Source organism: Ovis aries, chromosome 5 (assembly GCF_016772045.2).
Source record: "Ovis aries strain OAR_USU_Benz2616 breed Rambouillet chromosome 5, ARS-UI_Ramb_v3.0, whole genome shotgun sequence".
Taxonomy (NCBI): domain Eukaryota; kingdom Metazoa; phylum Chordata; class Mammalia; order Artiodactyla; family Bovidae; genus Ovis; species Ovis aries.
In genome coordinates this window covers 43,750,116-43,884,463 of record NC_056058.1, presented here as the reverse complement: position 1 = coordinate 43,884,463, position 134,348 = coordinate 43,750,116, and the positions used below count along the sequence as shown (strand labels likewise).

Here is a 134,348-nt window from a genome sequence, read left to right as displayed (position 1 = left end):
AAGGTGGAGTTGCATCCTGATAAACCCATAGTTAAGTTTAAAATACTGTAAGTGTTAAATACATTTAATATAGCTAATCTACCCATCATCTTAGCCTAACTAGCCAACCTTAAATGTGCTCAGAACTCACACATTAGCCTACAGTTGGGCAAACTCACCTAACATAAACCCTATTTTATAATAAAGTGTTGACTATCATGTAACTTATTGAGCACTGTACTGAAAGTTCTAGAAGGTATTGTAGGTCATCATAGAACCGTTCAACTTCAGCTTCTTTGCATTAGAGGTTGGGGCATAGACTAGGATTACTGTGATATTGAATGATTTGCCTTGAAAAAAAAGAGATCATTCTGTCATTTTTGAGATTGCACCCACGTACTGCATTTCGGACTCTTGTTGACTAGGAGGGCTACTCCACTTATTCTAAGGGATTCTTGCTCACAGTAGTAGATATAATGGTCATCTGAATTAAATTCACATTCCAGTCCATTTTAGTTCATTGATCCCTAAAATGTCCATGTTCACTCTTGCTATCTCCTGTTTGACCACTTCCAATTTACCTTAATTCATGGAACTAACATTCCAGGTTCCTATGCAATATTGTATTTTACAGCATCAGACTTTACTTCCATCACCAATCACAACTGGGCGCTGTTTTCACTTTGGTTGTGTCTCTTCATTCTTTCTGAAGTTATTTCTCTACTCTTCTCCCATAGCATATTGGGCACATACTGATCTGGGGAGTTCATCTTTCAGTGTCCTATCTTCTTGCCTTTTCATATTGTTCATGGGGGTATCGAGGCAAGAATACTGAAGTGGTTTGCCATTCCCTTCTTCAGAGGACAACATTTTGTCAGAACCTACCATGACCTGTCCATCTTGGGTGGCCCTACACAGCATGACTCATAGTTTCATTGAGTTAGATAAGGCTGTGGTCCATGTGATCAACCTGGTTAGTTTTCTGTGATAGTGGTTTTCATTCTGTCTGCCCTCTGATGAATAAGGGTAAGTGACTTATGGAAGCTTCCTGATGGGACAGACTGACTGTGGGGAAAACTGGGTCTTGTTCTGATGGGCAGGGCCATGCTCAGTAAACCTTTAATCCAATCTCACCCTACTTATTTAACCTATATGCAGAGTACATCATGCAAAGTGCCGGGCTGGATGAAGCACAAGCTGGAATCAAAATTGCCATGAGAAATATCAATAACCCCAGACATGCAGATGACACCACCCTTAAGGCAGAAAGCGAAGAGGAACTGAAGAGCCTCTTGATGAAAAAGGAGTGAAAAAGTTGGCTTAAAACTCAACATTCAAAAAACTGTAAGATAATAGCATCTGGTCCCATCACTTCATGGCAAATAGATGGGGAAACAATGGAAACAGTGTCAGACTTTATTTTCTTGGGCTCCAAAATCACTGCACGTGGTGACTGTAGCCATGAAATTAAGACACTTGCTCCTTGGAAGAAAAGCTATGACCAACATAGTCAGCATATTAAAAAGCAGAGACATTACTTTGCCAACAAAAGTCCATCTAGTCGAAGCTATGGTTTTTCCAGTAGTCATGTATGGATGTGAGAGCTAGACCATAAAGAAAGCTGAGTACTGAAGAATTGATGCTTTTGAACTGTGGTGTTGGAGAACTCTTGAGAGTCCCTTGGACTGCAAGATCAAACCAGTCAGTCCTAAAGGAAATCATTCCTGAATATTCATTGGAAAGACTGATGCTGAAGCTAAAGCTCCAATATTCTGGCCACCTGGTGCGAAGAACTGACTCATTTGAAAATACCCTGATGCTGGGGAAGATTGAAGGCGGGAGAAGGGGATGACAGAGGATGAGATCATTGAATGGCATTACCGACTCAAATGGACATGAGTTTGAGCAAACTCTGGGAGCTGGTAATGGACAGGGAAGCCTAGCGTGCTGCAGACCATGGGGTTGCAAAGAGTCAGACACGACTAAGTGACTGAACTGCACTGCACTGCACTGAAAGTTAAAAGCAGAATGGCTTATGGAATAAAACTTTTAAGTGGATCATCACGGAGTGGCAGACTGGGAGCTGCAGCTCTCTGCCACTGCCCAGCATCACCAGAGAGTAGCGATGCTGCAGATGGCTAGCCCAGGAAGAGATCAAGATGCAAAATCTGAACTACGGTTTCTAACAAATGTGTCACTTTCACACCATCATAAAGTCAAAAAATTCTAAGTCAAACCACCCGAATTCAAGATCCTTCTGTACCTGGCATCTGGAGCCAGGGAACTGGATGAGGCCATGAAGAACTTAATGATAAAGTTGGAAGAGATTCTTTAAGTCACTTTCTCAAATTTCTCAAGTGAGGCCACTGAGACGTGGGAAACAAGTTCAATCCCAGATCACTAATTTTTTTGGAATCTAAACTGGAACCAGAACTCAGGTATCTAATACCCAGGCCAGAGCCCTTTCCCAGATAGTTCATTTCTAACTCCCTTTTAAGAGATTAGGACAATTCTAACTGGTTTTTTATGCATGCATGGCAAGTTTACAGAATCTCTATGTCCTTGAAGAAGTTACCTTTACCTATTAGCAGAGATGAAAGAAATAATTATAGTCCACTGTGTCTCCAATACATCACTTATTTAACAAACTGACCTGGCTTCCAAAGCAGATTTTGATTCTAATTACCCTAGGCCTGAAGCTCATAACTCTCATTTTTAGTACCAACTTTGTGTCTACATGTCCATTTATACAAGTAATAAGATTAAAAAGCTACCGGTCACAGATGTCACCTCTCAACAACCATTCTTGTCAATCTAGTTTTAACTTATAAACATTTCAGATCCCTGAAATTTCTAAGTAAAAAGATTCTTAATTATCCCAAGTAGTAATAAACTTCCAACTCCATTTGACACAATTCAACACACTTAAGCAAACGCATGTCTTCTCTTTGAAATACATTTGATAATGATCTACCAATACAAAAACTGTGCATATGTCAAGTGACAAAATGGAAGAAATACAACATGTAATCAAAAACCCCAATATCTTCCCAGGGACTGGGGAGAGAGTGACAAATTCAAGACTGCTATCTAATCCTCTAGATATTAGATTTCTATGGACTTAGGGGAAAATGTGTGCTTGTAATCTCACTCTGAGTGAGAGGAATAGACTTAAAGTGCTATACTTATTGTCCATGATTGTGATTCAAAATAAAAAGGCTTTGAGTAATAAAAAAAAAGGCATGTGTGTTTTTAATATCACAAGAATTAAAGACTATACAAAAAACTAGAGAAATGTAACACCAAATGACATTACAGTTGTGCTTTATACTCTTAAGACAAACCTTCCAAATATGACAGTGTTGCTGTTGCTGCTGCTAAGTCGCTTCAGTTGTGTCTGACTCTGTGCAACCCCATAGAGGGCAGCCTACCAGGCTCCCCCGTCCCTGGGATTCTCCAGGCAAGAACACAGGAGTGGGTTGCCATTTCCTTCTCCAATGCATGAAAGTGAAAAGTGAAAGTGAAGTTGCTCAGTCGTGTCCGACTCATAGTGACCCCATGGACTGCAGCCTACCAGGCTCCTTTGTCCATATGATTTCCAGGCAAGAGTACTGGAGTGGGGTGCCATTGCCTTCTCCAACGACAGTGTTAAGTTAGTTAAAAAAGGATATATTCCTATTGGGTTGCATTCCTAAGTCAATTTTTCAAAGCCCATTTTTATATCTAATCATTCTATTTTACTGGTTAAAAAAAAAAAAAACTTCTGAAAATCGAAAACTCAATTTTGAAGTTTGCTAATAAAAATTTTCAGAAAGATTTCATAAATACCTATTAATTTCACATGTATGACTCTTAATCATTTCCTCCATTAAATATTTGTGCTGGAATAAAAATGAAAATGCTGACTCAACATGGTTACCTTATGCAGCCCTTATAAGTTAAAATGTGCAAACTTAACAGACACTTTGAGTTCTTCCATTTTATTTTTAAGATGGCTCCATTTCTTAGGACAAAACAATACAAATACAAGAAGCAGTTCTTGGGACCGGCTGAGACCACATTCATCTGCCCTCTTAAGCACAAGCTCAGCTCCCAAAAGATAAATCACAAATCCAAGAAGTTAGGAAAAAGTGTAGACTAGGAATTCTAATCAAACAAGAAAAATCAATTTCTGACACTGGTATTCTAATCATCGCATCAGTATTAATACAAACTCAATCCTTTCTAGTCAGGTAACCAGTCACTCCATTCCTAATCAAGTGGTCTTACAAATCCAGAAAGTAAAAGAATTACATGAAGGTGTAAACCAATATTCTTCCTTTAAAGACACTGCAATATAGAAATTATTTTTTGTAAGCTTTTCTTGCTGAGTTCTGCAGGCGTCATGGTACCTCAGAGCCCCAATAATCAAGCAGTTCATGACAAAAGATAAAAGTAAAAAAGTAGACACAGAGATCTGTGAAAACTTCGCCCATTTTGCTGTAAGTATCCATTGATCGATTTATCACTTCAGCAGGAATTCCAGATAATAGAAGTGCAGCTGTTAGCACTGTTGTCTTTATCTTCTTTTCACTCTGCATAGAGAAAGACTTGAATAAATATTACAGCTTTCAGAAGACCACTTAAACTCGATAAAAAACATCAGTGCTGTTATTTTTGCCTGATTTCAAAACTGTTAATGAAGTTTTAAGACATCAATCAATAATATATTAACAAACATTTACTAAGCATATAATATGTAAAGGAACAAACTGCTTGGCAATAAGGAAAAGACACTATTCTTGCTATCAAAAGTTTAAAAAAATGTCCTATCTTGGAGGTTAGGATATAAATTTAAGATATACACAAAAGTTTAAGACAAAAATAGGAAAGCATTCCCAGACAGGACATAAATACTTGCTAAATAAATGACATGGATAATGTGTGCTATAGTGGCTCAAAGGAAATAGACATTACTTCAGTATTTTATGTACAAATAAAGCATAGAGAAGGATTTCAGGAGGAAGCAGAATTAAAAAGCAGGCCTTCAAATTAAAGAAAAAAAAAAAACAGGCATTTGAGAATGAGCAAGATTTAGAGGAGCAGAAGTAAGTGGATAAATCTAATTGTAGAGTTAAGTCTCATGACAACAAGTCAGAAAAGTGATAGATGTTCTGCAGGACAGTCAATCATTTGTAACAGAATCAAAGGAACATTCTGTAGAGTCAAGCTTAACTGCCATGCAAAGAATTCACGTTTGATTTCATATGTAATAGGATGTGTGTGTGTGTGTGTGTGTGCGCACAAGCTCAGTCATATCCAACTCTGTGACCCTATGGACTGTAGCCCATCAGGGTCCTCTGTCTAGGGGACTTTCCAGGCAAGAATACTGGAGTGGGCTGCCATTTCCTTCTCCAAGGATCTTTCCAAACCAGGGATCGAACCCACATTTCCTGTGTCTCCTGCATTGCAGGCAGATTCCTTACCACTTGAGTCATCAGGAAAGTCCTATGCAATAAGATACAAACATTTATTCATTAAACATTTATTTCCTAGTATAATTTTCTAGTCTCATTCTTTAAGAGATTCAAGGCTGAATTTTCATTTAATTTAATGATTCGGTATCACCAAATCCAATCACATGGTGCAAAAAATTTTAAAATATAAAAAGCTGTAGTTATCCATGGGGGAAATCAAAACTTATGTCCACAAAAAACTCATTCAAGAAAGTTCTTAGTTGCTTTAGTCATGCCCATCAATGGAAAATTAGATAAATAAGTGGATATACTCAGTCAATGGAGTATTACTCAGAAAAAAAAAGACAATGATTCTACTGATGCACTCAACAATATGGATGAATCTCAAAAATACAATGTAGAATGAAAGAAGCCTTGCATGAAGTATGTATTGGAACAATCCCATTTATATTAAGTGCTAAAACAGCTAAAATTAATCTATGATAGGAAAAAGAAAATCAGAACTTCATGGTACGGGAGCTGGGACTGTCTAGAAAAGAGCATGGTGGAACTTCCTGACAGTAATGTTCTAAATCTTGAAAGGATTTGGGTTTCACAAGTTGTCAAAACTCATTAAAGGTATAATAATAAAGACGAGCATTTCAATGTCTGGAAAATTTACCTCAAAATAAAGAAAAAGAACCATAAAGAAACACTGAATTTTTGTTGATATGTAAGCTGAAATGTGTAGCAGAAAAATATGTTGATGTCTTCATCTACAACATACTTTACAATGCACCAAAAAAAGAAAGATGTATTTTTAAAGAGTGATGCATTGAAGAGGTATAGAAAACTGAGTAAATATATGATACATATAATGAAATTTTCATTACAGAATCTAGGTGCTAACTAAACGGGTGTTAACTGCATAATTCTTTCGATTTTTCTTTTGAGACCTATTATAGCAAAATGTTTTATTAAAAGAAAGTTGTACAGTAATTTCCCTTTTCACTCGCCCATTTCGCTAGTAACCAATACACACTCTATCATAAATAACCACTGTTAATAATTTCATGTAATATTCTTCCACAGTTTCTTTACACATACACAAGCAAAATAAAATACACATCATTTTCCTCCTTTTTACAAAAAAAGGAGTATACTACAGATGCTAGTCTATATTTTTATCTTAGTATTTCTTGACAAGCTACCATTATCAGCAGATGGAGACCTTTATCATTCTGAATGGATACATCATAATTTTTTTAAACTAGTCACTTATTAGTAGACGTTTAGGTTGCTTCCAAACTTGAGCTACTGGAAAACTAAAATCAATGTTTCAAGGGCAAATGTTTAAACAAATGTTTTAATTAAAATTACATTCTTGGAGAGGATCAATAAATATATATATATATTTATATCACAAAAACATTTCAATTAAAAAGTGAAATTACTTATCCTTCTTTACTCTTACTTTGAGTATTTGACAATACGACCCCTCAAAAATATGTTTCAGATCTATTAAACACACACACATGAGGTCTATCAGTGCATTGAGGCTCAGATGGTAAAGCATCTGCCTGCAACGCGGGAGACCCTGGTTTGATCCCTGGGTTGGGAAGATCTCCTGGAGAAGGAAACGGCAACCCACTTCAGTATTCTTGCCTGGAGAATCCCAGGGACAGAGGCATCTGGTAGGCTACAGTCCATGGGGTCACAAAGAGTCGGACACAACTGAGCGACTTCACTTTACTTCACTTCAAGCAAACAGTCAAGTAGCCATTTTTTAGCAAAAATCTCACACAAAACACAATTACTCAAATAAGCTTATCTTCTATACTGGCAAGCCAAGTCCCATAGTATAACTATAGTCAAGTGGACCAGGTCAACAATGATACTCCTCATAATTCTGCTAAGTATGGCCAACTGTGTTTTGCAAGTTATCAGACCCTTGGCATTAGAGATAAAGTGCCCTGTTATTAAGTGCTCAGGAAGGACCACACTAACGGAAGATAACTGAAGCCATTTTTAAATTAACTTTCGCTATTAGAAACCAAATGTATTACTAAATTTACTAAGTAATTAAACACTTTTTTAGACAAGTACTATTCAAACTCTGTAATGAGGCTTTCCCCCCAGTCCATCGTGGACTAACATTTTTTGTAAAATACAATAAAAACGTTACAGTAATGTCAAATTGCTATAAAAGTTACTAATTACTTTTCGAACTGAACTTAGTACAAATAGTTTGAAGATCCACAGCGGTGAGCCAAACAAATCTGAATAGCACTGATTTAAACCATAAGTATAAATACTTTTTTAAAAGTTCTTAAAATCAATCTAAATATATCATCCAATTTAGAAAAAAAATTAATTTACCTTGGGAAAATATTTGTATAGTCCCATGTATGCAAGTTGTAAAGTAAGAAATGGAGCAAATATGGACTGTGAAGATAGAAGATAAAGTTACATATTTCCAACATAATCATTCAAATGACAATAAATCAGACTAACAGCAGCGATAAAATTCCAAGCAAAAACACTGTAATAAAAATTTAATTTTAGTGGCTGAAAGCAGTCTTGTTTCTGCAAAAGGGTGACAAATACAGAGCTGTGATTTCCTTAACATAAAGCGTGTTTCTTGTGTTTTATGAGGGAGGATACTCCTTCAATATTCCCCAAAATGCCTCTCTCTCAAAAACTGACCTTTTAAGTAATTTAAAGTATTTGGTGGCCACTGATGTATACTACATTATGCAGAAACATCCCTCTCATCTAGAGGTATTTAACTGACAATTTGAAAGCACATCTATTGGGGGGAGGGGGGCTCAGCTCTGCTGTTCCCCACCCCAGCGCTAGCCCAGCTTCCCAGGTTGTTCTCAGGGGACAGCAGGCTTCCTGCATCCTTCCTCTAAGAAGGCAAGTCTGGGATAGCCTAGGGGGAGTGGGATCACTCCCACTTCCAGTCCCTGGCAGAGACTTGAGACGAAAGCATCACTTAATAAAGACCCCCTGAAGCCAAAAAAAAAAAAAAAAAGAAAGCACATCTAAAAGGCTCAGGACTCAAAACAGATGCCATATATTACCTCAGTCACACTTTGGGGCAAGAAATGAACTCCTCTGGCCCTCAAATAATGAGGTGTTTCTATTATAGATAAAATAGCTTGGTTATCTCGCTTCTCACACAATGAAACAGAAAATATCACAATAATACTTCAGTTACATTTATTTCTAAAACTAAAATATCATGAAGGGAGTAAAGGAGTAAGCATTACAAAATGGAAGAATAGTAGGAGCAATGATTAACAGCTGAAAATCCGACAGCAAGAAAAAAGTCCAGAAACCCAAAAAACCTCAAACGAAATGAGGCGCAAAAATAGGACATAATTTAAAAAACATGGAAGTGCAGAGGCCTTTCCATAAAAAAGATAAAAAGCTGCTATACATCTCACTAAATACTGAAAGCTACAATGAAAATTTGTCATCAGAAAAAAATAAAATCTGTTCAACAGAATTCTCTTTAAGAAAAAAATGGCATAAAGAGAGACTTTTAAAAACTTTTTTGCTTAATAACATTAACCTTAATTATCTGAAAATTTACTTATGTGCCTGGTACTTGGTAGGTATTCTTAAAATGTCTACTGAATGGAAACACCTCAAAGAGCAAGACACTGATCTACGAGTTGTGCTTTTCTTTTCTTCACATATTGTAAAACAGTAAAACACACCCTTCCCCTTCACTGAACAGCCACTGGCATCTAAGGGTACATGATGGACTGCTATTATGGTAACAGTACAACATTATAAAATGCTAAATGCCTCTGAACTCTAAAAACATTACATCACGTTCAGGACCAAAACTGCATTTTAGTATTTCAAGTTATCTGAAAAGCGGTAATTAATATATAGGATATGTAGGTAATTTACCCTTTGGTTTTGGAATGAAACTGCCTGGGTTTAATCCCAGTTGTCACTTAGTAATGTGACCCTGTACAAATGATTTCACCTGAGTCTTCATTCCCTTCAATCTACAAAACAGATTCAAATGCTACCTGGCTCATAAGGATGAGGTTAAATGAATTAATATATGTAAAGCACTTAAAATGGTACTTAGCATATAAAAAGATTTTAGCATTATCATCAGGCTCTGTATTTAACTGGAACACTTCACTCTGTACCTAAGGCAAACAGAAGTTTATAACACATCTCCAAACAGTCACATGGATCACAAATATTACATTAATATTAGAAATGAATCTTATGGATTAAAAGCACTCATTACTATAACCAATTTTCATTTCCCACTGTTTCTTACCAAATATTTGCAGACAAAAGCTCTAACTCCAAAGGCAAGAAGAGCACAGCCCACCAATCTAAATATTCGAAAAGAGTCAAATTCTTCTGTTGTATTTCCATCTTCTTGACTGGGCTTTTCACTAATCAGCTGTTTCCTTAGCTTCATTGCTTCTTCAAATCTGGAGAGGTACTGTTCCAGGCCGTGGTGAGAACCCCTCTGGACAGAGTCGGCTGTCAGGTCCCCTCTGTTCCGCTGCCGGAGCTCAAGGCTTATATCATTACTGCACTCAGAAGGGCTAATGAAAGAGTCCAGTTTGTCTCCCAGCTGAGTTCCCTTTACCTCGGCCACTCCACTGTGGTCAGCCGGTCCTGTACTGACTGAATCACCCAGCACTACTCGCTTTGAAACCGAAGGAATGGTGAGGGAGTTCAGTTTATCACTGTCCTGCTGTTTTGATTTTGTTTGACTTTCTTCTTCTGAGAAAAGAAATTTAGAAGCCTTAAGTATTACATACTGGCCAACATCTTTCTTATTAATATTTAAAAATATGCCACTAGAGCTAAAATTTGGCAGTCTCTGAATTAATACTGATCCTTCATAAAGAAACAAATTCCTTCCTCTACACACAAAAAATGTCAAAGACAGTATTCTTTCAGAGGATATAACCCAAATTTTGGGGACAGAAGACAAAGCTAATAGACAAGTTGGGAAAGAGGAACGGAGATATTCTAAAACAACTATTTTTAATATTACATTTCTGAATCCAGAGTCCGATCAGCATAGGGTGTGGCATATCCTCCTGCTACCGGTTTGCATAACCCTTCTACTGTAATCTAGGAGACATTAGAAGGTACTTCAGCACTTTTAGGATGCTGTTCTAGTTTAAAACAAAACAAAGGGCGGGGAACCTTTAATGACAGACAAAATAAAAATCTCAAAGTAAAAGAAAAAAGAAAATGCTTTAAGAAAGAATATTCTGCTATTAACCATTAAAGGAGAAAATGTGTCTCCTAACAATTGTTCTAGAATTTGAAATAGGGCTCTTACCTCTCTTGGCAGTTTTCAGTGGCAAATCTGTGAACTGTCTAAAAATTCTGAGTTATATATCTAAAGCCCCACAGAGCAAAAGTCACAAGGATCTAAGGAACTTGCAGCCAGTGACTGAAGGCCAAATATTAGAGGCAACACTAAATAGAAATGTAAGAGTGTACAGTAAATACAGGGGAAAAACCAATTTTTTTTAAGAAACCCATTGTACATGTCATTGGGGGAGAAATGAGGAACTCCTTTCAGTGCTGAAGGCAGTTCCTGACATCATTCATATCAATCTCTGCACATTACGAGATAAGGCCTCACATGGGCACGTTTCCCTTGTTGGGTCTCTAAAGAATGGTCGCTCCAATTTTTTTCGCCTGTTTAAGAAGGCCTGCAGATGAGTGTCGAGGGCACCGCACAGACACCTGGATATGGGGCCGTGGTTCACGTTGGACAGACTACAGGGGCAGTTCAGTAAAGACAAGCTCATGAGGGCCGACAGAGCAAAAAGAAGGCAGACGGTAAGGAAGGCACTGGAAGGGAAAGCATTGACAAGGGAAAGAAAGACAGGCAATCTTCCTGACGGGCACGGTAGGTAGAGCAGTCTGGGAATAAAATGTGCGGCCTTCAAGAGAGGCGAGGGGGTGACGAGGGCAGGGTTGGGGCCGCCTCAGGGTCAGTGCGCAGAGAGTATACCACGGCAGAGGGTCTCAGGATCGAGAGCATTGCAGTTTGCGGCGGAAAACTAAGGAGAGATACAAGAAACGTCCTGCGGTGAAGAAGTGAGAACCTGGGACCTCATCAAAGGGGCGGGGCCGGAGGAGAGGTCAGAGAGCAGGGCTTAGTCAGAAAAGTCAAGGGGTGGAGGAGGGCAAGGAAGAATGATCCCCGAGACTCAAAAGGGATGGGCAGGAAACTATGGGGAACGGAGGTTCTCACCCGCGCTGCTCCCAGGCCTGTGAAAGCCCATGATTCGGTTGATGCGCTGTTCCGAGTTCATGAGCAGCTTTCTCCGCCGCAGCTCCGCCCGACGCTGGGAAGCCGACAGGCCTGAACCAGCCGGGGCCCCCGGCCGGTCCCCGCTGTCGGTAGCGACGGCGGCCGGCTCCATCTTCCCCTCCACTGTCCAGGAGTGGTGGCGATGACGTGAGCGGCAGCCGCGGCGCCCCAGACTTCAGACTGGGCCGCAGGCCGCGCGTGCCCCTACCGCTGTGGACCCGCCCCCCAGAGCGCAGGGCCGCACATGCAGCGTAAACGGGCGCGCCGCCTGTCGGGACCAAGCGCGAGCTCTGCGCCGCCATCTTGAGTAAGGGCATCCTTGGCCGCTCTAATTCCTCCCACCTGGGCTGGTCCTTAATGCTCCTCCCCCGCCATCGGGCGCCGTTGCCGTTCACTCGGAGGTGAAGAAACCCGGCATCCGGTTTGACCCATTAGAAACATGTGAGCAAGGAATAGACTCCGCCTACCTGATGCCAGGAAGCAAAATGGAGCTTGGAGTGGCAGGCACTGGTTTCCAGTGACCTTCTTCGGGCTCGCTTAGAGGCGTCAGGAATACGTAACTTCGAGAGCGACGCTTTATGGAGCGTTGCGGCTGGGATTTGTTCTTGGTGCTGATTCCTCATCTTCAGCAGTGCTTCTACCAAATGCATGCCTGTTTTGATAAAGACTTTCCCAGTGAAGCCTTCCCTGTCCACTCTATATTGTCGCCCCGACTCAACACTCTCTGTTCTCCTTATCTGCCCTTTGTCCTTAACAGTTATAACTGACTCTCAAGCTGAATGTACTTTTATTATCTGCTTCCCACTTCGTAAGATATAAGCTCCATGAAGACAATCACTGTGTTCGTAAATCTAGGGCTGCAACTCTTAGAACAGTGTAGGCCCTCAACAAGGGTGCCTTATCCATTACACCATGTTGACAGCATACAATAGGGGCCCAAGAAAATGTTTTAATTTGAATTTTTTATTGAAGCAAAGTTGATTTATAAGATTGTGTTAGTTTCCAGTGTACAGCAAAGTAATTGGTGTATATATGTGAAGGTGTTAGTCCTTCAGTTCTTTCCAACTCTGTGTGGCCTGCCAGGCATCTCTGTCCATGCTATTCTCCCGGCAAGAATGCTAGAGTGGGTAGCCATGTCCTTCTCCAGGGGATCCTCCCTACCCAGGGACTGAACCTGGGTCTCCCGCGTTGCGGCAGATTCGTTACCATCTGAGCCACCATATGTATGATGGGCTTCCCAGGTGGTGCGGTGGAAAAGAATCTGCATTCCAGTACAGGAGACAAGTAGGTTTGCTCCCTGGGTGGGGAAGATCCTCTGGAGTAGGAAATGGCAACCCTCTCCAGTTGCCTGGAAAATTTTATGGACAGAGGAGCTTGGCAGGCTACAGTCCATGGGGTCACAAAGAGTCAGACACAACTGAAGCAACTGGGCATGGCAAGGCAAAAGGGCTCTGGGACATCTCAAGAAAAATTTCCCCTGGTATCAGAACTTTACAAGGGCAAGTCCATCTCCATTTAAAACAATTTTTGTGTGTTATTTTTTGCTTTTCCTTACCATTAAAAAAAAAACCACTCTACCCCATGCCTAGCATTGAGAGCACTAGATTAAGTTTACCTGAATAATTGCACAAATTTTTGTTTTAGAGGAAGTGTCAAAACTTGGCATTTTCAATGAGTTTTATAAAGATAAAAAACTATTTAGGCTTATTTGGTATGTACACACATATACATATATACTTCCCTATATTCTTTTTAAAATTATTCTTCCCATTATAGTTTGTTATAAGATACCAAATACAGTTCCCTGTGCTAGACAGTAAGTCTTGGCTGTTTATCAATTTTATATATGAAAGTGTGCATCTATTAACTCCATTACTTCCGATTTATCCCTCCCCTGCCTTTTCCTCTTTGGTAACCATAAGTTTGTTTTGTTTGTTTCTAAATGAGTTTGTTTAGTTTGAATTTAAATGAGAAGGAAAATGCAGTTATAATTTATATATAATGATGAATCCAGCCTGGATGGCAGGCATTATCATACTGACACAGTCATTATCATATTGACACAGTCATCAAGTATAATTTTAAGTGTGCTTTTATAGAGGAAGGACCCCACAAAAGCAAAGTACTGCTACAGCCCACAAAAGTTGTAATGCAGCCCTGGTGGGCAATAATGACTAAGTGAATGAGTAAATGAGTGAACTGATTCCTTGTCAGCTCTTGAGAGATGCCATGGTCAGATCATATCTGAGGCTGCAGAGGGTGAAGCAGCCCAGTGTGTCCCCTGCAATGAAGCCTGCTACATGAGCTTGCTTCAAGTCAGGAAGCCTGTGAAATCCTGACTAGATAGAAGGTAATAAAATACTCTTTTAAACTGTTTAGTCACTTGACCCTTTCCCAGTCAGAAAAGGATTTTGAAAAAAAGTGTAAAAACAAATGGCAATCTTTTTGGATTCAACAAAAAAGGAGCTCAAGTATAAACACTGAAATTGAACATTTCCTCTTTGTTTGGATGATAGCTGAATCTCCAGGGACATGCCCTAGTTAGTAATTTTAAAGCATTAGAAAAGGTTTCCTTGCATATCTGTACAGATATACATCTCTCAGGGCCAGACTGTGCCTTTAAAAATTCTACAATTGAAATAATTAATTCCTGGTAATAAATGTGCAGAACTTGATAAAGTCCTGATGAGTCATGGTCAATTACAATTTGGGGACTTCCCTGGCAGTCTAGTGGTTAACACTCCACTTCCACTTCAGGGGGTATGGGTTCAATTACTAGTTGGGGAACTAAGGTCTCATGGTAAAATAAACAAATACAATTACAGGGTAAACAGGTTTTTTTTCCACTTGTGATAGCATATAGAAACCAAGTTAATATTTTGATTTAGATAGATGTGTTGATGTATGATGATGAAGTCAGGTAAGAATTTAAAGGGTCAAGATTTCATATTACATGCTTGTTTCTGGGGAACTTTCTCTATGAGGTTTCTATAGTTATTAAATTTCCTAGTGCTTCTCAGTGGTATGATTCCTTGCTAAATGATGTGCATACTTAACAATTCATGTCTCCCTTACTACAGAACTTTACAAGGGCAAGTCCACCTCCTCTTTAATTTTTATGTGTTATATCTTGATTTCTTTTCCTTAAAAATATTTAAAATCTATGTTTTTTCCCCATTAAAAAAAAACTGACCAATTTTACCCCATGCCTAGCACTGACAGCACTAGATTAAATTTACCTGCATAGGTGCACAAATTTTTCTTTTAGAGAAAGTGTCAAAACTTGGCATTTCAATGAGTTTGTGATTTTTATTTGACCCCAGCATTGTTCTTGCCTGGAGAATCCCAGGGACGGGGGGAGCCTGGTGGGCTGCCATCTATGGGGTCGCACAGAGTCAGACACGACTGAAGCGACTTAGCAGCAGCAGCAGCAGTAGCAGCAGCAGCATTGTTAAGTTAGGCTAATATTAATACTTTATTGACTAACTGTAGCTACAAAGCTGAATATATTGAGTCATAAGTAATAAAATAATTCAGATTCTGGGGTTAAAAGTTGGCAGTAAGTTCATGCTTGGACACTTCTCTACTACACACAGCAGCCAGTAACATTTAAAAACATAAAGGGAAAAAAATAGGACCTCAAAAACAAGAGAAACATTTCAACAGATATGAGTATCTGAAACATAGCACAGGTAGCTAGACAGGTGCCTGTTGGGCTACAGATCCAGAAACAGGCAGTGATGGCACAATCTATGTGTAAGAGGAACTCAAAGTGTTCCACATGAGACAAAGGGATGGACAGGACAAACTCATGCTTGAGGTCTGTCTGTGCATGCTATGTCAGTCGTGTCTCACTCTTTGCAACCCCATGAACTGTACAGGCTATACCTGCAAGGCTCCTCTGTCCATGGGATTCTCCAGGCAAGGAATGAGGTCTGCCCTCTCTGGAAAATATTCAAAATATCATTTTCTATTGGATTTCAGCTTAATAAATAGAAAAGCAGAAGACAGGGCTGTTGACTTCCCACTGTTGGTGACGAGAATGGTGATATCCTCAAGCATAATAGGAGCCCTAAAACATCACCAATAGCCCTGGTTTTTTGAAAATGCAACTAGAAAACCCATAGACAGGGAGAGGGAAAGCTTGGACAGAGAGAGATGTGCTAAACTGAAAAGAATAACCCTCTCAATCAAATAAGCCGAGAAATCCAAATTCTAAGAAACATGAAAAGCAAACATTCTAACGAACATTTAAATTCTGCCACCCAAATTAAAAATCAGAATTGGAATTCACTCCAGAATTTTATGTGTGTTAGTTGCTCAGTCGTGTCCGACTCTTTGTGACCCCATGGACTGTAGCCTGCCAGGATCCTCTGACCATGGGTCCTCCAGGCAAGAATACTGGAGTGGGTTGCCATTTCCTTCTCCAATGCATGAAAGTGAAAAGTGAAAGTGAAGTCACTTAGTCGTGTCCGACTCTTCGTGACCCCATGGACTGCACCCTTCCAGGCTCCTCCGCCCATGGGATTTTCCAGGCAAGAGTACTGGAGTGGGGTGCCATGGCCTTCTCCAATTAGACTTACAGTAGGCATCATATCAGTAACAAAAGGGACACAGGACAATAGAGTAGTAACTTGAACATATTGAGAATTAAAAAATAAAAAATTTTAAACCCTTTCAATCTAGAATTTTAAACCTAGCTGTTCTTGAAGAGTGAGCATCTAGAATTAGGATTATGAAATCCCAGACTCTGACTTAGGTTTAAAGCATCTTCAATAGTATTTTTCCACTGACTTAATCTGGATGTACAACATAGAACTACTCAGTGACTGTCAAGTTATTCAATGTCAATTTAAATACATAACCACAGTATGAAGCTCTTTCAATTAACTTTATTGAATAGCCAAATCGATAAGTTAGCACAGTTCAAACGATTATTTGCATGGGTTACAAATGACTTTTTTTTTTACAGGAAAAAAACAGTGAGAATTACAAACTGTAAAAAGGAAGACATCTTGTCTCTAACATTGCAGAGAAGCAAGATTTAACACAGCACATTGAATATCAGTACATATTTGAATTTGAAAACAAGAATTTAATGTTACAATATTATACACTACTTTACAAAATTAAAATTTCTACATAAGGATTATACTTGTAATAGTTAACAAAATCCTGAAATCACATTTGGTGGTCCCCTAGATAACAGCTGTTATGCATCTTTGATTAGAAGAAAAATCTTTTATTCTAATTATTGTAAAAGTCTATCAGACTCAATACATTAAATTAAAACAATGAAATATAGGCTAACTAAATAAATGGTACAGCTTGAGTGAATTATTAATGTGCCAGACTTACAGAAATGTTATTTTAAAAATCCTAGAAATTAGAAAAATAGAGTACTTTTTATGGTAGAACTGCCACTCAGATTTAAACACCAAGATTGCCCTTGTCAATCACTTCAGTAGTTGTAGATCTGTAGAAAATTCAAGGATCTTTCATAATTTACAACTACAATAAAAAAAATACGGCAGAGTGTAGATATTAGTTGCTTTACATCAAAAAGTAATACAAGATGAGATAGCAGGTAGTGCCCTACTTAAAAAAAACTAAAGTAACACATTCAATATTGCAAAAAATAATTGCTTAATATCAATATCTCCAAAAGATTCATTCATTCCCTCATTACTGGGAGAACAAATATTGTGAATTCTTACTAAAGTTATGTTTTTTTATGACCTGGCTATTATAAAATTATTCTGGATTGCACATGTTATGCATATCTAAAATAATTTTTTAAAAGTAAATTTGTGAAATATACCAACAAAGCATGTGGTAATAACAAGAGTCATACCCACTTAGGGATGAAAGTGAGGCACAAGGAAGATTACTGTCCCTAGGAGCACAAACTTTCCCCTCTGGAAGATTTATTACTACTATTAAAAAAGGACCTACAATATCAACATTTAAAATTCACATTATGAACAGAATTTTAGTTATTTTAAGAAACATCAGTGCATAATAATGACTCTCAGTTTCTTTAGAAGAGGGGAAAATAGAAATGCATTCTAATTAGCTACAATTTGAAAATTGCCTCCTAATAAAGGAAGCAGCTTTCAAGAAAATTTCCAGTTCAATGTATCACTTGCATACTGAAAATAAACCTTAACACTGCTTAAGGGAGATAATATTTTTATAGAACACAATTATTCTGATCTGGCTGGCAAGCAGTAGTATATACTCTAGTGGGACCTATTTCTTCCCTAACCCAAAACAATTCAGTTAAAGTCAGCTCATATTGATGTAAACCTGAAAGTTACTATTTCATTGGTGATCATGTAAGATCAAGATTGTAAACACATTTTTCTAATCCATTAAAACAAAGAAACAAAAATCTTTTCATCAAGTACTACTCATGAACAACTTTTACTTCAAAAAGTTCATACAAGACAAGATGAATCATTGAAAACTGGACCAAACTCTTTTTAAAGATATTCTATCACACCACTTTAAATATACAGATGTATAATTTACCTATTTGTAAACAAAATTCGCTTAATAGTTTTTACTATAATATTTCTCTGGCCAAATCAAAAAGCAGTATCTTGAGCATGTTCAGAAATCAAGTGTCTTTTATAATCTCCATATATCGGATTTGTGTGATCTTAATATCCACTAAACCAAACAGCGGCATTCATGCTTTATTAAGTTTGAATGTTAAGAATAAATCTTATGAGCAACTTCCAATTTAATTATAAAACTCCTTAGAAAATGTTACTGATGAATTTGAGACAGCATTTAAGAAATCTTTAATTTCTTTCATTCATACTCATTTCACCAATATAATGCTTTTATTATACATCACAGAGCAGAAATGTACCAAATAAAACCCACTTAAAGGATCAAGATAACTAAGCTTCTCGTCTCCCGACTATTGCCAGTCCCAGCATATTTATGAAGACAGCTCCGATTTTTTTCACTGCAGAACAAGACAGTGTGTCCAACCAAGTCTTCTGCAGTCAAATCAGAAAACCACTTGAGAGTTTTCACTCCAGATCAGTGACTTTGTTCTTCAAGTATAGAGAATACTGACAAAGCTTGACTGTATCACTTCATATTCTTCTCAAGCTAGACTAGAGTTAATTTACTCTAGTTTTAGTTAACATGATGATCCTTTTTCTTCCTTAAAAAAAAAAAAAAAAAAGCAAAACTCTGGGGGATGGATACTAGTTTTCCAACATATGATTTACTTCAAAAATCTTTTTATTTTAAAAAGATCATTTAATCCTGTGAGGTTTTAATTGTAGCAGCCAAAAATTCAGAAAAAAATGAGAAATATACATTTGGAACACAGAAGTCTTTATTTTATAAAATGTACTTTGCCTCTGTGATACTGTCTTACTTCAATCCATAATAACTCAAACATAATTGGCAGCAAAGAACAAAGGTCATTTGTGTGATCAATCATATGCAGATATATTTTGATTTGAAAAATACAGTATTTCAGAGTTGCATGTTTGATTCTCCGCTGTGTTCCTTTATTTGCTACAGTTTGTTGAAATCACAGTGAGAACATATAATCATCACATTAGTCCACAAACCTAACAGGAAAGGAAGGTATTACACACTCTCAGGTGTTCTGTGTTATTGTGACTTTCCTTTGAAATTATTAAGTCGAGTATCTTCATTTGTTCATTTATTCACTTGCTGTTGTATATGCAAGAGGAATTCATAATATGATAAAGCAGATTCTGTTCTGTCTTCTACCATGTTTTGAAGGAAGTTTGCCTTCATTGGACTCTCATCTCTTAGGAATAAAAGACAAATATTTATATATATTAGACAAAATGTAATAGTAAAATAAACAGTGGATTTGTCACAAAGCTTTGACATCTATTTTGCTAATAAATGGATATAAAGCATAACTTAATACTACTAACTTGTACTATTTATTGAAAATACAATTTTTTTTTTCTATATCCTTCTAGAGTTTGCAATAGGTTACACATACCTATGATTCAACTCAAAGGTTTCCTTGCAAAGCCAAGCAAACTGCTTTAGTATTGACAAATGACAAATTCAACTTACCTTATTACATAAAGTATTGGGTAAAATGGTCTCTGCTCTCTAAGCCAAGAGATGAAAGCTATTGTTCTGGCAGACTCTGGTGTATCAAGTTCTGGAAGGTCTGTCTGTTAAACAAAAACCAGCAACATACAACTTATTCTAAATTATCATCTGTAATACTTTTCAAACTTTATCTTGTATATGAGTCACCTGAGGATCTTACTGAACTGCAGTTGATTTAGGAGGTCTGGGGAAGAGCCTAAGATTCTACGAACCACGATTTTCTCGCTACCCTAAATGGTAGGCAGACTTTTTAAAGGAACAGATAATAAATATTTCAGGCTTGCAGGTAATTTGGTCTCTGTTGCAACTTCTCAACTCTGCCACTGTTCCACTGAAGCAGCCATAGTCTATATACTGTAAGTAAATGGACATGGCTATGCTCCACTGAAACTTTATTTACAAAACCAGGTGGCAGGCCTCCTTAGGCATAGTTTGTCAGACACTGATCTAGACGAAAATGCTACCTCTTATCTTCTGATTATGACATCTAGAATTAAGTGATCCATTCAGACAGTTATTACAAATATAACAATTTCTTATCTCCTCATTACCTAAAGAGCCTAGTCATCTAGATCAGCCATTAAGCTAGAGCTTATCCCAGAAAGAACCCTTTGTCTTTTAAATACATAAATCTCCTAATGACTTCTATAAATGAAGTTAAACCCATAAATATGACCAAGATGCAGACATAAAATATATTCCAAAGTTGGTGACAAACTGATAGTTAAAACCAAAAAGTATGACATGAAATAAGACCATGTTATAATTAATTCAAACTTTAAAATTCACAACTATCTAAATGTTACACAGATTTAATGTGTGCTTTCTCACGTGTTGTTTCAAGTATTCCTCCATAAGCAACAGCGCTCTTATTTTTACAAATGAGGCTTTTAGTGACTTATTCAAGGTTACAGAGTGGGTGACAGAGTCCAATATTACGTTCTCCAATAATCAATATAAATCCAACTGATTTGGTCACAAGTCGTTGACTTGTGTGGCAGTTAGCTGAGTTCTTACTCTAAAGCAGCAGTTAAAAGGACTCTGCCAAAGAACAATGAAACTACTTGCAAAAAACACAAAACACAGAAACAGAAGAGCCCTAACACTAATGCCAACTCCTGCCAACAGCAGCACACATTTTTTGGCCATTAACTACGTTCATTACTTTCTCACTAAAATAGTATACACATATAAGAACAAGCAAGTCAAAAATGCAAAATAACCTATAGAATGCCTCTAAAATACAGCTATGATTTCAAAATAGGATGTTCATGTTTTTGCCATCATTTGAAACATCTTTTAAGCCTACCACCATCACTATAATTACAGTCTTACCATGGTCTGTGGAATTAATGCATAGTTTTCAACTCCTAGAACTTGGCTGAGAAAATTCTGTCCACAATTTCTTCCAACCCAAAGCATTAGTACCTGGAGACAGGAAGAAAATTATTTTGAGATACAGCTTAACAGTGAGATGTTGACTTAACCTTTAATCACTGACTGTGTTTTAAAAGATCAAAAAGGGAAGTTAGTTTATCAAAACTGTATAGCCTCCAACTAAAGTAATGATAACTACTATTTACCACGACAGGACACTGTATGCTCCGCATGCAAGGAGACTATGGAGGAGAAGGTGGCGAATACAAAACTATATAGATTAAAGAACACATAATCCGTTAAGAGAGAAACTAAGAGGAATGAGGGTAGTAGTGTACAGAGAGAAGTCAAGACTACTCACAGAACCTGCATCCATGAGAAAGGCCCCATCCCTGCTCAGCTTCTCCACCGAAAGCTGAAGAATAGGCGGCTGAGGTATAGTGCGATCATTGATGCTGATTGCTCCCTTAAAAATTGAGCAAAAGATTAAAGCTTTTAGATATAACTATTAGGGAGCCACAGTTAAATAATAAAAAGAAATTTAATGAGTGTTACCTTTGAGACTTTGGAATTTATTTAGGTAAATCAGAATTATTCATATTTAAACATAAAGATGAGGAGGAAATATGTATCGTTTATCTAAACAAAGCCATCATGATCCCAGTCAAGCCAAATTACTCTCTGATCTTAGTTTATTATTTTAAAAACTAACACAATAAATGCAATCAGTACTCATGTATCCTGATTAGATACATTAGTGACATCCAAATAAAGTCTGGAATTTAGTTAATGATAACAGATGATTGTGTAGTTTAGATCATATATACATCCTGATGTAAGAGTAAATCTAATGCAAATGAATTTTCTAGTTCTCTTCAATTTAACATTTATTTAATAAGTCCAGAAATGGAAGTTCATCATTTATCACTGACTATAATACTGCTATCTTAAAATATACACCTTTAATTATTCGTAACTACATCATTTTTGACCAAAATTTGATTTAAATACTAAAACTTGGTACTTAATGATTCTTATCTAAGGGAGAAAGTAAATAAAATACTGACCTATCAAGAGGTACTACCTTCAGCAGGCTTTAGCTCTACTAGGACCTATTAATCACAGTACCTTAAGACCTCTGGCCTTAGGGCATGTGGGGAACAAGAGAGACTATAGCCCAAATACAGTCAATCAGAAATTAATGTTAACTAAGAAAAGAAAGCCTTGTCCTTCCCTGGTGGTAAAGATGGGAAGCTATCAGTGCCTCTGTTTTCTAGAGCCACTGTTTTTTAAAGTGGCTCTGTTTTTTATCTAAGCTCTGTTTTTTAAAGGCTGGTCTGAAAGAATGAAGCAATGCAGAGTCTATGAATTTGAGTTAGACCTGAGTTTAGTTTAGACCCTCGCCTTTCCTGTGGTTTCTATTTGAGTGCCACATCAGTCAGTCCCTTCTTTCCTAAGCTCACTTGCAAAAGAGAGTCCTGATAAATATACCATTGAAAATCTTAATAGTGCTTGTCTCTGAATGTATATACTATGAGTGATTTATTTTTCTCCTGCTGCTGCTAAGTCGCTTCAGTCGTGTCTGACTCTGTGCGACCCCAGAGATGGCAGCCCACCAGGCTCCCCCGTCCCTGGGATTCTCCAGGCAAGAACACCGGAGTGGGTTGCCATTTCCTTCTCCAATGCATGAAAGTGAAAAGTGAAAGTGAAGTCGCTCAGCCGTGTCCAACTCTTCTTGACCCCATAGACTGCAGCCTACCGGGCTCCTCCATCCATGGGATTTTACAGGCAAGAGTACTGGAGTGGGTTGCCGTTGCCTTCTCCATTATTTTTCTCCTAGTGGTTTCCATATTATAGACATCTAACATACTGTGTTTGTATTTTTATGTTAATTTGCCACTTTTTAATTTGTGAAAAATACAGGTCCAGTCAGTTGAACTTGTCAAACACAGGAGTAATCTTAAGTCATTATTTGTGTAATACAAATTAATAATGTCATCAACAATTTTCATTTGCTTAGAAGTTATCTCCATATATGCAAGGTACCTTAAAATATTTAAACTCAAATGTTTTTAACCAAAATATTACTTCTAACATATATATTCTAACTTGACTACAATATATTATATTATATTATATTATATTATATTATATTATATTCATGCTTGCAGCTTTAACTCTAGTAAATTTCCCATCAAAGGAGAATAATGCTACAACTTAGACAAATATTTTCTTTTCAATTCAAGAACATTATTACACTAAACATTGACCTGGGCATTCAAGTGTAATTTCACACTGGATACTCCTTTCAGATCAACCTGTTTAAATAAATTTTAGGTTGCTCTAGTCAATTTGACAATGTCTTCATTTACTTAGATCTCTCTAAAGATTCATCTGAAACAAACAGTAAAGTTTATTGCTTTAATAACTTAAATAAAAGCACTATTTTTAGGAGCTTCCCAAGTGAAAAGCTTGTAAGTAAAAGTGAATTAAAAAATGAATCAATCTTACCTCATCTGAGAGATTGTCAACTCTATACAAACTGGGATGAGTTGTGAGCATAAGGTAAACCAAGGGCTGATTTTTCACTTGACACATAGCAAAAATGCGTTCATCTAGACGTGCATTTGTCCCAGTCTGAAATGATTTCTATAACAAAAAAAATACCCATCAGAAAAAAGGTATTTAACAAATACATATAAAATTTTGCAAATATCAGCTGTTAAAAGAATATCTTCAAACAGAATTAACTAATTTACTGTTACTTGTTCTTACAAAAATATATTTAATCAGTCACACACATCTACTAAATTGTGGCTATATCCTCACCTAATGACATATTAATTATCTGACCATGGCAAAATCATTCAATCTATCTGGCGTCTGCTTCCTAATCAATGAAATAGATCTAAACATCCAATCTATCATAAAGCAATAGTAATATAAAAATCTAAACAACAGGACAAAAAGGATAAAGTTACATTGCAGATGCCAAAAAAAAAAGGCATATGAAGTATGAAGAACTAAAGATCCAAGTATTCTGTAAAAGCTGAGTGATGATGATTGGTGGTTAACTATCCTCATCTCTCCCACAGCTAGAGAAATTAAATAATGTATAATAACAAAGCTCACAAATCAACCAAGAAAATTAGTAATTTGAAGACAGCTACTTAGTAGAATAGAATTAACAAGTAATTGTCAGTTGCAACTGGAATATTAGTTCCATGAACACTATATCAGAGATAAGGTTTGGGGCATTTCTATTGATGGAAAGGAGTAGAAAGAGGCAGAGAGATAACAGCAATGAAACTTTGCCTTAAAACAAATGCACTGACTATAAATAAGGAAGATTAGAAAACGCTGTTAAAGAAAGAATACTATAGGAAATGAAAGATGTTCCATTCATTCATTCAAAAAACTACTTACTGAGTGCCTATGGGCTTCCCTTGTGGCTCAGCTGGTAAAGAATCTGCTTGCAATGCAGGAGACCTGGGCTCGATCCCTGGGTTGGGAAAATCCCCTGGAGAAGGGAAAGGCTACCCACTCTAGTATTCTGGCCTAGAGAATTCCATGGACTATGTAGTTCATGGGGTCGCAAAGAGTTGGACACAACTGAGTGACTTTCACTTTCTTTGGTTCTCTCTGTCCTGGGGTTCTACACTTACTATTCAGAAGCAGTAATTACCCTAAACTCTGTCATCTAATATTTCACACCAGAAAGCGTGCAAATTACTGATGTTTTATTCCTTATGCATGACATTAAAGGTCACCTATCCTCAGGCTAAAATAACAGGAAGTGCACCATGTGCATGCCTCTTCTTCCAAGTTTTGTTTCTCCTCACATACATCCTCCAGATCCTTTAGGTAGTTAATTTTTTGTATTTTTTCCTTTAGGTAGTTAATTTTTTGTATTTTTTTTCAGAGTTTATAAATTGTTATCTATGAGAAAGAGGTTCACAGGACAAAAATTTTGGCTGTTGACACTTTCACTGTGTTAGTTTCTGATTTTGATTCTTTTACCTGTTTAAGGAGAGCCAGCACAAACAGTGGGAAAAGCCGGAGAGAGAAAGGAACCATGAGTCCAGACTGCTGGTTACTTAGGGCTGAAGAACGATAAGCTGACAGGGAGTCTATGACGGCATTCACTAGGGCATCACGAGCATCACTCAGACTGGCCGTCACAGACCTGTCAACAGCTAAGAGAAGTTGAAGTAGGGACAAGAGAGAAAAAAAGATAGGAGTTTAGTTACCCCACTGTTAAGGATAGAAAAGCTTTTTTTTATTATACAAACTTTCTCTCAAGTTATTACATACACAAGGAACTAAACACAGCAGTTAAAAGCACATAATTTGGAGAATCAAACCAACCTACGTTGAAATATTGTTTTGCTATTTCCTAGCAGTATGAAAATCTGGCAAGTAATTTAACCTTTATGAGCCACAGTATCCTTATCTGTAAAATGTATATATTGGAAATACAAATGGAAAATTGTATTTCGCCAAATCTAAGATGCTATTAATTGTAACCTATCATTTTATGTATCACTGAGAAAGAAAAAGACTGCAATTAAACACACATGCTTTTTTTTCGTAGCACATTCTTTCTTAATAGAGAATTTTTACATTTACTGAAAGAACAACTAGTTACTTAGATGATCTTCATCATGTTATGCCACTCTATTTTAAGCTTTTCTATATACCCCCCAATTTTTTCCAATACCAAAAACACTGTAGTTCCTTTGAAAACTTCTCAAACTGTAACTAAACTCTATTCATGTGGTATCAAAAATACACTCAATGAAGTGACGTTATTAACTGCTATGACCAAATTTATATATAAGCAAAAAAGAACGAAGACTACTATTACCTTAACTAAAGGATTTTGACAAAATGTGAGGGGTAAAAAGTACATATTGGGATCAACCAAATTTAGTAACAGAACTAATACTTGCTGTGAAGATTTTTTAAAATTCACAAATACTGCCTGACATATAGTTGCTGTTGTTAATAATAATAAAGTTATAATAATTACACTGTTACAAAAATGTATTAGTTCAACAAAATATAAAGGCAATGGACTCTCAAATTTCTTAGGTTACAATTTTTAAATTTTATCACATGAGACTAAACTGAAGTTAATTATTTACCATGTTACATTAAAGAATTTTTTTTCCCAATAGGAAATTCAAGAAAATAGGTAATTATTCCTATTACAGGCATTTGAGTTTGAAGCAAATTGATGATTGAATTTGAAGCAAATGGACTCACTGGCAGTCATCCCTGAAGAAAGGGAGCAAGAATCAAGATGACATTAAGCTCCACGTTTTTGAAAAATGGATCCAAAAAGAAAACAAAAAAAAAAATTCAGGAAGGCAACTCTGACATGGAAGAGTTGTAAGTAAAACATGGTATTTAAGTCCATAGCAGGTAGACTGTGACGCAGAATATAGTTTGCATGTACGTGTCTGTATGCATGTGCATGCGCTCAGTTGCTGAAAAAAGTTTTGTGGTAGCCTAAGGCCAGTAAGGGAAGAAGAAGAGAGTAAGCAGGAACTGTTAATTAATGGGCAAGAGGTTCATCCAGGGGTGACTGAAATGTTCTAAAACTAGACTCAGGTGAAGGCCATACAAATCTGTATACATACTCACAGATGTATATATGGAGTCATATACTCAAATGGGTTAAGTGATAATTATATCACTTATATCTCAACAAACTGAAACTAATTTCAATAAAGCTGTACAATTTAAAAAAGAAAAAAAGATCAGGTTATCTGCTGCTGCTTCTAAGTCACTTCAGTCGTGTCCGACTCTGTGCGACCCCAGAGACGGCAGCCCACCAGGCTCCCCCGTCCCTGGGATTCTCCAGGCAAGAATACTGGAGTGGGTTGCCATTTCCTTCTCCAGTGCATGAAAGTGAAAAGTAAAAGTGAAGTTGCTCAGTCGTGTCCGACTCTTAGCGACCCCAGGGACTGCAGCCCCAGCAGGCTCCTCCGTCCATGGGGTTTCCCAGGCAAGAGCACTGGAGTGGCAGCAGACCCATGTATTCAAATAGTTACTTGGCAGGCAGACACTGAATCTTAAACACTGAAATTCTAAAGCTAATTATTTAAAGGAAGATACAAGTATATAGATTTTTCAAATGCTACTACTTGTAATATGTTTACAATAGGTAATAATTCTTACCCATATTGGCCAATAACCCTGAAATTGCTTGAACATCGGCTCCAAGAAATACTTCATTTAAAGTTGAAACTACCGGCAAACACAAAGTATGAACACGAATTCTTCTTTCGCCTTTGGAGAAAACATACAAATAATAGTGAGGGACAGCAATATTAAAAAAAAAGTTTGTATTAAAGTTACTCAGAAAAATCACTTCAATTTGGAACCAAACAGGATTATGTGTAGTAAGTAGGAATAGTATCAAAACAAACTCTAAAGTGTTATTTTTTTACTACAAAAATTTTTTCAAAGTACCACTGAGAAGACAACAGAGATCATATCCAAATGATGATAACATGCTAGCTTCTTAAAGATTTCTTTTCTGAATTTTTTGATTAGTTTATCCTTTTTTGTAAAAGCAATTTTGGTAAAATACATATGATGTAAGAAAACACTACTCCAGGATATGTTCTACAGTCTGTTTTGATATTCAAACTCCAGAGAAATTTTATAGTGTTCTTTTTAATCACAGGAAAAAAAATTAAAAGAAATCCGCTAAAGATACTCAGCTGGTCAAATTAAAAATAAAGTTTTCATTAAAAAAAAAATTCAACAGTCAGAATACTTCCTCTTTGCTAATTACCCACCCAACAAAAATCAGTAAATACAAGAAACAAAAGTGAAAACCATCTGAGAACCATAAAATATCAAATATCAAGTGAGTCTCTTAAAAATTTTTAATGAGTAAGATCTTGAACACCGAAGAACAAGCAAAAAACTGGAATGGATACCCACACTACAACCTGTAGGGACACATGAAGACTAAGAAACCCTTACCTAGCAGGAGCTTATATAAATTATTTTTAAAGAGAAGTAATATCTATGTAAAAGGGTGACATTATTTATTGCTTCTATTCTAGATAAAAACATTGGTAACTAAAAGAAATAAGATACAATGTTTAGCCTATCATTGACAACAACTATTATATACTTAGATACAGATAAACTCACAAAATAAGAGGCTGATATTAAAAGGGTATTGAATGTGACTACAAATTGGTAAAATATTTCTGAAAAGAAACATGGCAGTATCAATATTTTTCTAAACATCTCTATATTTCTATTTCCAATTCAACAAATCCATCTTAGGGAAGTTTTTAGATGACAAAGATTTGTGGACATGGATGGAAATTATAATCACATTTTATTTAGGTTATTCCTAGAAAACATTAGGAATAACCTAAACTAATAACTGGTCCCATCACTTGATGGCAAATAGATGGGGAAGCAGTGGAAACAGTGTCAGACTTTATTTTTTTGGCCTCCAAGATCACTGCAGATGGTGATTGCAGCCATGAAATTAGAAGACACTTACTCCTTGGAAGAAAAGTTATGACCAACCTAAATAGCATATTCAAAAGCAGAGACATTACTTTGCCGACTAAGGTCCGTCTAGTCAAGGCTATGGTTTTTCCTGTGGTCATGTATGGATGTGAGAGTTGGACTGTGAAGAAGGCTGAGCGCTGAAGAATTGATGCTTTTGAACTGTGGTGTTGGAGAAAACTCCTTGACAGTCCCTTGGACTGCAAGGAGATCCAACCAGTCCATTCTAAAGGAGATCAGCCCTGGGTGTTCTTTGGCAGGAATGATGCTAAAGCTGAAACTCCAGTACTTTGGCCACCTCAGGCGAAGAGTTGACCCATTGGAAAAGACTCTGATGCTGGGAGGGATTGGGGGCAGGAGGAGAAGGGGACAACAGAGGATGAGATGGCTGGATGGCATCACTGACTCAATGGATGTGAGTCTGAGTGAACTCTGGGAGTTGGTGATGGACAGGGAGGCCCGGCGTGCAGCAATTCATGGGGTCGCAAAGAGTCAGACACGACTGAGCAACTGAACTGAAGTATATAAAAAGATATCCAACATTATTTATTACAGAAACATGAAATAAAACTAAAAGTGATACATTATACTTTATTAAAAGGGCATAACAAGCAAAAATACCTCAAACCAAAAATAATAAGCAAAAACTAAACAGATAACAGTAAATGTTGGTGAGAATGCAGAGCAGCTGGAACTCTCATACACTGTGAGCACAAAATGGTACAGCTGCTTAGGAAACAGTTTGGCAAGTTCTTAAGAAGTTAGGCATAAGCTCACCATACAACCCAGACACCCATCAAAAACACTGAGAAGTATTTACCCAAGTGAAATTATAATTTATGCTCATATAAAAATCTGTACGCAAATGTTTATAAGGGCTATATTTGAAATTGCCAAAAACTGGAAACAACTCAAATGTACCTAAACTAGAAAATAAATAAATAACCTGGGTAAAATGGAATACTATTTAGGAATAAAAAGAAACAAACTACTAGTAGTTGAAACAACTTGGATGAATTTTAAATCCACTGTTTTAAGTGAAAGAGCCAGATATAAAAGGTTTACCTACTGTATGATTCTATTCATAAAACATTTTTGCAAAGGCAAAAGTATAGGGTCAGAAAACAGATAACAGTTGCTAAGATCTGGGGATGGGAGACAGCTGACTATAAAAACACAAGGATATGTTGGGGGTAATGGAACAGATTGTGATACTTTAATAGCCAAAACTTGTGGAATTGTAACTTCCCTGGTGGCTCAGATGGTAAAAAATATAGCTGGAATAGAAAGAGACACATGTACCCCAATGTTTGTTCATCACAGCACTGTTTATAAGAGCCAGGACATGGAAACAACCTAGATGTCCATCAGCAGATGAATGGATAAGAAAGCTGTGGGACATATACACAATGGAGTATTACTCAGCCATTAAAAAGAATACATTTGAATCAGTTCTAATGAGATGGATGAAACTGGAGCCGATTATAAAGAGTGAAGTAAGCCAGAAAGAAAAACACCAATACAGTATACTAACACATATATATGGAATTTAGAAAGATGGCAATGATGACCCTGTATGTGAGACAGCAAAAGAGACACACAGGTGTAGAGCGGACTTTTGGACTCAGAGGGAGAGGGAGAGGGTGGGATGATTTGGGAGAATGGCATTGAAACATGTATACTATCATGTAAGAAACAAATCGCCAGTCTATGTTTGATGCAGGATACAGGATGCTTGGGGCTGGTGCACGGAGAGATGATATGGGGTGGGAGGTGGGAGGGGAGTTCATGTTTGGGAACTCATGTATACCCGTGGTGGATTCATGTCAATGTATGGCAAAACCAATACAGTACTGTAAAGTAAAATAAAGTAAAAATAAAAATTAAAGAAAAAAAAAGTAACATTTAAAAAAGAAGAATATAGCTGGAATGGAGGAGAAAGTGTACAACTTGCTCAGTCGTGTCCGACTCTTTGCAAACCCATGGACTGTAGCCCAGCAGGCTCCTCTGTCCATGGAATTCACCAGGCAAGAATACTGGAGTGGGTTGCCATGCCCTTCTCAAGGGGATCCTCTGGACCCAGGGATCGCACCCAGGTCTCTCATGTTGCAGGCAGATTCTCTACCATTTGAACTACCCAGTAGGCAGGATTTAGCCGCTGGGTGGGCAAGATCCCCTGGAGAAGGGAATGGTAACCCACTCCAGTATTCTTGCCTGGAGAATCCCATGGACAGACGAGTCTGACAGGCTATAGTCTAATGGGTCACAAAGTGAACGTATCTCTTTCTATGCGGGTAATAGCTGTCATTGCCAATATGATAGGCTTAAACATCTTATTTGTTAGTTATCAATGTTTTTATATAGAATAGAAGCACTAAATAATGTTACCCTTTTAGCCGGTATTCAGTTCAGTTCAGTCGCTCAGTCATGTCCAACTCTTTGGGACTCCATGGACTGCAGCACACCAGGCCTCCCTGTCCATCAACAACTCCTGGAGTTCACCCAAACTCATGCCCATTGAGCAGGTGATGCCATCCAACCATTTCATCCTCGGTTGTCCCCGTCTCCTCCTGCCCGGAATCCCTCCCAGCATCAGGGTCTTTTCTAACGAGTCAGCTCTTTGCATCAGATGGCCAAAGTATTGGAGCTTCAGCTTCAACATCAGTCCTTACAATGAACACCCAGGACTGATTTTCTTTAAGATGGACTGGTTGGATCTACTTGCAGTCCAACGGACTTGCAAGAGTCTTCTCCAACACCTCAATTCAAAAGCATCAACTCTTCAGCACTCAGCTTTCTTTATAGTCCAACTCCCACATTCATACATGACTACTAGAAAAACCATAGCCCTGACTAGACGGACCTTTGTTGATAAAGTAATGTCTCTGCTTTTTAATATGCTATGTAGGTTGGCCATAACTTTCCTTCCAAGGAGTAAGTGTTTTTTAATTTCATGGCTGCAATCATCATCTGCAGTGATTCTGGAGCCCAGAAAAATAAAGTTGGCCACTGTTTCCCCATCTATTTGCCATGAAGTGATGAGACCAGATCCCATGATCTTAGTTTTCTGGATGTTGAGCTTTAAGCCAAGTTTATCACTCCTCTTTCACTTTCATCAAGAGGCTTTTTAGTTCCTCTTCACTTTCTGTCATAAGGATGGTTATCATCTGCATATCTCAGGTTACTGGTATTTCTCCTGGCAATCCTGATTCTAGCTTGTGCTTCATCCAGCCCAGCGTTTCTCATGATGTACTCTGCATATAAGTTAAATAAGCAGGGTGGCAATATACAGCCTTGACGTAGTCCTTATCCTATTTGGAACCAGTCTGTTGTTCTATGTCCAGTTCTAACTGTTGCTTCCTGACCTGCATACAGATTTCTCAAGAGGCAGGTCAGGTGGTCTGTATTCCCATCTCTTTCAGAATTTTCCACAGTTTATTATGATCCACACAGTCAAAGGCTTTGGGATAGTCAATAAAGCAGAAATAGATGGTCTTTTGGAACACTCTTGCTTTTTTGATGATCCAGCGGATGTTGGCAATTTGATCTCTGGTTCCTCTGCCTTTTCTAAAACCAGTTCGAACATCAGGAAGTTCACGGTTCACATACTGTGGAAGCCTGGCTTGGAGAATTTTGAGCATTACTTTACTAGCATGTGAGATGAGTACAATTGTGCAGTAATTTGAGCATTCTTTGGCATTGCCTTTCTTTGGGATTGGAATGAAAACTGACCTTTTCCAGTCCTGTGGCCACTGCTGAGTTTTCCAAATTTGCTGGCATACTGAGTGCACTTTCACAGCATCATCTTTCAAGATCTGAAATTGTTCAACTGGGATTCCATGACCTCCACTAGCTTCATTCATAGTGCTGCTTCCTAAGGCCCACTTGCTTCACATTCCAGGATGTCTGGCTCTAGGTGAGTGATCACACCATTGTGAGTATCTGGGTCGTGAAGATCTTTTTGGTACAGTTCTTCTGTGTATTCTTGCCACTTCTTCTTAATATCTTCTGCTTCTGTTAGGTCCATAACTTTCTGTCCTTTATCGAGCCCATCTTTGCATGAAATGTTCCCTTGCTATTTCTAATTTTCTTAAAGAGATCTCTAGTCTTTCCCATTCTATTGTTTTCCTCTATTTCTTTGCATTGATCACTGAAGAAGGCTTTCTTTTCTCTCCTTGCTATTCTTTGGAACTCTGCATTCAGATGGGTGCATCTTTCCTTTTCTCCTTTGTTTTTCACTTCTCTTCTTTTCACAGCTATTTGTAAGGCCTCCTCAGACAGCCATTTTACTTTTGTGCATTTCTTTTTCTTGGGGATGGTCGTGATCCCTGTCTCCTGTACCGTGTCGCGATCTTCTGTCCATAGTTCATCAGGCACTCTATCTATCAGATCTAGTCCCTGAAATCTATTTCTCACTTCCATTGTATAATCATAAGGGATCTGATTTAGGTCATACATGAATGGTCTAATGATTATCCCCATTTTCTTCAATTTAAGTCTGAATCTGGGAATAAGGAGTTCATGATCTGAGCCACAGTCAGCTCTTGGTCTTGTTTTTGCTGATTGTATATCAAAAAGATAGGACACTGAAAGATGAACTCCCCAGGTCGGTAGGTGCCTAATATGCTACTGAAGATCAGTGGAGAAGTAACTCCAGAAAGAATGAAGAGATGAAGCCAAAGCAAAAACAACACCTAGCTGTCGATGTGACTGCTGATAGAAGCAAGGTCCAATGCTGTAAAGAGCATTATTGCATAGGAACCTGGAATGTTAGGTCCATCAATCAGGCAAACTGGAAGTAAGTGCTCAAACAGGAGATGCAAAGAGTGAACGTTGATTCTAGGAATCAGTGAAGTATAATGGACTGGTTGGGTGAATTTAACTCAGATGACCATTATATCTACTACTGTGAGCAGGAATCCCTTAGAAGAAATGGAGTAGCCATCATGGTCAACGAAAGAGTTGGAAATGCAGTACTTGGATGCAATCTCAAAAACGAGAGAATGATCTCTGTTCGTTTCCAAGGCAAACCATTCAATATCACGGTAATTCAAGTCTATGCTCTGACCAGTAATGCTAAGAAGTTGAAGTTGAACGGTTCTATGAAGAGCTACAAGACCTTCCAGAACTAACACCCAAAAAAGATGTCCTTTTCATTATAGGGGACTGGAATGCAAAAGTAGGAAGTCAAGAAACACCTAGAGTAACAGGCAAATTTGGCCATTCATTCTGTAATGAAGCAGGGCAAAGGCTAATAGAGTTTTGCCAAGAGAATACACTGGTCATAGTCAGGTATTACTTCTCTTTAAAAGTAATTTGTGGAACTATATATTAAAATGGTAGATTTTACCTAGTTCAATTATATATTAGGGGTTTTTTTTATATGTTAAGAAAAATCAATGAGAAAAAGGACCAGAATTTTTTGGTCAAATAAAAAATAATATCTAGATTCAGAAATCTATCTATTTTACTTTTATGGTATGCAATATTATTATAATCATAGTACAAAAAGTGAACTTCTCTAATATTAATAGTTTTCATTAAAACATCTATTATATACTTTTTATAGATTTTGGCAGGGCTGCAAAAATCAGTAGACACAGCACAGTAACACTTTTCAAAACTTTTTTTAGGAGACAAAACAGAAATAAGGTGAGAGTTGTGAATCTTTAAAATAATAAAAATAAATTTAACCAGCCTTCACATCATCTTTTGGACAAAATATATTATAAATTAATTAGCACTAAACAAATTACACCCTTAAAAACTGTTTATCTTGCATTTGAACTCCTTCAAGACTTAACTCAAATGTCACCCTCTGTAAGACCTTTCCTGGAAACCCCATCTTAAAAGACCATCACCTCTCAGCACCTTTTAAACCCTTTACCAGCTTTCTGTTTCTCATTAACTAATGTCATTGTATAAGAAATTACTGTTTTACTGATATATCCTTTTTATTGTTTGTCTCCCCTACTAGAATACGGACTATGAGAAAAAGGGTTTTAATTCAGTTTGACTACTGTGTTGTCACATTTCAGATACTAAGTAGACTCTTAATAAATATCTGCTAAATACAATGCTTGAAAAATTAAACACCAAATATCTTAGCTTTATCAAGAATAACAAAACCTCTTAAGATTAAGAACACTTTTTTGGCTTAACAGAAACGGTAATTTCTTCCAAAGAAGATGGATTTTATCACAAGCTATAGAGTACAGTGGCCAATTCAAAAATCTTACCTTTGCTCCATCATTGTGCTTATAATTAATAATACTGTATTTTAGACATAATTTTGTTAAGAGGATAGATCTCATGTTATGTGTTTTTGCCCAATAAAACAAACAGAAAAACTTACCTTTGCTGGATGTATACAAGAGTGCTGACTGAAAGGAAACCAACTGAGTGTCAGTAAGACTTTCTTCCACTGACATCTGTACTGCATAGCCAGCATCTGGGTTTACATTGGGCAAAGACAGCAAGTCTGTTGACCGAACAAAGAAGTTCCCATGGAAAGTATGAATGGAAAGACCTAGAAAAGAAAAAGATGTCCAAACAATTAAAGTTTAGATGTGATATTGTGGTTTATAAAAAAATAAATCCTCAATCTTCACCCATTCCAGGTACACAGCTCCTAAAACCTTTAGAATTCCCTAAGTGTTGAGGATTATAAAGTTGTCTTTTGCTATGGTAACTAGGTGACTTCTAGAAAGGAACTAGGTTACCTAATGATGGGGGCTGGCTACCAGAGGATTCAACCATTTGATTACAGAGGATTAGAACTTTCAGTTTGACATTCCCCCTACCCCTACCCCACTCAGTACTTCCAGGGAGGAGAGAGGTGCTTGAGAGTGAATTAAGCAGTCTTGACTATGTAATGAAGCCCCATAAAACCCCATAGGACAGGGTCCTTAAGAAAGCTTTGGGATTGTGAATGGAAATTTGGGAAGAATGAAGCTCTCAGAGAGAGGAAGCAAGCTCCAGAAACTCCAGGACCCCACACCCTTTTCCTTTCCTCATATCTTGCTCTATGCATACTGTCTCTTTTTTTGTTGTTGAGCTATATCCTTTTAAAATAAACTGGTAATCTTTACTCAGCTATTAAAAAGAATGCATTTGAATCAGTTCTAATGAGGTCGATGAATCTAGAGCCTATTATACAAAGTGAAGTAAGTCAGAAAGAAAAATGCCAATATGGCATATTAATACATATATATGGAATTTAGAAAGATGGTAACGATGACCCTATTGCAAGACAGCAAAAGAGACACAGATGTAAAGAACAGTCTTTTGGACTCTATGGGAGAAGGCAAGGGTGGGATGACGTGAGAGAATAGCACTGAAACATGTATATTACCCTATGTGAAATAGATTGCCAGTCCAGGTTTGATGCATGAGACAGGGTGCTCAGGGCTGGTGCACTGGGATGACCATGAGGGATGGGATGGGGAAGGAGGTGGGAGGGGGCTTCAGGATGGGGAACACATGTACACCCATGGCTGATTCATGTCAATGTATGGCAAAAACCACTACAATATTATAAAATAATCAGCCTCCAATTAAAATAAATAAATGAATTTTTTTAATTAAATAAAATAGACTGGTAGTCTAGTAAATACAATGTTTCTTCTGAGTTCTATAAGTCACTCTAGCCAATAATTTCAACCAAAGGAGGGATTTGCTGGAACCTCCAATCTATAGCGAGAAGCATAGGTAACAAATTGGACTCACAACTGGCTTCTGAAATGTGGTGGTATGGTGTGTGGGGAGGCAATTTTTGTGAGACTGAACCCTTAATCTGTGGGATCTGATGATATCTCTAGGTAAGCAATGTCAGAACTGAGTTAATTGCTTGGTAGTATGGGGAAAACCCACACACTGACACTGGAAACAATCATATTAAATAATACACAGTAGTTAGTAAGAATGAGGATGGGATAAAAGATAACTTCTTAAAGGAATTCAAATTTTCAAAATAACTTTTTTCAATAATAAGTTGACAATATCTTCCAAAATGCTAAATGGGTATTTACTTTAACCATAGTAATTCCATTACAAAGAATTTATTCTACAGATAGAATCATTCAAGTTCCAAATTTATATGTGCAAAAAAATTAAGCATTACTGTTCGTGTCATAACAAAAAGAAAAATCACAAAAATCTTTAATGCTAATCAGTAGGAAAATAGTGATATTTACAACAGTTAGAACTGGACACGGAACAACAGACTGGTTCCAAATAGGATAAGGAGTACGTCAAGGCTATATATTGTCACCCTGCTTATTTAACTTATATGCAGAGTACATCATGAGAAACGCTGGGCTGGAAGAAACACAAGCTGGAATCAAGATTGCCGGGAGAAATATCAATCACCTCAGATAAGCAGATGTCACCACTCTTATGGCAGAAAGTGAAGAGGAACTAAAAAGCCACTTGATGAAAGTGAAAGAGGAGAGTGAAAAAGTTGGCTTAAAGCTCAACATTCAGAAAACAAAGATCATGGCATCTGGTCCCATCACTTCATGGGAAATAGATGGGGAAACAGTGGAAACAGTGTCAGACTTTAGTTTTTTGGGCTCCAAAAATCACTGAAGATGGTGATTGCAGCCATGAAATTAAAAACACTTACTCCTTGGAAGGAAAGTTATGGCCAACCTAGACAGCATATTAAAAAGCAGAGACATTACTTTGTCGACAAAGGTCCGTCTAGTCAGGGCTATGGTTTTTCTAGTAGTCATGTATGAATGTGGGAGTTGGACTGTGAAGAAAGCTGAGCGCCGAAGAAATGATGCTTTTGAACTGTGGTGTTGGAGAAGACTCGAGAGTCCCTTGGACTGCAAGGAGATCTAACCAGTCCATCCTAAAGGAGACCAGTCCTGGGTGTTCATTGGAAGGACTGATGCTCAGGCTGAAACTCGAATACTTTGGCCACCTGATGGGAAGAGCTGACTCATTGGAAAAGACCCTGATGCTGGAAAGGATTGGGGGCAGGAGGAGAAGCGGACGACAGAGGATGAGATGGCTGGATGGCATCATTGACTAGATGCACATCAATCTGGGTGAATTCCAGGAGTTGGTGATGGACAGGGAAGCCTGGCGTGCTGCGATTAACGGGGTCGCAAAGAGTCAGACATGACTGAGCGACTGAACTGAACTGAAATACTAGTTAGAAGTTAAAATACATGAGATTTTAAAAAAAGCATGATAGATCTACATAATTAATATTAATAGATCTTCAAGACTTGCTGAAAACCTGTACAATCTTATTTATGCTACTGCATTATACTATATATTTTCCATGAAGTGGTACATATGTATGTAAATGCATAGAAAAAGTAACACAGCAATGTGGTTATGATGACATAAGGCTGGAGAGAAAGTGAAATAACACACACACAGTTGATACAAAAGGACTAGCTTCATCAATAATGTTTTCATTTTTTATAATAGGTATATATTTTGCTTGTGAAGTAAAAACCAACTTTGCAACAGTAATTAGGAAAAAAGGAAGGATGTAGATCTGTATATATAAAAACAGAAAGCATGTACAAAAAAAGAAGCCACATGTGACCCTCACTGCTTTTACTTGAAGGTGAAAATTTATACCCAGGTTTATATATGCATGGGAAAACTTTTCAAGAGCATATGAGAAACTCTAAGGCAGACTATACTGGCTTAATTTCTCATTTTACATCTTTTTGTAGTGTACCTTTTTTTGGTAGCTTTACCAAGAGCATTTTATTTCATGTGAAATGAAATTTATCATTAAAAAAAGAGAAATTTAAGCAAATTAACCACAAAGATACAGTAAATTAAGCACTATAGAAAGAAGGCATAGGTTGGTTTGTATGCCCAAGCTTTTTATGCAGTGTTAGGTACATATACAACAGCTTCTGTCCTGACAAGCAGAAAAAGTCATAAAAGCACTTCTGGGATGTACATTTCCCTTAATTTAGAGCCAGTATCTGCAGAAATAATCATGTCTGAGGTCCTTCAATCTTGGATAGGATACAAGTAGGCCCTTTAAAACATAAATGCTAAAAACCTGTTAGAATTAAGAAGCAAGTTCAACAAGAGTGCTGGACATAAGATCAATATGCAAAGGATTAATTATCCTTATAGGAGAAAAAAATTTTTTTAATAATTCTATTTGAAATATAACAGAAAAAATATTTAGGAATAAATCTGACAAAAGAAACAAAACCTACATTCTAAAAACTACAACATATTGTTGAAAAAATTAAAGAAGAGACATACCATGTTTTTGGATGGGAAGACTTATTGTTAAGATGTCAATATTCCCTCCAATTTCAGTCCGACTCTTTGAGACCGCACGAACCGCAACATGTCAGGCCTCCCTGTCCATTACCAACTCCCAGAGTTCACCCAAACCCATGTCCAATGAGTCGGTGATGCCATCCAACCATCTCATCCTCTGTTGTCCCCTTCTCCTCCTGCCCTCAATCTTTCCCAGCATCAGAGTCTTCCAGCGAGTCAGCTCTTCACATCAGGTGGCCAAAGTACTGGAGTTTCAGCTTCAACATCATTCCTTCCAATAATCACCCAGGACTGATTTCCTTTAGGATGGACTGGTTTGATCTCCTCGCAGTCCAGGGGACTCGCAAGAGTCTTCTCCAACACCACAGTTCAAAAGCATCATTTCTTTGGCGCTCAGCTTTCTTCATAGTCCAATTCTCACATCCATCCATGACTACTGGAAAAATCATAGCCCTGACTAGATGGACCTTTGTTGACAAAGTCATGTCTCTGCTTTTTAATATGCTGTCTAGGTTGGTCATAACTTTCCTTCCAAGGAGTAAGCATCTTTTAAGTTCATGGCTACAATCATCATCTCCAGTGATTTTGGAGCCCAGAAAAATAAAGTAAGCCATTGTTTCCACTATTTCCCCATCTATTTGCCATGAAGTGATGGGACCAGATACCATGATCTTAGTTTTCTGAATGTTGAGCTTTAAGCCAATTTTTTCCCTCTCCTCTTTCACTTTCTTTGAGAGGCTCTTTAGTTCTTCTTCCCTCCAATTTATCTACCTATTAAATGAAAGCTCTATCAAATACCAGCTGGCTTCTTTGCAGAAACTGACAAGATGAAACTAAGAATCATATAAAAATGTAAGGAACCCAGAATATCACAATAATTCTGGTAAAGAAGCAAAATGTGAGAGGACTCATACTTCCTAATTTCAAACTTACTACGAAGTCACAACAGTCAAGAAAGTTTGGTACTGGCATAAGACAGACATATAGATTAAAAGAATAAAATTCAGAATCCAGAAATAAACCCTCACATTTATGATCAACTAATTTTCAACAAAGGGACACAGATGACAAGACAATTCAATAGGGAGAGAATGGTATTTTTTAATAAATGGTGCTGGGACAACTATATCTACATGCAAAAGTATGAAGTCAAACACCTACCCCATCAAAAACAAAAATTAACTAAAAATAAATCAAAGACTTAAACATAAGAATTATAACTATAAAAATCTTAGAAGACAACATATGTATAAATGTTCATGACTCTAAGTCAGTGGTTTACTGTTATGATGTGAAAGTGAAAGCCTCTCAGTCATGACTGACTCTTTGTGACACCATTGACTATAGTCCATGGAATTCTCCAGGCCAGATACTGGAGTGGGTAGCCATTCCCTTCTCCAGGGGATCTTCCCAGCCCAGGTATCGAACCAAATCTCCCGATTGCAGATGGATTCTTTATCAGCTGAGCCACCAGGGAAGGCCAAGAATATTGGAGTAAGGGTAGCCTATCCCTTCTCCAGCAGATCTTCCCAGCCTAGGAATCGAACCAGGGTCTCCTGCATGGTAAGTGGATTCTTTACCAACTGAGCTACCTATGATACCAAAAGTACAAATGAAAATGAAAAAAGATGATTAATGGGACATCACCAAATTAAAAATAATTGTGCCTCAAAGGGTACCATTAAGAAAATGAAAAAAGATGGACTTCCCTGGTAGTCCCGTGATTACCAATCCACTTGCAAATGCAGGGGATACCAGCTCAACTCCTGGGCTGGGAAGACCCCCCATGCCATGGAGCAGCTACGCCCGTGAGCCCTAAGTACTGAGCCCGCATTTAGAACCTGCAAGCTGCAACTACTGCAGCCTGGGGCACCTAGAGCCTGTGCTCTGCAGCAAGAGAAGCCACCGCAATGAGCAGCCCGTGCACTGCAGCAAGGAGTGACCCCTGCTTGCCACAAGCAGAGAAAGCCCACGTGCAGCAAGAAAGACCCAGAACAGCCAGAAATAGAGACAATTCAAAACAAAACTCCATTTATGCCTTTGTAAATGTTTAAAAAAAGCGCCCCCACCTTTGGTACACCGAATCCTCATGACTGCCTCAAAGCCGATCTTCCGAGTGAGGTATCTCTGCAGTTCCTTCTGCAATTTCTGTACTTGGACTGGGCTGTGTTGATGGTGGTAAGAGGGATAATAATAGACACTACCTGCTGAATACCGAGAAATACAGCCTGAAAGAGAACACATAATCCTTTTAAATTCTATCATTACCTACTATTACTAACACAAAGTAACTACAAGCACTCGAACTGACCTTTCTTTACCTTCCAAGACATTGTCAAAAAAGAATTCGCTCCTTTAAATAGTAATATAGACATTTCCCTATTATAAACGTTCAGAGAAGAAGACTACCAGGTTAATTATAAACTAAACTGACTTCCCAAGGGGATAAGAATTCCTTCACTTTGTCATTTATATCATCATAAAAATTCCATTTTGACTTTCACCTGGAAAAATAATCACAAGGAAGAACTTACCCAGAGAAGCCAAATCAGAATACTGTCCACTGAGAAGGAATAAGTCAACAGCCACCTGCTGACCAGAACAGTCCAAGGCTAATTTCTTATAGAAGTCAGTTGATGGTGTCAAGTGAATTTCCTATTAATAATTACAAAGAGAAAACATTTTAAATCATTTAATTGTCATAAAATTTATATATCGTCTCATACATGCCACTGAAGCGACACCAGAGATGGAGGTTCAATCCCTGCATCAGGAAGAGCCCCTGGAGGAGGAAATGGCAACCCACTCCAGTACTCCCGCTGGGAAAATCCCATGGATAAAAGAGCCTGGCGGGGTACTGTCCATGGAGCTGCAAAGAGTTGGACATGATTGAGTGACTGAGTGCACACACACACACCATGTATACTGAGGGTTAACAATTATCTTTAAACATTCTATAAAATCCTTTATGTTTTGTAATATTTTCTCTTTTTTTCAGTAAGAAACATGTCCTGCTTAAGAATTTTCTAGTTTGCTTTACTTTTAAAAAGGAGTATACCTATTATACTTATTTTGATACTCTTTTAAATGCTTAATGCTGGAACTTCTAAACAATTCATATGTAATACTTTTCATCTATCCTAAGAGATAAGTACAATTGATACTTTAACTTTATAAATATAAGGAAACAGAGGGGCAAAGTAATTAAGTAACTATTCAAGCTCACACATTTAAAAAGCAATGAAACTTAGGCAGACTTATTCCAAAGCTGACACCTTTAATCATTACAGTATATGACCACATTCTCATCTTTTGAGAAATATGTATCTTAAAATTAGTTTATACACACAAGGTGCTCAAAAACAATTTAGGACAGTCAATTTAACAAACCATGACTAATTTTACTCATCACACAGGGTCTACCTTGTCCGTAGCAAGCATATTCTCTTAGTTTCCCTGACTTGCTCATCAAAGGCAGGTGACATTGCTGGTGGTACTTAGTTGCTAAATCATGTCCAGCTCTTTGTGACCCCATGGACCATAGCCCACCAGGCCCCTCTATCCACAGGACTTCCCAGACAAGAATACTGTAGTGGGCTGCCACTCCTTCTCTAGGGGACCTCCCTGACCCACAATGAATCCACACCTCCTGCACTGGCAGGCGGACTCTTTTACTGCTGAGCCACCTGGGAAGCTACACACAAATTTGCTAGCGGTCTGCTAAAGATCTAACGTAAGGTAAGAGTGAATCAGACAGAAAATAATGAAAGAGAAATGACTACATAAAACAGAAATGATTATTCATTTCCTTATATTCCCTGTTCTTCATAACTGAAAAATAAACTTCAAATAATCTCTACAGTCGAAGGGACAAAACACCAGCATAAATCTTATCATACACTTGATGACTTTCTAACCTTAGCAGATGACCTTTGGCTGGGTTCCTCTCGAGGTTTCAGGGCTCCCACCCCAAGAGTTGGGAGTTGTGTTTGAAAAACAGACATTCGACCGCCAGTTGGGGACATCAACTTAAAGGCAGCCTGAAGAGCTGGACCCAAGGCACTCTGAGTCTCCAAGGTCTTGGTGAACATTTGCGGCAAAGTTTTCAGTAAATCTTGGACGAGCTTGTAAAATAAAGCAAGAAAACTGAAGAGTGTTACAATAAAAAAAATTTTTTTCCACAATAAGTCAGTAAGTGATACAACAGACAGGACATTGAGTCATGATGATGGTCAGAGAATCTACAGACGGTACAGTAAACAATGAAGTTGGTCAAATGACAAGAAAGCCATTTTAAGTCAACATTATAAATTGGCAAGCAAGACAAATCAAAATTGGGGCCTTACAGTTCTTGCACATGCAGTAGTCCAGCAAGACTATAAGTCCAAAATATATCCAAAAGAACCATCACAGTTTAGAGATTTGACATATTTAAATGCCATGAAATATGGCCTTCACAATCACCTCTATACACTTTATTCTTTTCGGTTCCAAAGCGTATTTAACTCTCCCCTATTGCAAAATCTAAGATAGCCAGTAAATTTGCCAACTAATGATATTACTACAAAAGAAAAAGAAAACAAAAAAAACTGCCTCTTCAGGTTAGGTTGTACAAATAAAGAGAGTTAATGGGAAAGAAATACTTTGCACTATGGCAAAGTCACCATTGCCAACAGCTGAGACCATAGACTTGCTAGTTAAAATGTTACCCCTATGGCATATATGCATGTACAGGGTAGACAACATCCCCCCTTCAGACACATTCTGTTCACCTCTCACTGTATTATGTCATGGCAATTTCCAGGCAGGTAATAAGAGTTTCTTCTGAACTGACCTCAATGACACTCTGTGAATCAGAAAAGCAAAGGGCACTGAAAGCAGCCTAAAGTGCTTCTACGTAGTGACCAGAAGCTTATCTCAGCAACCCTCCCAATCTCCCAAATGGCTGGCAAGGCAGGTTTCCTGCATCTTATCCTCCTTAATGGAACAGACTTATCTTCTACCCTATCACAAACTGATATAGTAAACTTAAAAGCAATCAGTTCAAGGGCAAACTCAAAAGCTGTTCATCAGATGAATTTTAACTAATTGCAAATATAAAATGCTACACATCCTAGAAATGTCACAGAAAGAAGCAAAATTCTACATAAAGTTCATTTAAAAAATACATTCCTTCAACATTTCAATTAAACGTGTCAGATAGGAAAGTGTCCCTTACCTCTTTACTTTCATTTAAATTTACTAATAAGTTCTCCGGCATAGGTATAAAAACATCTGAAAAAATAAATAAATATTTCTTTTAAACAAAACAACTATCACAGATGTTCTAAATACGTAACACTGATATAATTAACCACCCCCACACTTAGAGAAAAGCCATATTCTCTACTTTCACAGCAATGTCTACCTATGTTCAAAAAGTTACCACAAGCGCTCTGTAAGGTTTGTACAAGTACTTTGCTTCTTAGATTAAGACAATTTAGAATCCTGCCTTAGAATTCCTGCTTAGCCCCAAAAGCAGTCAAAGAAACACTCTTGGCATTAAAAAAAAAACTTTATTAAGACGACACACAAAAATTCTGTCTTGAAATAGAAGTAATACAGCTCACTAACAACTCAGTCATTCATAAAGTGGATACTTTCTCACAAAGAAGACTACTATCCTACTCAGGGCTATAAAATTAAGTAAATTGCAAGGTATGCTAAATGGCCACATCAGAGGAGTTTTCCAACATTCTAATTTATTCTTGCTTATGTATTAAATACCCTTATCTGAAAGGAAGCAAACTGGCAGGAAAATGTAGGTGGTGATGGAGTATTTAGAGGGGGTCTCAATTTTTACATTTTTGTACTGTTTCTCATTACAAAATTACAAAAATAAGGCTCATCATAATTCTTATAAAAATAATACCAACAGATAATCTGAAACATCAATTATTTAACTATCATATAAAAAATCTGTCTACTGTTTTTTTCTTTAAAATTAAGATTTTAATAAAAGTTTTGAAATATAATTCACACACCATGAAATCTTCTCGTGCAGAAGATACACTTCAGTGATCTTTTTACTATATGCAGACAACTGTACAACTGTCACCGCTATCTAATTCTAGATCCTTTTCACCATTGCAAAAGGGAACCCCACACTGATTAACAGTCACTCCTCACTTCCCTACCAACTCCCACAGCTCTCGGCAGCCTGTAGTCTTCTGGTCTCTGAACAGGTCTATTCTGGACATTTTATAATAATGGAGTCACACTATGAGGTCCTTTGTGACTGGCTTCTTCCTCTTAGCCTAACATTTTCAAGGTTCACCATGTTGTTTTTTACTGCTGAGTAACAACATTTCATTATATGGATATCCTACATTTTGTTTATGTTGGGTTGTTTCCACTTCTTGACTGAGTTGTTAAAAAACATTCATGTACACATTTTTGGGTAGACATGTTCTGTACCGTTTTATTTTTAATAATTCATATTAACAATTTTAAAAATTGAAATATAGTTGCTTTCCTATTAAGTAAAATTGCTGGGTTATATGGTTAACTCTATGTTTAACTTCTAGAGGAACTGACAAAATGTTTTCCCTAATGGCAGCACCATCTTCCATTCCTACTACTAGTGAATGAGGGGTCCAATTTCTCCACACCCTTCCGAAAACTTGCTACTGTCCTTTAAAAAATATTTTGCTATGTGACACCCAGCAAGGGATATTCATCAGCTCTTGTATAAAATTGAGAGGCTGAACCATATCAGTAAATTCACAACTTGGCCCATTATCAGAATCACCTGATATGTGATTTTATTTTATGCCAAATAAGTAGTTGGAGAAATATGAATAGATAAGGGAAAGGGGAAAGACTGACTTGGCTGCTCTGTTATGAGATCTGGAACAACCAGGACAGAAGAGGGGCTCTATTCATCTACTGCATTTCAAAGATGTACAGCCAATTCTCATAATTCATAGATTTTATAGTTGTGAACGTACCTATTTATTAATATTTGTAATCCCCAAACCAATACTCATGGAACTTAACCAGTTATTCAGACATGCTCAGAGTATCAGAAAATTCTGGTTTTGAGATTTTTTTTAACTGCTGTGATATAGCATTTCTTTGTGGTTTTCATTTGCATTTCCCTGGTAACTCATGATATGAGCATCTTTTCAAGGGCTTATCAGCTAACTGCATACACAGAATGTTGAATATGGTGTACCAGAGACAAGGCTATTCAAACCCTTTGCCCACTTTTTAATTAATTAGGTTGTCTTTTTTATTCAGTTGTAGAAGTTCCTTGCATGATCTAGATATATATTTTGATCAGATATATAACTCGCAAATATTTTTTCTCATTCTGTGGGTGTCTTCCCTTTCATGATGGTATCCTTTTGAAACACAAAAAGCTTTAGTTTTTAAAAACATTTTCATTTTTTATATTATTGAAGTATAGTGGATTTACAATGTTGTCCTAATTTCTACTGTACAGCAAAGTGACTCAGTTATACAAATATATATTCTTTTCCATTATGGTTTACCATAGAATATTAAATACAATTCCTTGTGCTACACAGTAGGACCTTGTTGCTTACCCAAGGTTCTAATTTATAAGAAGCCCAATTTACCTATTTTCTCTTTTGTCGTTTGTGCTTTTGGTGTTATATCTAAGAAATCACTGCCTAATTCAAGGTCACAAAGACACCTCTATGTTTTTTTCTAAGTTTTATAGTTTCAGTCTCATATTCAGATTTATGATCCATTTGGAGTTAATTTTTAAACTGTGATAAATACATATAATACGCAAAATTTATCACCATAACCATATAAAAAATTTTGTCATTCTTTTTAAAATTTTCATTTATTTACTTAATTTTATTTTTGGCTGCACAGGCATTCTCTGGTTGCCGTGAGTCAGGGTTACTCTCTAGTTGTGGTGCTCAGGCTTCTCATTGCAGAGGCTTTTCCTATTGCAGAGCACAAGTTCTAGGGCACTCGAGCTTTAGTAGCAATGGCTCATGGGCTCCAGAGCGTGGGCTCAGTAGTTGTGGCACATGGGCTTAGCTGCCCCACGGCAAGTTTTAACTTCCTGGACCAATGTCCCCTGCATTAGCAGATGGATTCTTAACAACCGGACAACCAGGAAAATCCTCACCTTAACCATTTTTAAGTGTACAAATTGTTTTCCATAGCACTGAACCATTTTATATTCCCACCAGCAATATACAACAGTTCCAAAATTTTCACATCCTTACCAGCCCTTGTTATTTTCCATTTTTAAAAATAATAGCTATTCCAATGGATGTTAAGTGGTATCTCGTTGCGATTTTGATTTGTATTTCTCTAATGACTAATGATGTTGAGCATTTTTTTGTATATTTATTGACCATTTGTACATCTTCTTTGGAGAACTGTCTACTCAAGTTCTTTGTCCATTTTTGAATTGTGGTTTATTTATTGCTGAGTTGTATGTATGTTTGTTAGTCATTCAGTCATGTCCAACTCTTTGTGACCCCATGGATTGTAGCCCACCAGGCTCCTCTGTCCATAGAATTCTCCAGGCAAGAATACTGGAGTGGGTTGTCATTCCCTTCTTTGGGGATCTTCCCAACCAAGGGACTGAACCCGGGTCTCCTGCATTGCAGGCAGATTCTTTACGGTCTGAGCCATTAGCAGCTCTTTTATTAATCCTTTATCTTATGTATAATTTGCATATACATGTGTTTTCTCTGTACTTCTGTACCTCTTTTTACTGTCTTGATAGTTTTCTTTCATGTACAAAAGTTTTTCACAGGGATCAAGTCCAATTTATTTATTTTTTTCTTTTGTTGCTTCTGCTCTTAGTGTCATATCCAGGAAATCACTAAACCTAATGTCATGAAGATTTCCCACTGTTTTCTTATAATTTCAGTTCTTACGGTTAGGTCTTTGATCCACTGAGTTGTTTTTTTTTTTTTAAATATGGTTGAAGATAAGGGTCTAACTTCGTTCTTTTGCATGCTCAGTTTTCTCTGAACCATTTGTTAAAAAGACTGTCTTTTCCCCATTGAATGGTCTTGGTATCCTTATCAAAAATAATTACCATATATGTGAAGGCTTATTTCTGGGCTTCTATTCTGTTCCACTGGCCTATGTCTATCCTCAAATACTTCCTGAATGAGATTTAACATTAACTTGTTTTTGTTACCTTGTTCAGAATTCACTTTACCTCCATAATTCTGTTTCCTCTTCTATAAAGTAAGAACTTTGACTGAAAAACTCTCACAAGTCCAAAAATCTTGTCACTATATACTCAAAGTTTTCCTCAATATAGTAGAATCATACCAAGTGATCTGAATTGGCTGAACAATCATGAAACATTTCTAAAACTAAAGTTTCCTCAGTTCATTAATTTAAGTATATAATATATACCTTCAATATCTGAAACTATTAGCATCTGAGGTTGAGAGAGACCTTCTTGAAGACTGTAGAAGTGGATTGTACTATCAAATGTTATGAAGCCAATTTTTGTCCTGGTGTTGCCAGGAAGCCTAAAAACAAATTCAGAAGATTATTTTATAAAGTTTTATGTTATACCTAAAATATCTGCAAAGAGTTACGTACAAACATTTGCTTCTATCCTGTGGAAAACGTCCCAACAATAATGTTTTTCATCCATGCAGTGTTTAATCACCATGGAAATACATACTACTCCAAAGAAAACACTACACATAACCCAAATAACCAACAAAACCAAGCAGTAATATAGCAATCCAAAACTCATTATACCTATATAAAGCTATATTAATCACTTAGGAAATGACATATAAAAAACAACGGAAAGGATACACGAAAGTCTGTAGATGATTTTAACTTATAAAAACACTTCAAAAAATTACCACATACCAACTCTAAAATGTAATTTACATACTGCATCTTTTTTTTAATTGCTTAAATTTATTTTTATACTGCTTAATGCATTCATTTCAGAAGATCAGCAAAAAGACATTTTAAAGAACTTAAATATGTACACCTTAGTTTTACAAGGGGAAAAACAAACTAGTTTTCATTCTTGGGTAAGTTAGTGAACCCTCTCATCAACAAACAATTCTTATATACAACCTACAATATTAAAAGCACAAATGCCGCTAAGAACAAAAATGCCTGCAACCAAGCTGAGAGAGTTAGTCCATTTCTGATGAGATTTGTTCCTGAACATTCTTCCTTACCATACATGAGCACAAGAATATTTCATTACACTGAAAGGTCATGCTAGCTTTCATGGGTTATACTAAGCATGTAAGAACCATTTAAAGTACAGTTGTTTTAAGAGGCTTAAGAGAGATGACCAGCAAATGCAATGTGTAGACACTGTTCAGATTCTTTTTCCAACAAACCCACAATAAAAAACATTCTTGAGACAACCAGGAACAAAAATTGAACTGGATATTATATCATATTATGGAATTACTGCTAATTTTGTTTGATGTGATTCTCATATTTTAGTTAGGCTTAAAAATAATTCCACGTATTTTTAGGTAAAATGCTATGCTGATTGAGATTTACATTAAAATACTCTAGGGGAAAAAGCAGGGGCAGGGGTAGATGAAGCAAGTACAGCTGAACGCTAAAAATACTGAACCTGAGGCTAAGTGCCTGGAACTTCACTATATTCTTTCTATTTACCACATCCTTGAAATTTTTCCATAATAAAAGAACAAAAATAAAGTAGTTATTTCTCAGAGAAAGGGAGACCTACAGTTAACTATGGATTTAAGTGGACTTTTAGAACATAATTACATAGCGTTTAAAATATATTTTGGAACTACTTATTCATTTTATTAATATAAACACTGTTTCTAAATTAACCAGTTAAGATACTTACAAATCCAGATTGTCTAACAAGCTCTGGCAAACTGAATTCAAGTATCCAGTTTCAATTGCATTGTGGGACACATCAAAAACAAAGAGGTACACTGGAGGTTGAGGTGGTCGTAACTGAAGGAGAAAAAGGATCTCATTAAATGCAGTTAATAGGATTTAAGTTAAATTTACCATTTGTCATGTCTACATATAGCAAAACAATAAGATAAACCTTATTTACAGATCAAGTAGAGACTATAATAGTAATAGATGAAGAAAATAATATGGAAAGAAGTTTTTTTCAGATGCATACTTAGAAAAAGGAAAATGAGAATGATTGTCATCTGTCAGAAGAGTGTTTTTTCTAGGACAGGAAGGAGAATACATATAATCAGAAAGCTTTTAGGGGACCTCCCTGGTGGTCCAGTGACTATGACTCTGTGCTCTCAATGCAGGGGTCCAGGGTTCAGTCTCCAGTCAGGGAACTAGATCCCACAGGCCAGAACTAAAAGAGCCTGCAGGGTGCAACTAAGAGCTGGTGCAGCCAGGTATTAGGTTGGCACAAAATTAATTACAGTTTCGAACTGTTGAACTTTGTCATTTGATATTGGAAAAATTTTTAAGTAAATGTGATTATGTTACACATCATTTGCACATTTCTTGCTTTATAATTTTTGCTAATAAATTATTACTTGTTAATTGTGTATTTTAGACTACGGAAATTGTTACTAGACAAAAAGCGAATTCACACAATTTTCTTATTGGAGTTCAAAACGGGTCATAGAGCAACAGAGACAACTCACAACATCAACAATACATTTGGCCAAGGAACTGCTAATGAACAGTGCAGTAGTGGTTCAAGAAGTTTTGCAAAAGAGATGAGAGCCTTGAAGATAAGGAGCACAGTGGCCAACCACTGAAAGTTGACCACAACCAACTGAGAGCAATCATCAAAACTGATCCTCTTACAACTACACAAGAAGTTGCCCAAGAGCTCAGTGTCGACCATTCCACGGTCATTCGGCATTTGAAGCAAACTGGAAAGGTGAATAAGCTAAATAAGTGGGTGCCCTCATGAGCTGACTGCAAATCAAAGAGGCTGTCATTATGAAGTGTCATCTTCTCTTATTCCATGCAACAAACACGAACCATTTCTCAATCGGATTGTGACTTGAGACAAAAAGTGGATTGTATACAACAACCAGCAACTATCAGTTCAATGGCTGGACCTGGAAGAAGCTCCAAAGCACTTCCCAAAGCCAAACTAGCACCAAATAAAGGGTCCTGGTCACTATTTGGCGGTCTACTGCCAGTCTGATCCACTACAGCTTTCTGAACTGCAGTAAAACCATTAGCTCTGAGAAGTATGTTCAGCAAATCGATGAGATACACTGAAAATTGCAACACCTGCAGCCAGCACTGGTCAACAGAAAGGACCTAATTCTTCACAACAATGCCCAACCACCTGTCACACAATCAACATCTCAAAAGTTGAACACATTAGGCCACAAAGTTTTTGCCTCATCTGCCATATTCACCTGACCTCTTGCCAACCAACTACCACTCCTTCAAGTATCTTAACAACTTTTTACAGGGAAAACGCTTCCACAACCAGCAGGAGGCAGAAAATGCTTTCCAAGAGTTCGCTGAATCCTGAAGCATGGATTTTTATGCCACAGGAATAAACAAATTTATTTCTTGTTGACAAAAATGTGTTGTAGCAGTTCCTATTTTTATTAATAAAGAGCTGGTTGAGACTAATTAAAATGATTTAAAATTCAGGATCTGGAACCACAATTACTTTTTCACCAACCTAATTAATAAATATTTTTTAAAAAGAAAATCTGAGAGTATTGGCAATGTTCAATTTCTTGACCTGGGTGGTGAAACAGCGGTATTATGATTACTTGGTAACCTATATATTCATGTTTCATAGGCTTTCATCATATTTCACAATTTAGAGAAATTACCATTCTGGAAATGACAAATCAAGTCAACTTGAGCTGGTTATTTAACCAACACATTTCAACCAGTTGCAGAAAAATGTACAAGTATATTTTAAACTTGCAGAAAAATGTACAAGTATATTTTTTAAATTGCAGAAAAATGTACAAGTATATTTTAAACTTCCAAGCTCAAATATTTGCCTTCAATTCAATAAAAAGCATCAAATAATCACACTCAGAACTTGATGTCTAGTATACTTTTATATTTTTTTGCACATATCACTTGCCAAATTCATAGAATCTGCTGTCCAAGAAGTGAGTCTGGAAGAAGCAACATCTCTTGCAGACCTAGGCAAGTTTCCAAATTTAAAGGAAGCCATTTTTACAAAAGCTAAGGGGTAAAGAAACGGAGGAAAGCCAATTCAAAAAAATAAATGCTTCTGATTTTTTGGCTTTAACTCAACAAAGGCACAGCTACATAAAGAAAGCTATTAACAGCCATTTAAGTGTCACAAAAACATTTTCTATACTGAAATTTCCATGTGGTGAAAACAGACTGAGTCCTCATAATTTCTATACTAAAATGGCCCCAATTGACCAGATAGAGAGTATCCCATAAAAATACACTAAAACAAAAACAGGATGAACAGTGCTTAACTAAGAGTTGTTTGTGATGATCAAAAAGATATATGTGCTTTGTAAAATGGATAGTACTAATAAACATTAGGCATAATTATTATCTTTTCAAATGCAAGAACTCAGATACTCACACAAGTGTATGTGTAAGTACTTACAAGAGGATACACATCACATTATTATTTATAATAGCAAAAAACTAGGAGAGACCTGAAAGTATACTAGTATGACCCCAATATTCTATTGCAGATTTCTGAATGGATACCCAAGAAACATAAACAGAACTTCACATATACTTTTACTTTCCAAACTTACCCTTATATACAAATTAACTATGTTTATAATGAACAGGATAACTTTTATAAATTAAAAATGTAAAATTTTATTAAAGAACTATATGGTATATTTAAAACCCAGTATTATGAAAAATTTATGCTATATAAAAAGTGAAACTTTACCATGTATTCTGAAGGAGCCATAAACTCAATTGTAGCATTTTGAACTTCAGGTCTTCTGTGAGGTTCTCCATAGACTCTGGTCAAAGGGTTGTACATGAATTCTTCAGGAACTACATGAATTAACAACATACACTGTTAAAACTGAAAGGATTATGTTTAATACAACTTGCATTTGGTTGTTTTCTTAATTTAGGGATTCATATATAATTCAATATAAACTAAATATTAAAAGCTAAACGCACTTTTTTTTTTTTTAACTTGGCCATGCTGTGAGGCGTGCGGGATCCCAATCAGGGATTGAACCTGCTCCCCTTGCAATGGAACCACAGAGTCTTAACCACTGGACTGCCAGGGAAGTCTGGGTTAAATATACTTTATTTCTGAGTTCCATTCAATTTCTCTCCATAATGAATAGCACTAAGTATGTTTTGCTTTTACAATTACAAGTACTATGACTTTTCCTATTTTCTAATACCCTTTTTCTCTTAATTCCTGGAAAGCTGCTTTCCTAAAATAAGAGGATGATAAAAACTCATTAGGTGATAATTATTTTCTTAAATGCAAGACTAAACTTTGTCTTAAATTTCACAGTGGTAAAAAGATATTAACATTTGACATCGTTTACAGACTCTGGTTGCCCCTGGAAAGCTATGGCAAAAATACTTCAAAGTATTTTTAGGGTTATCAGGGTATGGGGCATGGTGAGTTTCAAAAGTTATTAAGACCTCTATGGAATATCAGCTGCCTTCTGCTTATAAAACACTAGTGCTCCAATATTTTCTAAATTATTGCATCTGTCTTCTCAATAACTGTTTAAAAATTCAAATCCCAATATATGCTGAAAGGTAAGCTATAGTTCATGAAATGCTCTGGGCTGCATATGAAAGTGACTTCAACTTTTATTACAATTTAATTTCATATACCAAAGCACATATACGTAAGATTTTAAAGGTGTACTAAACACTATACATACAGGTATTTTCTGAATTATTACAGAGTAAAAAGAATGCTCTTTTTCTACCCTCATTTTCTTCTATTCTAAAAATACAAACAGTAAAAGCGGTTTTCAAAAATCTCAGAAGCTCCTCCATTTCCCAATGCTTAATGAAATCTCCTTCTAAATAGATTTTTAGAAAAATTGAAAACTTAATTTTCAACGTGGATATCAGCATGCCCTTCTTCCCTCTCTAATCCTAAGAGAATGCTGTTAGTTAGGTGATATTTCTCAATATATAAATAGTGAAACAGTTACTGAAGGATATCTCCTCCTCATCAATTACTGAAAAAACTACATTCAACTAACCTTCTAGCACTGCCCACCTCCCTTCATACAGCAGTGAATGAAGCTAATGGCAGCTATTCTGTGGACTTATTTTTCTTTCACCCTAGAGAAAAGGCATGGGACAATTTCTAAATAAAAATATTTCTTAAATTATAGGCTTAAATAATACCATGAAATATGCCATTTATTATATGCCCAATATAATAAATGTAAAAAAGTGGTATCAAAGTAATATTACCATATTTTTTTGCTTAAGAAATATGTAATCATTTATATATAAGTATAAATGCCTAGAAAAAAGTAAAAAGAAGTTATATATGAATGGAAGGATTACACATAAATAAGACAGCAGGTTTTTTTAAATTTTTTTTGCTTTTTCAACTTTACATTTATATTATCCAATTTCCCTACAATGAATACAATAATATTAATTTAAAAAACATACCATCATTAACTCGGTAACATAAGTTACATTTCCATCTCCTTTGATCAAGAAAGCTGACAAAAGGGTTGATGTATGTCCTGCATGAACGGCATCTCACAATTGTACTAGAGGTAACCACAGGCAATTGCTGAGAAAAAAAAGAAAACCCACAACTAATTTATTAAAGACAGCAATCATCATGTCTAAGGGTAAAGCAATTAATCCATACAACTGTTACAATATTATAATTTTCGAGGAAAAACTAGGGTAAAAACTGTGTCCAACCTGCCACACAAAATATTATGTACTTGACATGTATTGATTTTTAAACTCTAGTGATTTTCCCCAAGACTATTCTCATTAAATTTTGCCTTTTAAACAGTATTTATTTTCTCATTAAAAGTTTACACTGCATATACAACACTGTAATGCAACTATACTCCAATAAAAATTGATTTGAAAAAAGTTGACACTGCAAAATCAATATAGTAAATTTACAATGTATTTCTGAGATGAATGGTGAAGGATCAATCAACATTCTAAAAAAAAAAATCAATTAAATTATTAAGAAGTTTCTTCATGTTACATTAACAGGCTACTAAGTTCTCATAAAAGAACTATCACAAAGTAAGTTATGGTTTAAATCATATTTAAATGTTTTATTTGACTTGGCAATTATGCTATTTAAAGTTTATCCTACATATTAAAAGATCTAAAGTCTTAAAATCAAAAATCAATAAAGGCAATACAATCCTATTACCAAAAGGAGGTTGGTTATGGGAAAGTCACTTCACTTATGTACTGATTATCTCAAATGTACATGGTCACGTGTCAAGGTCCTAAAACCTTAGGACAAAAGTAGAAGGCCTTTTTTGTTTTTTTCCTTTTTTGAGAAGCAGTTTCTCAAAGCAACAGACTTTACTCCAAGAATAGAAGAACTGGGAGAATGGGTAAAGCATTTTAAAGGGTAAACAATTTATAACTTTAAAAAAAATACTATGGTTCACTTATTTTCTTCAGTACATCTATCCTACTCAGTACCTCCTGAATTTTTCAACAATGTCTATTTTATCTCATTGTAAAAGTGTTTGATAATAATCTTTTTAACTGAAATACAAATCAAGGAATTTGTCAATGGTCAAATTCCTAAAGACAGCTGAAACAAAATTCTTGATTATAAAAGATTCCTTACCACTATGATAATTTTCCACATTTACTTTCACTAATAAAACATACCACAAGGTCTTTAAAAGGATGAAGCAGCAGTCCCAAAGGAAGTTTGGCTTTATTCAGTAAGGCCTGAGTCTGAGGAATGCTAGTCAGTGTGCAGCGAAATAACCTATATCAAAGTAAAAATCATGTATCAGTTATTACTATGACTAGTTTGGAACAAAAAATTTTCAGAAGATTTAAAAGGTACACATTGTAACACTGGATCAGATTATAAATGAAGTATTTCAACAGGCTCTCACAAATTTTATTCTTTTAAATATTTAAATCCTATTCAGAAAGAATACATTTTATATAACAAAACACTTTCTTCTCAGTTTGTGCATAAGACAGTCTGGACTATCAAAGGACTTTTTCTTTATATAAATCTAGATTGCACTGGAATTACACCGACTCGATGGACTTGAGTTTGAGTGAACTCCAGAAGTTGGTGTCTGGACAGGGAGGCCTGGCATGTTGCAGTTCATGGGGTCGCAGAGAGTCGGACACGACTGAGCGACTGAACGGAACTGAACCCAAATGTAAAGTTATGTGTATTACCTGAAAGCTCAGTTTTGTATTAGGTTCTAAAAAGACTGTTTAAAAATAACAAATTCAATTTATCAGAAAGTCTTCATATCTTAAAAACTTCATGAACTTAAACTCACAACCAAATTTAAAAGAGAAAAGCGTACTATAATTATGTTTGCTATGAAAAATAATTTAAAATAATAGCAAATAAAGGATTACATAGAATCAAATCTCCACACTTCGGACTTCGAAAATGTAATAGAGCCACCATAATGATAATGAATATCATAGTCCCATTAGAGTTGATAAGAGCAACTATCGGATCAGGCATTACAACCTTATTTCTTTACTTAGAACATTCCAAATATCAAGTAAGCAACTAACAAAGTACTGTTTTGTGCATGGAGACTACTTTCATAAATTAATACACCTGCATAGCTTGCTCAAAATACATGAAGCTCAGAAAGAATCTGGAAGCCTTTTAGAACAAGTAAAATGTCAGATTCAATAAGAAGTACTGTCTGAAGCCTTACTCTGGGTTACAGTTCAGCTTCTGGATATCTTCATGCAAATTTGGAACTGGAGGCTGCAAAGGTGTCGATGGAAGCATGTTTCTTTCTTGAAGAAGATTGATAACTCTTAGCCCCTCTGGATGTAGGCTTAATCCACTCATACTTGCAGTTAAATGATTAGCACCTAAAGGAGTCTAAAGAAATATAACTTCAGAGTAAGTAGCCTTTACAATGTCTTCCATTGAAAAGAGACACATACATTAATAACAAAACTGTAATCTCAATTTCCTGGTCAATTTTTTTGGTTCTGGAGACATGTAACAGGACAAAAGTCTTATGAAATATTCATTATCATTCTAATTTGGTAAAAAATGTTCATTGTACCTTCAGAAAATGCTTTCAGGTGAATGTAGTTTAAATCAAAAAGCAGAATACAGGTTATAAAAAAAAAGTATACCTGAGTAAAAGCCTGTGGACCACTTGGGTAATTCAAGGAAGAGAGTGGTATTCCTGTTCCTGTTGTACTAGGTGGTGGTGTGTTCTGATAACCAGGTGGTAAGGAGGGATATGAATATCCAACACTTCGGCTCATTGTGGGATTCTTATTAGCAGGCTGTGATGTTGCTAGAAACAAGGTAACTTTTAAGTTCTATTTTACACTCCAAAGTACTTTAAATCAACACATAGATCCATTAAATTTGTAACTCCAAAATCCTTTGGGTAACTTAATACTTTAACTCATCAATTTTGTAAAATAAAACAAACACTAGTAACAAAGAAAGAGCAATGATTAAAATCTAGCTAATGTGGTCTGTATCTATAAACACACAAAGGTTAAGTTTAGTATACTTAATTTACTCTCATGCCATGTGCTAAACATTGTATTCAGACTAAAATTTTCATTCAAAATAACTTTAATTGAAATATAGTAAATGTTCAAATGGATAAATTTAAATAGATCTAACTGATAAAAGTACTCTATAGTCATAACATTATAATAATAAAGCCCATAATCCCAATTCTAAAGCAGGGGGCAGAGGGGAACCTAACAAAAATTCTAAATCCATAGAGACAGAAAATGCTAACAGGAGATACCATTGCACGACCTAATTATTAAGTTTTCTTCTCTGTTTTCTATCAGGAACATATTTTAAAAAAAAACTTTCATAGCATCTCACCCAAGAAGCCACCGCCTTCAATTTCATCATAATTATTCTGAACCACCATAGATCCATTATTGGTATTTGATATAATACCTAAGGAGGAAGTTTATTAACAATATTTAAATTAGGACCAGTATTACAATTTCTGCAAGATCTGATCTAGTATTTAAAATTTATGACAAAATGCTGGAGAGGGTGTGGAGAAAAGGGAACTCTCCTACACTGTTGGTGGGAATGCAAACTAGTACAGCCACTATGGAGAACAGTGTGGAGATTCCTTAAAAATTGCAAATAGAACTACCTTATGACCCAGCAATCCCACTGCTGGGCATACACACCAAGGAAATCAGAATTGAAAGAGACACATGTACCCCAATGTTCATCACAGCACTGTTTATAATAGCCAGGACATGGAAACAACCTAGATGTCCATCAGCAGATGAATGGATAAGAAAGCTGTGGGACATATACACAATGGAGTATTACTCAGCCGTTAAAAAGAATTCATTTGAATCAGTTCTGATGAGATGGATGAAACTAGAGCCGATTATACAGAGTGAAGTAAGCCAGAAAGAAAAACACCAATACAGTATACTAACACATATATATGGAATTTAGAAAGATGGCAATGACGACCCTGTATGCAAGACAGGAAAAAAGATACAGATGTGTATAACGGACTTTTGGACTCAGAGGGAGAGGGAGAGCGTGGGATGATTTGGGAGAATGGCATTCTAACATGTATACTATCATGTAAGAATTGAATCGCCAGTCTATGTCTGACGCAGGATACAGCATGCTTGGGGCTGGTGCATGGGGATGACCCAGAGAGATGTTATGGGGAGGGAGGTGGGAGGGGGGTTCATGTTTGGGAATGCATGTAAGAATTAAAGATTTTAAAACCAAAAAAATAAAAAATAAAAAAAATAAAACAAACTGAAAAAAAATAAAATAAAATAAAAATAAAAAAATAAAATTTATGATAAAGTTCCAAACAACAAATAGCTTAAACCACATCCCAGGAAATGTCACATGTTGAAATAAAAATTTCAAACAATATAAGATTCTAAATATACAAAATGTATAAAAGTTTCAAATAACTTTATAAACCTCTAAAAAGAATGGTACTTTGTGGAGTTTATAAAATTATATACAATCTGAAAGTTTTACCAGTTGCAAGAGCAGCATTAAAAACTTCTAAGGAGCAGTACACACTACACTAAGTCACCAAAATCAATACTATTTAAGAATGAGGATAAATAAGGATGAGATACACTATCTATGAGGGTAAAAACCTTTAAAAAAATACAGAACAGAATAGAATCTAGAATTAACTTTAAAGTGATATATAGTGATTAGAACAATTGCTTTAGTCCAGCAAACTAAACTAATAATAATAATTTATCACTAAAATTTATTAGCTCTAATTCAGGTATAGAAGAAATCAAATTAGTGAATAGCATCACCTCTAGCACCTACAAATAAATGTGTTAACTTTTAACAGTCATTTTAATACCAAATAGATAAGTTTAATGACTTCAATAAAGTTATTAACTCCTTTCCAATTCTCAAGACCACCACGACTTTACCCATGAGTTGATATATTAATAGAAAATCTTGGTAATCTTGTAGAAACAAACAAAAACCCTGAACATATTTTTATTTTATTTATTTACTTTTGGCTGTGCTGGGTCTTAGTTACTGCACAGGTTTTTCTCTAATTGCAGCAAGCAGGGGCTACTCTCCAGGTGCTATGTGAGGGCCTCTCATTGCAGTGGCTACTCTCTTGCAGCAAATGGGCTCTAGGGTGTGTGGGCTTCAATAACTGCGGCATGCGGGCTCAGCAGTTGCAGCTCCTGTGCTCTAGAACACAGGCTCAGTAGTTGTGGTGCTCAGGTTTGGTTGCTGTGTGGAATGTGGGATCTTTCCAGCCAAGAGATCAAACCCATGTCTGCTGCGCTGGCAGGTGGATTCTTTACCACTGAGCCACCAGGAAAGCCCTGAGCATATTTTCAGTTGGCTAAAAGTTTAAATACTTATTCTAGCTTGATTTTCAAAATTATCATGTGAGACACTACTTTACCATTTTGTTACTCATTGTTAACACGATCCTTTTCAAATTATACACAGGTCAGTTTTTTTCCCTACTAACAATACTAAAAAAAGGAAACAGAAGAAAGTACAAAAATGGTTATATTGATGTACTGTCGTAGAATATGGGCAGTGGCTCTTCGCCCCCTTCATCTGTTTTCCTATTTCCAATCTTGTTACAATGGTTATATTATACCTAAAATTCAATTTCTTACTTTACGAAACATTTTAAGTTAATAAACTTGTATTTTACAGTTACATCTGAAGATAATGGTTTAAAACTATAAAACATGAAAATGTTTTTACATTTTCCTTTTTATTAGGCTTATAAATGTTTGTTAACAGTGGCAGTCTGTTAACAGTAACAGTGGCAATCAAAAACCTGCTTCCACGAAAAAGAGCTGATGTATTAAAAATACAGCTTCAACGTCATGTCCAGAAAAGCAAAAGTCCCCCTCTCACCTCCCTCTACCAAGAGATACGTGACTTTATAGCCATGATTTTTAAAATCTGCACAGTAACAAAAAAAGTTAACAGTGATCCCAAAGGCTAGTCCACAGCTAGTCACAGAATAGAGAAAAGGAAAACTGAGTAATTTTTTTAAACCCTAAATTCCTAAGGGGCATCTCAAACCAAAACAACCAGATTTTCTGAAAAAATATGGCTTGAATGCACAGAGTTCAAATAATATTAATCCTTCCACCCTGAGTCAAAACTTTAGGACTTGACTTGGTTTTTGTCCTGCTTACCTTCTTGGTTGCTAGTTGAATTAAATGAGGGCTGGGGCACAGTTCTAGCTGTCAATTTCTGAGGAGTAAGGCCCCTCACTGGAGGTGGTCCTCCAGTTGGAGGGGGGCCAAGAGGAGCTCCTGGTTGAAAAGTAGTAGGCAGAGGTGGATTCGCTAAGGGCAGTGCAGACCCTATGGAAACAATGGTTTTTCACACATCACTTAAGAACTTAAGAAAAAGGCCAAAACAGCCTTTTACCAAATCTAAATAACTTCCAAATTTATATTTTCATTATAAACCACAAATTACTACAAATAAGTTAACTTCCCAGATTGACTGTCTAGTTTTATATGCATACTTTACACATTTCCAAATCTCTACCATAATTCTTGTGTGTGTGTGTGTATGTGTGTGCACGCGCACACTCAGTCGCTCAGTTGTGTCACTCTTTGTAATCCTACAGACTGTAGTTCATGGAATTCTCTAGGCAAGAGTACTGGAATGGGTTGCCATTTCCTACTCCAGAGGATCTTCCCAACAGAGGAATCGAACCCGAGTCTCCTGTGTCTCCTTCACTGGCAGGCAAATTCTTTACCACGGAGCCACCTGGGAGGCCACCATAATTCTTACCTGCCAATTGTTAAAACAATATAAAGTCAGGATCAAATCACTTATAGAGTAGACACAATGCCCTGTTTATTGCTTAATTTTTCATTAACTGGTCACAGAGCTTCAACAGGCCATGTCAAGTATTGCGGTAGATATTAACATGAATAAAATTTTATGGAGTACTTATCAATATAGCCCATTCGATTACCATCAATTAGGGTTAGAGTTAGCTTTCTATAACTACGAAGTATTCTGGTTATCCTAAATTCTCCAAGTTTTATTTCATTTTGCTTCATTTTTATTGGGGGTATAACCTGTTAATATTAGATAATAAATGTATACACTGTTTAGTGTTTACCTAGTAATAATTAAAAGCAGGTTACTTTCAATAATGACTTACATCCTATATTAAGAATACTCCCTAGGCTTAAAAATCAGGAAATGATCCAAAGTCTATGTATAAACCTTATGAAACACTGCTATCCAAGATGCTTAAAAGTATCCATCAAACTAAACTAAAAAACATCATGGCATTTGTCCTTGTACCTACCAGTATCTCACTGCCTCAACTTCACCAATTTTCTATTAGGATAGTTAAGTTCTACTCTTGAGGAAATTCTGTGTGATATGGAAAGTTCCAAAACCCACAACCAACTTCTCATTTGCCAAAAAGGAGCAAATAGTCTACAAAGCTGATAAAATACTACTGATTAAATACATGTGATTTAATTTTTCATTATAATACTTTTTTTATCCTCTGAATTTAATATATTCTATCTGTGTTTTGAAAAACTGAAGGAATAAGGACACCAAATATGAAAATTTTCAGTGTCTCTTCAACATTGTTGAATTCTCCAGTGCTAAGTACCTTCAGTCATGTCCAACTCTTTGTGACCCCATGGACTGGAGCCCGCCAGCCTCCTCCGTCCATGGGTTTCTCTAAGCAAGAATGCTGGAGTGGGTAGCCATTCCCTTCTCCAGGGGATGTTCCCAACTCAGGAACCAAACTGAAAAATGATCTTCCAACAAGACTAGTCAGTGCCCTGTTGTCAAAAGTGAAGATAAAGATTACTGCCATGGAACTCCCTTATCAAAGAATAGAGACCAGTCAAAGGAACAAAAGGGCAAGGTACGTTTCCAACTCAGCATGAACAAGAATGTATGATACATCTGGCTACAAAGATGTAACAACCTAATGTTTAACAAAATACATGTGAGCTTATTGAGATTTTTCACAGCTTAAGAGGAATACTGTTGAATCCAGAATAAGCTACATTTCATAAAATAGACATTATTTTTTCAAGCTGAATGACCCTTATTTAGAACACCAATAGCTAGAGTTTCAGAATCTGGCTCCTGAGATCTCTAAAACTAATTACATGCTAAAAGGTGGCCTATCAGAAAAGAAAAAGTTAGAGAATTTTAATATGTGAACTATATATTTTACATAACTTAGATACAATTTTGAGATCAGACAATCAGGCACCTACCAACAATGATGAAAAAACAGAGGTAAAAATGGGGAATTTTTTGAGGTCTCGTTAAGAAAAGAGAAGAGCAGTCATATAGTTCTTTTAGCAGTCATATGCTTCTTTTACACAGAAACCTTCCTAAATTTTGGCATTTCCTTACATCTCTGTCACCACATCTGTGCTATAATCAAGGTGCTCTACCTGGGGACACCTCAGGGTGGTCTTCCTTCTGTTGTAGCCAAAAAAAAATTTCAGATTATTGATCACATGGTTTTTAATGAGAGGCTACACTTACTTCCAAATAGTTTTTATTTATTTATTTATTTTTAAATATTTATTTATTTGGCTGCATTGGGTCTTAGTTGCAGCATGTGAGATCCTTAATTGTGGTATGTGGGACGTAGTTGCCTGACCAGGGATTAAATGTGGGTCCCCTGCACTATGGACATGGAGTGTTAGCCACTAGACCACCAGGGAAGTCCCCCAAATAGTTTTTAAATAGTACTTTTTCCTAACCTATTTTCTGTGGCTTTGGGCAAATTATTCAAGCCTCATATTTCTTATCTGTAAAACATACTGCTATAAAACTTAAATAAGATAACACACATTCAAGTTTGGTAAAATGCTGAAAAATAACAAATATTCAATAAATGTTATCTACAATTCTTAATAAAGAAGTGAATGTTATTAATTTCAAATGATTAATGCTCACTCATAGTGTCAAATAAATAAGAATACAAGTAATCAGAAGGATTTTGGTTCTAACAATGATGGGTCAGAAGATCTCTCCAAAGAAACCAAGTTTCTAGAAGCACCCTTAATCTTTACAAGACCAAAATGCATTCACCAAGGTTAGTGGCTAATCAAGAGGCTAAGAAAAATAGATTCAGCAGTTAACAAACTATAAAATGTCTGAAGTACATGTAGTATCTAGATGCAGAAATACATATTAACATAAAAAGGTAACAACTGATAATACCATTTCACTTGAAAACTTTTCCTAGTTCATTTCCTTGAGGATGTGTGCTGAACAGAATCAATCTGCAGATCCCAATACAGAATCTGAATTAACAGCAAAAAAGGAACAGTAAAAAAAAAAAAAAGGAATAGTGAAATAGTTAAATGAACCTACTTTTGAACCACATATGACCAAACAATGAGGTTAAAAAGATTTAATGATCAAAGTGAGTCCAAGAATACATAGCTTTCTTCCCAAATTGATGTACAGATTCAGCACAATCTCTATCAAAATCACAGTTATCTTTTTTTTCCCCAAACATTTACAAGCTGATCCTAAAATTCTTAAGGAAATGCAAGGGACTGAGGACAGATAGAACAATCTTGGGGAAAAAAAATAGTTGGAGGAGTCAATATTTCCACACTCAAAGCTTACCATAAAGCTACAGTATAAAAACAGACACACAGATCAATGGAACAGAATTCAAAGTCCAGAAATAAATCTTACATTTATGATCAACATAACCCTTATTTTCAACAAGGGTGCCAAGATTATTCGATGGGAGGAAAAACACACTTTCCATTAAAAAGTCCTAGAACAACTATATATCCACATGCACAAGAATAAAGTTAAATCCCTACCTACTAACACCATATGGGCTTCCCTGATAGCTCAGTTGGTAAAGAATCTGCCTGCATTTCAGGAGACCGTGGTTCAATTCCTGGGTAGGGAAGATCCCCTGAAGAAGGGATAGGCTACCCATTCCAGTATTCTTGGGCTTCCCATGTGGCTCAGCTGGTAAAGAATCCACCTGCAATGCAGGAGACCTGGGTTTGATCCCTGGGTTGGGAAGATCTTCTGAAGAAGGGATAGGCTACCCATTCCAGTATTCTTGGGCTTCCCTTGTGGCTCAGCTGGTAAAGAATCCACCTGCAATGCAGGAGACCTGAGTCCAATCCCTGGGTTGGGAAGATACCCTGGAGAAGGGAAAGGCTACCCACTTCAGTATTCTGGCCTGGAGAATTCCAAGGACTATACAGTCCATGGAGTCACAAGGAGTCGAACATGACTGAGCAACTTTCACTAAAAACACCATGTACAAAAATTAACTCAAAACTGATCAAACACCTAAACGTAGGAACTAAAGTTATAAAACCTTAGGAAAAAAAACACAGGGATAAACCTCTGTGCATGGCTTTCTGACCAAAGATGTGCTCAATAGTACTCCTCACTCCAAAAGTAAGTCTGTTTTCACTGCCCCTCCAGGATTCTTGGATTTCTAGAGTCAAAAATTGTCTGTGCCCTTAACAAATAGATAAGCCAACCCTTAGATTAAGTTCAAAGAGAGACCACAGGGATTGAGCTTCCCTAGAATACAAGATGGAACCTTGCTAATGTAAGTATTGGCCAGTCCTCAAGGAAGTGATTCTGCACATATACCTGAAACCCTAAAATATCACAGATGACCCAAAGAAACTCAGATAATACCTTCAAAGGAAAGAAGCAAAGCAGAAACAATCATGATTTTAACCCAAAAGTTACAGAAATAATCTAAAGATTAACAGTCATCAAAAAAAAGTGATAAAGTCTTCCATATGATTTTAAGACTGAAATAGTAATTTAAACATTTAAAATAAGCAAAATTTTACCATTTCTAGCACTCCTATAAGAACTCTACCTGATTTTATGAAGTTGTTTTGAAGTGATGAATCTCCAGAAGAAACATATTGAGGGCTCATCAAATTTGTATTCCCAGTCATGGTTGGTTGGGATGACGCACGAGGACAATGGTTTGTCTGTGACAAATAGTTATACTGCCAATTCGAAGGTGATGGTACACTGGCTCCAGGAAGAAAGCTACCAGAAGGCATTGGTGTAGCAGCTGGGTTCTGAGAAGTAGGTAGAGGCATTTGGGGACTAGGACCACTACGGAGTGAAGGTGTCACTGGATGAGAAGCCACAGGTGGTCCATAAGGAGCTTGTCCAGGTCTCTGATAATTACTTAATGGGGAAACAGTCTGGGAACCACCAGAATTAGACTGTCCAGAGACTGGATTCAAAGTCTTTGCTGGTATTAGATGAGGGTAGGATCCTGGAAGCTGAGAATTATACCCTTGGCTCACTGACACTTGTGAAGACATCAGGGCATTCTGGACAGGACCTTCCAATAAGAGCAGGAAAAATTAGTCTTACAAACAAACCAAGCAATACTTAAAAAAAATTAGTAAAATATATGGTACTCTTACAACTCAACAACAAAAAGACAAATAACTTAATTAAAAATGAGCAAAAGCTTTAAACAGTATTCAAATATACTTCCAAAGACAAAAACAAATGGCAAAATGTTCAACATTATTAGTCATAAGAGAAGTGCAAATCAAAACTACAATGAGATACCACTTACACTAGGATGGTTAAAAAAAAGAAGATGGCAAATAACAAACGTTGACAAGGATGTGGAAAAACTGGAACCCTCCAACTTTGCAAGTGGAAATGTAAAAGGAAAACAATCTGGCAGTTCTTCAAACTGTTAAACAGAGATATCATATAATCCAGCAATTCCACTCTTGGTCTCCATAAAAACTTGTAGACAAATGATGACAATATTATTATTTTTAATAGCCCAAAAGGAGAAACATCCAAATGTCCACTAACTGCTGAAGATAAACAAAAGGGGCATAACTATACAATGGAATATTACTTGGTCATAAAAAGGAATGAAGTACTGATGGCATGCTATAACACAGATGAACCTTGAAGACGTTATACTAAGTGAAAGGCACTACTCACAAAAGACCATACGCTGCACAAATCATTTATATAAAATGTCCAGAACAGGAAAAGCCAAAGACCCAGAGGTAGATTTGCGGTTACAACAGCTGGAAGAGGGAATAGGTAGTAACCGCTAATGGGTATGGGGTTTCTTTTTTGGGGTGACAAAGATATTTTATATATTTATCTATTTTTTAATTTATTTATTTTAGTTGGAGGCTAATTACTTTATAATACTGTAGCGGTTTTTGCCATACATTGATAAGAATCACCCATGGGTTTACATGTGTTCCCCATCCTGAACCCCCCTCCCACTTTCCTCCCCATCCCATTCCTCTGGGTTTTAAAGGTGGTTGTAGCAATGGTTGCAATTTTTAGTTAAGTACACTAAAAAATCATTGAACTGTACATTTAAAAACACTTTCTTTCATTTTATTTTTGGCTGCATTGGGTCTTCACTGCTGCACACAAGCCAAGGCAACTCTCCAGCTGCAGGCTGTGGGCTTCTCACTGTGGCGGTTTCTCTTGTTGCAGAGCATGGGCTCTAGGGCACATGGGCTTCAGCTGCTTTTAGTTGCTCCGAAGATTCCACATCTTCCAGGACCAGGGATGGAACTCATGCCCCCTGTATTGGCAGGCAGATTCTTAGCCACTGGACATTATGGAAGTCCTGACTGTACATTTTAAAGCTGTTATATATTAAAAAAATTAATCTCTAGAATCACCACTTCTCAGGAATATATTGTCATTTCTGCCCATAAAACTAGAAAATGAAAGGAAATAAGATGAATATTTTTTAAAAGATGGCACTCACACAAAAGTAACTCCTGTGGACTCTTTACATTTAATAACAAAAAAATACTTATCTTCCAATCATGGATTGAGGGGTCAATCCATGCAACCAACATACCAATACCATTAGTTTAATTTGAGCGCTTTCATTAATTACACAATACTTACACAAACATACACAAGTGTATATATATAGGAGAGGTAGGATTGGGAAGCCTACAAAAGCATATACACGTAAGTAATATGTATCTGGGGAACGCTAGTCTATATGCATTCAGTTCAGTTCAGTTACGTCCGACTCTTTGTGACCCCATGAGCCACAGCACGCCAGGCCTCCTGTCCATCACCAACTCTTGGAGTTTACCCAAACTCATGTCCATTGAGTCGGTGATGCCATCTAACCATCTCATCCTCTGTCGTCCCCTTCTCCTCCTGCCTTCAATCTTTCCCAGCATCAGAGTCTTTTCAAATGTGTCAGCTCTTCCCATCAGGTGGCCAAAATACTGGAGTTGCAGCCTCAACATCAGTCCTTCCAATGAACACCCAGGACTGATCTCCTTCAGAATGGACTGGCTGGATCTCCTTGCACTCCAAGCGACTCTCAAGAGTCCTCTCCAACACACAGTTCAAAAGCATCAATTCTTCTGCACTCAGCTTTCTTTATAGACCAACTTTCACATCCATACGTGACCACTGGAAAAACCACAGCCTTGACTAGATGGACCTTTGTTGACAACGTAATGTCTCTGCTTTTTAATATGCTGTCTAGGTTGGTCATAACTTTCATTCCAAGGAGTAAGCGTCTTTTAATTTCATGGCTCCAATCACCATCTATATGCATTACTCTGCCAAAAAATTTTTTAAAAATACAGGTATTCTTTCAGAACAAAAGAAACAGATACACGTTAGTTGCCTAATTGTTTATAATAATGAAAAATTGGAAACAAATTAAATATTCATCAGCAGGAGACTGAATAAATTGTAGATTATTCACACAACAGACTAATTATCAATAAAATGAATAAACCAGATGTACATCTACCAATTTAGAAAAACTACAAAAAGAATACTGAGAACTTCCCTGGTGGTCCATTGTTTAAGAATCTGCCTGCAAATGCAGGGGACATATGTCTGGCCTCTGGCGCAGGAAGACTCCGTGTCCTGAGGAACAGTGAAGCCTGTGTGCCACACCTGCGGAGACCATCATCCTGGAGCCTGAGCTTCACAACAAGAAAAGCCAAAACCGCCCAAATGAGAAGCCCACACATCGAAACTAGAGAGTAACCCCTGCTCACTGCAACTAGAGAAAGCCCTCTAGTAGCAACAAAGACCCAGTACAGCCAAGAATTAATAAATAAAATATTTAAGAAAAGAATGCTGAGAAGAAGGAAGTTATAAAGAAAGAAGTATGATATCTTTCTTACACAAATCTTTTGATTATGAAAATTTTCAGACATAACACAAAAGTTTAAGACCACTTTTTACAGTCTCCCACACACAAAAAAGTGAAATATCCGTAAGAAATATATTTGATTTATGTATTTATTTTGGATTGTTTGACATTTTCCGACAGAAAATTTTTCTGTCAGGAATTCTCTGACAGTCCATTGGTTAGGAGTCCATGCTTTCACTGCAGAGGGCCAGGGTTTGATCCCTGGCTGAGAACTAAGCAACCCCAAGCTGTGCAACAGTCAGTCACACACACACACACACACAAACTTTCTTTCTCTCATAAACATGATATGTCTCTCCATTTATTCAGAACTGTTTTTTATCTTCCAATTATATTTCATGCTTTTTTTGTAAAGGTGAAGTGAAGTCGCTCAGTTGTGTCCGACTCTTCACGACCCCATGGACTGTAGCCTATCAGGCTCCTCAGTCCACGGGATTTTCCAGACAAGAGTACTGGAGTGGGGTGCCATTTCCTTCTCCAGGGATCTTCCCCAACCAGGGATCGAACCTGGGTTTCCCGCATTGTAGGCAGGTGCCTTTACTGTCTGAGCCACCATCTTCCTTTAAATTAAATGTAGTTAACTTGCTGCCAGGGATTCCGCAGTTTGTAAATTACTATGAACAGAACATTTACTTTCACTTCTAACTAGTAAAAGGCTATCAAGTATTCAAAGTACCATAAATGCCCAATTATAAGGTGAGATTTTCCTCAAAAATTATTTCTCAAAAAAGAAGGCACCATACAAGTCTCTACAAACGTTCTCATTGTACAATAATGCTTTGTCCTAGTGGATTAACAGTGTTTCAAAGAGTAGGTACGATAAATTCAAGAGTTACAAAATCAATAAGCTATAAACTATCTTTTTAGTTAAGAAATAGAAGACAGTTAAGAATGGAAAATATTGCAGGATATCACATGTAATAAAGGTTAAGTATTGTGAGGTTACATTACAAATATATACATATATGAATATGTATACTGGGTCACTATTTAAAATGTATTTCTTACTGTAGATTATAGTCAAAGTCTGAAAGCCTGTGATCAACTGATACCTTTGAATCTTCTTTTATCCCTCTATGATTTATTCCTTACACACCCTATTACCTTTTAAAACATGGATCAGATCAACTTCCTACTCAAAACTTCCAAAGTCCTTATCTTAGCTTATAAGATCCTCTATGTATAAGATCCTCTATGTCCCTGGCTTCCCTTCTGGTCTCACTTCCAACTTCCTTTGTTAAAAAATATTGAACATTCATTTTATTTTAATGAAACAGTGCCAGGATAATACATATGTTGTTTCTGATCTGGAAGTAAGTATCCTGTAGTCTTCTGATTCTATTTGTTTTTTCCTGTTCTTGCAGCAAATTTTAATATAAAGTTCAATTTTCCTTTAAGATTAGGTTTAACAGATTATGCCAGCTCAGACAAGAAAATAGCCAATGTCTTGAACCACAGATTCATTAGTTCTATACGTGTCATATTAATTACACATGGTTCTTTTCTTATTAGGCTGTTCCCATCCTAATTTGATTTTGCTTTCAGTTAATCATATCTGATCATCTGTATGGGCCAAGGGGTCTTTTAATCTGTTATCTCTAATTCTGGAAAGATGTCTATGCAGGGCTATATTTAAACCAAGTTGGCGCAGATTTGCAGTTCTAAACAAACACACACCATTATAACTACCTTATATCAGTGTATCATATAATCTAAGATGACTTAATAATTTCCACTAAAGACTGAAAACCCTTTTTAAATATATACATACAATAGAACCCAAAATCTTTGAGTGTAACTGCTTCTGGTAAGGTCACTATGTCAACTGACATCAATTACTCTAACAGCTAAAGGCCTTTTACTATTCAAATAATTTCCTACTGTTTCTCTATACTCAGCTCCAGTCACATTCACCTTAACGCTCCTTCAACAAGCTTAAAAATACTTCTGCTTTAGGGTTTGTCACTGTTTTCTCCACCAAGAATACTATTCCCCTAGATATAATCTCACTCCATCTCTCCATTCAAGTCTCTCAGACAGTCTCCTCACACAGGCATTGTCTGAACACTACATCTAAAACAGAAACTCTTTCATTCTCTTCCCCTCTGACTCTGTCTTATTTTTCTTTCTAGTGTTTACCTGACACTGTGTTATTTATTTATAGTATCTACTCCACTGTAACATAAGCTCCAGGAAGGCAGGGATTTCTTTTGTTCATTACTGTATTCTCAGCACCTAAAATGTGCCTATTACATAGTTGCGTTTGTTGAATGTGTGCTCAATATGTGTTTGTTGAATGACTCCAAGAATAAATATTATAGCACAGAAACTCTTGTACTTTGAATAATAAAGTACCACTTGGGGAAAAGTGAGAATCTAATAAAGGATAATTTCAATTACTATAGTGATCACATGATGGAATCTCTTAAAAGTAAAGAAAATTTTCCACAATACAGCACCATAATGTTGCATATTCTTGTAAGCAAAACTTCTAAATAAACTTAAAAAAAAAAAAACACAAGCCCTTTCCTGAAAAATTTAGTCCTAAAACATTAGGCAAGGTAAGCATTCGCATATGTGGAAACTGGAGTAGAGTAAGGGGGCAGCGCAAGCAATGACAGAATGGTGACATACCCTTGTTTTTGTTGTTCGGTTGCTAGGTCATGTCTGACTCTGCAATCCCATGAATTGCAGCATGCCAGGCTTCCCTGTCCTTCACTATCTCTCAGTTTGCTCGAACTCATGTCTACTGAGTCGATGAAGCCATCATCCTCTGCTGTCCCCTTCTCCCGTCCTCAATCTTTCCCAGCATCAGAGTCTTTTCCAATAGTCAGCTCTTTGCATACAACGGAACTGATCAAATAAATATATATGAGATAATGGGAGTAAGGTCTCTTACTCTCAGAGAAGGAAGTCACAAACACGGAAAAGGGAAAACGAGAATGAATCCAATGGTAGTGGGACTACAACAGAGACTACAATCGAAACTCATGGACTTCAATGGGTATATAGCAAAGATTCCCTAGCTCCGTCTGCTGAGACTGAGAGCAGAGACATTCTAATAGCACTGATCTCTCAGTACTTGTATTCTTGGTTTCTAAATACTATTCTCCATTAAAAGGAATCAAGGCTGATTCATGAGCTTGAAAAGTACAAGATGAGCCTGCAACACCTTACTGAGCCAGAAAGCAAGAAAGTGCCCAAGAATGATGACACATGACAAGAGGATACATGAAGACAGCCTAAAAGAGCACCCATAGGCCAAAACTGAGATAACCGAAGCATCAGTATAAACAGTGATAACAGGGTATAACCCACTGAAATCACTGAAGTCATGAAATCAGAAGACATTGGCTTCTTGGCAAGAAAGCTAAAACAAACCTAGCAGAGACATCACTCTGCTGACAAAAGTCCGTATAGTCAAGGCTGTCTTCCCAATGGTCATGACGGTTGCGACAGCTGGACTGTAAACAAGGCAGAGTGCTGAAGAACTGATGCCTTCGCACTATTGTGCTGGAGAAGACTCCTGAGAGTCCCTTAGACAGCAAGTAGATCAAACCAGTCAATCTTAAGGGAAATCAACCCTGAATACACATTGGAAGGACTGAGGCTGAAGCTGAAACTCCAGTATTTCAGTCATCTGATGTGAACAGTCCACTCATTGGAAAAGTCTAACCCTAACCCTAACCCTAATTTGGGGGTAGGAAATCCCCTTGATACTGGAAAGACTGAGGGCAAAACAAGAGGGCATCAGAGGATGAGATGGCTGAATAACATCACTGATGCAGTGGACATGAATTTGGGCAAACTTTGGGAGATGGTGAGGGACAGAGAGGCCTGGCATGCTGCAGTCCATGGGGCCACGAAGGTTGGACAACACCACACTGGAATAGTCCACACCAATAAAATAAATGAATAAATTAAAATTCTAATAAGAAATGAGATATTTACAAAGTCTCAAACTACATCTCCCAAAATACTTTTCAATTATAAAGGAGAAAGGAGGAACATGACTGTGAAGAAGCTTGGCAGACACCCTTCTAATCAAGTGATCAAAGTGAACATCACCAATAATGGGGGAAAATGAAATCATGTGCCACCTAATGGGATGTGATGAGAATACAACACCTTTTCTGTCCTGCTAAAGTGCACAGTCTAAACCTAATCATGATGAAATATTAATATATGACAAACCCAAACTGAAAGACATTCTGCAAAATAACTGGCTTGTAATTTTCAAAAGCATCTAGGTCATGAAAGTCAGAGGAAGACTGAGAAACTGCTTCAGGTTGAAGAACACTACAGAGGCATGACACTAATGCTAAATGTGACTTCGGACAGGATTTTTTCGCTAAGGGTTTTATTGGGACAACTGGTGAAATCTGAACAGGGTCTGAGGATTAGACACTAGTAACATATTAGTGTTAATTTCCTAATTTCTTAGTTGTATTGTAGTTATTTAGGACAATTTTCTAATGTGTAGGAAATAAAAAAGCATTTAAGAGTGATGGGACACCATGTTAGCAATTTACTTTCTGATAGTTCTGGGGAAAAAGTTCTTTGCAGTGTACTTGCAACTTGTCTATAAAGTTGATGTGATAAAACTTTTAAGTAAAAGCAAATGAAGACTTTTTAGGTGAACTCTTTAGGAATAAATTATGTTAGGAATAAATATATTAGGACTGCCTACTTAAAAAGTTTCTCCAAATCTATTTGACAACTTGAAACTTAAGAGTTTTGCTAAATTAAGTTAAATGATGGAAAAAAGTTAAATCATTCCCAAGTCAAATAAGATACTGGGAATATAATTTACTGAACATAGGTTTCCTTTTATAGAGAAACTAAAGATATTTAGGACTATTAATGTTTGGTAACACACTAAAAGAATTTTCTTCCTCTAAAAGAGCATATAAGTTTGCCAATCTACAGAATGCTAATGTAGAAGACAGTTCATAATTGCTTACTTCTTGGTTTTCACTAGAAACTGAAGTTTTTAAAGGTTAAGAATCCTAATTAAACTATGTAATTAAAACTACTAAAAAATTTGAAGATATAAGGAGTAGAGATGCATTTTGTTAAGGAAAAGGACAGTAATTTTGCACAGAAGCTGGTTATTTCTAAATGGGACAGAAAATAAGGGTCAAATTAATACAAATATAGAAACTTGTAGAGATTTAGAAGAAAAAAAATCTTTAGGACAGAATTCTATGGGGACTTCCCTGGTGGCCCAGTTGTTAAGACTGCGCGATTCCACTGCAGCAGGCATGGGTTCAATTCCTGATCACGGAGCTAAGATCCCTTATGCTGCAAGGTAAGGCTAAAAATAAACAAAAAAAAAAAAGAGAGAGAAGAAAAGGAAGAAAGGAATTCTATGCGTAATCAGAACTATGATTGGAATAAATTTAGTTGAGTAGATAAATTTTAATATTAATGTAAGAGGATACAAAGCCTCTTAGTTTTATTTCTTTCTCTGTTAAGAGGACCAAGTTTCTTAGAATACTGACCTGCTTTTAATACCAGATTGTAAAGTTTCTTTATCTTTTAAGTAATCTGTTATAACTTTCTACATTTGCCTTGGAAATCTAAAGTCACTTGGTTAAGTGAATAAGTATTATTTCACAGTGACCTATGACATTGTTTTTAAAAACTTTTTTATATTTCTGACAAAATTTTCAAAGATCAAATTTATATGAAGTTCATTTGACCTCCAGTTAACTTTGAGGTTTTCCAAGAAGGCCCTTGGGGCTTCCCCAGTGGCTCAGCAGTACAGAATCGGCCTGCAATGCAGGAGACACAGGAGATGCAGGTCTGATCTCTGGGTAGGGAAGATCCCCTGGAGAGGGACATGGCAACCCACTCCAGTATTTTTGCCTGAAAAATCCCATGGACAGAGGAGCCTGGCAGGCTACAATCCATGGGGTCACAAAGAGTCAGACACGATTAAAGCGACTAAGCAGAGCATGGCACAGCAGAAGGGTCCTAGAGAGAGAATCGTTTTATCTTGTTATCAAAGAAAGATATAAAACTAATTAGGCTCATTTGATATGCTAAATTACCTGGGAAGCACTGTCAATGAATGATAAACCTGTTTAAATTTATATTGTATGGGTAAATTCTATTAATATAGACATTCTAGAAATAATATGGAATACCTAAAAATCTGGTATGTCCTAGTAAATAAAATGTTATCAGCCATAACTCTAGTTATTATCCTAACATATTGTATGTCACAGTAATAACCAAATTCATCTGCCAATTACACTGTAATCAGATCTTTAACCATGCCTTTTAAAGTCTTCTGTCTTGGGGCTGGTGCACTGGGATGACCCAGAGAGATGGTATGGGGAGGGAGTTGGGAGGGGGATTCAGGACCCCGTGGCGGATTCATGTTGATGTATGGCAAAACCAATACAATACTGTAAAGTAAAAAAAAAAAAAAAAGCCTTCTGTCATCCACAGACAGTTATTGTTTTACTCTGCTGCTGCTGAAAAAAAAAAGAGGCTTCATCTTCAAGAACACTCACAGAAAGGACTTTCTGACGAGCACAGGTTTCTGACAACTTTCAGATAATACTGCTGAACTGGTAAGAAATTAAATAGTTACAATGGGAAACCTGATGACTTCATGAAACTGTTAACAGAAGATTAAGATCAAGTACTAAGTACATGATGAATATAATTGGGGGGATTTTTTTTAACCAAAATTATTACTGATTTTTAATCTTGTGCTTTCTAAATACAAGGAAACCCTTCCCCTCAAGCTAATTATGACTTACAGCAATTTGATAAATTACACTTTTGTAAGTACAAGTGAAACATTTACCTTTTCTCTCTACTTGATTCCCCCAGAAACTGGAAACTCTTAGGTTCTCAGCAGCCTTATCAGATGAATAATGAAGATTACCTCATGGCAGGTGCAGGAATCTCAAGATATTCTGGAGATCTTGAGAAGGGAAGAACCCACCCAAATCTCAGGTATCACACACTGAATCTTATAGTACACCCTTAATCTGGCTTTCTTGGCCTTGAAAGACCTTGAAGCGTTCAATATGAAATTCCTTATGAAAGTTCCAGCAGAGCTGAAAAGAGCCTATATGATCACTTATGTAAATAATCAGGCCAAGTTTATTGAAACCAGATTTGTTTTGCAAACAAATTAGCTTTAATCTGGCCATATTTGATGGAAACTAGGGTAATTTTAGACAGAAAATAATATATTTCAGTATATGTTTTGCTGAAGAGAGCACTAGAAAAAAATATTTCAATGCATATTACGTTTTAGTGTTGTCTTTAAAGTTTTTCTATATTTACTGCCTAAAGACTCACTTCCAAAATAACTTTGTTGTTATGTTATATTATTAGAGAATTTAATTACAACTTAATTGAATTTTAAGAGGACATTCTAAGTTTGTTTCTGGAGTTTATCACAGTAAATTATCTTTGGATGAGGATCAAATCCCCATAACCTGCAACCAGGATATTATGTATATTGGAAAAGACATCAGATAAAGGACTCTTTACAGCCACACTGGGAGGGGCCATATCAGGCTACCTCTCCTAAACAGACTGCAGCTCCTATTTCTGACACCCAGCTCTGACTAACTTAGGCCAGCCCTACCAGACCAGGATGAGAAGAAAACATCTGAAGTAGAGAGCTGACCCAAAATGCTGGACCAGACTTGTACACTAATTACTCTGACAACTGCTCACACTTCTGCTTACAAATCAAATATTTTTTTCTTGGGCTTAATCATATGCCAAGTTTCAAAAGTCAGTATGTTGGGTTTGTGGCCAATTACCAATGTCCAGTACACCTCGATTACCTTTGTGAATTTCTCCTTTTAAAAGCACTAATCGGATGGCCCTTAGAAATTTTATTTTAGAAGAAACTTGAGTACCATGCAAGCTACCATCAATATTACTAAATGGGACCCTGTTACCTGGCCAATTTATGACACTTGCTCTGAAACTGGCCACAAAATATATAACATCTCCTTTTTACTAGATGTTAAGTATCGGGTAGCTCCTGATCCCAGTGGATTTATGGAAGAAGTTTATGGCCTTGGCTCTCCCTGGGCTGGTTAGGAAGATGCACAACTGGTTTCCAGTGGGCTCAAGGTCATCTACAGGCAGCCTTGGAACCAGGCCCTGCCAATCTGCCTTCAATTCCAGCATGCTGGGTTCAATGTTTTCCAATGGTATGACCATTTAGCTACAGAATTAGCTATTTCCCAGTTGGAATATAAGATATCATTACTTACATAGAGGCTTTAACAAAATTTACTGAGTAGGCATTGAATGATATTTATTAAAGCCAGTAGCTTGCTCAATTCAAAAGTCTACATGACGAGAAAAAGTGGTGCTACAGAATTGTAATATGACCTTTGAGATTCTAATTGCTTCCCAAGGGGGAAATTGTGCTGTAATACATACTGAATGTTGTGTATCATATTCAACAGTCTTCTGATATAATTCATCTTGAAAGTCGAGTCTGACTCTTTGTGACCCCATGGACTATACAGTCCATGGAATTTCCAGGCCAGAATACTGGAATGGGTAGCTGTTCCCTTCTCCAGGGGATCTTCCCAACCCAGGGATCGAACCCAGGTCTCCCACATTGCAGGCAGATTCTTTACCAGCTAAGCCATGAGGGAAGTCCAAGAATACTGGAGTGGGTAGCCTATCCCTTTTCCAGTGGATCTTCCCGACCCAGGAATTGAACCAGGGTCTCCTGCATTGCAGGTGGATTCTTTACCAGCTGAGCTACCAGGGAAGCCCAACTCATCTTAAGACACATGAAGAATCAGATTTCTACTCTGAATAATCGTCTTCCCAATTTAGGGGAAATAACAGAAAAATGGATTGGTTTAGGAGGCTCTGGCTTAAAACTTTTAAACTACTGATCACATCTACAGTTCTCTATGAATTAATGAACATGCACAATGAACGTGACAAGATGAAACTGGCATATATCCTACTAGACAACTTGAAATTAACCATTGGTCTTTGCCAGGTATCTTACCAGCATAACTGCCTAAAAGGAAAGAAGGAACCTGGCTATTAAGACCCCAACATCAAGGAAAATGATAAACAGGGCAGGTAAGCCATCACTGTAGCATCAAGGGACCAAATATTTGATTACCTAATGCTTTCTATCAAAAGATGAATGATTAAAGGGAAATTAATGAAATAAAATTCCTATTTTATGGCAAAACAAGAAAATTTTAAGTATAAATTTTTTCTGTCTGTCTGGGACTCCTCCCTTAAGTGTGTAATGTATATCTGCATTAATCACACATACTTAGGAGATAACCTTCCTTATTAATCTTGTAAAGAGTCATGATGATTCACTACTAGCTCTGTACATGCAGATCTGGATTGTGTAAACTGTCAATACGTCATTTGAAGTACAATCCTTTGTCTCAAAAAGGTATATGACTGTACTTTGACTTCTGACGGGGTAATATTCCTCAGAGCTTTCTAAAAGACTATCTCCCGGGTTATAATCCTCAGGTTGACTGGAATAAATTTTTCCGTTTCTTTCTTAGATATTAGCCTATTGAATAATTTTATTGTCAACACTATATTTTATTCCAAATGGTTAGGAACATACCATTCATTGCCTAATTGAAAAGACAGATTTTATGAAGAATCTTCTGAGCACACAAGGTGAGCAAGGTCCAATCCATCTGTGTCCTCAAGAAGCTATGCTCCGAACAGGAGAACAACCAGCTGAGGACAACAGAGAGTAAGATCTTAAGAGACAACAGGAGTTACAGGAAAAGGACTGCCAAGGGCGTCTGCAGAGAAAGGAGCAACATGGGCAATACCCCATGGCCATGAAACAGCATTCTGAAAAATCAGTGGGGCACAGCAGAGTCAAGTGATTACGTCAAGCATCTGAAGCAAGGCAAGAGGTTAGGACATCAAAAAAACCTCTTGGGGATTGCAGGAGAGATTGGAAGATACTGGAGTCTACAGCAGTAATCCACGTAAGAAATAACTGACCAAATAGTAGTAGTGGGAATACAGAGATCTTTCAATGAAAACATTTGTAAAAAGTACAATTATAAGCAAATTTGGGTCATCTGGATAGAAACCAACATCTCACAGCCTAGTACTGCCACAAGATTTCATGGCTCACTCTAATATTTTTATTTATTGTTTCATCACAGGCCATTATGCTAGAGGTCTTTAAGCCAAGTACAGTCAGTGAAAGCCAAGTATCATCAAAATGCACAAAATAAGCAAGTCTTACAGTATATCAATGAAGAAAATGAAAAGAATATGCAGTCATAAGACTATAAGGTAGAAAGACAAACACAAAAGAATCTGCTTTGGGCTTCACTGGTGACTCAGTGGTAAAGAGTCCACCTTCCAATGCAGGTGACACAGGTTTGATGCCACATGCCTGGGAGCGATGAAGCCCACACACCACAGCCACTGAGCCTGAGCCCGGAGGCCCCAGCTACTGAAGCCCACGCGCCCTAGAGCCCATGCTCCACAACAAGATAAGCCGCCACAATGAGAAGCCTGCAACCAGTGGGTAATCCACTTGTTGCAATTAAAGAAAAGCCCACATGCAGCAACAAAGACCCAGCACAGCCTAAATTAATAAATTGTATATAAAAAACAGAAAACAAAAAACACAAGAATACTAAAAAAAAGAATGAACCTGCTTTGTAGTAGTCATTATCATAGATCCACTTATAGTGACTTATAATGTAAAAATTATCTTTTTACATATGTATCAACTTGCAATAGTTTATTAGAAGTGCAGTAGTAAATATGTAATGAAGTTTTCACCAAACAGTTTTAATTATATTATTTTGAAGTCACTAATTATACAATCTATCAAAATAATGGATCAGTGATTTTAAAGGGGTCCAGAATATACCACTGTGACATAAAAATTATTTTGAGTAGAGGGCATGAGAATCTGCCTAAAAGCACTTACCTGCCTAAAAGCGCAGCCTCCAAAAATAACTCAAAAGAATTAAGTTGTCCCACACCTAAACATACGTTGTCACAAAATGATCAAGTCTCCCATTTATTCTACTAAGAACTCATTTATTTTTCCTAAAAATCATTTTCCATAACTGCTCTTTTCTCTCTCCTCTTCCCCTATTAAGATGGTATATAAGTCCCAAATTCTCGAGGCATATTTTTATGAACCCTCATAATGCGTGAGTAAATTCTGCCTTTTCTCTTGCTACCCTGTCTTTTGCCAGTTTAACTCACAGGCTCACAGGCACTAAAACTAAGAGGGCAGAGGAAAAATTTTTCTTCTCCAACAACCTGAAGCTAGTTTCATCTTAAAAAAAAAGAGAGAAAAACAATAACTATAATAGTCACCCAAATGATGTTCTAACATGTTAAAAATATGAAGACCAATCAATTTTGGCTTTAGTCAAACAATCCACTGCATTATGTATTAAGTTTGAATTATACTGCTTTTGTTGTAATGTTCTTAATTTGTTTTTGTTTTACAATGGTACAATAGCTAAAACATATGGAGTTTATACCTAGTTTTGTATCTGTATAAACACTTTATAAAAATTAATTTAACACTGAGGTTGCAAAGAAATATTTAGCACCGACACATTACTTAAAAAAACTGATAAAGGAAACTGAACTGATAGGATTCGTGGAATTGAATATGGAGACATAATAAATCTGTGGAACTGATGTGGAATTGAAGAAGGGAAAGAACCAAAAATGACTCCCAGGACAGACCTGTGCAACTCGGTAGATGACAGTGCCATATATTAGGACAGAAGGGGGAGAAAAGAACTGGGGAAGGCAAGGAATAACAAAACAGAGAATGAAGAATTATTTTAAATATACTTTAAGTGTCACCAAGAAGTTCAAGCGGAACTAGAAAGACATCTATTTTCAGTGAAAGAGATAGGTTTCAGCTTATGATATAACTTTGGAAATCACTGGCATATAGTATTTGATATCACAAGAATTAATAATATCATGCAGGGAATATGTACAGAGTAAGAGAAGAGCCAGCCGCAGAAACCATGTGAAATAATACATGTTTACTGTTAGTTTTTAAAATGCTATTTATTATGTATGTATTTTTACTGCACTGGGTCTTCACTGCTGCACACAAGTTTTCTCTCGTTGCGATGCTTGGGCTTCTTGTTGCAGTGGCTTCTCTTGATGCAACTCGCAGGCTTGAGAGCACGGGCCCAGTAGCTGCGGCATAGAGGCTCAGCTGCTCTGAGGCATGTGGACTCTTCCCCAGACCAGGGATCGAGCCCATGTTCCTTGACTGGCAGGTGGTTTCTTGACCACTGGGCCACCAAGAAAGCTCATATTGTTTTGTTTTGTTTAGAAAGGAAGAAAAAGAGGGGAACTAGGTTAGAAAGCTCCAAAGATCACCAACATTTTAGGAAAAAGAAAGCAATTAGAAGAGAGGAACGAAAAATATTTTTTGTAACTTAATAACCAATAAACTATTTGTGGCCTTATTAAGGGCAGTTTTGGTGGATGTATAAAGTAGAAGCCAAATTAGAAATTATATTAAAGAAACAAATGAGAGATTAAAATAAATGCAGGTGACTGCTTCTCAGTCACCCAACCAGAAGCTTCAGAAACAAAGAGAACCTAGGTTCTACGTTAATAAATTCCTATTTTATACTTGATGGAATCCCGGAACCTAAACTAGTAAAATTTATGGTCTAAATTTTACTACTGTTCATGTACTGGTGATTCTCACAGAATTACTTTATGAATTTATTCATATTACTTCACAATAAACTTTATGAACTTTATGAATCCACTGATACATAAAAGTGATACTCTCAGAATGGTTTCCCCCTACATTCCAAGTAAAACAAAGACTTGAGATCTTGTATTCTTAAACAACTCATTCACCAATCCATTCAGTAAATACATGCATGTGCTCAGCTGCTCAGTCATACCTGACTCTTTGTGACTTTATGGACTGAAGCCTGTCAGTATCCTCTGTCCATGGGATTTTCCAGGCAAGAATACTGGACTGGTTGCCATTTCTTCCTCCAGAGGATCTTCCAACCCAAGAATTGAACCTGTGTCTCCTTCACTGGCAGGTAGGTTCTTTACCAGTGAACCACCAGAAAGCCCCAGTAATATACAATGAACTACTACTTGCCACGGACAGTTTATACTTTCTACCTACCATTCATGAATTCAATGGACTAAACCAGTTCAAATTAATTCAAGGCTCTCTTGAATATGGTTCCATTAGTTATGGCGTCCTACATGAAATTAAATAAAAGTTACAGAAAAGTAGCCAAATATTCAAAACATTGTGCTTTAGATGGCAATGTTTTACTTAACTTTTGAAAAGTTCCTTCTGTGTATGTGCTTTTAAATACAATATATTTGGAGGACAAGTCAAGTATAGAGAGGAAAAAAAAAAAAAAAGATTTAGCACCTCTCCCGGTACATCAAAATACACTCTGATCACTTACAGCTGACCAATTGACACTATAAGTGCAACAAACGGATGCTACTGCATGAGGACAACTTGTGGATCAGTGACTAAATATAACGGCTTTAAAAAAAGCAACCAAAGGGGCAAGGGCAAAGGCTAACAATCAAAGCGGGGGAACTGGCAATTTCAAGATGTACAAGATATTCATGAGATGTGATGCTGAAATAGCAAAGAAATGGACTCAAAATTAACAAAAGCGAGGGTCTGGTCATGTATGAATTATAATCCAAAGGAAACTATGCTGGATGGCAATTTCAAAAAATATCAGAAAGTGTTTATCTAACTATATATATCAACCTACACAAAGAAACCAAAGAAAAGGTTCTGTTCCTTGATCCAGGCATAACCACCAGGCAAGCTGAATAAATAAATAAGACTGCCAAGTTTAAATCTAGGTTCTACAACGTATTAGCTGTGTAACCTCGAATGATTGCTTGACCATTCATCTTCGTTTCCTGGTCAGTAAACCTAACAGTTCTCATATCACAGGGCTGTTATGAGGATTAAATGAAATGATGCTTATAATATAACCTAGCACAATGACTAGGAATAGAGTAAGTACACGATGAATGCTACTTCTTATTGTTACTATTTTATGTCTTTAGGAACTCCCAGCCTATCAGCAAACTCCAAACAGAAGCTCAATGTAGTAAGTTCTATGCAAAGTCTTATGGGCTCCCCTGGTAGCTCAGACAGTAAAGAATTTGCCTGCAGTGCAGGAGATGAGGGTTGAATCCCTGGATCAGGAAGATCCCCTGGTGAAGGAAATGGCTACCCACTCCAGTATTCTTGCCTGGAGAATCCCATGGCCGGAGGAGCCTGGCGGGCTATACTTCATAGAGGCTATAGTCCTTGGACATGACTGAGTGACTAAGCCTGCACACGTGCAGTCTTATAGGACTCCAAAGTTACTGTGCCCACTGAAAACATTAAAAGGAACTCAGACACAACAATCAGTGTTAGAGATCACATGCCAATTTTAGTCTCAGCACTAAAGACTTCATATGGGACTTCCTTCCCTGGTTGCACAGTGGATAAGAATGTCTGCCAATGCAGGGGACACCGGTTCAACCCCTGATCTGGCAAGACCCCACATGCCTTGGAGCAACTAAGCCCCTGCACCACAACTCCTGAGCCCACGCACCCTAGAGCCACAAACAGAGGAAAAGCCCACCACACAAATCAAGGAAGACTCAGCGCAGCTAAAAATAAATAATATATTTTTAAAGACTGCCTATATTAAAAATACACAATCGTAATTATGGTTTACCTCATAGAAACTAAAAGAGATTTACATTTCTGCCATGCCTAAAATAGAGATATGAGCACAAGTCTAGCATTTAAACTGATGACTAACCCATACATCACATTCTACTGTTTCAGCTGACAATATCAGACACAACTTGGTGACCGAACAACAACACATATAAACATCCACAGAAAATTTCACCAGAAAGAAAACAGTTGAAAACGAGCTCAAATCTTATAATGAACAAGTCAATACATATTTAGTGACCTAAACTGCAAATACCCAATTCTAAAATCACTCAATAAAACCGGTAATTTCTTAAATGTGTTAGACACCATGTGAATCTGCTGGAGAGAAGATGATGTGCAAAAACAGATATTCTTGCCCTTACAGGACTTACAGTCTAGAGGGAAAACATATTATTTTATAAAATTATAATGTAACAGGGGAATGAATCTGGATGGAAGAGAAAATGTAGAATATTCTTCTCACTCTTAACCGATAAGAGGAAAAGCTGAGTATTACATAAATATTACAAAAAATAATGTTAATAAAACTACAGTTTCTAACTGCCTTGACAAATTGACTCAAATAGTCAACAAAGGAGCTAATTACAAGTGGGAGTCATGATTTGCTTTTAGTCTTTATTATATGGTAATCAGATGAAAATCTGCCAGTTTAAGTAGTCTTGCAGTTTCACTATCAACTTCTGCAAAGGAAATGAGTGCACCCAAATCTACACAGAGACTTAGAAAAACCATTCCAGACAATTTTTGGATTGTAGTGCAATGTAACAATCAACCACAGAAAGAAATGTCCAGATGTGTGAGGTATTCTGCAATATAGTAACACTATACAACACGAAAGTAAGTTACAGAAAAACCAAAGAGCTGACTACTCAATCAACTTTTAAATTAAAAATGGAAGACCCAACTAAACTGTAATGTGTAATTTAAGCATGCTACATTAAACCTAAAGCATGAGAATTCAATAGTATTTAAGCAGCATAAGTGCCTAGAAAGAGTTAACCAAAAAAAAAATTAGATACGGCACTGAACTTTTTTTTCACCTTTTAGAGAAATATCCTTCCCTCCAATTCTCCACCACATCCCTACTCTCTTTATTATTAGTGGAGTGAACAATGTGAACAATAACGGAACCCAATACAGGATATTGGACATTTTACTGAGAATACTTTAACAAAAAACTTTAGAAATAGGGTTTATAAAAAGAACGTCAAAGTTATACCTTAACAAGGTTGTATACCATATGACCCAGCTATTCTACTTTTACACATTTATCAAAGAATACAAAAGCACTAACTCAGAAAGATCTATGTACCCCTATGCTGACTACAGCATTATTTACAGCAGCCAAGACATGGAAATAACCTATTTGTCCATCAATGGATGAATGGATAAAGATGAGATAGACAGACACACACAATGGAATATTAATATAATTCAGCCATAAATAGAAACTGCAGCCGATTATACAGAGTGAAGTAAGCCAGAAAGAAAAACACCAATACAGTATACTAACACATATATATGGAATTTAGGAAGATGGCAATGACGACCCTATATGCAAGACAGGGAAAGAGACACAGAAGTGTATAACGGACTTTTGGACTCAGAGGGAGAGGGAGAGGGTGGGATGATTTGGGAGAATGACATTCTAACATGTATACTATCATGTAAGAATTGAATCGCCAGTCTATGTCTGACGCAGGATACAGCATGCTTGGGGCTGGTGCATGGCGATGACCCAGAGAGATGTTATAGGGAGGGAGGTGGGACGGGGGGTTCATGTTTGGGAACGCATGTAAGAATTAAAGATATTAAAATTTAAAAAATGAAAAATAAATAAATAAATATTCAGGGGGAAAAAAAAAAAGAATGAAATCCTGCCATTTGCAAGAACATGGATGGAACTTGAAGGTACTATGCTAAGCGAAATAAGCAGACAAAGATAGATAAATACCATATAATTTCACTCATATTTAGAAGCTAAAAAAACAAACTAAGTGAACAGACAAAATAAAACAAAAACTCACCAATACAGAGATCAGATTAGTGGTTACCAGAAGGAGGGGGTTGGGGAAATGAGTGAAGGGGTCGAGTGTATAGTGATGGATGGTAACTGGACCTGTGGTGGTGATCACTTTGTGGTGTATACTGACGTTGAATTATAATGCTGTACACTTGAAGCTTATTTTCTAGAAAGTGGTGGTATATATTTGCAGTCCTATGGCTCTAAGCAAGCTGTGTACATGGACTCCTTTTTTATTCTCTTTTATAATCCGAAGGACAGAACTGGAGCATGCAACAAAGGTCTGCTGGACTGGATCAAATCAACACAGTGACAACATCTGCAGTACAGCACACACAATGGCTAAACTGCTTTACCATTTCAAAATTATCAAAACTATACTTACATATAAGTTTGCAAGCATATTTGCAGGATTTACCATTTAAAGCTCGTGTAAAAGTGCAACTTAAAGAAAAAAACACAGTCATATGGCATCATGCTTAAGAGTTTTGGCCTTAAAGTAAATGTCTTAAAATAATTTCATCCTCAGTGAAAATGTAACTAAATAGCCTAGAATAAAAAAAAAATAGTTTACATAATCTGTTACCATAAGTTTGAGAAAAAACAACTGATTCAATTTAATACCATTTCAGTGCTTACTCTCATTTAGTCTTGCTACTGCCTACATACCTGCCTACTCAGAGACATTTTTAAAAGTTTTTTGGGGCCTTCTTTGTAAAGAAAACAGTAGTCTCTAAAAACAATGTAAATTAGCTATTTTAGTCCGTGGCTATTTTCTCGAATTTCACAGCAATCTTAGATTTCAATGGCAAACTGAAGCATTTTAATATTATTCTACTAGTTTTGTTTCCAAGAACTAAAGATTTATAAGTAAACTGGTAACCTGGGAAACTGTTGGGAGAACATCTGTCTTTATTATAAGTTCTTTATAATCATAAAGAACTTAGCAAATCACAACATACGACAATTTAAAGAATCCTAGAAAGAGTATAAAATTAGAAGACATCTTCACACCGAATGACAAATTATAGTGCCACATGTACACTCTGGTCAGAGGTTCAGAGACTTTGTGTCCAACCACTTTCCAAGTGATGTAATGACCTCTGGAAATCAAACAGGAGAGCCTCCCGTTCTAAAGTTGAAAAACTGAACAGGTGGCCTGGGTACAATTCGGGGAAGGTTCGAGGAGAGAGGAGCAGGCCCTAAAGAGGCAAAGCATAATCCTCCATTCATCTCCGCAGATTCACACTGAGTACGACCCTCACCCTAATGCAGGCCCGACGGGACCGAAATGAATCAGACCCCAAACCTTGCTCTCCAGAAGACGCGGGTGAGGTGGCGCGGAGGGAAAGGGCACATAAACAGATCCCATGAGCCTTGCATGCGAGTTCTGAGATACAGACGGGAGTCTGTGTTCTTTACCCATGTATACCCAGGGCGTTATATACAGCAAGTGCTCAGCAACTGTGTGCTGAACAAAAGACTAAATAAATAAATATGAAACACTAAGACGAGTCTCGGTCCCTGTGGCTCAGCCTCCCAGTTCCAGGCGCTACTGACCCTGGCAGGGAAGTCACTCTCGCCTACTGTCCCCTCAGACGCAGGCAACAACCAAAGGTTAACTCGGGCCGGGGCCCAAACTTCGCCTTCCCTAACTCTCAACACCCAAAGGCACTTACCGTTCGTGTAGGGAGACCCCGAGGCAGAGGCGGCCCCGTTCTGGGCCTGGAGGCCGGTGGAGGCGCCGCCAGAGGCAGGTATCCCGGGCTGGGACATGACGACGACGTTTATAGGGGTCTGGCCGGGGTCTGCGACAGCCCCAAGCCGAGAGTTGAAAAACGACGGCTGGAAGCCAGGGAGGGGGCTACCGACTTAGGACTGGAAGCCGGATAGAGAGAGGGCGGCGCAAGGAGCCCTACGCATGGCGCCGCATTCTCCCCAGTCCGCAGGCGGTCAGAGCTCGGCCTGGGGGGCGAGGCTCGGGTGTCGGGCCGCTGGGGCCGAGAACGCCGGGATGGGAAGCAGCAGCCAAGCGGAGAGGGACCGAGGGAGGCCCCGGCCGGAACTGCCTGTCAGCCGCTCTGCGCGCAGGCGCAATCGGGACACGTGGCACTTCCGGCTCCGGCCTCGCAGCGGCAGCTGCGGTCGGTGAGCTCTTCTCTCCCGCGGGGCTGCCCTGAAGCCACCTGACAGCTCCGGGTGTCCCGGCCCGAAGGACCGTGCTCGGCCTCTCCTGCCACGTCACTGACTCTCTCCGTCGGCCGGAAGTGGCGTGTGTCACCGATACGGAAATCCCCGCCGTCGTGAACGCGGCAAGGCCGGGATCTGAGGACAGTCAGGGTTTCAGTGGCAGCTTTGGAGGGGTGGGACTGACAGTTCTTCTCCTCCAGTTTTTGTGAAGATTACCTGAGAGGACAGACTTCATTGTCCTTTGTTGAAGCTAAACCTCAGGTAGCTGAACCGATTAATGTTCATCACGGTATTTCATTTCGCATTTCATCATATTCCAGGTGTAAATTGTAAGGGATTTTTTTTTTAAAGGTTAATTAGGTATAAGTGTTCAAAGTAATCAAATCGAATTGGAGGCCTTTGCTTTTTGACCTGAAGATTCAAAAGTAATTTTAATTTTGAAACTCGCTGATTCATACAGCAAGTCATGCCAAAGTTCATTAACATTTAAATAGCAATTTTATTTCCTCTTCTAAGACTTTACAGTAAGGTACAACATTCAGACTTCCTTTCTAGGCAAGGTGACTTTTTCTTGCAAGTAGACTTTTTTTTTTTTTACCTTTGAGACTAAAGGGAGGTAGAAACTGGAATGATGAGACAACATAGTTAATGACATCAGTGATCACGGTAGCCACCTTCCTTATACTTAGGTTTTTCCAGTTCTGAGCTGATGATAAAGCCCTTCTTTATAGATTTGTATTGTTGACTAAAATGTCATGCCAAGGGTTTCAAAATCTGTGAAAGGTGAAATACATCTTAACCATTTAATATCAAATGCCTACTATGGAATGTTATATTACATACAAAAAGAGTAAGAACTAAACTGCTGTGAGAGGCCGGAAAACAGTAAGAATTCAAATAACTACCTGTTAACTTTTAGCTTTTTTTTTAACATTTGCCTCAGATGTGTAAAAATATGTTTGCTGTGCATGAAATTGAAAAATTCAATTCCTCTGTCCAAGATACAAATACAAAGTCTTTAGGATGAAGATAATACTTTTGGTCAAAATGTTTTTAGCTTAGGGCCCCATAACAAAAATCCCAAAGCATATGTCCCAAGACCACTTGAAAAGATACACAATCACAAGCCTCTCAGTGGTTTTCAGATACATAAACACAAGTCTATTTTCTGAGAAAATAGACCTCAGAAACTGAGCCTCCCTGAGCTTAGACAGTGTTATCTTAAAAAGAGCAAATCCTTAAGCCTGGAATCAAACTGGCATTAGTTTAATTCTTTTTTTTTTAATGCAACATTTTAATGATCTTGGTTTACTAACCTTGGCATTGGAGTTTGATTTGGTTAAATCAACTTTTCTTTGGACTTTGTTATGTTTAAGCAATATCTCTGAACAGCAAAAAAAAAAAAAAAAAGGCAACAACTGATGAAGAATTAGCCATTTTAAAAAGCAAATAACCTCTGGTTCAATCAGGTTAAATAAACATAAATAATTTGCTAATAAGTAAACAATGCTTTTTCTAAAATGTGTCCCACCCCTATGTATCCCTGTTGCTATTATCACCCCCACTCCAAAAACAATAACAAGAAACAAAACTATGGTTACGTCTTTCAAGTGTTTCTTACATTTTCAGAGTAATCAGCTTTAAAATATTGATGGAAAAGGCATTATTTGTCATCTGCACACCCTGAGGAATAGTAGGAAAGTAACTGAGTAACTGAGATGAGAAAACATATTTAAACAGTTAAGTGCTTTTCGTATTTAAATATTATCCACACAGTGCCAAAGTGCCAAATCCTCTGGCTTCTTAAAGTGTGGCCACATAAATTTTATGGAAAAATTATTACTATTACCAGTTGTTAAATGTATTGATATTTCTTTGATCAGTTATTATATCTACTCTATACTACCATACACTTTTCTAAACGAATGTCAATAATATATTCTACTTTGTAATCCTTGATTTCCAGAACAACAGGACCCTTCTACCACATATGCCTCTCCACATACCTATGTATCACATTTCTGTACATTATTTTCAGAGCCTTCAACCCTGTTCAAGAAAATTATAAACAATAAAATAAGTGACACAAAAGTGTTTCAGTAAAGACACAGCATTATAATAAGAATATTTCATTGACTTAGATTCCTTATTTAGACCCAAAAAAGGGAGATGCATTCCTAATAAAATTTGCTGATGTGCAGAAGTGGACTTGGGCTGGCATGAGCCTGCTCATAACTACTGAACTGTCAGCTAATAAGCAGGATCAATTCTGCTTATTTTTCAGGATAATGGAAATTATTTTAGGTCTTCTAGTTATTTTTTAAAGTTTGTTCTATTTCAAACAAAGAACTAGTTTCAATTACAAATATCAGGTTTCTTTTGAAACTGTCTTGTGGTTCCATTTTAGAAATAGTTCCTTTGGCCTCATTTGCCGCTCACAGGACATCTGTTTGTATCTGAAGTCAGTGCTTCTGAAGGTACAAGTTCAGTTATCCCACACCAAGACAGTAAATTGCTTTCTTTGAAAACTTCAACTTTATGTAGTTGTCACTGCCCACTCTAGTTAATGGTCTTTCTGCTTTCAATCTCTCCCACCCATCCTTCATGTTGAACTGAGCTCCGAAGTACTGATTCCATTTTTATTTTCCTATACCTCTAAACCTGTAATTGCTCCCTTTACTTGCTCCATCAAGTTAAAGTTTCTCTGCATGCGTTTTCTCTTCTCATTCTGAGTAAAATCCAAAGTCCAACTCATAGCCTTCAAGGCTTCAGATCACTCAGCCAGCCTTGTTATTTCTCTCATTATCTTCTACACTCCCTCTCACTCACTACTCCAGACACACTATTAGTTTTCTTAGACCTAAAGAGACACTGTACAAAGAATATTTCATTGACTTTGATTCCGTATTTAGAAATAAGGAATCTCTCTAGGCATACAAGCACAAGTCTGCCTTAATTCTTATTTGCATTACCTGGGATGCTCTTCCCCAAGACACTCATCCAGCTCAATCACTCACCCTTTCTTTAGTCAAATGATACCTTATGGTGAGGCCTTTTCTGAACACCCTGTACAACAGCATACTCTTGCTGCTGACTTTCTATCCCTCCCACCATCCTTTTTTTTTCTTCACAGCACTTACCAACATTGTTATATATTTGTGTTTATGCTTATCTTTCTTCAGTGGAATAAAATTCTATATACCTCACGACAGTTTTAAGGTAATCATATTGATTTCATGTCTGTCTGCTTGGTTAGACCATAAGAGAGCCCAGGGCCTGTGTCCTGTTCAACTCTGTATTCTCAACACATGGTTTGGGGCCTCACACTTAACAGGTGTTCAATAAACATTTTTGAATGGATAAATTTAAAGTGTCATCTCTTCCAATCTTCTATTTGGAATATTTTGACCCTCATTTGTTCACTACTATAAGTTCCTATTGCACTTGGAGACTAAATCACACCAGAGTCGGACACGACTGAAGTGACTTAGCAGCAGCAGCTTCACTTATTTCTGAAGTATCATGTTCTCTAATTCTTTTATTTTTAACTATTATGCCACATTGTGTCCCATCTGATGCTGACCTGTAGGGTAGCTGAAATACTGTCAGCGTCTGGTCAGACCTTATCTCCTCTGGGTAGCTGGTACAATGTCAAACGCCAACTCTTTCCTTATATATCTCTCTGTCCCTGCCTATCCACACATACTCTGGCACCATGGTATCAGAAATATGAAATATAAATTCCCTTCTAAACTATCTTTTCACCATATTCTCTACTGGATGACCTCACCAGCTCCTTCATTAGTTGATTTCTTCACTCATTCAACCAATACTTATAAAATGGTTTCCGTATGACAGGCACCAAGAAAAAACAGAACAGGACAGACAGGGTCTCTTCCTTCTGTGGAGTTTTCAGTGGAGGAAATGCAATAAAAATGTAAATAAATATATCTTTTTACATTTTGAACTTAATACATGCTGTTGCTGCTGCTGCTAAGTCACGTCAGTCGTATCCGACTCTGTGCGACCCCATAGACAGAAGCCCACCAGGCTCCTCTGTCCCTGGGATTCTCCAGGGAAGAGCACTAGAGTGGGTTGCCATTTCCTTCTCCAGTGCATGAAAGTGAAAAGTGATGAAAAGTCAGTCATGTCAGACTCTTAGCGACCCCATGGACTATGAGCCTATGAGGCTCCTTCGTCCATGGGATTTCCCAGGCAAGAGTACTGGAGTGGGGTGCCATTGCCTTACGTGCTGTTGAGGTCCTGGTAATAAGATAGAGACTAGGAAGCAGGGAGTTGATGTGGATAGAAAGGTTAGGACAAGAGGTGACATTTAAGCTGTGATCTAAAGGACAAGGAAGTTAGCTATACAAAGGGAGAATATGGGGAGAAGTAGGACCCTGGGCAAAGGGAACAGCACCTACAAGAGCTCAGACACAGGAATGAGCTTGCTGTGGTGAGCAAGACAGAGTGGCACAAGCTGAGATTGAAGAAATATAGGAAGCAGAGCAGCAGGAGCCTTATAAGGCATTGTACAGACTTTATAGACTTTGGGAAACAACTGAAGAATGGTAAACAGTAATTAAATTCATGCTTTAAAATGAATGCATCAAAAAATCAATCCAACAGCTGGGAAGATAACCAGTCAATGGGGAAAGAAGAGCCGCTGCAGTAGCCCAGGCCACGGACGATAGTGACTTGCAGTGAGGTGGCTGTAGGGGAGACAGAAGTAGACTCACTAAGCCAGGCTAAAACCTGGAGCTTTGATATTTCCTTTACTCTTGCTACCAACATGTAATCAGTCGTGTGTAGGTTCTGACTTCTACAATTTCTCACAGCTGACTCTATTTCTTTGTTCCCACTGACCCAGCACTGCCCCATACCACCTCTCACTTCTGTGACTGCAGCTGTCTCATTACTAATCTCAGTTTTCAGTCCTTACCTGTTCTAATACAACCCACACACGGCTGCCAGAGCAAACTTTCAAAAATATGATTCTGACCCTGTTCCTGTTCTGCTCAGAACCTCCAAAAGACTCTATAGTTTGGGAGTCTACATCCCTGGTAGTCCAGTGGAAAGCTATTTAGTCAAAGCATAATGCTTGCCTGGTGCTTTTCCCATCCCTGTTCCTTTCTGAATGTTATTCTCACATTATGATATTATCCCTGCTGGATATTAATCCCCATTTTACATATGTAGTAACTGAAACTTCAAGTGGTTAATAATGTTAGAACCATAATCTGTAGCTGTACTCTATTAAAATAGTCATTAAAATTAATGATTTAGAAGAATACTTGATTACATTGAAATGTTTTTAACTTTAAATGCTTTATAAAACTGTTCATAGTATGATTATAATCTTATAAAACTGTTTATATCTGCGAGGTGTGATAGAGGGTGATTTTTGTTTCCATTTTTCTTGACTTTCCAAACTTTTTAACCATGACTGTGTATTACTTTTATCATGATAATAGTCATCAAAAAGCTCAAGGGTAAATATCTTACATATCCTGTAAGGCTCTCCTCAAACACTGATATCTCCTGCCTCTCCACTCCCTCACCCCTACCAGAAGTTTGTAGTTTGTTATCCTTTCTCTCCTCCTACCTTCTTTTATAGTCAGTTGTGAATTAACACATCTCCCAGCCAAATCAAAAGGTCCTGGAAGAAAGAGACTGTCTTGCTTATTGTCATTCCCCCATTCCTAATCGATTTACAATCTATTGCTGAAGTCAGCAGGAATCATAATTTAGATTTCTATCTAAAGGCTAACTCAAACGCCAAGGATATCAGGAATATCTTTTCAATTTCTGGAAAAGAGGTGTGGCGTAATCTTGAGAAGCCCGGTGAAGTGCCTCAAGCCACTTAAAAGTATTTATTGTGGGGGAAGAAAGGCTCAAGAGGGAGACAATATATGTATAATTATGGCTGATTAGCATTGTTGCATGGCAGAAACCAACACAACACCATAAAGCAATTATCCTCCAATTTTAAAAAAGTATTTATTAAACCAAACTGAAGACTAGATCAGTGGAAAGGAGAATAAAGGGAAACCCAGACTAGAACAGCAGGCTCCTCCAACTTAGACCAATCGACTCCAGGGAAATTCTTTAACCCTCTGAGGACAAAAATGTACCAGAGTCCTTTATACTGAATCACTTGCTCGAATGTATTCAGCACCTATAGTATGCCAAGCACTGAAAATATGTTCAACAGGAGAAAAGGCAGATATGGTTCTTCACCTAAGGAAGCTGATAGAATGCCTGTTGGGGAAGCTATAGATAAATAATCATACATTTTAATTGTAAAATTATAAGCAAGATGATTTCAATCAATCATAAGATAAATTGCACAGTTACTGGGGAAACCTGAAATAAAGGGCTTAACTGAATCAGAGGGAGTCTGATGAGAGAGCTATTGGTGCGGAGACCTGAAGAGTGTGTAGGAGTTAGCCAGGTGGAGGGAGATATCTGCGGAAGCAGTTCTGGCAGAAGGATGACAAGTGAGAAGCGAGGACCAATGGAGTAAGTCATTTCCTGAGGCTGGGATGAAAGAGGGGGAGAGCCTGTAATAGGCTTGTTGGGAATCTATCCAATAACTGCTTCAGTCCCCAAGCACCTCCTTGTTCTGTCTGTATCCCCGAGAAAGAATCGTAGGCTTGGGAGCAATCTTGGAAGCACTGCCATCACATTTTCATTCAAGGCACCCGAGTATTCCTATTTGAATAAATTTAAGAAAAGTAACATCCATGAGCAAAAAACAGCGGAGTCAAGACAGTCTTGAAGATCAACATTCTTTAGTAAAGAACGTTGGAGTAAAGATAGCCTGATGAAAGCTCAATACATTATCTGGCACATTTCGTAAATTACTTGTTGAACTCAAGAAACAGGTGCACTTTGAAAATGTAATTTATTATTATTTTGTAAAGAAAGAAAGAAAAGAGGATGTCACGTATAATTTCCCCAAGCTAAGAACCGGTGTTACCTTCTCTGCCTGAAACTCCTTCAGGCCTGTGTGGGCAGCATGTCCCAGCCCAGAGCGCAGTCAGCCACGGGACTGTCCGCGGAACCGCCGTAAGGCGGAACTGCAGGTGCGCGGCACTGCTGTCCTGCGAACCTTCGGGAGTGAAGCACCCGCCGGCCCGGAAGGAGCTAACGCGAACTAAGGCCGCGGCAGCCATCGCTCTTTGCAGTTCGGTGTCGGAGTGAATAGGGCCGACTCCAAGCAAGGAATTGCGTTTTCTCCAACCGCAGGTAAGTGGCGGCCTCTCGTCCCGAGAGAACTGGCTGGCGGCAGCTGTCGATCCCGGGGAAGGAGCGCCTTTGGGGCTGGGCCCACTCGATACCCCTGCCTATAGCAGGGCGGGGAAGGGGCTCCTGTTTTTCGCCCTGGAATCTGGCGGCGGGAAAGACGACAGGTTCCTTTCGTGCTTCGCGGGGCCACTCTGACGACCATCTGGAAAGGACACCACTGCTGTCAAATGGGTTATTTCAGGAATCAAAGAGATGACTCTGAACTGCAGCCAAGCCCTTCCTTGCCTTTAGCCTCAGTTTCCTTACCAGGTAAGGTGAAGGCTGCGGGGATCATTGACAGCTCAGAGGCAGTGACGCGAGGTGTTGTTTTCAACTCTCCCACATACTGTGGGGACAAATCGAGCTTTCTCTACTACTAGTAGTTAACGTTTTCCCATTGCCCAAGTCCCAGTTGAATGGGGAAAAGATACACTATACTCCTGGGGGAAAGCTGCAATTATTTACAGACTGTCCCAAGAGTTTCCAACAAGGTTTAAATACTTTGACAACAGCTGAAACTCTTGACATCGTTGACCAAAAGAACCAAACTCGTCAGGAATTTTAAGGTATTAGGTACATTGGACACAATGAGCTGAAGAAATACTTTTAATTTGAAAAAGTAAACCTATTATTAGTTGCACATTTTTATCTCACACTGAAGACTGTCCTGCGTTCAGTGTTAGAACACCAATTAGAGTCGCAATGAGGCAAATGAAAAAGGGACAGGAACATTTGTTGTCTACTATGTGTAAGGCGCTAATGTACTTTTTGTTCATTACACGAACCAAAAGGTTTAGTTCCATACAGCAGTCCACTGAGGAAGCAGTAGTATCTCTATTTTACAGATGAGGAATAAGGAAGGTTTACATTTTGTTAACAGTTAGTGGTGCTATTTCAAAATAATCTGTATATCAAATATTTTAGTGGACTTGCATTGTCATCAAAATATTTTTAATTTTTAAAACTTTAGGATAGTTCTTTGATGTTTCCTGAGTTTGTGGAAGAGGAAGGTGTTGCCATCATTTTAGAAATATTAGAGAAGCAGTCATTAATTATGCAGATTAGCAGTTTATATAGGGTACATTTTAACTCCTTTGCCTTGCACTTTGAGCAAGAATTGAGACCAAAGAATAGGCTATCAGAAATGGAAATCAGTGCAATATATTTGAAGCTTATAAATCAGAATTCTGTAGTAATGATTATTTCTCCACCCTCTTAAGTACACTTGCTGAAAGTCATTTAAATTATTTTTATGCAAAACGTTACTAAGCAAATAATTTTCAGATCATGGTATTAAAAAGTACTTTCCCTGTATGTAGCTTTTAGTACAATTTGAGTTAAAAGTATTTTAATGATTGAATTAGCCATTGCTTATGTCAGTTTTTATTTTAATTCATTATAGGTAAGTTAGTACTTTTACGCTTTTTTTGACGTGAGCCATTGTTACAGTCTTTATTGAATTTGTTACAGTATTGCTTACATTTTTATGGTTTGGTCTTTTGGCCACGAGGCATGTGGGATCTTAGCTCCCCGACCAGGGATCTCATCCACAACCCCTGCATTGGAAGGCCTCTAAGTCTTAACCACTGAACTGCCAGGGAAGTCCCTCACAGCTTTTTAAAATACATAGTTTTTTCTCTCTTCCTCTTAAAAAAATCCAACTTATATCTGTCATAGATTTAACCTTATTTCAGTCGAGCATCACTTTTCCTTAAAGAAAAATGGAGTATGTACTTTTTGTTCATTACATGAACCAAAAGATTTAGTTCCATTTTTATAATGGCTAAACATTCAGTCCCCAAATGTTTTCTTGAGTTTTTTATTTGCATCACTATTTCAGTACTTTAAAGGATATAAAAAGAAAATCTAATAATTTTAGGGGTGGGTATTTAAAAGCAGTCTTATTTTTAAACATTCAACATCGTCAATGTCCAAACTTTTAGTATGGACATTGGCCCTCCTTATCCATGGATTCTGTTTCTGAGGATTCAAGAATGGATGGAAAATATTTGGGGAAAAAAAATTCCAGAAAGTTTGAAAAAGCAAAACTTCAATTTGCCAAGTGCTGACAACTATTTACATGGCATTTACATTGCATTTACAACTATTTGCTTGTGTTAGATACTTTAAGTAATTGAGAGATTATTTAAAGTATATTAGAGGAAGCGCGAAGACTATATGCAAATACTATGACATTTTTATATAAAGGACTTAAGGAGAGTGTGTGGGGTGTAGAGGCCTGGAAACAACCCTCTAGATCCCCGAGGGACCAAGGCCGATGGCCTTGTTGAAATTCTACAAAACATGGCCAGAATTTGGCCTTTGTATTTCTAGTACTGTTTGAAACTGAGAGAGGGGTATTTATAGTTCCTAAATTGGTTTACAGATAGTATACTTATCTTATAGAATTTGTGCACTTTGTAAGGCTGACAAAATTGTGTAGAAAGTTGTGATCAATCTCTTCTACTGAAATTTCCTTACCTGGATTTGAAAGAAACTATTCTAGTGGTTTTCTGGTGACAGTGATGTTGTTGTTAATATTTAAAGTAAAATCAGAACATCATTAAAAATCTTTTTCTTAGTAGTAATTAATATTGAAGTTGATTTCAAAATTTGCATTGAAAGTTCTGTGCTTTGATTTTCAACCGATTTAGTCTAAATTAATACCACCTTATATGGTGTATTCAAAGTATTTTCATGTATGTTATCATATTTAATCATTCTTAACACTCTGTGAGGCAGGCGGTATTTCCCCTACATCGAAGAGCAAACTGGGGCTCATGAAGATTGGCTTTCCCAGGATGAAATTACAGTATTTCAAAAGAAGCACATTTAGGACTTCCTGGTGATCTAGTGGTTAAGACTCCATGCTTCCACCACAGAGGCACAGGTTCAATCCCTGGTGGGGGAAGTTCTGCATGCCATGTAATACGGCCGGGTAAGAGGCAGTGATGCACATTCAGTTTAGATTTTTTAAAATCTAGGACATCCATTCTACTCCATCCATTTTACCACAGCTCTACCATGCTTTGCTTCCCAAAGTTATTAATGTATTTACTCTCGAATCCTATTCTCAATAGGATTTATCTCCTTAGAATATCCTAGTTTTTATTTTCTACCAGCACTGCTTTTTGGAGTATTTGTATCTTGTCATCTTATGTTTATTTTTTCTCTTTTTTAAAAGTTCACACCTAAATGATTTTGCTAAATTACTTATATTGTTGTTGTTTAGTTGCCAGGTCATATCCGACTCTTTTGCAACCCCACAGACTAAAGCCTGTCAGGCTCTTCTGTCCATAGGATTTCCCAGGCAAGAATACTGGAGTGGGTTGCCATTTCCTTTTCCAGGGGATCGTCCTGACCCAGGGATCAAACCCATTCTCCTGAATTGGCAGGTGGATTCTCTACCACTGAGCCATCTGAGAAGCCCAAATTACTTTGTTGTTGTTCAGGCACTCAGTCCTGTCTAACTCTTTGTGACCCCATGGACTGCAGCACACTAGGCTTCCCTGCCTGTTGTCTCCCAGAGCTTGCTCAAACTCATGTCCATTGAGTTGGTGATGCCATCCTACCATCTCATCCTCTGTCATCCCCTTCTCCTCCTGCCTTCAGTCTTTCCCAGATCAGGGTCTTTTCCAATGGGTCAGTTCTTTAATTTTTTAATAATAATTTTATTGAAAGAGAGTACATACCATAAAAGATAGTTGTACATATGCTACTTAGCATTGTAAGTGTACAGTTGAGTGTTTTTAATCATGTTGTGCAACCATCACCAGTAACTCCAGAAATATTTTCATCACCCCAAAAGAAACCCAGTACTCATTAGCCACTCCCAATTTCACCTTCCCCCGAGTCTGACAACCACTAATGTACTGACTCTAAAGACTTGACTATTCTGGACTATTTCATATAAATGGAATCATCCTTATAAGTTTAATGTGGCAAGGCTTTCAGAAGTTATTTGTAATCTGTGAATTTATTTTCCATTACACCCTTTGCACTGATTTTCGTATTACTTGAGTAAGATCACTTTTCTAATCTGTGGAGCGATTTTTCCTGTTTGGTGTTCATGCAATAAATAAATCTGCTGACGTGTATATGTTTCCTTGTTCTTGACCTTTGCTTTTCACATGTCTTAATAGTGTATCCATGGTGTTGTGTAACCTGTTCTCAGGGCTCAGGTATCTGATTGCGGCTAAGTAACTTTTACTCTTAGTTGGCATTTTTACCTCTACTTTAAAATGACTAATAACTCCTAGGCTTGTTTTAAAGATCTCAGAAGCCATGACTTTATAGAAATATAAATATCTCATTAATTTCTGAAGAAGAGTTTCCCCATATATGTTATCAGTTATCTTGGGACAAATTTTACAAAAGCAAATCCTTACACCATAAATGCATTTACCTGCATGGCTACCCTCTCTACCCTCTTACCCTCTCTACCCTCCCTGTCTCTCACCTACCAGCAGTCTTCTCCAGTGAGGACTTTGCACTTGACTCACAGTCCTGCTTTCTGTAATGCTCCCCTCCAATCTTCTGGTGATTCCACTGCCTGTCAGCGTGGACAGTACTCTGGAGCTTGCCACCACTCAGACCTCCCTTAAATTCTGAGCCCACATGTTCCTCCACTTTGCTGGCACAGTTCTGACCACCTTTCACTTCTTGCACCCTTTCACTACGTCTGCATCTGCCATTTTTAGCTGAAGACTCTCCCTCTGTCCTTCCAGTTTTATTCTGTGAGAAGCCTGCTTTTGATCCCCACCCATTCCCCCTCTTTGTCTACCTTTGTAACTTTATCCACGCAGCCTGAACTTCTGATCAGACCACTTCAGCCTCTGACACTAGTGCTCTCAGATTCTTGTTCCCCTTTTCTGATTTGCTCTTCTGAAGTCCCTAATACACATTTGCTCCTTATTCTCTAAAGCTGAGCACTGCTGGGGCGGGGCTGGGGAAGCAGCGGGAGGGATAGAAGTCCGTGCAGACTGGCACTGCTCTGAATGTTTCAGTCTTAGCAATTGGCTCTTTTTAGTCATCTTTTAACTTGATCTTTCCCCCACAGTAGCTATTCTAATCCTCAATCTGCTCCTCAGAATTTCTCTACACTCCTTCACCTTTCCTGGCCTTCCTTCCTTTTCATCTTAGAGAAAGAGAGCATGCTCTCTGCCCGGGCTCCTCTTGAGACCTTGCCCCTTTTGGTCAATTCCTTCTTTCTCATCTTTAACTTATTCCTTGCCACAAGCTCCTTCCTTTCAGTTTATCAACATTATCAAGCCTCACCCTCCCCTAAGAAGAAAATCTCACTTGCCTCACCCAAATTATTTCAAATTTTTTGCCAGAAGAATTTCCTCACTCCACCTGCTAACTTCCATCTCATTCTGTTCTCAATAATATTAACAACAGAGGCCACATTTTAAATACTTACTTTGTGCATTTTGTCTTGTTTGCTCATAAAACACCCTGAGAGATGGTAATTTGCTCAAGGGCACACAGCTCTGCTAGACCCCTGGCTGGAAGCTGCTCATGCTCCCAGCAGCTGCCTCCGTCAGCAAAGCAAGCAGTGACACCTGTGCATATCCTGTGACTGACTGCTTTTCTTGCCTGTCTCTTCTAGTTCTTTTACCCTTCCTGGGTTCTGTTGGTTCTTCCACCCGTATCTGTACCTTGAAGACTATCTCAAGTGAGAATTAATTTCTTCCATAGCATTTGGCAAGGAGACTTTAGGCAGAGATGATGGGAAAACATTCTGATGCCTGGAAGGATAATGGGCAGATGTTTTAAGGTAAAGCACAGGTCGCCAGCAAGCAGTTTACTTTAGCCCAGGGAAAGCTACAAGTAGGGAAGTGATATGTATTATAAGCTTGGAAAGGTAGCTACAAGTAGGATGTGGAACACTAGACCAAGGAGTTTGACTGTATCATTTCTCAGCTCACAAACCTCCAGTGGCTCTCCATCCACAGGCAGAACGGCCATATAATTTAACACTTCAATCAGGACCCTTTTGAGAAGGGAAGCACTATTAATGATTACACTGAAATAACTTTACTGAGACTGTCCCCAGCCAACTTAGAGTTACAGTCACCCTGACTATGCAACAAGTCTGAGATGACAGTTTGGTGAAGCTACTCTGGAGGGCATGTACAACTGGGTAGAAACACATTTTGATGTTAAGATGGTAGTTTAGGGAACTGACCATAAGGATTTTAATCAGGTGGCTCCTGTGAGAATCAAAGAAAATGCAGAAATTGATAGAACTAAGGAATGACTGGCCATGGGATGTGAGGCAGAAGAAGGAATTACATGTCAGAGTCATGAGCTGGAGTAATTTTAAAATGTTATATAATGATTTAAATAACTTTAAACCTTTAAAACTATTTTCATAAAGCTTTAGAGAGCCAATGCAATGTAAGGAAAAGGGGATGGATGTGGAAGTCAGACTCATGTTTGAAACGTAGATGTGCCAATCACTAAAAGTTGAATTTTACTTACTAGTAGCTTCAGCTTCTACAAAATGGAGTCAATAATGTATTTATTCTGAAAGGTTGTTGAGGTGTTTAGTGATGATATTTGTAAAGTGCCTAGTACTGTAGGCCATGTAGTGGAAGAAATAATAGTAATAGCAGCTAAAATTGAGTGCTTCCTCCATACTCAATTCTAAATGCTTTGTGTGTAGTAATTAATCTTCACAACAACCATCTCAGATAGGTATTGCTATCCCCATTTTACAGATGAGGAAAGTGAAATAAGTTACTTAAAATATTAGTAAAGTCTTAGCTCCAGAGCTGCTGCTCTTAACCTCTAGACCATACTGCTCACAGAGGTTTAATAAATGGTAGCTGGTATTTTTTTGTTTTGCTCCGTTTTATTAAATTGAAATGCAGATTCAGCAGTTTCTTATGTTCACATATTAAAAGTAGCCAGCATGAAAACCAAATGTCTAAATTTAATCTCAGATTTGTTTATCAATCTGGCTTCTGCATCACTAATTAGCACCCATTGATTTTAACTCTCAGTCTCAATCCCCTAATCCCAGTTACATCATCTAACAGTTCCTGACATTTTGCTGTACCCATTCAGGCTATGGGCACCCAATCACCATCCAAGAAACCTTTCCTTAGCTGTACCCTGCTGTCACCACTCCAGTGCTCTTGCCTGGAGAATCCCAGGGACGGGGGAGCCTGGCGGGCTGCCGTCTCTGGGGTCGCACAGAGTCGGACACGACTGAAACGACTGAGCAGTTGTCACCACAGAGCTGTGAAAATAGGATTCTGAATGTTGAGACAAGCAGGACTGGTTTTCTCTTGTTTTCATACATAATATAAAGTGTTACTTGTGAGCATAATATACCTCTTTCAGGATTCCCTTGTGGCTCAGCTGGTAAAGAATCTGCCTGCAATGCGGGAGACCCCAGTTCGATTCCAGGGTTGGGAAGATCCCCTGGAGAAGGGAAAGGCTCCCCACTCCAGTATTCTGGCCTAGAGTATCCCATGGACTGTATAGTCCACGGAGTCGCAAAGAGTCAGACATGACTGAGGGACTTTCATTTCACTGTACCTCTTTCTGTTAGCATGCACACACATACCTCATGTCTTTTTTTCATTTATAATTTCTTTTTGGCTGTGGTGAGTCTTTGTTACTCCATGGGCTTTGATCTAGTTGCAGTAAGCACGGGAAACTCTATAGTTGAGGTACACGGGCTTTTATTGTGGTGGCTCCTCTTGTTGGGGAACATGGGCTCTAGGGTTCACAAGCTTCAGTAGCTATGGCCTGTGGTCTCAATAGTTGTGGCTCCCGGCTCTAGAGCACAGACTCAATTGCCGTGGTGCACAGGCGGGCATAGTTCCTCCCCAGTTTGTGGGATCATCCCAGCTCAGGGATCAAACCCGTGTCTCCTGCACAGGCAGGAGACATAGGATTCTTTACCACTGAGCTACCAAGGAAGCCCACCTCATCTCTCTGTTATTTATTTTTATTGTTTTGTTTCTATGCTCTTATGATCATTACTCCCCTAGTAGCTTAGGATTTACAATATGGGCATTTCCCCCCCTCCCCTTGTGCTTGAATAATCCTTGAAACTCTATAGGGTGAGTTATTACCATTTTAGATAATATCCTATTCAGTTTTAACATTTTTTCGTTGTACTTGTGTAGCTAATTTATCACTCTATAACCTTTTTGAGAGAATGAGCCATGTTTGTCATCAGTATTTGTATTCCCCATAATGTCTAACTTAGGACCCTGGATGTAATATGAGCTAGGTGAGTATGTATTGAATTAGAAAGAAAAAAAACTCAGCACACCACTGCTTTATTTGATTCTCTACAGTGAAAATTATTATAATATATAATATATTATACACCATAACATATATTAAATTTTATATTAAATATACTTATATTTAATGTAAAATTAAAATATTTTAAATTATTAAAATTTTCCTTAAAAAAGCATATACCTAAAAATTTTCAGAAAAGATAAGCCACTTGTATATAGTTTCTCTTAAGTCTCAATTTCTCCATGACCTAAAATGATAATAGTAGAAGAAGTTGCAATTCTCAACTTATAAAATAATAACTTCTAAGAAATTAGAGATACCAAGGGAACATTTCATGCAAAGATGGGCTCAATAAAGGACAGAAATGGTATGGACCTAACAGAAGCAGAAGATATTAAGAAGAGGTGGCAAGAATACACAGAAGAACTGTACAAAAAAGATCTTCACAACCAAGATAATCACGAAGGTGTGATCACTCACCTAGAGCCACACCTCCTGGAATGTGAAGTCAAGCGAGCCTTAGAAAGCATCACTACGAACAAAGGTAGTGGAGATGATAGAATTCCAGTTGAGCTATTTCAAATCCTGAAAGATGATGCTGTGAAAGTGCTGCACTCAATATGCCAGCAGATTTGGAAAACTCAGCAGTGGCTACAGGACTGGAAAAGGTCAGTATTCATTCCAATCCCAAAGAAAGGCAATGCCAAAGAATGCTCAAACTACTGCACAATTGGACTCATCTCACACACTAGTAAAGTAATGCTCAAAATTCTCCCAAGCCAGGCTTCAGCAATACGTGAACTGTGAACTTCCAGATGTTCACTCTGGTTTTAGATAAGGCAGAGGAACCAGAGATCAAATTGCTAATATCTGCTGGATCATGGAAAAAGCAAGAGAGTTCCAGGAAAACATCTATTTCTGCTTTATTGACTATCCCAAAGCCTTTGACTGTGTGGATCATAATAAACTGTGGAAAATTCTGAGAGATGGGAATACCAGACCACCTGACCTGCCTCTTGAGAAATCTGTATGCAGGTCAGGAAGCAACAGTTAGAACTGGACATGGAACAACAGACTGGTTCCAAATAGGAAAGGGAGTACGTCAAGGCTGTATATTGTCACCCTGCTTATTTAACTTATATGCAGAGTACATCATGAGCAACGCTGGGCTGGAAGAAGCACAAGCTGGAATCAAGATTGCTGGGAGAAATATCAATGACCTCAGATATGCAGATGACACCACCCTTATGGCAGAAAGTGAAGAGGACCTAAAAAGCCTCTTGATGAAAGTGAAAGAGGAGAGGGAAAAAATTGGCTTAAAGCTCAGCATTCAGAAAACGAAGATCATGGCATCTGGTCCCATCACTTCATGGGAAATAGATGGGGAAACAGTGGAAACAGTGTCAGACTTTATTTTGGGGGGCTCCAAAATCACTGCAGATGGTGACTGCAGCCATGAAATTAAAAGACGCTTACTCCTTGGAAGAAAAGTTATGACCAACCTAGATAGTACATTCAAAAGCAGAGACATTACTTTGCCAGCAAAGGTCCGTCTAGTCAAGGCTGTGATTTTTCCAGTGGTCATGTATGGATGTGAGAGTTGGACTGTGAAGAAAGCTAAGCACCAAAGAATTGATGCTTTTGAACTGTGGTGTTGGAGAAGACTCTTAAGAGTCCCTTGGACTGCAAGGAGATCCAACCAGTCCCTTCTGAAGGAGATCAGCCCTGGGATTTCTTTGGAGGGAATGATGCTGAAGCTGAAACTCCAGTATTTTGGCCATCTCATGCAGAGTTGACTCATTGGAAAAGACTCTGATGCTGGGAGGGATTGGGGGCAGGAGGAGAAGGGGACGACAGACGATGAGATGGCTGGATGGCATCACTGACTCGATGGATGTGAGTCTGAGTGAACTCCGGGAGTTGGTGATGGTCAGGGTGGCCTGGCTTGCTGCGATTCATGGGGTCACAAAGAGTCGGACATAACTGAGCGACAGAACTGAACTGATGCGACTTAGCAGCAGCAGCATACACCAGGTTAGACTGGCCTGGAAGAGTATTTAACTCTTTGTAGTTAGGTTGCTGTAGAATTATTTACTCACAGTTGATGTTTAATGTCATTGCTATTTAATATTGACTACGAAATCCCACTTTTTTTTCCAGACCCTATCAGATTTGGCTATGTCCTTCATATTTGACTGGATTTACAGTGGTTTCAGCAGTGTGCTACAGTTTCTAGGTAATGTTGGCCCTTTGTTCCCTTTTGTTATCCCATTTAATCCTACTTATATAAAAGTGTCTTTTATTTGTCTAGAGCCGCTTTATATGTAACCCAGTAGTCACGGATGTGGGCTTTGGAATCATACAACACATTCAGCTACTCATTATACCTGTTATGAAGTAATCGTAGATAAATTGCTTTCTCCACTTTAGCCTTAATTTCCTTATGTGTAAAATGATTAACAATTCCTACCTCCTAAGGTTGTTGATCGGAGAAGGCGATGGCACCCCACTCCAGTACTCTTGCCTGGAAAATCCCATGGATGGAGGAGCCTGGTGGGCTGCAGTCCATGGGGTCGCTAAGAGTCGGACACAACTGAGCAACATCACTTTAACTTTTCACTTTCATGCACTGGAGAAGGAAGGAAATGGCAACCCACTCCAGTGTTCTTGCCTGGAGAATCCCAGGGATGGAGGAGCCTGGTGGGCTGCTGTCTATGGGGTCACACAGAGTTGGACACAACTGAAGCAACTTAGCAAGCAAGCAAGCAAGGTTGCTGATAAGCATATTACTAGCAGGAACAGCTACCATTTATTAGCCAGTTTCTATAAGAGCTTTACATCTTTTATCTCAGGTAATCCTCACAGGAATCCAAGACATTATTATTTTTGCTTTTTTAATAAAAATTCATGTTCCATCAAGTACCTCATATATTATAAATGGCATTTTTTAACCTAAATGAGACTTGTTCACCCAGAGATTCTGACTAGTGATTTTCTTCTCTTTATAGATTTTACAGATAGGAAAAACCTTCTTTTATTGACACCCTTGACTTCTCACATTTTTCAGTGAAACAGATAGGAAAAACCTTCTTTTATTGACACCCTTGACTTCTCACATTTTTCAGTGAAACAGGCTTTATTTTCCCCTCAAGGACAGACTTTTCATTAACTTTTATGTTGGGATATACACAACTTTACCATTGCAATAATTAATGAAAATATTTCTAGTCCCGTTTTCAAGTTTTGCTTTAATTTGAATTGGCAGAAAGAAAAGCATTTCATGTAATTAAAAATTGATAAACGTAGTTCAAACTGGCCACAACTGTACTTATGGGATGGATATCTTCTATATAAATATTTCTTTCTCCACAAACATAATCTTAACTGAGGAAGTAAATTTTGCTTGGGAAATATAAATTTTGACTACTATATATTAAAAGGATAAAAGTATAAGATCAAGTTTTGTCACTGTACTTTTATTTCTTAGTTGAACCTTAATATTTGCAAATTTTAAAAAAAACTCAGGATGTTTTTCTTGATGTTTTAAAAATAAAATTCATCACATTATTTTTATACTGTTGCTCTACCACAAGTCAAATGTCAGATCTCGCTATACTACCTCCAAGAGAATTCTTAAGTGTTTTGTCACATATTTGTAAGAACTGGGTCAGTTTATTTTGCTGACGTTTCGGATTATAACAGGTTGGAATCTGTATCTCAGTTTACAGAACAATGAATCTATCCTGAATTATGTTGAAAAGGCAAAAGGATTGCATCACAGTCAGGAACAAGAAAGTTAATAGTGCTAATATCAGGAGGCAGTGTAGAGAATTGGAAATGAACCAAAGGTCTGGCATCAGACATGGGTTCAAATCTCAGACCTGACTTCAGCATTTGAGTAAATAAGTTAATTGAGTCTTCATTTCTCCTCTGTAAAAAAGACAATAATGATGCCCCTATACAGAGTTGAGGATTAAGTGAAATAATGTATGCAAATGTTTAACAGTGCCTACCACAGAACAGAAACTTAGTTCAATCCAGTTGAAAGATTAAATGCTCTAGCTGTTCCCCTTTGGAATCTTATCCAGTACACCTTTACTATTTAAAAGCTAGGGTGGTAAGACTGAGTACATTGGTTAGAAGCAATCTATGTAGAAACCTTTTAAGAAATAGAAATGTTTAAAGAGATTATTAGTCAGTATTCATAATTAAAGGAGAGCTGTAGTATCCCAGCTCAAATGACTGGAAGATAATTTTCTCCTTAGGATCCAGGTTGTTGGTCAATAGGTGATTAGGACTTAAAAAAAAATTTACTTCTTAAACTTAAATGTGGGTATATAACTAAATGTTATTTTGGCATGAACTTAGTAGAAAATGGATAGCCCAATCTATAAGTGCCTAAATCTTAAAATTTTCACTTACTGATTAAATTTTTTGAGTTGCTACTGTGTTCCCTGTCCTCATATACTCCTATGAAATAGAGTTCAATACTACTACACACCTATTAGATGCCCCGAATTCAGATGCTGACAATACCAAATGTTGTCAATACCAAATGTTGGTGGGGATGTGGAACAACAGGAATTCTTATTCTTTACTGGTGGTAATACAAAATGGTACAACCACTTCGGAAGACAGTTTGTTGTTCTCTTATGAAACTAAACACACTCTTACAATTCAGTCCAGCAGTTGTGCTCCTTGGTATTTACCCAAAAGAGCTGAAGACTTACATCCATCCAGAACCCTGCACAGAGATAGTTACAGCAGCTTTAGCCATAATTGCCAAAACATGGAAGCAACCAAGATGTCCTTTAGTGGGTGGATGGATAAATGAACTGTGGTACAGCCAGATAATGGAATACTATATAGCATGAGAAAGAAAATGGGCTTTCAAGCCATGAAAATACATGGAGAAACCTTACGTGCATATTACTGAGTGGAAGAAGCCAATCTGAAAAGCTATATATTGTGTGATTCCAACTACATGACATTCAAGAGAAGGCAAAAATATGGAGACCATAAAAAGATGAGTGGTTGCTGGGCAGTGGGTAGAGTGGATATATAGGCAGAGTACAGAGACTTTTTAGGGCAGTGAAAATATTCTGTATAATGATGGACATAAGTCATTAAACTTCTATCCTCTTTTAGGGGAGAGTCTATATATGTGGGGACAGAGGTATACGGGAAATATCTGTACCTTCGAGTTTTGTTGTAAACCTAAAAGTGCTTTAAGAAAAGTCTTTAAAATATATATATAAAAAGCTCAATATGGAATTCTGCAATAAATGTCAGTCTACTGTAAACTAGTCGGTGCTGTCTTTCTCTATCACTTTAGCTATCAGTGCTTGATTGATATATTTAAAATCATTTGCTTGGATATTTTTGTTGTTGCTTAGTTTTACACAGTCATGTGAATAGTTTAACCTTATTCTCAGGTAAATTTGACAGTGAACTAAGTTTTTTTACTGAAAAAAACTCACTGTAGTTTTGATTGTCAAAAATAATTTATTTTTACCTGTGAAAAAAATGAAAAGAACTCTAATTTTTCTTTGGTCTAGCTTCATAAATATATAATCTCAAGTATTTTATGTTTCTCTAGTAGAGGGCAGATATTTGTCAAGGGACAAATTAAAACAGGATTTAAGTTAAATCATCAAGGGAATTGGCATTTTGGTATTGCAAGATAAGTTTGGGTCACACACATTCATTGATTCGGGCAAAGTTTAGTTTTATAATGATCTGACGTCCCAAATCATAATAGATTTAAAATAGCTCTTCAAAACTAAATATAGGTTAGAAATCCAAGCCTTTTCAGGCCAATTTATAAAATCTTAAGACGTTCAAAAGGTTAATAAGTGTCTCTTTATCAAAAATCTGGGGTAATTGGGAAAAGTATCCAAATAACTAAACTGTGAAGATTATATTATACTTTTATTTAAAGTCATTTTATTTCTATAATCTGTGTCGGATATCACTGACTAATCATAGCTCTTACTCTGCAGGATTATATAAGAAAACTGGTAAATTGGTATTTCTTGGATTAGATAATGCAGGAAAAACAACATTGCTACACATGCTAAAAGATGACAGACTTGGACAACATGTGCCCACGTTACATCCCAGTAAGTATATTCTCCCATACAGTGTATTACCTGATGAAGTGATTCCAATTCATAGGCCCTAACCAAAGGTTTTGTTTGTTTTTTGGTGGATAAATTATGATCATGTCATTTTACTTGTTCTTATTATAGTAAATGATAAGTGACCCAACTCCAGGGAGTATATTTAGATCTTGAAATAATACTCATATCATCTTATAGTTAGTATACCTTTATCCAACTAGAGGAGTTAAAAAGTTATTGTCTCAGGGATTATGATAGTATATTCAACCACATATTGTTTAGGTTATAAATAGTCAGCATTACCTTTCTTATACAACCTAAATTTCTTTCACATTTTAGAACTGTACTATTTTAATCATTATTCAGTGGACAGATTATAGTCTTACACTTTGCTGTAGCTCTTAACTTATTAACCAGTTATTTTTCTAGTTCTAACAACCTGAACTGTTTCTAACATAAAGACCATAGAATTTTTATTCCAAAAACTGGACATATATTGATACACTTATAGAAAGTTTTCTTTTATTTTGTGTTTGGCCAGGCCCCATGGCTTGCAGGATCTTAGTCCCTCAACCAGGGATTGAACCTGAGCCCACAGCAGTGAAAGTGCCAAGTCTTAACCACTGGACCACCAGGGAATTCCCTAGAAATGTTAAAGTAATTAAAAAATAATTCACTGTGCTTTCTTTTAGAAAGCCAACTGAAAGACATTAATAGTGATTCTGTAAATCACTTAATATGTATCATTCTTAATAAGATTATGTAATAGGTACTGTTGAGAGAGTCAAGTTAAAGTGACAAAATTAGTCACTTTAAAATTAGAAACAGAAGTCTAATTTTAAAATACCTGTGGGGGACTTCCCTGGAAGTCTAGTGGTTTAGAGTCTGAGCTTCCAGTATGGGGGCACATAGATTCAGTCCTTGGTTGGGGAACTAATATCCCACATGTTGCATGGCACAACAACAACAAAAACTTATGAACTTGTTTTACTGTTAAAAGGACTATGAATCAACTACACAGAGAGTTTAAGACAAGCTAATCCACAGATTTTGAAATAATGAGTGTCGGCCTTAAAAATGAGTATAAAGTTGAGAATTGGGCTAAAAATTAAATAATACAACAGTTAATTTAATTCCGTAAATATACTAAGAACAAGGAAGGAAAACAGAACAAAACAAACTACCATTTTATCTTTAAAACTGTTAGTGAGTCAAGTTGGAAAAGAAGATTTCATAAAATTGATACTTTTTTTTTTACATTAAAAAAATATACTTTTTACATTAGGGGAAGAAAGTGGGGCTTGACAAATAAGATTCTGATACAAGAACAATACTGGTAAAGAAAAATCATGGTGAAATTGAGTATATAAAATTATCTGCAAAAATAGCAGAATTGGAAGAGATTACACAGTGGTCTTATATTAGGTATAAGTCATTTTTAAAATTTTATGTTCTTTTTAATATATTCAACAAATATTTTTTGAGCACTTGCTTTATGTCAGACGTTGTTCTAAGTACTAGGAGTAAAAACAGTGGCACAAAACAGATGTTATCTCAACCTTCCTGCATCTCATATTCATCTTAGCTTATATTTTTCCGTTAATCAAAAGCATTATGTATACTCTCTTCATCAGCACATATACTAAAATTAGAAAGACACAGAGAAGAGAAGCATGGCCCCTGCAGAAGGATGACACACAAATTTGTGAAGCGTTCCATATTTTTAAGAATGAAATTAAAAATACTCTCTAACACCATACCAAAAATAAACTCAAAATGGATTAAAGATCTAAATATAAGACTGGATACTATAAAACTCTTAGAGGAAAATATAGGCAGAACACTCTCTGACGTAAATCTCAGCAGTATCTTTTTTGATCGAGTTCTAGAGTAATGAAAATAAAAATAAACAAATAGGGTCTAATTAAGCTTAAAAGCTTTTGTATAGCAAAGAAACCATAAACAAAATAAAAAACAAGCCACAGAATAGGAGAAAATAGTTGCAAAGAGACTGACAAGGGATTAATCTCCAAAATATACAAACAGCTCATGCAGCTCAATGTCAAGAAAACAAACCACCCAATAAAAAAATGGACAGAAGATCTAAATAGACATTTCTTCAAAGATGACGGATGGCCAAAAGGCACATGAACAGGCATTCAACATCACTAATTATTAGAGAAATGCAAATCAAAACTACAGTGAGGTATCACCTCACATCAGTCATAATGGCCATCATCAGAAAAATCTACAAACAGTAAAGGCTGGAGAGGGTTTGGAGAAAAGGTAACCCTCTTACATTGTTGGTGGGAATGTAAATGGGTACAACTATTTTGGAGAAGAGTGTGACAGTTCCTTAAAAAACTAAATATAGAATTAACATATGGTTCAAGAATCCCACTCCTGGGCATATATCTGGAGAAAAACCATAATTAAAAAGATACATGCTCCCCAGTGTTCACTGCAGCACTGTTTACAATAGTCAGGACATGGAAGCAACCCAAATGTCCATCAGCAAAGGAATGGGTAAAGAAGATGCAGTACATATATACAATGGAATGTTGCTGTTGTTGCTGTTTAGTCAACTCAGTTGTGTCCAACTGTTTGTGACCCCATGGACTGTAGCCTGCCACGCTCCTCTATCCGTGGCAAGAAAACTGGAGTGGGTTGCCGTTTCCCTCTCCAGGGTCTGTTTCTAACCCAGGGATTGATTACTTAGCCATAAAAAAAGAATGAAACAATGCCATTTGCAGCAACAGGGATGGACCTAGAGATTTATCATATTAAGTGAAGCAAGTCAGACAGAGACAAATATCATATGATATCAGCCATATATGGACTCTAGTAAAAAATGATACAAATGTACTTATTTATAAAACAGACTCACAGATCTTGAAATCAAATTTATGGTTTATCAAAGGGGAAACAAATAATAAATTAGGAGATACAGATTAACATACACACCACTACATATAAAATAGATAACTAACGAGCCTACTGTATAGTACAGGGAACTCTACTCAATATTCTGTAATAACCTGTATGGGAAGAGAATCTGAAAAAGAATGGATAAATATATATGATTCACTTTGCTGTACACCTGAAACTAACACAATATTATAAATCAACCATACTCCAATAAAAAAATTTTCTTAAGAATATGGGAGAAAGGTAACATGTATCTACCCTATGATCTGACAGTTCCACTGCTAGATATTTATCTAGGAAAAATGAAAAAATATGTTCACCAAAATCCTCATACAGGAATGTTTGTTACACCAGCTTTACCTGTATTAACTCCAAACTGGAAGCAGTTCAGATGTCTTTCATAAAAAGATGCATAAACAGTGGAATTCTACTCAACAAAAAGAGGAATAAAGTCCAGATCCACACAATGCATATTATATTGCATGGAAGAGGCTGGTCACAAAAGTTATATACTATATGATGCCATTTATATAAAATTCTAAAACAGGCAAAACAAACCTGTGATGACAGAATCCAGATCAGTGCTTGCTTCTGGGAGTGGAGGTGTGGACTGACTCGGCAGGGGGCAGAGGGGACTTGCTGGAATGTTAACAGTGTTCTGTATCACAGTCAAGTTGGGACTCATTTTATAAAGCAGGGAGTGTACCAGAGATTGTAACCACAGAGACAGTTTGCCAGCCATGTCCAAGCATTATCTTTTCCTAATGGAAATGATCATGCTTTGAACACAAATTGTATTAATTATTCAGCTGGCAGTCTTCCTACAAAATTTTTTAGCAAGATAAACTACTCTGGGGTCTCAGCTATACTGAATAGTTAACAATTGTACTGAACCTTTCACCATAATTGTAGTGGCCTGCTTTTGTCCGTGAGGGAATAACGGAGGCTGGAATTACCCTCTCACTAAAAATGACTAGAAAAGTGGACAAAAATATACACTGCAACTGTTTTCAGATATTGGGCAATAGCTAGCACAGGGCTATGATTCCTGAGAAAAGAAAAACAAACCCTTGTCTGTTGTAAGGTTTATCACAGGGGTTAATTTTAAGACCATGGTGTAGGGAAAAGAAACCCAAATGTAACCCAGTAGTCTCACTGAATTGAGGAGACAAGAGACCAGAATTTGGGGAGGCTGAGGTGACTAGAATTTGCTGGGCAGATTACCACAGAGCAGACAGCTCTGTAGAGAAAGAACTCCAGAAATGTTCATGGCTGAATACCAATCTGTGCATACATAGGGTAAAACTACACACAGCCCATCAGAAGAACAGTTGTAGTGAAGCGTTCATTAGCCAGTTCATTCCCAGAGCTCACACGGAGCTATGAATCCATGTACCCACCAGCCAGAAAGAAGAGACCTTGTAGACTACTCCAAAAAAGCACCTCTTAGCAGTGAGGCTAACGCAGCTCCAAAGTGAAGGCTGCTTCAGATCTGCTGCAACAAGACTTGAAAACTGATCTGCAAGCAGCTTAACTGCCTGCCAGAGCAAAGGAACAAAGTCCAACTTACTTTGGGGGGTTTTCGGGGGGTTTTTTTGACCCTGCGCTGGAGCTTGCAGGATCTTAGTTCCCTGACCAGGGTCCCCACAATGAGATGGCTGAGTCTCCACCCCTGGACCAGCAGAGAGTTCCCAAAGTCCAACTTTCTTGAAAATGATAAAATCCAGCATCCAATAAAAAATTACTAGACATGCAAAGAAGCAGGAAAGTGTGATCCCTAAATACAAGAAAAGTCAATCAGCAAAAACAGACTGATGGCACAAGTCAAAAAGATGATGGAGTTAGGAAATATGAACACTAAAACAGCTGTTATGAATATGCTCAAGGATTTAAGGGAAACACAAACATAAGGAGGAGAGAAAGGTTCAAACCTATCACTAAAGTCCCAGAAGGGAAAGTAAGGGAGCAGAAAAAATATCTGAAGAAGTAATAGCCACATTTTTTTATTATAATTATGTTTGCCATTAAAGACTATGTGTGTGTGTGCTTAGTCACTCAGTTGTGTCTGACTCTTTGCCAACCCCATGGACTGTAGCCCACCAGGCTGCTCTGTCTGTGGGGATTCTCCAGGCAAGAATACTGGAGTGGGTTGCCATGCCCTCCTCCAGGGGATCTTCCCAACCCAGGGATCGAACCCAGGTCTCCCACATTACAGACAGATTCTTCATGGTCTGAGCCACTAGGAAGCCCCAAAACCATCACCTGTGAAATATAACAGCCATGAGAAAATACTGTTTTTCCACCTTTATCATTTAAGATGAATTACAGGAAAAATTATTAGGTTAGACCAGTCACTTGAATTCACTTTAAATAACTGTCAGTTTCAGCTGGATAGAGGAGGAAAAATAAGTTGGATTTGTGGTGGGCACTGAATACTAGAAGTGAGTATTACCAATTACTTGCATTATACTGGCGATATGAAATGGAATATAGTAGTTATAACAAAGAATTCCTTTTTGATTTGACCTTCTTTGCAATTAAAGTAATCAAACTTTAAATGGCAGTATATGCCAGAAATGGACTTCTAATTTTCATGTTTTTAAAACATTTTGTATTATTATTTAGCTTCAGAAGAACTAACCATTGCTGGCATGACCTTTACAACTTTTGATTTGGGTGGACATGTTCAAGGTGAGATTCTGCTACTCTTACAGCTGTTTTATTTAATAACAGTGTGACCATTACGTTACAGTGCATGAAATCTCATTTTATTCAAGGAAAGCCAGAGTAGACTTAAAGTTTAGGAATTATCACCCCTAGATAAATGCTTTAAATGCAAAGGATGATTTTATGATACTCCAGTTTAAGTCTGAATTGCTTTTGGTGATAAAGCATATGAGTAAATTTTCACCTCCATTTTTTCTCTTCTTCAGCCCACCTCTCTCTTACTGTCATAATCATGTTATAAGTATGTTATTGCTTCTATTGCTCCATATGAAAAGCCTTCATTGGCTAACTCATTACCTACAAAATAAAGGCCATATTCACTGACCTGGTATTCAGGATTTCTAAGACCTGATCGCACTTTACTTTTTGAGTCTTTATTTCCCACTCTTCCTTTGTCATTTTCTTGACTCCAACCAGACCAGACTGTCTTGGTGTTTGTTCTTCCACCTCTGTGCTCATGTGGTCTCCATCAGCACACAGGTAGCCCACTTTCAGGGCTCAGTGCTAAGTGTGGCTGCCTCCCCTGAGAAGCCACTCCCAGCTGGGAGTGCTCTCAACTATACTTACCTAGCAATTAGTACATTTGTATACATGTCTAAAGATTGGAATGACTTCTTATTTCAGACTCTACCTAACTTTCTGGGATTGAAATGCTAGTTACTTTTTAATATCCCCACAAGGACTTAGCAGTACCCACTACATAGTAATTCATAAATAATGAATACTACAAAGGTTGTGGCTAGAGAAAGCACATTTGAGATATACATCTATGTTTAAAATATACATAAACTAATTCCTAGAATATAGTGATTAGATTTAGAACGTAATGGAGGTTGAGGCTTCATCTCTATATGAAGGTGTATTATAAAGCTGAAGTCTGGAGAGAAAAGTTACCTTCCTCTAGGGCACCCTCAAAAATATTTTCTTTTCTAAAAGAGAATGTCATGGAAAAAATTACCCTAATGGTTTCATAAACTTGTGCTATGAGTAGAACAATTTGCTTTATTTTTTAACAAGTCTGAACCTGATACTAATTTCCTTCTGTCACTTACTCCAGACTTGATCACTAGCAACTAGAAATGTCAAAAAGAAATGAATACTGCATATAACAAATAGTAGTGGTCCCGCTGATGAACTTAATGTGCGTCCTTGTCCATTAGTAAGCAAATATTAATTCTCTTCTGACATGGGTAAACTGGGGCAGACTAAAATATTTGACTTGCCCAAACTAAGGAAAACCTGTAATTTCTTCTTTGGTCATCTGGAAAGATTTTGGCAATACAGGGTAAAAGATTAACAAGTACATAGTGATGTAGCAGCAGCTAAGGGCTAATTACACTTGGTATCTTGTTGGACTCTTCCGTCAAACCATCTGCCAGGTTTGACCAGCAAATAAAATCTAACTCCTGATTGTTTTTGTTAGCTCGAAGAGTGTGGAAAAACTACCTTCCTGCTATCAATGGCATTGTATTTCTGGTGGATTGTGCAGACCATGAAAGGCTGTTAGAATCAAAAGAAGAACTTGATGTAAGTTAAATAATTAAAACTAAACAGTTGAATCACTCTGGTAAGCCTGAGAGAATAGGTTAGAGATGTAGGTATGAGAGTGTAGCTTTTCTGCAGCCTCTGATGTAACTCCTGACAATTTGTGGAGTTCAGAGATTACTTAGAATGCAGAGGGAGTACCTTGGAGTAACTGTGGCTATTGAGGAGTACTAACAAGATTTCCTTCCTGAAGGCTTAGGCTCATTCTATGCAGTGTGTGCCCTTACAGTTTATTTCATATCTGCTGCATTCCTGTAGTGGCTTGGTCTTAAGCCTCTGGTCCTCCAGGTGGTTTCTCCAGGAGTTGGCCAGAACCTGGAAATGGTATAACATGCTATCTTTGTCACCATTCCCAGGAGCGATCAAGGCCATGTGCAGCCACCTCCTCTCCCATCTCTCAGGTTACATGCTTCATAAAGGGGCTCAGGAGCAGTAGGCAAGGCCAGTGCTAGACCTGGGCCCAGAGAAGGGAGGTCCATGACTTGATGGAAAGTTGACCCGACCATGCTTCTACCAAGAGCAAGCAAACAAGTACTTATTCATTTGGAAAAGTCCTGGTAAGTTTTATGGTCATGGAATAGAGCCGGAGAATTCCTTTGTTACTACTTTGTGCCAGGCACTATGCATATTACCTCATTTAATTCTCAGATTAACTCTGTAAGGTAGGTGCTACTATTGCAGATTCTCTTTGAACTTCAGCAAGCCTTATTTGTCTAAGATCTCACAACTCAAAAGCAGCAGAATTAGAAATGAAACCAGGTCTGCACACCTTCAAAGTGTTGAGTCTAGTCACAGTGAGCATTTACAGAAGGAGACAGAGAGGCAGAAGAATTGAGCTACGGGATCGTTGAGCTCACTTTAAAATGTAGGGAAAGTTCACCAAAGAAAGCCAAACTGCCAGGATATGATGGAGAGTGAGCCCTTGATGCCCATTTGCTGTCTTGTCACAATGAGCCCTTTAGATGGTTTTATATCAACATCTTAACTTTCATTTTGCCTTGTTTTTTTTCAGTCACTAATGACAGATGAAACTGTTGCTAATGTGCCTATACTGATTCTTGGGAATAAGATTGACAGGCCTGAAGCCATCAGTGAAGAGAGGTTGCGAGAGATGTTTGGTTTATATGGTCAGACAACAGGAAAGGTAAAAAAAAACTGACAGGTGTGAATACTTCATTCAGTAGTACAAATATCTTTTTATTTACTTTTAATCTTCTGAAAAGGCCTGTTCCCATAATACCCTTAACAGTAATCATGCTTACCAGTCTAATTGGTAGTCTGGCTTCTTTTTTTAATTGGGATATAATTGACATACTAGTTTCAGGTGTCCAACCAGTTGTCTTTAAATTACTATTGTCCAACCTCACAAGCCCAGTTTCATTTTCTTCTTAAAAACCATCATTGGTACATTTGGGTCTTTTTTGAGTGTCCTCATTTATTTTCTTCCTACCACTGAATGCAGTGAAACCTTTTCTTCAGTTCAGTGTCTCAGTCGTGTCCGACTCTTTGCGACTTCATGGGCTGCAGCACACCAGGCTTCCCTGTCCATCACCAACTCCTGGAGCTTGCTCAGACTCCTGTCCATCGAGTTGGTGATGCCATACAACCATCTCATCCTCTGTTGTCCCCTTCTCTTCCTGCTTTCAGTCTTTCCCAGCATCATTTTCCAATGAGTCAGTTCTTCACATCAGGTGGCCAAAGTATTGGAAGTATCACCAACCTTTACTTGGTGATATTAAAAATGTCACAGCCTGTGCATATGGGAAACTTAATGAAAGCTTTCAAAGTTTTGTCATAATTTTTCAGAATTAGCCACTAAATAATATATTTGAATGTTTAAGCATACCAGTAGTGTGTTTGGACCCCCGGTTCAGTGTTTAAGTCCAGAGTTCCCCACAGATAAAAATGAAATGTATACTTGGCTATAGCAGAGTTATGGGGTTTTCAGAACATACACTTCATAATTAAGCTTTAACACACATTATTTTTGCAATCATTTTTACTGGAGTTTGGTTTGGGGAAGGACCTGAGTATTGAAAAATCCCAGAGTAGAGCAGTATGGCAGCCTGTGGAAGGAAACTGTTATGTTAGATAAGGTGGACTTTAGTCTGTTTTCTGTGTCTTCTTTTTAGTAAGTCAACTCCACATTAATTTTAAGAATGGCCTTGTTAGGTCATAAATCTACTCACAAAATGTTTGTTTTTAATATTAGCGAAGCCAGTTGTCCCAGGTAATTTTGAAGTCACAGATTATTTTCATTCTTGTGCACCTCACAGGCTCACTTCTATCCCACCAAATGGACATCTGTCTTACAGCAGAGTGAGAGGAGGTGCCCTATGTGTTTAGGGGAAGGGACTTGGATGACAAACAGCCATGGCTTTATCACAGTCACCCTTTGTTCTAAGATGTACGAACTGCAGCTCTCCTAGGGAGTAGGGCTTTTATTTCATTAAGAGGTCACCCAACATAATGCCCATCTTCTCTCCTAGGGCAATGTATCTCTGAAAGAACTGAATGCCCGGCCCTTAGAAGTTTTCATGTGCAGTGTGCTCAAAAGACAAGGCTACGGAGAAGGCTTCCGCTGGATGGCACAGTACATTGATTAACACCAGCCCACATCAGTTCCAGGTCTCACCATTCAGGCCTACTCAGAGATTTGATCACTCAACATGCATAACTTGAATTCAATAGACTTTTATTGTTGGTTAGAAAACAGATGTTTTTTAGATTATTAATATTTTATCAACTTAATTTGAGTGAGAATTGAAAACTGATTCAAATGTTTGAATATCACATATTAGCTTTCTAATTCCATACAAATACTTAGTTTTTACAGTTTATAATGTGACATTACCCCCAGCACCATTTTTGAACAGCAACTTTCCAGACAACATTTGAAGCACTTTTTAATAACATGAGACTACAACTATCAACCATATTTAAAAGCTCATCATGTTAAACTTTTTATGTAATTTTTGGAACTAGTTTTTAAATTTTAGATTATATGTCCACCTATCTTTAGTAAGCAGTTAATAATAAGCTTTTATGACTGCATGATGCCTTACAGTTTCAATTGTTTTTTTCTCATGCAAACGTCATGCAATAAAACAAACCCTAGTGTTTGGCATCCTTGTTGGGCAAATGTTTCATTTTAATGTGTCTTATCTGGCTAGTATGCTCTGAACTTTTGCATATTTAATATGTTGTGGGGAAAGGAGATTGCTTTAGAATATTTAGGATAATGCTTAAGTCCCTACAGGCTTTTGCATTTATCTAGAGACAAGTTGTGTTTGGTTGCACCTTATACCACATTTATCTCTGAATCATGTATATTTTCATCTGTAACACTACCATGACCAGTGCTGATGGGGTCCACGTCCTACTCCCTGTGGGATCGGCCTTCTGAAGAAAAAGCACGTGTTCTGGTACAACCCAAGGTTAATTTTTGGTTTGATGAGCCAATCCCAGTTGTCTAATTCTGACGTGCTCCAATCTTAATGGCACCCAGTTTGGTAATCTGCCTTTTCACCAAAAATAATGACGAGCACCAGTCTCCCCACACCTAGAGGTACTCCCCAGTCTTCCTTAATGGTACTTAATGGGACTCAGCAGGGCAAGTGACACGTAGGGTGTTGTGCAGTTGCATGGTGGATCCTGCATCTGAGGATAAAGAAAGCGTGTTCTGCTTCAGCTGTCACTGAGATATTTGAAGACTTTGTTCCTGTCCTATGGCTCTTTTGCATTTTGGGCATATTTTATTTCTTGGTGGAAAGAAAATGAATCCATGTATTTAATTTTCTTTTTTCTTAGTTATTCTCAACCAGCTCTTAACTTTACAACACAAAGGCTTTTGTTTTTTGAACCATGCTTGCCACATGATAGCGTCTACAAGCCTCACTGATAAGATTTTCTAATCAGATTTTGGTTAGCTTTTTAAAGCATTTTAATTTTCTAAGAAATTGAATTCTTTTTTCCCATATGTCTGAGATTCCCATACTTAGTTGAAAGACAAGTGCCAAATATTTATTTTTAAAGACTCTCAAGCTTAAGATTTCCTCTCTTGGTCATAAACCGAGGTTTTATAGCATATTCAACCAACTCTATTGAGAATAGATTGCTCCAGTTCCATCAAGAGTAATTTTAATATTAGAATTACTGTTTCCTCTAGCTCTTGTCCAGATCAGAGTTAACTATAGTCCTTTCTGTCATCAATAATATAATATTGTATATGAAGCAAATAAGGATTGAAAGATATGCCTGGAAGGAATTACTAGTTAGCTAAACCAACAAGGTCACTTCATCATGACATTTGGTTTTAGGAATTTAGCTCTTCTGTTTCATTTTCAGCTTCCTTCTAAAGGAAAATAAAAAAGCTTTCTCCCTGCCTAAAAACATCAGTAACACCAGGGAAAAGTAGGAAATGACATTCAGCCTCTTGGTTATTCTGCCAGATATGTTTAAAGTTCTCATTTCTAATGTCTTGACTGAACAGAATTAAGCCTTATTCAAAGTAATTGCCTCTTGTTGATGGTATCTGTTTTCAGTATTTACAGGGACACACTTTTCTAAGTATTTCCTAGTATCTATTGTGATGATTGAGAAGTTAATTATCTGTGTTATAAAATCGTTTAAAAGAAAAAGCTTACTGGTTTCTCTAGAGGGATTTGCTTTCTGGCACAAACTCTCTTGTTCCAGAACTCTCATTCCAGGTCTGTCACTGGGATCAAAGGAACAGAGTCACTTTGTGGACCACAGCTAAACTGTGGATATTTTCCCAATGATGTAAGAGTCTTCCAGAGTCTGAACCTCTGAAAATGAAGCGGCACTTTCCTGCCATCTCCAGGGAGATGGGCCTCAGAGTTCGTCAGCCATTGGGCTTGTCATCCAGCTCTGAGAGCTCCTCAGACAATGTAGAGTCACTGCTTCCATCAGGAGAAGCAATTTAAGAGAATGCCAAGAAATGGCAAAGGCACGTGGGAAAAACATATACTCTGTATGTGCCTGTGTAACTGTGTACATTTGTGGAGTATTTGGGGGTAAATGTAGTTAATTTTGTTCTTCTCTCTACAAAGTGTGAAAATGTAATTAACACTATTATATCCAAGTTAAGACTGGATTCCATATACATCAGGAAGTGTTCAAAAGATGTTTTAAAATCTTAAGTCCAAAACTAAAAACAGATGGCCTCAGCTGGCTTATGTATTTTTAAAAAGATTCTTAACCTCGCACCTGTTTCAATGATTGCTATTAATTATACTTTTCTGTAACTGGTTAAATTGATGGATTCCAGTTTACCTTGATGAATTTTTAGATTGGAGATTATACTAGCATTTTTAAAAATTGGGCACAGATATTCCCTGAAGACTATGAAAAATATTCTTCACTATTGACTTGGTTAACCCAGTATCCTTGAGTGCCAAAGAAGTATGAATTCAGATATTGCCTGCATAGATCTAAATTTTGGTTTAGTGTGCCTGTGTACATATACAACTTTACTGTGGTTTACAGCATAAACACAGAATGTTGTTTCTCTTCTTTAGTTTTCAACTGGCTCACACTACACGTAGTGCTTTCCAGCACATAAACTACTTGTAAATCACTGAAATAGAGTAATAACTGTGATAAAAGTGTTTCTTCTGCAAAATGATTTGATTAACCACATTCAAATCCAGCATTTTCACAAGTTCCATCATTAAAAACAGAATACCTCTAGTTGATGATTTGAGCTTCAGCAGACAGGTTTACATTTTCTAAACCTGTATTTAGTATGTGACTCAATGTGGCGTTTCAGTCTTGTTAGTCACTTACATGACTGAAGTTTGCAAGGCTTCTATTGCCAAATAAATTTTGATCAGAGTACACTGACAAAGCTAATATAAAAGAAAGTCTCTCAGAATATCGTGTGTTGATTTAGAGTACATTGTTTGAATCATTTTAAATATATTTAAAAGTTGGTGAAGTTTCTAAAAAATCTCCACACAACATGAAAAATTGAGATTAGCAAATATAAATTTCTGAATAAAATTAATAAGGAATTAGAGGTTTTCTATAAACCATTAATTTTTTTGTTATAAATAGTAAGAGTTCAGACAACATATTTTAAATTAAGGACTAAATTCTCAGAGCCCAATATTAATGTTTCTGGTCTTTCCAATCATTGTCCTTTTGAAATGCACATTAGTGCTTTTTAAACAGAAAAGAAAAAAAGAACAAATTCTTAAAACTATGGGGCTGTGCCTGTGTGTAAAGTGATTTGGATTCTGTTAAAACCATGTTTCTACTCTTGAACCCTATAGCCATTCCCCCTCACATACTCCAGCTCATACCTGGAAATCCCTGAGTATAAACGGAATTGACCTCTCTTGATTTGACCAACTACTGACCATCTATTGATGATGCAGTTTGAATCAACTAATTTTTGTCTTTACAATTTAAAACATTAAATAGATAATATATTTAATACCTCTGATTATTCTGGGCTTTGACCACACCTTTAAACAGAATCCAAATTAATCACAGTAGAGGAAGCAAATTTATCCAAAGTAAGCTTTGTTTCAGGAGTACCCCCACTCCAAATGGATTTTAAGACAGAAATGGGAAAGGCTTTTGGGTGATTTCATGGAGAATTATTATCTTTGGAAAAGATTCACGTCAGAATGGCCAACTTCCCCTGCGTTTCTGGATTCCCTGGTGCTGCTCCTAACCTGAACTCATAATCTATTGCCATACTGAGGCAAGAGCACTCAGGGTGAATGTAGTCAGGTAACTTTCAAAGTGATCAAAGTGTTTCCTGTGGTGAGGCCTTTAGCATTTGGCTGGATGAAGAGTATGTTGAAGTGGTAAGTCGGTGATAAGTTTTTCATCACTAACCTTGTTTGCACTTTTGTACACCACTGCTTGCACTAGTATCTTAGTGTGAATTTTAACAATTGTTTTACAGTGTATACAGATTGTTAAGCATTAATTTATATAAAGATGTTTCTGTTTACCTTTATGTATTTTACAAAGAACAGCTATAATAGATGGTTAAATGTTCTTGAATTGTGTTTGTGTGTTATTTTGATTATGTTCTATTATCTTTTTACCCCCTATGCTTTGAGTGTCAGAAATAGAAAAATAAAATAATTACCTGGTCTTTGAAACACTCTGGTGTCAGGTCCTGTTTTTATCATCTAGTAGTTCTTATTGTGCTTATTAGAAATTTCTTGAACTTTGAAATTACTAAGGTTATAGAACGTGCCCTCTGTGCAAGGATTCCAAGAAACTAAAGCATACTTTGCTTAGACTAGAAAAAGCTTATAAGCACACTGTAGTAGGACTTACACAATGCTGACTCAGTTGAAATGTGAAAAATAAGCAGTTGGTTGGTTTTATCTACATCAAGGTTTTCAAGCTCTAGTATGCATCAGAATCTCCTAGGGGTGGAGGAAACTTTAAAAAAAAAAAACCCACTGCAGAAAAAAAAATCCCACAAAAACTGATTCAGCAAATCTGGGGTGGAGTGGAAGGCAGGCATACAACTCAGCAAATCTGGGGTGGAGTGGAAGGCAAGCATACAACTCTTCAACAAGTTTCTCGGGTTTTTCTGATGCCAGAATGTGTCGATTTTCATTTAGGAGAAACAGTAATATACCACTAAATACTAACAACACTAAATGATCATTGGCTAATCAGTAAAGAAAAAAAAATTTTTTTTTTTCCTGACAATTCATTTACTAGGAAATCCTGCATCAATGTAGGGCTTCCCTGGTGGCTTGGTGGTTAAGAACCTGCCGGCCAATGAGGAGACACAGGTTCAGTCCCTGGGTCAGGAAGATCCCATGGAGCAGGAAACCGCAACCCACTCCAGTATTCTCCCCTGGGAAATCCCATGGACAGAGGAGCCTGGTTGGCTACAGTCCATGAGGTAGCAAAGAGTCACATACAAATTAGCAACTAAGCATGCACGCACATCACTGTAACCTGTAGCCGGTGGTTCTCAACCTTGGCTACAATTCAGAATCACTGAAAGCCCAGGTAGCAAAATTTTTTCAACTCAGGTGATGCAAATGAAAAAATATCATTTTGGTAAGGATTATCAAGCTACTTTCGAGACTTAAATCCAACTATAAGACCTTTCTAAGGACTTCCGTGGGGGTCCAGGGGTTAAGAATATACCTTGCAACACAGAGGATGCAGGTTTGACCCCAACTGGAGAACTGAGATTCCCACATGTGGCAGAGCAACTAAGCCCAAGCCCCTCAACTACTGAGCCCACACACCAGAGCTAGACAGTCCACGCGCAGCAACGAAAGATCCTGCAGGTCGCAACTAAGACCTGATGCAGCCAAATAAATAAATATTAACAAATAAAACTTTATATAGCCATTCCTTTAACCTTTCCACTAACAATGTGCAGGATAACATAAGGCTTTGTGCTAACTCTTTTAACATAGCCAGTCATGATTCTATTACTGTTGAAGTAAAGTGAAGTCGCTCAGTCGTGTCCAACTCTTTGCAACCCCCATGGACTGTATAGCCTACCAGGATCCTCCATCCATGGGATTTTCCAGGCAAGAATACTGCAGTGGGTTGCCACTTCCTTCTCCAAGAGATCTTCCCAACCCAGGGATTGAACCTGGGTCTCCTGCATTGTAGGCAGACGCCTTAACATCTGAGCCACCAGGGAAGTCCAATTACCACTGAGTCCATCAAATAGAGATTTAGCATGCACTCAAACTATTTGTTGAACTGAAACTAACAAAGTAGACAGTGAATGTACTGAAGGCATAAATGCTAAGAAAATAAAATCCAGTTTATTCAGACATTTCTCCAAATAAGACATACAGATGGCTAATAAACATGAAAAGATACTCAACATCACTCATTATTTTAAAAAATGCAGATCAAAACTACAATGAGGTGTCACCTCACATTCATCAAAATGACCATCATCAAAAAGTCTACAAACAATAAATGGTGGAGAGCGTATGGAGAAAAGGGAACTCTCTTGTACTGTTGGTGGGAATGTAAACTGACACAGCCACTATGGAGAACAGTATGGAGATTCCTTAAAAAACCAAGAATAAAACCACTATATGACCCAACAATCCCACTACGGAGCACATACCCTGACAAAACCATAACTGAAATATGTACCCCAGTGTTCATTGCAGCACTACTTATAAGAGCTAGAATGTGGAAGCAACATATTAACATGTCCATCAACAGATGAATGGATAAAGAAGTTGTGGTACATATATACAATGGAATATACTCAGTCATAAAAAAACATTCAAGTCAGTTCTAATGAGAGTGAACCAAGAGCCTATTATACAGAATGAAATAAGTCAGAAAAACAAATATTGTATATTAACGCACACACATGGAATAGACGGTACTGAAGCCTACTGCAGAGCAGCAATGGAGATGGAGACACAGAACAGACTCGTGGACCCAGTGGGAGGAAGAGTGGGGACAAACTGCAACGTGCGACGGGAACTTGGAAACACACATCACCATAAGCAAGACAGTCAGTGGGAATTTGCTATATGATGCAGGGAGTGCAAACTGGTGCTCTGTGACAGCCTAGAGGGGTCGGATGAGGCGGGGAGGCGGGAGGGAGGTTTAAGAGGGAAGGGACAGATGTGTACCTATGGCTGATTCATGCTGACGTATGGCAGAAACCAACACAACACTGTAAAAGCAACTATCCTTCAATTAAAAACAAGCTTTTAAAGTGGAAAAAATCCAGTTTATTTACCTCATTTTCTTGAATTTAGTTACATAATATCCCACCAGACTATCTGATGGGCTTCCCAGGTGGTGTGAGTGGTAAAGAACCCACCTGCCAATAGAGGAGATGTAAGGGACACGGGTTCAATCCCTGGGCCGGGAGGATCCCCTGGAGAACGGCATGGCAACCCACTCCAGTATTCCTGCCTGGAGAGTCCCATGAACAGAGCAGTCTGGGGGAGCTACAGTCCATAGAGGCTCACAGAGTTGGACATGACCGAAGCAACTTAGCAAACCACACAGCACAAACTATCTGATATTTGTACTAAAGGTACAGCAATGCAACATCACAGCCCTCAAGAGTGTGAAAAGCACCTTGTGGGGAACAGGGGAACTAGGAAACTGTAAAAGAAGCCCTTTGGGTGGTGGCCACCATCCTCCTGATTGAAAGGTGAGAACAACTTAGAAACCTGATGATTAAAAACAAAGGTCCCAAAAACAGGCCCTTATAAGGATTTGGCTGGGTATTAAGTTAGTTGACAAAGGTCAAAGCCTGTGTTTACAAAGCCTCTTAACTTGATTTGTTTAAAATTAGACACCAAAACTCAATAATTTTCTGGCTGTTATGTGGTAAACAAAGGAAGCCTCGCTTTGGAATGTGGATTTTGATTGGAGGCAGCACGGTGAACCATTTAACATGCTTATTAAAGTCACTGAGTTCAGTGATGGCACCGTGTCACTACAAACAAGCTGGTAATGTTGCAAAAAGAAACTGAAGAGCTTTCTTACCCGATCATATTGAAAGGACCTGGGTTAATGGGTAACAGTCCTCCAGTCAAAATCTTCAGAGGTGTCGTGTTTCATGGCTGTTAAAAGTAAACAAGGGGAAGAAATAATTGGAGGTGAGGTACAGGTGAAGAGAGAGAGAACACTTGGGGGTCGAAATGAAGATATTTGTTTACTCCTTTCTTGAGCTAAAAGGAATTGAATGTGAACCTCATCGGTGGAGTTGTAGTCTTATCTCATCCGGGATTAGGAAAATCCCAGAAACTAGAGAGATTATAAACATTACCATTACAGCACCGTTTAGGGTTCTCTCCTAGTCCTGGGGTTTGTCTTGAGGTCTCTAGACCCACCTCGTGACTGGGAAGCCACACCAGATCGACTGCAGTCTGGAGAAAAGCACACTGACTTCCCTCCATTCTATGGACTTCTCTTTCGAGACCCAAGTGGGCAAGAGACTTTCTTTGAGTAAAACACAGAATAGGCGAGTTCCAGCCCTGTTCTGGGCCCCAGAGCTGATTTGCAACTAGGGGGTCCACTGCAACGGGAAACAAGTCTGACAGTTCCTGAAGGAAACCATGCAATGCTACTTTCTTTTCTGACTTCAGGGTAGTAGACGGCGGGGGAAAAAGCTATTTTGAGACCAGTCTGAAATTTTCTCCACATCAGCTTCTATTTGGGACCAGGTTCAGAATCCACAGTCCTCTGGCAGTCTGATGGCAGGGGGACCCCTCTTGGATTTTGAAGCCTCACTCTGCCTTCCTGTTTGGAGAAGCAGTTTCTGATTACTTGACATGTTGGCGGCCTTGCTCACTGCTCCATGTGCAAGGCTGGGCTGGGCAAAATACGAGGGAGGGTTTTACCTAATCACCTACTCACTGGATTCATTTTCTCTCTTTTACACATAAAGCCTTATGTGTGGAAAACTATTAGTTACCACCAGGTCTTTTGTAAGTACTGTGCAGATGTTGGGTTCAGGTTGGGACAGGTGGCCACACTTTCTGTCTGCCCGTCCACGAGCCAGTCAGTCAGTCAGCTGGCATTTCAACACCTCCTTGCTGGGGACTTACATGGAACGATGAACAATGGGCAGCCATTTGCCCAAGGGACCATGGAAGGCAAAAGGGAAAGGCCCTCAAACACCGAGGTTTCTAAAAACGGGGCACCAGAGCTGAATCTTGAAGGCATATATACTGTTTAGTAAAGAAGGGGTGAGCAAGGCGAGTGTAAGCAGACAGAACAGCAAAGACAAAGGCACAGCAGAAAACAGCATGCTGTGATTTCGGGCTGGTAGAGCTCAGAGCCTAAAGAGGTGCTGTGTGGGCAGCATATTAGACAGATGTCAGTGGAGGAAAAAACAAGAATGTGAGACCTAAACTGAGAAGGCAGGAGAGCAGGGCTGCCCTTTCCCATCTTTCAGCCCGTTTTTCACCTGTCAAAGTAGGCTACTTCTAACACTGATTCCAAATCCAACGGTTTATGATATATGATCACATTTTTCAACCCAAGGCAGGAGCCAGCAATCCACCAGGAGAGCCTGCTCATGGGGCCATGAGATCAGCAATAGGCTATTTGAAGTTGGGAACAACTGTACAGACGTGTGTCCCCAAAATGCCACACTGAGCATGCACAGCAGAATGTGTGCTAGTGACAACAAGGAAGACACAGGTTTGGGGTCAAATTAAAAATTACACAGGGTGGATGTTGCACAGGGAACTCTGCTGAATGTTATATGGCAGCCTGGATGCGAGGGGTGTTTGGGGGAGAATGGATACATGCATACCTATGGCTGAGTCCCTTTGCTGTCCACCTGAAACTATCACAACACTGTTAACTGGCTATAATTCAATATAAAATTAAAAGCTAAAAAAAAAAAAAAAAAAAACAAGCTGGAACTGTTGACACAGCCAGTATTGCCAACCTATTCAATAAAAGACATCAGGCTAAGGGGGTGGAGGGTTGGGGCTCCCTAAGGGTACTGCTGGGAGCCAGGAGCTGAGACCCCAACTGTCCCTCTCTGATCCCCCTTTCTCCACGAACCTCTTACCTGGGGGCTGGCTTTGCCTGCACAGTGTGGGGATCTGATGGTTCTATCCATCAAGCAGGAGAAGCATAACAGAAGTAGCTGAGGAGACTACCATGCCTTCAAATCCCCTAGTAAAGTCCTGAAGTTGAAAAGTCAAGTGGGCAAGGCATCCTAACTCCTCACACAGCCCAAGGACTGTCCAGTGAACACTGGACCAGACTTGATCTCTGTGGCTCCAGGGCTCAGAACAGCCTGTGAACAGAAACATCACGTTTCAAGGCAACAGTTACAGTTGAATTTAAGACGTTTTAAACTTAATATGGATGGCTTAGCAATGGGTTGCTTACAAAATGACAGGTTCTCAGTCACTAGAATTCAGAGGCTGTCCTAGAGAAGGTGGTGGGCAAGACGAGCTTTCATGCCCCCACAACCACCTAAACCCTGAGGTATCACCCAGATGAGGCTCCTTGGCTGAGGCCCGAGCAGGAACCAGGATTGATAACGCGGGTCGGTACTGGTCCCGTACCCCTTCCTGACCAGAAGGGAAGTGCTCCTGGAGGGCAGAGGGGTCCCTAAGACTTGAGCATCCCCTCTGGTTCTCGATGGTCCTTCAGGGCACACTCTTCCCTTTGCCAAAAATGCATTTAGGAGTCTAACAGTGGACGAGGCAGCTATCGGGGACCGCCCACGGCAGCTCCTTCCGTAAGCTGAGGAACATAAATAATTACGGCGGGCATGTGGGAAACAAGGTTTTGTATACCAAGCACCTGTCACCATAGCCAGGCAGTCACCCAGGATCCCAAAATAGCAGCTCAGAATATCCACAGGTGACGGTTTATTTTGCTGAGTCACTCTTCCTTTTCGGCTTTTCCTACAAACCCTGCTGCTCTTCTGAGTTTCAGGTTAATCCCAACATTCAGTCCCTAGCAAGGCAACGTTCCTTCTCTGCAACACGGGGTTGGGTGAGGGGGCGGGGAGCAGGAGAATTCAGCCACCTGCCGCCTCCCGGGCTATACCGTTTTAGAATGGCCGCGGAGGAACCCAGAATGCTGGGAAGGTGGGTGTGTTTCAGGCCCAGGCAGCTGATTGGCTCAGATGTCACGTGAGCGGTGTCCCGGATGACTGCCAGGCGCTAACAACCCGCCCTCGGCCGACCCCCTACCCAGCCGTCACGTGACCTTCCTCTGCCCTGCCCCCAGAACACAGGTTCCCCGGTTGGGCATGGGGCGGCTGGTGAGAACAACGGAGCTAAAGCGAACAAATCCCTCTGGGCGCCTGGCCTCTCTAGTCAGCCTGCCGGCGTCAGGGCGCCCTCTGCCTTAACCTCCGTCCCCCTCCTCTCACAGTGGTTCCTCATTCTAATCACCGCACACCTAGGCCCGCTTTGATCCACTCTCAGCCACCATGCGTGGGGGGCGCGCAGCAGGAACTCTTATCCTCACTTAACAGATGAGGAAACTGAGGCCCAGAAAGGGCCAAACACAGTCCTTAATTCTCCTTTACCCCAAGGCCCACACGAATCCATTTCTAGTCACCTCCTCATGTGTGGTGCATTCCTGGAGGAATTTTCTGGACTTGAATGGCCACGAATAGCTAACGGTAACCAAAGATGGGGGTGGAATAAGGCGGATTGCCCACTGAACACAAACCCCTAGACCTGGGCAAGCCACCCTACAACTGCTGTTACCCAAATCACAAAGCGTGCCCCACACCCCCAGCCCTCCCAGAGAGGCGTGGGCCCCACTTCCAAGCCCGCAGGACAGATAATGTACCTTCCTTCCATTGCCCACAGGTCCTGCTCAGCACTTTGCCCTGTCACCATCGGGGCTGGATCTGGTGCTTCACTTCCACGTTCACACCCATGGCTACTGCTTTGCTCCTAATGACCCCTCTCCTGGTGACATGAATCTGTGGCCCCCGTGGCATTCTGACAATGTGATGACCCTAAGCTGCTTCCTGCTCTGGCTCTGCCCAAGTCCAGCCTGGAGGCTCTCGGTAGCCCCAGTCAGTCCCACCTACCCAGTTGGCCTTAAGGTAAAAGGGAGGGCCCTGTCAGGCTCTCACCTCACCCTCACTGACCACATCCTCTGACCATGGGCTTTCCCACCAGGACCTAAAGAAATCGGTATCCCCAACGTCTTCTATCTGACAGATGGAAAAACTGAGGTACATGAAGTCAACAACAGAAGACTAGAACCTCAGTTTCCTGATCCTGAGTTAGACATACTTTCCTAAGGCGTTGTACAAAAATCACTATGGGGATGGGGTTAACAATAATAAAAAGAAGCCTCCTTGAGTTTGAGTTGGGGGAACCAGGGGAGTCATGGATACTCTAGGAATGCTGTTCGGCTTGTGAGATCTTAGTTCTGCAACCAGGGAATGCGACCCCAACAGCGCGAGCGCCAAGTCCTAATCACTAGACCACCGGGGAACCCACTTTTTTAATGTTTTAGAATGGTTTCTTTTTCCTTAACATGGGCTTCCCTGGTGGCTCAGATGGTAAAGCGTCTGCCTGCAGTGTGGGAGACCCGGGTTCGATCCCTGGGTTGGGAAGATTCTATGGAGAAGGAAATGGCAACCCACTCTAGTACCCTTGCCTGGAAAATTCCATGGACTGAGGAGCATGGTGTCGCAAAGAGTGGGACACGACTGAGCGACTTCACCTTCACCTTCACTGCCTTAACATCGCGTTTGTTGTTACAACAAAGCAGTTGCACATTATTAAATGTAGCAGGTGCCCCCCCCCCCCCCGCCCCCGCCCCCATATAGGATTCTTTTTTTAAATTGTGGAGAAAAAGAAAAAACAAAAACAGGTATAGTCAGGCATCAAGGCTGGGCAGCAGATGGCGCCCCAGATCCTACCTACCTTGCAGGAGTTTCATCAGAACAAGGGAAGTTCAGGGCGGGCAGAGGAAGAGTCCCTCCCCTCTGCCACACAGTCTGTGTGTAACTGCACCTGGCTTTGGGACTATGGGATTAAAGTCTGTCTCCCCCACTGGCCTGATCTCTGCATAGGGCATTTGGTCATCCCAGTGTCCTCAGGGCCCAGCAACTGATACACCATGAATGCTAAATCAATACGTGCAGGAACGAAGTGGCGGGGGAGTGGACACTCCTGGCCTCCCCTTGGATTCTTGTACATTGGCTCATTAATGATTATTTTATATTGATTACAGGTTCAAGTGATCATATTTTGGATATAATGGATTAACTAAAATATATTAAAATTCATTTTACCTGTTCCTTTTTACTTGTTAAAAATGTGGCTACTAGAATTACCTCTGTGCCTCATGCTTCATTTCTATTGCACATTGCTGCTTCGGGCCCACCAGTGTTTTGCCCTTTCCTGCCCCACGGCTATCAGCTGGGTCAGCTCTGCAGCTGCAGGCCTGGCAGCAGGCCCCCTGCATCACTCTTCTGGAGCACTGTGTAGTGGGCCTGGCTCTGGGAGGAGGGAAAAATCTAGGGTGTCGAGCCCAGGGCAGCTGGCCCATAGAACCAACAGCCCCAAATCACAGGCAGGGGAGCTGGCCACACAGGAGCCCCCTCAGCCTGGGGACTGATCTACCAGCACCTCATGCTGACTGCGGTTGATGCTAAGTGAGCCCTTCTCACTCTCAGCTGAGCACCCTGAGAGAATACATACGTCTCAGTCAGACAAGGTTCCCTGATCCCCAGGCATGGGGCCCCTCAGTGAGGAACACTTTCCTCCACAGTTGTTCAAAGTACACCAGGTTTATTTCCACCACCTTCTGCATTGTGGAATCATAGAACTTTGAATCTGGAGGTGCCCTTGGGGACTCACTGTCTACTCCATCAGTGAGGAAATGGGGCACTTCTCTGTGGTTCACCACCAAGTCAGTAGCCCCCGAAGCTATATTCCTTGAGTCTCAGTTCAAGCTCCTTTCCACGCTCCTCCCCTTGGACTCTCAGAGGAGGCTCAAGACCCTTCCACGCATAGCTGAATCCAACTTTGTTCTTGTGGACCCCTCTGTCCAGAGTGCTTGTTGTCCCTTCCTCCCAGCCAGCTCCCCTTGGGCAAGCAACTAGTTATCCTTCGAGCCTATGTTACCTGGAAGCTCTAGGAGGGCAGGGTCCTGGTGCCACTCACAGCATACAACACAGCATACCGGCAGAATGAGATGCATGCTCAGTAGACAGTTGTCTCTGAATGAATGAATGCATGAATGATGTTGCTTCCTGTGCCCTCCCCACCTCATCCATACAGGCCTCCTCAGTACCTCCCAGTTCCCTCATTGCCTCTCTGCTGGACTGTGAGCTCCCCAACGGCAGAGACGTTGGCTTTATTCTGCATAGTTTAGAGTCTGGTCCAAAGCAAGTACTCAGGAAATAACGAGTGAAAAACAAGCCTGGATTAAAACCTTTCCTGATCTAGGGACAAATACCAGACTGGAAGCAGTGAGATTCTATTTCTTAGGCTCCAAAATCACTGCAGATGATGATTGCAGCCGTGAAATTAAAAGATGCTTGATCCTTGGAACAAAAGCTATGACAAACCTAGGCAGTATATTAAAAAGCAAAGATATCACTTTGTGACAAAGGTCCATATTGCCAAAGCCATGTTTTTTTCAGTAGTCATGTACGGATGTGAGAGTTGGACTATAAAGGCAGCTGAACATTGAAGAATTGATGCTTTAGAATTGTGGTGCTTGAGAAGACGCTTGGAAGTCCTCTGGACTGCATGGAAGATCAAACCAGTCAATCCTAAATGAAATCAACCCTGAATATTCATTGGAAAGACAGATGCTAAAGCTGAAGCTTCAAAACTTTGGCCATCTGATGTGAAGAGCCGATTCCTTAGAAAAGACACTGATGCTGGGAAAGACTGAAGGCAAAACAAAGGGGCAGCAGAGGATGAAATGGTTAGATAGCATCACCAACTCAGTGGACATGAATCTGAGCAAACTCCAGGAGATAGGGAAGGACAGAGGAGCCTGGCATGCAAATCCATCCCATGGGGTCGCAGAGTCAAACACAACTTAGTAACTGAACA

General features: G+C 38.2%; 3 protein-coding genes and 1 non-coding gene across 7 annotated transcripts; 2 read left to right on the top strand and 2 right to left on the bottom strand.

Moving 5' to 3' along the window:
• Positions 1-3,943: 3,943 nt before the first annotated feature.
• Positions 3,944-11,972, bottom strand: CAMLG (calcium modulating ligand). Its single transcript, XM_004009496.4, has 4 exons — positions 11,686-11,972; positions 9,730-10,187; positions 7,794-7,859; positions 3,944-4,553 (listed from the first exon to the last, which is right to left on the bottom strand). Exons 1-4 carry the CDS (start codon positions 11,855-11,857, stop codon positions 4,362-4,364), a joined length of 888 nt encoding a protein of 295 aa, XP_004009545.3. The 5' UTR covers positions 11,858-11,972; the 3' UTR covers positions 3,944-4,361.
• A 4,645-nt stretch (positions 11,973-16,617) lies between these two features.
• Positions 16,618-100,784, bottom strand: SEC24A (SEC24 homolog A, COPII coat complex component). Of its 4 annotated transcripts, XM_060415747.1 has the most exons (24): positions 100,641-100,784; positions 94,911-95,381; positions 65,610-66,092; positions 60,913-61,083; positions 58,088-58,165; positions 57,367-57,533; positions 56,931-57,103; positions 55,894-55,996; positions 54,679-54,805; positions 52,952-53,061; positions 49,934-50,046; positions 48,481-48,599; positions 44,294-44,349; positions 42,993-43,199; positions 41,610-41,730; positions 41,145-41,303; positions 35,156-35,329; positions 27,439-27,549; positions 25,273-25,448; positions 23,764-23,901; positions 21,614-21,718; positions 21,211-21,303; positions 19,834-19,937; positions 16,618-19,552 (listed from the first exon to the last, which is right to left on the bottom strand). In XM_060415747.1, exons 2-24 carry the CDS (start codon positions 95,104-95,106, stop codon positions 19,438-19,440), a joined length of 3,399 nt encoding a protein of 1,132 aa, XP_060271730.1. In that variant the 5' UTR covers positions 95,107-95,381; positions 100,641-100,784; the 3' UTR covers positions 16,618-19,437. The 4 variants fall into 4 exon arrangements, with proteins under 4 accessions (XP_060271730.1, XP_012033905.2, XP_060271731.1 ...); XM_012178515.4 differs by lacking the exons at positions 94,911-95,381; positions 100,641-100,784 and adding an exon at positions 87,418-87,984; XM_060415748.1 differs by lacking the exons at positions 58,088-58,165; positions 94,911-95,381; positions 100,641-100,784 and adding an exon at positions 87,418-87,984.
• Positions 95,073-123,953, top strand: SAR1B (secretion associated Ras related GTPase 1B). The gene is made up of 7 exons (XM_004008805.6): positions 95,073-95,179; positions 105,650-105,725; positions 109,492-109,611; positions 115,165-115,230; positions 116,690-116,793; positions 117,824-117,955; positions 119,301-123,953. Exons 2-7 carry the CDS (start codon positions 105,668-105,670, stop codon positions 119,415-119,417), a joined length of 597 nt encoding a protein of 198 aa, XP_004008854.1. The 5' UTR covers positions 95,073-95,179; positions 105,650-105,667; the 3' UTR covers positions 119,418-123,953.
• LOC114115041 (U6 spliceosomal RNA) lies at positions 111,230-111,336 on the top strand. Its single transcript, XR_003589545.1, has one exon. It is a non-coding gene; the product is annotated as a U6 spliceosomal RNA (small nuclear RNA).
• Positions 123,954-134,348: the final 10,395 nt, after the last annotated feature.

Excerpts from the sequence above, each read along its gene's own strand:
- SAR1B (XM_004008805.6), top strand. The coding sequence starts at position 105,668 with ATGTCCTTCATATTTGACTGGATTTACAGTGGTTTCAGCAGTGTGCTA. Across the intron at positions 105,726-109,491 it reads CAGTGTGCTACAGTTTCTAG|GATTATATAAGAAAACTGGT; the intron begins GTAATGTTGGCC and ends CTTACTCTGCAG. Across the intron at positions 117,956-119,300 it reads ATGGTCAGACAACAGGAAAG|GGCAATGTATCTCTGAAAGA; the intron begins GTAAAAAAAAAC and ends CTTCTCTCCTAG.
- CAMLG (XM_004009496.4), bottom strand. The coding sequence starts at position 11,857 with ATGGAGCCGGCCGCCGTCGCTACCGACAGCGGGGACCGGCCGGGGGCC. Across the intron at positions 7,860-9,729 it reads CTTTTGTCTGCAAATATTTG|TCCATATTTGCTCCATTTCT; the intron begins GTAAGAAACAGT and ends CTATCTTCACAG. Across the intron at positions 4,554-7,793 it reads TATACAAATATTTTCCCAAG|AGTGAAAAGAAGATAAAGAC; the intron begins GTAAATTAATTT and ends TTCTCTATGCAG.
- SEC24A (XM_060415747.1), bottom strand. The coding sequence starts at position 95,106 with ATGGCTGCCGCGGCCTTAGTTCGCGTTAGCTCCTTCCGGGCCGGCGGG. Across the intron at positions 57,104-57,366 it reads GTCCACAGGCTTTTACTCAG|ACTCCTTTAGGTGCTAATCA; the intron begins GTATACTTTTTT and ends ATATTTCTTTAG. Across the intron at positions 25,449-27,438 it reads AGGGTTATTGGCCAATATGG|CTGTTGACAGGTCTGTGACG; the intron begins GTAAGAATTATT and ends AACTTCTCTTAG.